Source organism: Anthonomus grandis, chromosome 13 (genome assembly GCF_022605725.1).
Source record: "Anthonomus grandis grandis chromosome 13, icAntGran1.3, whole genome shotgun sequence".
Classification (NCBI taxonomy): Eukaryota; Metazoa; Arthropoda; class Insecta; order Coleoptera; family Curculionidae; genus Anthonomus; species Anthonomus grandis.
This window is the reverse complement of record NC_065558.1, coordinates 16,817,653-16,954,774: the sequence shown is the minus strand read 5'-3', so window position 1 is coordinate 16,954,774 and position 137,122 is coordinate 16,817,653. Positions and strand designations below refer to the sequence as shown.

At 33.8% G+C, this 137,122-nt stretch overlaps 6 protein-coding genes and 1 long non-coding RNA gene across 11 annotated transcripts; 5 read left to right on the top strand and 2 right to left on the bottom strand.

The window, feature by feature from the left end:
- Positions 1–6,050: 6,050 nt before the first annotated feature.
- LOC126743809 (alpha-1,2-mannosyltransferase ALG9) lies at positions 6,051–15,634 on the top strand. Its single transcript, XM_050451033.1, has 6 exons — positions 6,051–6,407; positions 6,463–6,632; positions 9,741–9,933; positions 9,993–10,470; positions 10,522–10,852; positions 14,872–15,634. The coding sequence occupies exons 1-6, from the start codon at positions 6,301–6,303 to the stop codon at positions 15,408–15,410; spliced, it is 1,818 nt and encodes a 605-aa protein (XP_050306990.1). The 5' UTR covers positions 6,051–6,300; the 3' UTR covers positions 15,411–15,634.
- Positions 15,635–22,269: 6,635 nt separating this feature from the next.
- On the top strand, positions 22,270–28,972 carry LOC126743517 (uncharacterized). The gene is made up of 2 exons (XM_050450650.1): positions 22,270–28,219; positions 28,395–28,972. The coding sequence occupies exons 1-2, from the start codon at positions 23,078–23,080 to the stop codon at positions 28,425–28,427; spliced, it is 5,175 nt and encodes a 1,724-aa protein (XP_050306607.1). The 5' UTR covers positions 22,270–23,077; the 3' UTR covers positions 28,428–28,972.
- A 1,067-nt stretch (positions 28,973–30,039) lies between these two features.
- On the bottom strand, positions 30,040–63,357 carry LOC126743518 (dynamin-1-like protein). Of its 3 annotated transcripts, none has more exons than XM_050450651.1 (11): positions 63,019–63,357; positions 62,671–62,815; positions 58,282–58,490; positions 57,660–58,118; positions 57,334–57,608; positions 57,136–57,277; positions 51,457–51,765; positions 43,329–43,442; positions 42,846–43,095; positions 30,353–30,564; positions 30,040–30,302 (listed from the first exon to the last, which is right to left on the bottom strand). In XM_050450651.1, exons 1-11 carry the CDS (start codon positions 63,118–63,120, stop codon positions 30,246–30,248), a joined length of 2,274 nt encoding a protein of 757 aa, XP_050306608.1. In that variant the 5' UTR covers positions 63,121–63,357; the 3' UTR covers positions 30,040–30,245. The 3 variants fall into 3 exon arrangements, with proteins under 3 accessions (XP_050306608.1, XP_050306609.1, XP_050306610.1); XM_050450652.1 differs by lacking the exon at positions 43,329–43,442 and adding an exon at positions 43,159–43,218 and having other exon boundaries at positions 63,019–63,356; XM_050450653.1 differs by lacking the exon at positions 43,329–43,442 and having other exon boundaries at positions 63,019–63,356.
- A 3,421-nt stretch (positions 63,358–66,778) lies between these two features.
- LOC126743618 (RNA-binding protein 39) lies at positions 66,779–90,863 on the top strand. 3 transcript variants are annotated; one of them, XM_050450804.1, is made up of 8 exons: positions 66,779–66,928; positions 67,038–67,095; positions 75,545–75,600; positions 75,663–75,941; positions 80,575–80,956; positions 87,624–87,890; positions 87,990–88,342; positions 90,432–90,863. In XM_050450804.1, exons 2-8 carry the CDS (start codon positions 67,042–67,044, stop codon positions 90,715–90,717), a joined length of 1,677 nt encoding a protein of 558 aa, XP_050306761.1. In that variant the 5' UTR covers positions 66,779–66,928; positions 67,038–67,041; the 3' UTR covers positions 90,718–90,863. The 3 variants fall into 3 exon arrangements, with proteins under 3 accessions (XP_050306761.1, XP_050306759.1, XP_050306760.1); XM_050450802.1 differs by having other exon boundaries at positions 75,660–75,941; XM_050450803.1 differs by having other exon boundaries at positions 66,880–66,963; positions 75,660–75,941.
- LOC126743619 (uncharacterized) lies at positions 67,653–74,980 on the top strand. Its single transcript, XR_007662932.1, has 2 exons — positions 67,653–74,585; positions 74,816–74,980. It is a non-coding gene; the product is annotated as an uncharacterized LOC126743619 (long non-coding RNA).
- A 5,366-nt stretch (positions 90,864–96,229) lies between the features above and the next one.
- On the top strand, positions 96,230–97,409 carry LOC126743758 (probable RNA-binding protein 18). The gene is made up of 3 exons (XM_050450977.1): positions 96,230–96,413; positions 96,502–96,712; positions 96,784–97,409. Exons 1-3 carry the CDS (start codon positions 96,331–96,333, stop codon positions 97,072–97,074), a joined length of 585 nt encoding a protein of 194 aa, XP_050306934.1. The 5' UTR covers positions 96,230–96,330; the 3' UTR covers positions 97,075–97,409.
- Positions 97,410–101,994: 4,585 nt separating this feature from the next.
- LOC126743854 (uncharacterized) lies at positions 101,995–130,534 on the bottom strand. Its single transcript, XM_050451086.1, has 7 exons — positions 130,136–130,534; positions 129,575–130,076; positions 123,422–123,671; positions 118,375–119,550; positions 116,044–117,228; positions 112,726–112,863; positions 101,995–102,467 (listed from the first exon to the last, which is right to left on the bottom strand). Exons 1-7 carry the CDS (start codon positions 130,309–130,311, stop codon positions 102,307–102,309), a joined length of 3,588 nt encoding a protein of 1,195 aa, XP_050307043.1. The 5' UTR covers positions 130,312–130,534; the 3' UTR covers positions 101,995–102,306.
- Between the last annotated feature and the right edge of the window lie 6,588 nt (positions 130,535–137,122).

The window sequence follows — 137,122 nt, the reverse complement described above, 5'->3', positions numbered from 1 at the left end:
CCTGCGTATGCTTCCCACCTTATCAAGAAAATCTAATATTTTACATTTCTCCGCAAGAGTAACTGTGTTATGCGGTCGTTTATTTGGCGCAATTTTTTTTTTAATAACACATTGACACACGACGCACGGTAACTAAACGATAACTGACCGCCAAAGGCGCCAAACCCATTAGGTTGCTAACAATATTGGTTTTGACAAGTTTAAAAAGGAAAAATCCGTTTATAATCGATTCGTATTGAAAACATTCCTTTATCCGGACTACAGAGGTAAAATATCCCGACACCTAGGAACGCCGGATTACTGGAGTGTCCGAATCAGCGAGTGTCCGAACTAGAGAAGTTGTACTGTATAGTGTTTGCTAGACGGAAAAATGTCTAGCCACAGAAAGAGAGCTGCAGCTGCCGTTGTTGTCCTTAGTACAATTTTCCAAAAACAACGAAAAAAGACTAGGAAAAGAATTTGGGTGAAAGAATGGATAGCAAGAAGGCCTACTCTTGGCGCTTATGCGATGTTGTTAGACGAGTTAAGAAGTGAACACCCAAACAAATTTTAAAATTTCGTGCGTATGTCAGAAACCGATTTTAACTTTTTACTCATTTCATTGCTGACAAAATATCAAAATTGGATACAAAGATGCGTGAATCGATCAAACCAAGAGAACGGTTAGCGCTAACGTTGAGGTTTTTGGCCACAGGTAAGTTTTAAAAAGTTTCAAATACAAATAACTAAAAAAAATTATTTTTTTATACAAAACCAGAACAAAACTTAAACATTTTTTGATTTCAGGTGATTCATACCATTCCCTTATGTATCTGTTTCGTATCCCTGTATGTACGATCTCAGCGATAATTCCGGAATGCTGTCAAGCTCTGAACGAGGCACTAAAAAATGAATAATTTAAGGTAAAAATAATAAAACGATTTATTTTTCTTGTTTACCTAACTCTTGATACTGAACAATGGAAGATGTTTGTGAATGTGACTGAGTCAATTAGGTTAAATGTGGTGGTGATGAAACAGAATAAAAATGATCTTCAAAATTATTGGAACTGACTGATGTATGTGAGTGTGTTGAGGTAGCTGATAAACTTCTTTCATTATCGTCCATTTCGGACATAAAAGTCTAAAATAGCTTTCTGAATTATTCGTTTTAATTTCCTTTTATTCTGGTGAAATTTTAAATTTCTTATTTCAGAAGCAACGAATTTTCCAAATATATCATATTAATCGGATGGCTTATTAAGTTCGGTGATGGCTTTTTCCATAGCATCATTGTCAATAGCACTACGTTTCTTTTTTATGCATTTGTTGGTAATGGCAGTCTTGGGCGTTACCTCAGTTGCCTGACTTGACTCTTGCAAATACGTTTCAGCTGCCTTTTCTGATACATCCTACAAAATGTAACAAAAGCTCAACTTTTAGGTACCTACTACAGAAAAAGAATGGAAAGATTGCAAAACAGTTTGAAGAAAAATGGAACTTCCCTCATTGTTTGGTAGCATTAGACGGAAAGCATATTGTTATACAAGCACCTCCTGGCAGTGGAAGTTATTACTATAATTATAAAGGGACAAATAGTATTGTTCTCATGGCACTTGCCGATGCTAATTATAGAATTACATATGCCGATATCGGAGCGAATGGGAGAGTATCTGATGGAGGAGTTTTTAATAATAGCGGATTAGCAACAGCCTTGCAAGAAAATACAACAAATTTGCCTCCCCCAGAGCCATTACCTGGGCGTACAAAGCAAGTACCATATTTAGTCGTTGCCCATGATGCCTTTGCGCTTAAACCATATTTAATGAAACCATATGCATTTAGAAATCAACCTGGTATTAATCGTATTTACAATTATCGTCTCTAGAGAGCCAGACGAATCGTGGAGAATGTATTTGGCATAATAGCAACTAGATTTCGAATTTTAAGAAAACCCATTCCGCTAGCACCGGAAAAAGTAATAACAATTACAAAAACAATATGTGTCCTCCATAATTTTCTTATCACGTAACACCTCTATAAATGAATATGTGCCGACTGGTACTTTTGATGGTGACAATGATGAAATGGGAAATTGGCGCAATGAAGGACTACCTAGAGACAATATGTTACCACTTCAAAACGACAATGTTCACAATTACTCAGTAATAGCTAAAAAAATCCGTGAAGAATTTCGTGATTACTTTGTTTCGGCGGAAGGTGAAGTTTCTTGGCAATATAAACATATTTAAAATAATGGTAAAACTTCAATAAACATACATAATTTAAAACTGTAGTACTTTTTTACTTACCAATAAATTATCCTCGGTCCCTGATGTTATGTTTTGATCAAATATAAACTTAATTAAATCGAAGTATTCCCAGGAACCCTTATAGTTCTCATCAGTACCCTGACCACTTTTCCTTTTTTTTTTCAATTTGTTCCACTCCTGGTTTGCTTGAGTGCGGAGATTATGGAGTTTTCGTTGAATTTCAGCATTAGTTGTATTAAATGTTTCGGCTATAAACTTTACTGCCTACTGTTTTTTATTTCTATCTCTATATATTTTTGATTTTATTTGCCACAGCTCCGGAAACCCTTCAAAAATACTTATTAATTCGCACGTATCTTCTTTGGACCGTACACGTTTGCCTTCCATTTTGCTTTTCTTGCACTATTTAACTTGCACCCAAGTTTCAACAAAACGGAAAAGAAATTATAACTTGCTAAAGAACTGTCCTGATTTGATTAGACCTGCAATAATTTATGACGCAAGTACTTGACCGCAAGCTTTGCTACTTTCTGGGAGAGAACTCTCGGACACTGTTTACATTATGCAAATTATTTGGAAGTGCTCTCAGATATAAACGATAGTTTTACTTGCTCGTGTAAATTAGGCTTAAGAATTTTGTTAAAATTTATGAACGAATGTAATTCTCACCTAAAATGAGACAAAGTTTCAATTAACTTGGGATAGATGTATGCACTTTAAAATATTTGTTTTATTCTGATAATCCTGAATCTTATAAATCTAACTTAATCTTGAATCTTATAAATCCTAATAGCATGAAAATGATGATCTTCATTTAAATTTTTGCTTGTATTTACTTAACAAATTCAGTTAAAAACACTTATTTTCTTTCGATTTTTACTATTACGACTTTTATGCATAGTGTTTCCACATTAATAGGTACAACTATCTATAAAAATCAAAATATAGATGATTTTATGAGGGTTTGTAATTAGCAAGGCTTTATATAGTAAAAATAAACAATACGTGAATATGTGAATTGTCTCACAATAATTTGGTTTTGAGATACAGTGAACCAAATACGTTTAATTAACTTTCCGGAGCTCGCGCGCGAACTCTCACTCCGCAACTATTTTATTTTGTCATTAATTTCGACAATCGACAACCCGCAGCCCTGTAATATTAAGTATCTTTCTATCCCGTGTTCTCCTCTCTATTTGTGCGTTGGTGTGTGCGTTTATTGCCAAATTATAGCCACTGCGGACTGTGAGTCCGCGCGCGAGCGTTCAATTTAAATATTTTTATGCGTTTTTTTTTGTTAAACTTGTTGTGCAATGGTGAGTGTTAGCTTTTATTATTAAAATTTAAGATAGATTATTATTATTTGTACACTTTTATAGATGGCGTGCTCCTGGAGTCGAGAGGAGGCTCGTTTGCAAAAGCTCATGCAAGAATGTTTGGAAGATGATGAGGAGCCAAAGAGTGATTTTGAGGACCAAGAGGATGATGAGAAGAAGACAATTTAGAAAGGCAAGATTTGGATAGTGATACCGAACAAGAAACTTCGGAGACGGAAGCCACTGATGAAGTCGCTAGGGGAAATTACCCTGTGTTTATTGGCAAAAATGGAACTGAGTGGGCCAAACATATGACGAAAAGAAATGTGAAAACCAGGGCGGAGAACTTGATAAAGCATCTTCCAGGGGTAAAAAGACCTGCAAAAGACCTAAAAAGAGAAATTGACATTTGGAAGTGCTGAATTCGATACTCGAAAATACAAACAGACATATTGCCATGAGTAGAGGCAATTACCAACGTGAAAGAGATGTAAAAGACACGGACATATTAGAAATACAAGCACCGATTGAATTGCCTTATTTATCTGGGGTATTGAAATCTAATCGACTTAATATTGAGGAAATATGGACACAGAATGGTACTGGTGTCGAGCTTTTTCGACTAACGATGTCCCAATGTCGATTTCGATCTCTGCTAGATCATTTACGTTTTGATGATTTGGCAACTAGAGACGAACGAAAATAGACTGACAAGCTAGCCGCCATCCGAACAGTGTTTGATACAGTTGTTGGTAAAGTCCAGTGCAATGATATATTAGAATGGTCACCCGTCAGAACACCAGCATTTTACTTGTCAAACAATGTAAATAGAAGGTGGATGACATTGTTTGGCAGGTGGAATGCTGGTGTTTTGACGGGTGACCATTCTAATATATCGTTGCACTGGACTTTAACTTTGATTCAGCCTTTTGAATGGCTAACAATAGACGAGAAGCTAGAAGCATTTCGGGGGCGTTGCAACTTTAGGCAGTATATACCTAGCAAAGCCAATAAATATGGGCTATAAATATTTGCTATGGTAGACGCCAAGACTTTCTACACCTGCAACATGGAGGTTTACGTAGGAAAGCAGCCTGAGGGTCCATTCCAAGCGAGTAATTCTCCCACTGCAGTGGTGCAGAGATTGTGCCAATCAATAAAAGAAACCTGTCGTAATATTACAGTTGACAACTGGTTTACCAGTATGGAGCTACTCAATTTCCTTCAGTCCGATTTCAAGCTAACTTTATTAGGTACAGTTAGAAAAAACAAAAGGGAATTGCCACCTGAATTTTTGAATCCTTTGGGTCGTCCACTTTTATCGTCCATGTTCGCCTTTCGTCATAACTGTACTTTAGTATCATATACACCAAAAAAGAAAAAAAACGTGCTGCTTTTATCAAGTATGCATTTTGACGATAAAATAGATGCTTCTACTGGAAAACCAGATATGATATTGGCTACAACTCATCTAAAGGAGGTGTTGACTGTGTGGACAAGCTATGTGGGTCTTATAACTGTGCACGTAATACAAGAAGATGGCCCATGGTTGTGTTCTATTTGTTACTCAATGTATCGGGAATAAACTCTTTTGTTGTTCATTCAATGAATAATAATGAAAGTATACGACGAAGAAAGTTTTTGCGATCTTTGTCATTTCAATTAGTGGAGGGCTATATTCGCCGTCGAATGACGCAAACTATTCCTAAGGCTACGCAGTTGAGAATAAAAGAACTTTTCGCACTGGAAACACCTACACCTGAGCCCCTACCAGCAGGACAACGTGGACGTTGCTAATACTGCGATAGAAAAAAAAATAGACCTCGTTTTTTTTGTGTTGAATGCCACAAATGTGTTTGTTTAGAGCATTCACTTGTTATTTGTCATGAATGCCGCTCAGAATGAAACACATTTTTATTTTTTATTTCTAGAAAGTTTTTATGTGTTGTTAAATGTTTATTTTAATTTTTTTGTAGCAATAAGTTTTGTTAAAATGCCAAAATCAATGTATTCGATGAATAAAATCTTAAAATAAATAAATATTAACTTTTATTGCCCATAATTTTTAGAAATATGCACATTTGAAGGCTGCGGACTCTGAGTCCGCATGCGAGCGTCCTTTCCAAAATACTTAGCGCGAGCTCCGGAAGGTATTAACCTTCCGGTATCGTATCACCCTCATTAGAGAGTGATACGATTATCGACGTATTAAATAAGGAGAAAGCTACATCGCCTGTTGCGCATCGCCTATTGCAGACGTTATAACCAAGAGTGTCGTTTACAAATCGCCAAAAACTAGGGAATCTCCTATACTCACGTCAGCGTCGTCAACTTCATTACCGTTATTTAATATATTTTTTGTTGGCAACACTGAAAATGTTCAGAGTGACCAACATCAAAAGGACACAACCACTATAAAAATGGCGGCCACCATGCACTATGCAGTGGTCATTTTTGGGTATCGTGACCATATGCATTAGCAGTCCAGGTATATTTATTAAGATCGTGATTACACCCTTCTCAACGCCCTCCCGAATCTTCTTCTATTGGGAACGCTGATCAGGCATTTGACGTTTCTATGTTATTCTCAGCTGATTTTGATTATTGTTGACAGCACCAAAATAAATGCCAACCGGTCGATAAATGATAACTATAATAATATTTGATAAGAAGATATTAAAACTAAATTTATGATCGCTTGATAATGACTCAAGGCACTTCCTAACAAACAATATGGTCAAAAGCCAGCCTTCATTTAGATTGCGGCAAAATGCTTCGCAAAACTTACCGCGCAGTTCTAAGAAAGACATTCCCAAAAAGACTGTAAGAAATGTGACTGTGTAAGTACTTTAAATATTATTATATATAATTAATTAACTGGGTCATTTATTGCAGTAAACCAGAGAAAAAAACCACAACCGAATTTGTAGTTAATAACTTGACATTCCCTAGCGGAGACACTGCTTTTAAAGCTTTATTGTCTGCTCGGTTTTGTGCGGCTATTTGGTCTCATATCAGCGATTGTGATGAGACTTTTAATTATTGGGAACCTACACACTATATAGGTAACATATTTAGTACACATCTTATACATTTTATTCATGTACAGTTAGGAAAGGTGAAACTAAGACACCTGAACAAAAATATTTTTTCATATCATACCTAGGGATTTGAAACGCATGCAGAAGCAATATTTTAATATCATTTATGGCATCTTCCAACTTGTTGAAACATTAGATTAATTCAGTCTTATCAAGTTTTTCAGTTTTCTTGTGATATCTTGAGTCGAATAACCAAAGCTGAAAGAAAACTTTATACAGCATCTTTAATGCAAAAAAAACTGCCAGATTGCAAAAATTGTTAATTAGGTCTTTACTATGTTTAAAGTTGTATGGATTATATTAAAAATGAATACAATATTAAGTAAAAAAAGAATAAGTAGTTTAATAGGATCAATGAATGCTGCATTCTGTGTAAAGTTAAACAAGACTATTTCCATACTCGGTCATGAAAATAATTAAAAAATACTCTATAAAATTGTCATGCTTGAAGGGTTATTAGAATTCTAAAATAAAACCTGGAATTTTTAAAAATTTAACACAAAATTTTGTTAGTCATTTAAAGACTCAATACTATTTGAATTTAACCGATCCCAAACTCTTGCAATCTACTTTATAACTGCCTCAAAGTCATGGCACTTCTCCACTAAATCTGAGAATTAATATTTTTGAAAATCAACGAAGTCATTTAAAAGTTCCAAATAAGAAAATATAAAATTACCACCAAACAACATACATTATGCTTAAGGAAAAGGGTCAAATCATTTAAATTTTGTCTCAGGAAACGGCAGTTTACCTACAAAATATTAGATTTAGTTTTAAACATATATTTGCCGCACAAAGCATAAAAGTGGCTAACTGGCATTTAAGTTAAATCTGAGAAAATTGAGTTTTACTATTTCATTTTGTATTGATTCTCTCATGCATAGTAAACTTTGCATTGATATTAATAAACAATACCCGTTTTTGTAATATGAAAAGAATAATCGCATGTAGAATTCCATAACAAATCCATTGACATAATAAACTGAAATTTGACAAAAATGTCAGTTAAAAACTTTTATGCTTTGGATGGCACATATTGTCGCCTTGCACGCATAGGGGTGTATCTGAAATATTTGTATTTTACAGGAAAAGCATTTTAAGATGTTGGCTCAAGAGAAACTCTTGCTGTGAGAAAACGGTTTGGAATTTGCGGCTTAAATTTTGTGCTCATGTGGGCATCTATGATTAGAACAATTTGCTATTATGAAATTTTAGATAAGTGTTCCAGAAACAAAACAAAAAATTTCCAAAAATCAAAAAAAGATTGAGATATGCCTTTTTGTGTGCTATAATCGAATTGTTTTAAAAAAGTTACGCCCTTTGCAAAATAACAACATGCTAATCAAACTTTTATTCGAAAAATTAAACATTTATTAAGTTTCAAATTAACCTATAGTACTTCAAAGAAATGAAAAGTGGAAATCCTGGCCTGGCCTTAAAAAAAATTCTTATCGCAAAAAAATAAACGTAGGTTCCTTAACGCCCTTAACACTATAAAAACTCTAACAAAAAAACTAAACTGTTTATAACATAAAACGATAAAAATAGGGATTTATTCATGTGGAAGAGATCTGTAAAATGATACATGCTCCTGAGATCGAATTACAGGAGTTTCTCCACTGCACAAAGAAATTAGGTCCTGATATTTTAGACATGTTATCTTTGGTCGTTCATTGTTAAGTTCTCCAAGGGAAAAATGATCTACGTTTGTTCTCTTCAATGTGAGGCTTCTATAATGTTCATCACAGTGAGACACTTTAAAAAAAATATTATCTGGACTTTCCCTTTCAACTTTAATTTCAAAGATTTCTGTCCAGTTGATTTGGTTTCTGTCATCATCTTGGCGTATGCTTAAAACTCTTAAATCTTTCGACAAGCCTTACCCAAAAATCTATGAAATCGGAATAATTCATTGGAATTACATTATAGGGATTTTTAGCCCTAGCTAGTTTAAAAATCGGAATCAACTGAGATGGAACAAATATGTTTCCTGAACGCGAAATGGCAGTACTTATGGCACTATGGACTGAGTCCCCTTCACTTTGACCATGAAAGGGCTCAAAAAATCGAAGACGAATTTGCCTAATGTTCTTGCTGCTTCTTACAAAATATAGTAGCGACTATGGAATTTTTATTTTGGCCGCTACAGCCATCGGCAAATAAATCTGCAGATTTAACCTCTTTTTCATCGTAATGCATCAAAAATTTGTAGATACATGTTGATATTTCCGATGAGCCTCTTTTGCTGTCAATTTCACTCCATGTACCTATAGCAAAAACATTCCTTAGATGCCAAATTGTATAATTTAAAGTTGTAAGCTGCTAGACGTCTCTTATAAAACACGGCACTTTCGTTTGTTTTTGGCAAATAAATGACTTGTTGTAAATCAAACACTGCACTTAAAAAGGAATTATCATCAATAGATTTATCTTTACTTTCTTGTTTTATTTTTCTAATTTTTTTTTTGTTCTTAATGTGTAATTGATATCTTTCTTCTAGTTTCATTTTCTCAGAAGCATTTCCTTCACGATATGTAGTACATAGACTACACAAGTCTTTTTTTGGCCGATGGATTGAGAGATTCATCTCTTTAAATATACGACGATATGTGTCAATACTACCTTCTTCTTCTTTGTTGCATGTTTCTAGATACATTTTGTGCAAACAAAAAGGCGTATCTAAGATACGCCTTTTTGTCTGCTGTTTTAAAATGACTTGATGAGATACGCCTAAACAGTTTGCGTGCATAACCCAGGCAATAAATTATATTGAGTTACGCCCTTTTGAGAGCAGCTAGAAAACACCAAATTTGTCAACCTCCGGGCGAAATCCAAAAAAAAATTAAATTATGAGTTACGCCCCTTTGTATGCAAGGCGACGATATGAAAGAAAGAAAATGTGTTATATTACGTCAAATAATAGACGCAAGACAAAATCTTGTGTATAACCATTTTTTTTATTACCATTAAGGTTAAAAAGTTAAATTACTTTTTTTGAAATTATTACTTATTATACCAACACTTATATGTATATGAGTCTTACTTTTACTGACTCTAAATCTGTTTTAGTATTCACCAAAGGCCTTCAAACATGGGAATACAGTCCACAATATGCCTTAAGATCCTATTTGTACTTAATGATTCATGCAATTCCTGCATGGATTTACCATAAACTATTACAGCCAAATCCACTTTTGATGTTCTATTTTTCCAGATGCCTCTTGGGCATGATTTGTGCCTTTGCTGAAGTATTTTTCTACAAGTAAGTACTTATAATATTTTAAATCAAGTAGCCTTATCAATAAAATTAATTAATTTTAGAGCAGTATGTAAAGAGTTTGGGGTGCACATAGGCAGAATTTGTCTTGCCTTCCAATTATTCTCCCCTGGTATGTTTATAGCCAGCACTGCCTATTTACCCTCCAGTTTTGCCATGTACAACTTTACTGCTGCCTGTGCTGCTTGGTGGCAACAAAAATATGCTTTGGCGATATTTTTTACTGCTCTAGGCTCACTTCTAGGATGGCCATTTGCTGCTTTACTAGGGGTGCCAATAGCCTATGACATCTTAATACAAAGAAAAATGTATACATTCTTTTTAACCTGGTGTGGTATATCAGCCATAGTGGTTTTGGGGCCTATGATACTAGCAGATTCACTTATTTATGGTAGACTTGTCATAGCACCATTAAACATTGTTAAATATAATGTTCTGGGAGGTGCTGGACCTGAACTTTATGGCACTGAACCATTTTCATTTTATTTGATAAATGGTTTAGTAAATTTCAATATTGTTTGGGTAAGTAGCTTTATCAAACTAATTTTTTTAGGTTAATGTATTACTTTATAGATTCTGGCCTTGCTGAGCCCTTTAGCAATAATCTTAAACTACCTTTTTGTGCCATCAAAAAGTAAAAGCACCTTATATCTGCCTCATTGGTTATCCCTGAGCCCCATGTTTCTTTGGTTAGCAGTCTTCATGTTCCAAAAGCACAAAGAGGAAAGATTTTTGTTTCCTATTTATCCAATGATTTGCTTGGCAGCAGCCATTACTTTGGATGTCTGTCAAAAATTAATATTTCGCATTTGGAGTCTTGTGAAGAAAATGCCTCAGGGAACCCACTATTTGGACAAAACTACTGTTGTTATGATGATGGTTGTCACTATATTTTCTGTATTAGGTAAGTTTTTCGTTAAATTTTTGACAGATTAGTGAGTAAGCAAGAGAAATTTTGATTTTCAAATTTTATTTGGCTTGCATATTTTTTGTTCTAATTAAAATATGTATCGTTACTTATTATCGTATGAAATCGTATCGTTACTGGTGTAAAACTTTAAGCAAACTTTAAAATGGCTCATTTTATAATTTTAGAAGTTTTAGGCCGGTCGTCCTTTGGATGCGTTTTCGTCAGAAATCGGAGGAATAATTTCCTCAGATTTCATATATGTGGTATCGTCCACTAGACAAGTTTTCGCATTGTACGAAGGCAGTCGTATGTAGTGATTTATAAAATAAGCATACTATAATAATTATTAATATGGATCATTTTCTTTTGGAAAATAGTTATCTTGTTAGACGGCGATTAAAATTAAAAAGAAAAAAGTGTTGGGTTTTTGACATATTAGCAAAACGAAAGAATTCGGAGAATTTCATCATTTATATGATGATTTGAAGGACGAGAAAAGGTTTTTTGATTACTGTCGCATAAATCAGGATACATTTAACTATATCTTAATCCCGGAATTTTGTCGAATTTCCGTGAGACCATTTTACCAGAAGAACGATTGAGTGTGACTCCAAGGTAAGTTATAAATACAGTAGTTGCAAGATTTTCAATTTCATTATTTAAAAATACAAAAAAAAGAAATACAATGTTTTATGCGCTGAAGTGAGAAATATAGTTCTGAATGGACAACGGCAGTTGATAGGAAACATCTTCTCTTCTTTCACTTAAATATTGTGAGACCCCAAAAGATTCTATATTTTTGTAGTTCTATATTTTTAAGATGAAGAATGATGTAGTGTTGATATTAAGTCATTACAATAGAATTACGCTCTGGAGGAATCGGTGTCCATGTAAGGCATTGGAGAAGGCAACAGTGTTGATGTAATTGTTTCATTGATAGATATTTATTAGATTCTTGTAGATAATTGTTGTTCTTCAAGAAATACTTGCTGCAAATTACTTCTCACCAACATTTGTCGATTTTGACGTACAGCCTTTAAAAAGGGCAGGGGACTCAGTAGGAATTGGCGTTCACTGCCACTGTCTTCTCTATTTTTATGTTGCGTCAATATTTCCAATTTGGCTCTTTCTATTTCGAGGAACTTATCGTCCATTGAATTTGTCTCGGAATTCTTAGCGTATTTTAGACGATTGTTTATCTTTTTCTTACTTTGCAAAGTTATACTACAAGGTGTACTGAATGTACTTCTAACCTTATTACCAGATGTGGATGGCTGGTGTATATCTATATGTACAATTTGGTGTGATGACTTCTGAATTGTTGAGTGAGTGTATGCATTGTCGGCAGCTTCCAATGTCGATTCTGTCTCGGAATCAGAGTTTTTATTGTTTCCCTTTTGCGGAGTTATATTTCCATGCAGTTTACGTCGTTCAACAGTTTTAGATAAAAACAACAGTATTTTATAATATCGCCATTTGGAGGTAACTACCGATTTCTGTTTTTTCGACTTGTGGAATTTCTTTCAGAATGTGTCTCACAGCGCCCTCCAATTATTTTTTACTTCATCAACTGAAACAAAAAAAAACGTTACAATTAATCACTTTTTTTTTAAATGTATTTGGCAACGTGCTCCTCGTTCAAGGCGTTAGGGTATTTGTTTCGAATATCAGACGGGTAGAATTGTTTATGAAACGTATGATGCTATTTGGGACAAGTTGGGTACTGTAGATATGCCATTTCCGAAAAATGAAGACATGGAGTCTATATCTAAAGAATTTTGGAGTAAGTGGAAATTTCCAAACTGTGTTGGATGCATAAATGGGATACACATACGCATACAAAATCTAAAGCACTCCAGAAGCATGTATCGGAACTACAAACAATAATCTCAATTGTTTTACAAGCTGTTGCTGGACCAAACTACAAATTTGTAGCAATTGATGTGGGGTAAAGAAAATGACGGTGGTAATTTTTTGGATTAAAAAAATTAAAATCTTTGCCAAAAGCTTGAAAACGCAGGATTAGGTGTTACAAGACATTGTTTACTGCCGGGAACAAATATTAAAGTACCTCATGTTCTTTTGGGAGATGAAGCTTATCCACTCAAAACTAATTTAATGAAACCTTTTCCAGTATCAAAATTAGGACCTTCAGAATGAGCGTTTGTCTCGAGCAAGACAAGTTGTTGAATGTGCATTCGGAAATATGAGTAGCAAATGGAGACTATTACAAAAATCAGTAAATCAGTTGAAGTAAATCCCGAATCTGCCGATAAACTTATTAAATGCATATGCCTGTTGCATAACATTATAATTGATAGAGAAGGAGAGCAGCAAGTAGGATGTACATTCGAGCAAATCCCTGATCAAACACATTCAAGAACGGGAAGATTTGGAACCTTGGGTGAAAACAGAGGCACTAGTTCAGCTTATGATATCAGAGATAAATTTAAAACTTATTTTTCATCTCAAGAATTGTATAAGCATAATTTAAGATCAATAAAATATTCAGATACATTTCGGATTTCACTTTATATATGATATTATGATTTAATATTATAATTTCACTTTTTATATGCCTTTGCTACATTATAAACAACAAAGACAAATATTTTGCTTGTTTGCAAATATATCATACCTGAGACTCAAATTTCATTTAACTTACCCTTAGTATACATTTCAACTGCCACTTCTTGCCACAATTTTCTTTGTATGTCTCTATCTGTATTAATTCATCAACTGCGATCCCATTTGTTTCGGATAGATCGCACATCGCAGGTTTTCATACGAAGCAGTTCGGACGCAGTGTACGAGCTTAGATAGGTTTCAATGAAACGGGATGATTCGCACTTCTTCGTCCGATTTCTGACGAAGGCAATTCGGACGAAAACGCATCCAAAGGACGACCAGCCTTAGTGTGACTGATGATTATTTTTATTTTACAAAACGGATTCAACTGAGAAACGCGTCTAATTTGAGGAATGCAATTTTTTTATTGTTCATAAAAAAAATTAAAAAGAACTGAAGAACGGGTGGAAGAGTGTAGTTCCGAAATAAGTATATTTGGTCATAGGTCTAAAAACTAGTCATTATTTAAGAATAGATGATACCACTTTTAGGCATTTGTTAAGTATGAAAAACAAGAAACAATAATAAGAGAATCAATCCATACAGAAGCGCTTAGTGCTACTCTTAGATTTTTGTCACATAAAAATAATAATTTTTCTATTACCTTTACCTATGTCGGCTCGTACATATATATCCTCGGTTGGAGCATTATTTATTTAATGCTTCAATTAGTTTTACTTCATATATATACAGAGTGTTTTCAAAGTTAAGTCATGTATTTTAAGTGCTTGTCGGACTCGTCAAAAGGAGTGGATATACCAAAAATCACGTATATAACAGTTGCATAATAAAAGAGATAGTAAAACATAAACAATTTTTAAAAATAAGCGCAGTAATAAACAAATTTATTGATATTCTTGGTGAATGTCGCGTAAATTTTTACCGTTTTTTGTTTACTGACCTCACATATGTTATGTAAATTTAGTTATTAGACTTCGTGACACAAGGTATTTAAAAGAACAACGAGGAGCGTACGCTGAAAGAGCAGCTTAACCTAAAATATTACAAATTGAGGAAGACATTTTAGAAATAGATGGGAATAGAAGAAAAAGGTTTTTTATTGAATATACAAATATAGGTGTTCCATTTAATAAATACAAACTTTGTATTCTTATTAACTTTGCGATACCCCTGTATTATATTTTAGAACATTTCCTGGCGATGTAGGGTAAACTACAATTTTTATTATTTAAAGTTTTTTCTCACCTCGTATAATAACCGAGCTAGGCTCTGTCTAAATTATTGGTCAAAAACAAGTTATTAGATGTATGGCGGGAGTATCCCCTAAAACTTTCTGTAGATCGCTTTTTAATCACTTTGAGACTTTAACTAAGAAAATGAATTCAATTAAGAATTAAGATTCTACATATTTTTTTTTTATTTAGGTATATCCAGAATAGTGGGCCTATATAAATACTATCATGCCCCAATGGACCTAATGATGGAATTAAATCGTTACCCGGCCGATTTAAAAGTGCCAGAAAACACCGAAATAAACGTGTGTTTCGCAAAAGATTGGCACAGATTTCCCGGTTCTTTTTTTCTGCCAAACACCAACTGGGACGTCCGGTTTATCAAGTCAGAATTTGACGGTATGCTGCCCGCACCCTATTCCGACCATTTAAACGCTACTAAAATCATTCATCCTTATTTTAACGATGAAAACAAGGAAGATTTAAGTTTGTACTTTGATATTAGCAAGTGTCACTTTTTATTGGATCTAGATTTGGATAAAGAAACGGCTTTGGAGCCAATTTATGCAAAACGTACTGACGATTGGAAGGTGATTAGTAGTTATAAATTTCTTAATGCTGAAAAGTCAAATAGACTGGCCAGGGCTTTTTACGTACCTTTTGTAAGCGAGAGGTTCGTCAGTTTCGGGAATTTTTCCTTATTAAGATCGCTGAAGCATAAGATTATTTAAGGATTTATTGCTTGAACTGACACATTCTCAGGAATATTTTGTATGTAATCGATGTACATAATATTAGTAAGTAATTTTGGGTCTAAGCTTAAAAATAGTAAAGTAAGAAATAATTTTACAAGCATTTTTGTGTGAATTGGGATACCTGTACGTGTGTGTAATTTTTTTGTTTTCTATTGTTGTAAAGTTGTTTTATTTTATGAATATAATTGTTTTCATATCAATGTGTATATATTATTTACATTTTTATTGAGCTGCTTATAAGATTTTTGGTTATGAAAAAAATTTCAATAGAAAAAGAAAAAAATACAAGAGGCATGAAATTAAGACTGCATTATTGCTTACCTATTTATTCCTGAAGAAATAAAAAGCTTAAACTGACGCTGAATCCTATAGTGAAAACAGAAGAATAATTTAAAATCGCACTTTCGAGTTATTCAGAAAGATTTTTGTTTTCTTAAAAGGGATAACTTACATATTATTGCAATACGCAATTTTTACCTTAAATTGAAAATAACGTAGTTATGAACAGTTTTCAGTGATCAAGTCGGCTTTGAAATATAAAAGAAGAGTATTGGAATTTAGGATGTTTTTATTACACCAGTAATAGTGTAACTTTGTAAAATAATATCGATAGTATTTTGAACCATTTAAAAAACATTTAAAGTACGAACTGTGCGGGGCCAAAATCTACGCACCTCTTCCCAATTTCATAATTTAAATAAATAAATGGCATCATTATTACATGCACATATTTTCAAATATTTTAAAATTAATATTTCATCGAATAAATTGTCTTTGAATCATCAAATTAATGAGTCTGAACTGATTACTGATCGTGAATTTAATTCTTCTTTTTTATAGACATGTCCACGAAGGATGAATCTCATTCATGTTCATATTCTACTAGTAAGATTGAAATTAGCTCCTCGAAAAGCTTAAGTATCTTTATTCTTAATATACAATCCCTAAGAAACAAGATGGATGAGCTTCATCTTTTGCTGGACACATGTTATTTTCCTGATATTGTGCTTCTGACTGAGCACGGGTTGAGGCCTAGTGAATGTTTTTTAATATCTGATTATGTTCCTATATTAAATTTTTGTCGTCAACAATCTATACATGGAGGAACCATGATCTTGGCTAGGCAAACAATTAAAACGATTTTTTGTAATACTGATAAGTATGATAATCTTCTGTTAGAGAATGTTTTTAAATTCTTTCTTTCTTTTTGTAAGCGTTTTAATTTATATATTCTTTGTGTTTATAGGCCACCTACAGGAGATATTGCTATGTTTCTGGACAAACTTGATTCTCTTTTATCCCAGTTGTCACTACACTCTAAGGTTATGTTGGCTGGTGACTTTAATATCAACTACACTGAGGAAACCTTGCCACGTACTTCTCTTTTAAGTATTTTAAATTCTTACGACTTGAAAATGCACGTTCTTTTTCCCACACGAATAACTTCTTCATCTGCAACTACAATTGACTATTTCTGTACAAATTTTGATGACGTTTTATGCACAGTACTCCCATCTGGTATTTCCGACCACGAAGCTATTCTTGCTAAAATGCCATATAATACTGTATTATCTTCATCTCATTATATGGGAAGAATTTTCAGCAGGAGAAATTTCAATGCTTTTTTTGCTGCTACAGCTTCGGTAAATTGGAATGCGCTTGAAACGGCTTCTGACCCACTTACTTTATTTTTTCAAGTTCTGTGTGATAAGATCAATCAGTGCTTTCCTAAAATGAGGCTTAAAACTAAGAAACGAAAACCATGGGTTACAAGAGGCCTTAGAATTTCAGCTAAAAATCTCCGTTTTTTGACTAAATTGTGCAAATATACCACAAATCAAAATACCCTTGTATATCATCAGAAATACCGTAGTCTGTACAGAAAGACAATTAAAGCAGCAAAATCTAATTATTATAGGGATCGCTTAAATATATCATCAAATAGGCAAAGATAGTGTTGGTCGATTATTAATGATTTTAGTCATTGCCATAGAAAAGTATCTGAACCGGAGTTAAGACCTGACATTTTAAACGACTATTATTGTGATATACCTAATATCTTGCTCACGGGCATTCGTAGTAACATTGATATCTTACACTATCTTCAACAAGTGTCGGTTGAGCATTCATTTTTCTTTCATCCTGTCGATCTTACCAAAGTAAAAAATGAAATCAAACGCCTAAAAAACCATAAATCATCTGGAGCTGATGGGACATCTTCGAGGTTGTTACTCTTTTTGCCTGATTCAGCCTTAAATGCTTTAGTTTCTGCCATAAACAATTCTTTACATATTGGCATTTTTCCTTCATGTTTAAAAGTGGCAGTGGTTATCCCTCTTCATAAGGGTGGAGATTTTGATCAGCCTTGTAATTTCCGTCCCATTTCTATTTTGTCTACCCTCTCTAAGATAGTTGAAAAACTTGCAAAAAGCATTTTGTCCTTTTTACATCATAATGGCATTTTGTCTGCAAATCAGTTTGGATTTCAAGCCGGTAAAGGGACTCATGATGCTGTTTTTAGCTTTTTGGAGAGCGTCTATGTATCCTTGAATTCTGGATCATGGAATACTGTTATCTAAGCTCGATAAATATGGTTTTAGGGGCGTAGCGTTGCGATGGCTTGAGTCCTATCTATCAAATCGTACTCAGAAGGTTACAGTGTCTGGGCGTTTGTCTGCTTCTAGATCCCTAAAATGCGGCGTTCCCCAGGGTTCAGTGTTGGGACCACTGTTATTTTTACTGTATGTGGATGACATGAGTTCATTGAAACTGCAGGGCAAGGTGGTTCAGTTTGCTGATGATACCACCATACTATAAAATTCTGCCAAAAATTCTGATTATATTAAGACTTGTATCCTTGAAGACCTTCAGATTTTATCAGGGTGGTGTGCTTCCAACAGGCTCGTGTTTAATGTAAGAATGAGTCTATTATGGGGTTGAGAAAGTGGGAATGAGAAGTCTATTATGGGGTTTAAGTGCGATGTTCAGGGCCTGATTTTGACGAAAATTCCCTCTTGCAGAATAAAGAGTGCTGCAAGTTCCTAGGAATTACCATTGATCGCCTTCGGTTTGAAGATCATATTTTACATTTAGCTGGGAAATTATCTTCTGGATGTTTTGCAGTAAGAATGGCAAAACAAGAGCTGGGAGGGGTGGTTGCACGTTCACATGATATTCGTGTATGGCTTCTGTAATGGTAGCGCATTACGTGCTGTTGATGAATACCGACGTGGTTTTCCAAATCGAAGAAATCCTAATCGAAAAGTTTTTCAGACAGTTTTTGCAAATGCTCAGAAAACAGGAATGTTTCTAAGCGTAAGAAGTAATTCTGAACGAGAGGCGGACTAAATGTAGAAAATGAAGAAAATGTTCTGGATATTTATTTATTTATTTATTTATTCATGCCAAAAAGTATAAAGCCTTTCCACAAGTCAGTCAAAAATATAACTCCAAATAAAAGTATTAAACTGTAAAATTCGTTTTACCTAAGAACAAAAATAAAACACATATAAGCCTAAAAAGTAATGCTTAAAAACACTTAACACTAAAAGTCAAGAGACCCAGCCTATGCAATAGCACTGAAATTTGAGCTCAGGAATTCCTCAAATGAATAAAAAGCATTGGTGACTAAAAAATGTTTTACCTTTGTCTTATAAGCATTAAGAGGCAAATCCTTAACGGAGACCGGCAGGACATTAAAGAACTTAATTCCATAATAAGACACGCCATTACGGGTACGCTCGAGTCTCCTAAATGGTGCCACCAAGGAGCCGCTATTTCTGGTGTCATGACTGTGAGTGCTAGCATGAGTCGCAAACCTGGGTAGGTTTTCCCTAATGAATACAAGGCACAGAAGTATGAAGGCGCTTGGCAAGGTGAGAACTCTCAGAAGCCTGAAGTGGACCCTACAACAATCCCTGTATCCAATCTGCGCAATCACTCGCAGACATCGACGTTGCAATGCAAAAATCCTGGGCATATGCGCTGAATGACCCCACTTTAGTAAGTTATACGTCATTAGAGAGTGAAAATATCCAAAGTAAGCTGTCCTGAGAGTACGTGCGGAGACAGACCCAGACAAATTGCGAATCAGGAAAGTACACCCTGATAATGTGGTTGACAATTCATCTATGTGACCTTGCCACGTCAAACCACTATCCAATCTAACACCCAGAAAATCCACAGACACACCTAAAGATTGTTGCTGGGAATCAACGTCCCGAAGGGAAAAAATTATATTTTGAGTTTTGGACTCATTTAAGCACAATCTATTGGAAACGGCCCAGTCTCTAAACTGAGAACAAGATGCTCGAGCCTTAAGCGAAATGTTTGCGCAACTCCTATTAGTACACAGGGATGTAGTATCATCAGCATACAAATAGAAAGTGCAATCAGGGTGACAAGTTGGTAGGTCATTAACAAATATAAGAAACAGGATAGGCCCGAGAACGGATCCCTGAGGCACTCCATGCTCAATCGACAAACTCTGAGACCTACATCTCCCAAAACAAACAAACTGACTTCGGTCACTCAAGTAGGACTGTAGCAGTGACAGACTTCTCGAACAAAATTTGTAGTGGTTGAGCTTTTGAAGAAGAATATTATGCTCCACACAATCAAAAGCCCTAGATAAATCGTAAAATGAGGCTTGGGAGTACAGAGCACTTTCAAATCCGTCAAGCACCACGTCACACAGGTTCTGGACCGCACCAGTGGTGGAGTGTTTCTTTCTAAACCCATGTTGGTTCACACAAAATAAAGAGTTTTGTTCAAAATACTCCTCTATTTGAGTCTTGAGTAAAGACTCAAAAATCTTTTCAATGATAGGCACCAGAGAAATGGGACGGTAGTTTTCAACATCCACTTTTGAACCCTTTTTGTGAAAAGGAATGACCTTAGCAATTTTAAGACAGGATGGAAGTGTGCCCTCAAAGATAGCCAGGTTGATTAGTTTGGTCAGGGGAACAATAATTAAATTCTTAATAGTCTTTATGAGTCTGATATTCAAATCATATGGATCATTGCTTGCACTATTCTTCATGCCATCAATCACCTGACGGACCTGGATGAAAGTAACTTTGGCAAAGGAAAAGCCGGGTCCGCAAGGGCCAGTCAAATAAGCTAAAGGATTTTTGGGAGGCAGAGGAAGAGTCTCTTTTAGTTTGGCAGGAACATTCACGAAAGATTCATTAAAATGGCTGGCATTAATATCACTCAGCTCCGATTCCTTTACGCTAGGGTTCAGAGCTGTAATTACCCTCCACATTGCCCGGACAGGGTTACTTGACTGGCTAATGAAGTTGTCATTGACCTTTCTCCTCCTTGTCTGAATTTCAAGCCGGTATTTGATACGGTAGGTGCGGATAGTATCGCTTGATATCAAACTGGGGTATTGTTGACTAGCCCGTCTTAAGAAACAGAGCCGTTCTCTCATCTCCCTGAGAGACTCATCAAACCACTTAGAAGCAGCTGAGCGCCTGGCGGTATTCGCTGATTTTGACTTCAGTGGAAAACACATTAAATAAGCCTCGCTCAGAGATTTAACAAAAGAATTAAAAGAGATATCAACATCACTAGTATTGCCAATGAAGTCCCAATCAAAGTTCTCCACCGCATTATAAAAATTTAACAACCTCCAATCTGTCATAGGGCGGTAACATATACGAACAGCGTCACCTCGAACGGGGATGCTCTGTTTAAATTGAAACACAATTCCCAAGTGATCAGACAATGATGGATCACAAATATTAGCATTACAATTGGAACTGGAGACAGTTGTAAAAATATTATCCAGACAATTCGAACCCCTCGTAGCATCTCTAGCAACTGGATAAAGCCCAAAGCAAGAAAACAAATCAACAACCCTCCTCGACTGTGTCTGGTTTAGAATAAACTTAACATTAAAGTCACCAGTAATGACATATTTTTTGTTAATTGTTAAGCTAGCAAGAAAGCCCTCCAGACAACTGAGAAAGTTGTCGAGATTGCCCAGTGGAGATCTATAGATAGTAAATATGAGAAACTCACCATGTTGGATCCCCGCAATCTCAAAATCCACCTCACATGCTACTCCTTGGGGCAGAATACTGACAGACTCACAATTTAATCCATCACGCACATATATGCATACCCCGCCATGATTTCTGTTTATCCTACAAAATTTGGAAACAAGATTAAATCCGTGTATATGGGTTACACCAATTTCCGCCTCAGACAGCCAGTGCTCATTGAAACAAAGGATATTAATATTGAGGTTCGATTCGAGGTATGCCTCAAGCTCTGGGACTTTAGAACGTAGAGATTGAATATTAAGATGAAGTATAACATTAACATTAAAATTATAAAGTTCACTAGCATGCATTACTTTCTTTTGTTGTAATGTTGGCGCTTTCGGTTTAAAAACTTCCTAACAGCACCCGAGGGCCAGACTTTGCCCTCCAGAACATCCGTCATATTAAGAGAGGAAACTCCAATTTTAAAAGATTTAATATGGTCCTGGGAAGTGGCCAGATCTTCACATACACAGCCTTTAAACCCATGAGAGTCCAGATGAGCCAAGACATCTGTTTGGAATTGGCAAATTTAAAGGGTATTTGAATGCACCGCCAATTTTGTTAGAAGTATTGATTATTTTAATTGACCAATAACAATCCATATCCGCGTGCATGCGTCAATGATGGCTTGGACAGGTGCACGCTTCCTCCCGCGAGAGACGGGCTTTTTGATCGGTACCATCGTACGATACGCATCGAAACATAGAATAGCGTGTGTGTTGAGAAAACTGGCCGGCCAACCATCTAATCTACAGTTCTACATATACCAATTCATCGAGTGTCAGGTAAGTCGTTATTGACGCCGTAAATTTGTAATTGTTTTCTTTTTCTTATTTTCTTTTGCGTGTGAAGTTCACGCTGGTCCTTCAATACCTATTATTTGTCCTTTCCAAAAGGAGCCCCCCAAACATTTGATCCTTGCGAGCCCAATAAATCGAATCGTCCTTAAAATTTACAGTCTATTTAACTATCCAAAAGTGTTTAATCGCAACCTTGGTTTGAAGTCCATAGCAAGACGCAGATATTTCTGTTAAAAAAAAAAAAAAAACATTGTTTACCATTTTTTATAACAACGCTTGACCAAGTAGCATTCCTATGACACTGGTGTCGATTTCCATTTGTCCGAGTAATGTGCGGTTGCAATAACCGATAACCGGTCAGTTTTTTAACCCATTGTTGTGACAGGTGACAAGACATAACGTCAATGTTTTGTTATTGTTTACCTAACCCAATTTTTGATTGTTACCTTTGTGATTTTGCCCAATAGAAATTTGAACTTTAACTCTTTGATTGATAAAAGTTCATTTTTACCGACCAATATACCCTTTTGTGATTCAACGTTATTCCGGCGTTGTTTATACCAGTGATTTATCCACAAATCTTCCGATTTGTTTGGATACCCCATTCCATTAACGTTTATTGTGGAACGTTAAATTATTAGTGCTTCATTCCTTTGTGATATTCGACGTTATTCCGGCGTTGTCTATACCAGTGTTATATACACAAACCTAACGATTTGTCTGGATACCAATTTCCATTAATTCCATATTGTGGAGTTTTATTTAGTATTTACCATTCTTAGTTACCATTATGTCTACAAATCAGCCAGTAGCAGCTAAATTAATAAAGAAGCGTCAGTCCTATATTAAACGATTAGAAGCCATATATAATTTGGCTGTTGAGTGTCAAAACCATCCTTCCAAGTTGAATTTACTGAGAGCCCGCGCTGAGGATTTCCCTAGTATTTGTTCTTCTTTTGAGACTTTGCATTTAGACATTTTAGCTTGCTCTGATGATGACAAACAGGATGAGCAACATTCTCTTGGAAATACCTTTGATGAAATGAAATATGTTGTTCATTCCTTGCTTCGAGAGTTACTCCCTCCAGTAGATGTTGTACCAAAAAGTGGCTGCAAAAGCAACAACCACTCCTTTAGTGAATTGCCAAGTGATGATCATGATCATGATCTTGACCTACCTAGAATTAAAGTCCCTGTCTTTTCTGGGAACAGAAGAGACTGGCCTGCCTTTTATGATCTATTTCGAACCCTTGTCCATGAGAAAAGATCCCTTTCTGATATACAAAGATTCCAACATCTCCAAATGGCTGTTCAAGGCGAAGCAGCTGAGCTTATTAGAAACATTGCCTTAACTGAAGCTAATTATCCTGTGGCTTTTAATGCTTTAATTGAGCGTTTTGAGAATAAGAGAGCCCTAGCAACTGACTATTGGCTAGCTATATATAATGCACCTCCAGCCAAAACTCACTCTGCCGGTGATCTGAGAAGACTTATCACTACCTTTTCCCAAAATATGGAGGCTTTAAATTCCTTGCAAGGAATTGATTTGTGGGATTTTACCAAATTAAATTTGCTATTGCAAAAAATTGACCCTTCCTTAAAAACCCGATTTGAAATTGAATGCAGTGATAAACCCATTCCCAGATATGGAGATTTGACTAGATTTTTAAACAAAACATGTAAAGCCTTGGAAAATAGTGTCCTTCTTAATGAGCCCAAAGTAGTATCTCAATCCAATTCGAAACAAAAGGAATCTTATGACCCTAATAGATCTAAAAGAGTGGTTCCAGCCAAAGCTTATATGACCAATACCGAGCAGAAATGTTTGTTCTGCAACCTGAGTTCACACCCCCTTGTAAAGTGTACCAAGTTTATTGAAGCAGAGGTTTCAGCAAGATATTCCTTTGTTAAACAGCAGCATATGTGTTTCAATTGTTTCTCCAGGACTCATAGTGTTCCTAGATGTCTTGGAACCAAGGTTTGTAAAATTTGTTCCAAGAAACACCATACTTTGCTGCACTTCCAACCTATCAATGATGTTCCCAATGTTAGTGAAGTCAAGGAACCCCCTACTGTTAATGCCACTTCTGTAGTGCCTTGCTTGACAAGTGTGCTTTCCCATGAAGAACCTACTTTGTTTGCTACAGCTGAAATATCAGTGTACAATATTTCTCAAGATTTGTTTCCTTGTCGTGCTATGCTTGACTGTGCTAGTGTGGCTAATTTTGTGACCTTATCTTGTGTACAGCAACTTGCTCTACCCATTACACCTAGCCAAATTCCTATTCAAGGCATAAACAATATGTCTACAGCTTCGTCATTAGGTACAGTTAAGCTAAAGGTTTTGTCCACAACTGGCCCATGTTTGGAATTTGAAGCAATTGTTGTGCATTCCATTTGTGAAAATACCCCAACCTTTCCAATTAATCCCTCCAAGTGGAAACATTTGAGAGGTCTTGAATTAGCCGACAAGAATTTTGCTGTACCCCATGGTATAGATTTGCTCCTAGGTGTTCCTTTGTTTTCTGAGATTATTCTCCCAGGTTTTAGGAAAAGTATCAATGGTAGTCCATGTGCTATTAAAACCATATTTGGATGGATTTTAATAGGTGGCAATAATACTCCCACTAATGAATTTGTGTCATTGTGTACCTATGTGCCAAGTACCATCCCAGTTGAAAGTCCTCTTGATATCAATTTGCATAAATTTTGGGAGCTTGAGGATGTTCCAGATAAGGTTCTCTTGAGTCCTGAGGAACAGAAATGTGAAGATTTCTTTGTTTCCACTTGTTCTCAAAAACCTGATGGACGCTATGTAGTGCGTCTTCCCTTTAAGCAACCAGACATTGACTTGGGTGATACCAAACATCAAGCCTTGAGACGTTTCAATTTGTTGGAGAACAGATTGATTAGAAATCCAAGTCTTCGAAGCTTGTATAACGATTTTATGCAAGATTATTTGGATCAAAACCACATGATACCCTGTACTTCCGCTGACAATCTTTCATATTATTTTCCTCACCATTGTGTTGTCAAAGATGACAGTGGAACTACTAAAATTAGAGTTGTATTTGACGGATCCTCAAAAGGCTCTAATAACCTTAGCTTAAATGATGTTTTATTGCCAGGTCCAAAACTCCAAAACGATATTGTTACCATTTTGTTAACCTTTAGATTTTTCCCCATTGTGTTTAGCACCGATATTCGCCAAATGTATAGAATGATCGGCATCCATGAACAAGATTTAAAATACCAAAAGATTTTATGGAGGTTTGATCCTTCAAACCCTATTCAAGAATATACCTTGTGTACTGTCACTTATGGTCTAAATTGTAGTCCATATTTGGCAATCCGAACCTTACACCAATTAGCCAAGGATTATGGAAAAGAATTCCCCCTTGCTCGTGACATTCTTTTAAAGTCAACTTACGTGGATGATATAATTGGTCTTGGTCATTCAGTTAAAGGAATCTTAGAACTTCAGAAGCAATTAACAGATTTACTCTTTTGCGGTGGGTTTGAGCTTCGAAAGTGGACCTCTAATTGTAAGGAGTTGTTATCCCTAGTGCCTGAATCACATCAACACAATATCTCCTTTAATGACAATGCCAATTGTACCTTAAAAATTCTGGGGTTACAGTGGAACCCAGTGTTAGATGTATTTTCCTATTCAGTAAAACCAATCGCGCGTGAGTGCACCAAAAGAGTTATCTTGTCCGAAATAGCCAAGATTTATGATCCATTAGGGTTTGTAGCTCCAGTTGTATTAGTTGCCAAGTGCCTTATTCAGCGTCTTTGGATTCAAGGCGTTGGATGGGATGAAGTTCCTACTTCAGATGTCGTTAGCCAATGGCAAGTGTATGTCTCCCAACTTCCTTTATTATCCTCATTTGCGATTCCACGTCACGTAACTATTTCTGATGCTGTTTGCACTGAATTACATGGTTATTGTGATGCATCTTTGTTAGCCTATGGTGGTGTCTTATACATGAGACAAATTGATTCTGAAGGTAACGTACATGTAAATTTACTATGCGCAAAAAGTAAGGTGTGTCCTTTAAAGGTTCTATCCGTTCCCCGATTGGAGACATGTGCAGCCTTGCTTCTTTCCAATTTGATGCATTTTGTGATTACCAATTCTCCCATTAAATTTGACAGAATCTATGCTTGGTCTGACTCCAGTGTAGCCTTGTATTGGATTAAAAGTCATCCTTCCCGGCTTAAGACTTTTGTAGCCAATCGTGTTCAGCAGATCCAAGATAGAATTCCTCCCAATAGGTGGTTTCACATCAGTGGTGTAGGAAACCCTGCTGATTGCCTTTCTCGTAGTTTGTTGCCCAAGCAATTGCTTGACCATCCGTTATGGTTCAATGGCCCCCCATGGTTAAAGTTGTCTCACGAACTCTGGCCAACCCCTTTAGAGTTCGATCCAACGGATAATCCGATTGCGCTTCAAGAAGAACGCAAAGTTACTTGTAATTTAACCATACCAGAAAATTCATGTGTTGTAATTAGGCTGCTTGAGCGGTTTTCTTCCTTAAAAACTGTTCAACACATCGTAGCATATTGTATACGGTTCCGGGATAAAGGTCTAAAGAAAAGATCACTTCCCTTATCCCAAGGTTTAAGTGCTGATGAGATATATCAAGCTACTTGTATCATTGTTAAATCTGTCCAAGACAAAGTCTTTGTTGAGGAAATTAAATGCCTAAAAACCAATTTAGCTACCCCTAAACCCTTTAGAAAACTTGCCCCGTTTTTGGACTCCCATGGAGTCGTCAGGGTGGGCGGACGTCTGCGCCATTCTGATTTACCATTTGATGCCAAGCATCCTATGCTTCTTCCCAGAGATCATCGATTGACCTCGTTAATTATTGAAATGTTTCATAAAGATCATGGCCATCCTGGTCCCCGTCTTTTACAATATCTTTTAAGACAGCAATTTTGGATCTTATCTATTGGTAGAGCCGTAAATTCTGTCCTATCCCAATGTTTTAGATGTCATAGAGTGAAACCAATTCCGTTTTCCCCCTTCATGAGTGATATACCCAAAGTTCGTATTTCCCAAGTTAAACCATTTTCACAGTGTGGAGTGGATTATATGGGCCCCATACCACTTACCATGTCTAGGCGTAGAGGTGTTCAAAGCCAAAAGGGCTATATATGTCTGTTTGTGTGCATGGTTACCAAAGCCCTACACCTTGAAGTAGCGTCCGATTTGTCCTCTGAATGCTTTTTAGCGGCATTTAGACGCTTTGTTTCACGTCGTGGCAGATGCTCTGATATGTACAGTGACCAAGGCACCAATTTTGTAGGTGCTTCCCGAATGCTTTTGTCCTATCTGCAGGGTTCGGCAGAAACGTTGCATATTCAATGGCACTTTAATCCGCCTTCCGCACCACACTTCGGAGGCCTGTGGGAGGCAGGTGTTAAATCGGTTAAAGCGCATCTTGCGAGAGTGATAGGTCAACAAGTATTATCCTTTGAGGAAATGTCCACTGTTTTGGCGCAATGTGAAGCCATTTTGAATTCCAGACCACTCTGTGAGATGAGTTCCAACCCCAATGATTTAGAGTGTCTGACTCCTGGTCATTTCCTGACCATGGAAGCTCTTACCGCTCCTCCTGATGAGGCACTAATCGATATCCCTTTTCATCGACTGAAACGTTGGCAATTGATTCAGCAATTGCACCAAAGCTTCTGGAAACGTTGGTCTTTGGAATACCTAAATCGATTGCAACAACGCAATAAATGGACTCTCCCTGACCGTTGTCCAAAAGTTGGCTCTCTTGTCGTAATCAAAGACAATAACCAACCCCCTCTTAATTGGCTTATTGGTAGGCTGGAAAGGATTTACTCCAGTCCCGATAACGTTCCCAGAGTTGTGCAAATTCGTACAACGAAAGGACTATTGGACCGACCTCTAATAAAGGTTTGTCCTTTGCCATCTCAATAAATTTGAGACCATTCTTTATTTATTTTATTATTTTCTTTTTTTTTTTTTTTTTTCTCCTTTTTTCATTATTTTCTCGGTTGTGTGTTGTTCTACCAATGGATGAAATTATAATTTGAATTAGCTAACCATTTTTATTTTGTTGTTTATTGAGGAGTTTTGCTATGGAAATCCTTATCAGGTGTGATTACACACTTGACCTTTTAAGTTGCCTAAGAGAAAAAATTGTATTTTTTGGTGGGCGGAATGTTTGGAATTGGCAAATTTAAAGGGTATTTGAATGCACCGCCAATTTTGTTAGAAGTATTGATTATTTTAATTGACCAATAACAATCCATATCCGCGTGCATGCGTCAATGATGGCTTGGACAGGTGCACGCTTCCTCCCGCGAGAGACGGGCTTTTTGATCGGTACCATCGTACGATACGCATCGAAACATAGAATAGCGTGTGTGTTGAGAAAACTGGCCGGCCAACCATCTAATCTACAGTTCTACATATACCAATTCATCGAGTGTCAGGTAAGTCGTTATTGACGCCGTAAATTTGTAATTGTTTTCTTTTTCTTATTTTCTTTTGCGTGTGAAGTTCACGCTGGTCCTTCAATACCTATTATTTGTCCTTTCCAAAAGGAGCCCCCCAAACAACATCATTAACTGTATTGTCCTTGGATAGCCCGGAGAGGAAGATCCAGGAACGGTTGTCTGCCGTGATTACTCTTCTTACTTGGATTTGGTTTTAGGCTCGGTTTCAATGTAGGAAGCATAGCAGAGGCGACAGTCAAAGGGCAGGACATTCTTCCGAGATGTATTGGAATTGCTCCCCCCAGAAAGAATCTGAGCACTGGAATTCCTGGTGACATTTACCACGCCAGCCTTTCCCTGGTTTGGAGATGATATGGCTGAAGGAAACCCGATTGTTAGTACGAGGCGGATTACAAAAGAACTTCGATTAGCATCATATGTAGACGTTTGGAAGACACTTAGGAAAAACGGTTTTAAGCCTTTCCATATTCAACCGGTTCAACATCTTCAAGAGGGTGATTTTGGCTTAAGGGTTCAATGTTGTGAATGGATCCCAAATAGAGACCTACATAATTACATTTTATTTAGCGATGAAGCTCATTTTACCCGCAATGGAATTAATAACCGACACAATGAACATCGGTAGTCAGATGAAAATCCTCATGCCACGTTTGAACAAAACGGTCAACAATCTTACAAATAAACTTCAGAACCGATTATTTCTGAAACGGTTGAGAATCGGATTAAAACATATAAGTTAATTTATCTTATTAGACATATAGTTAATTATCTTATATATTCCCAAAATTGCCTTTTCCTCCCGAAACACCCTGTATGTACATATGTAAAACTTTATAACATAAAAAGTAGTTAATAAACCTAACAAGAAGTAAGACCAGTTGACTTGCGTAGCTGATAATCGAGATTCGATATATCAGAGAGAAGGGAACGGTGGAGTGGGTAATTACGGCAGCCAGTGTTGCTACTTTTAGCGAAAGCTGCAACGGCCACCAAACTACTGTCGCGATTCGAAAGTTGTCACGTGGTGGACTGCACTCTTAAAGGGGTATTTTTTTATTCATTTCCACTGTCGTGCTCCGTAGAATAAAAGCAGTAAGTATAATTTTTTTAAATTTCAAATGTAACCATGATTAAATGAAAATTGTGCTAGAACTAATAGTACTTCAACCAATTTCTTTAAAATAAGCACTCCCACATAACTAATAATAAAATTATCAAACCTATTCTTTATCGTCCATAAAGAAAATGCGGTAAAATTTTCGAATTCTTCATTTTCAATAATAGTACAATACTTTAAACAATATAACAAGGTCAAAAAAAACTCAACTAAAAATGCTCGCTTGTTGTAACCAGTGCTGCAAATCGCCTACTTTGTTGACTAGTCTCGCATTTTTTAAAAGTTAGTTCACAAAATTCAATTCTATTTTAAAACTTATATGCCACTAACGGTCGAGTCTTCTTCACCACATGTGGGTCTCTCGAATTTCGCTTATTATGTGGGCCGCCCTTTGTAAAGCCTGAAAATGTATTTATTTATAGTAGAAATCTCTAACAGGACAAATCATACCTTTAACATATCCCCTGCTTCTTTACGCCTCTGGGCGATATGCTCAGATTCATCTAACAGTTGATCTGCATTGTCGGCTTTATATAAACAAGTGACGAGTTCGGATTGTAAATTGTCTTTAACGAAATTTACTAGGAAATGCATTATGGCTTTCGGAACGGTGTCCTGAATCGATTTTCTCACGATGTAGAAATAGGATTTTATCAGTCGTTCTAGAAAAAATATTTTAGACTTAGTAAAACTATTTCCAATTCAATAACATTTAACAATGATAAGTAAAGTAACAGTGTTACATTCAACACATAGATTGGGTTTGAAATATTATAATAAGTATGTTGAGATTCAATAATGTCGAGTATTTTGGTAAGCAATGTTAAGTTTTTCTATAGTTAAGTATTTGAAATAGTTCAGATTTTATAGTAATTTAAAATAGTAAAGAATATCTATTTAGGCATCAATGACTAAAAAACAGTTAAAGTAAAAATATGCATAGTGGACAGACAAGTCAAAGAATAAGGAAAGAGTCAAATTTAAATAATAACAAGAAATGCTTAAGATGTACATCACAAAATAATATTAGAATTTAACATAATAAGTCTACAAGAATTACACAATTAACAGCGTTACTTGATATAAGCAGAAAATTGGTTAGTCATGGCATTATAAATACCAATGTGTACCTTGTCAGCTTAAGCTAGATGTTCGGTCTGTAGAAAAAATGTACACTCAATAAATGTTTCAAACAATTTAGTGAAGAAGCTTTTTATAAATATTTGCAAAATGTAAAAACATATCCCAAACAAACAAAATTTATTGCAAAATTAATAATCAACATAGTTCCTTTACATTAAGAAAATATAGAACAAAAATCATAGACATTCATTTAAAAACAAAACTACTAATATTTAGAATTCCTAGTAAAGGAAAATAACCTAAAAGAGAAATCGGTCAAGGTACATAGAAATGCACCTTGGATGCAAATTGTCCTTTTCGAAAGAAAATAGAGGTGCACAATTAACTATGCTTAAATAGAGGTGGAAAAAGCAAAACAGTCTGGACTTCATGAAAATGGTCGCAATTATTAAAGCGGCTAACACAAAGCAACGTGAAAAAAAGAGTTTTGTTTAAATATGTATAATATCTAAATTATGTTAAAAATGGGGTTTAAAAAACGAATTAAAATTTGTTTAATTTATAGTTCTAGTTTATCTTTCCTCTAAATTTTTTCCATTTTTAAAGCGCTAGTAACATTCGTAAATTTTCTAGTATCATATGTTTGTTGATCTAGTCTTATAAATATTTCAATTATCGTCACTTAGACAAGTTATCTTACTCAAATAATTAATTAATGATTAGAGTTGATAATTAATTATAACATTAGTTATTGACAGTGATAATTGTTTATCTAATAATTTTTTAAACTATCCTGCATCAAAAACTTTCCATATGTCTTACCTAAAATGCATAATATATTGTCTAAAATATAAATATAAGATTAATAACGTTTTCGATAATTATTTATATTTATATGATTGACAAATAATGTGCCTAATGGTGAGGTTTTCTTGAGTTTTTTAAGAACAGTTTTCACATACATATTAATGAGATAACATACATATTTTATTAGACTATTATATGTATAAGTTATTTGTTGAGAATATATATAGGTTTTAAAATATTAATTTTAAAGCAGCATTTTGGGTTCTTGTTATAGGTGCATCGTACATGCATGTCGTACTTGCAGAGGTTTCTGCAAGTACGACAGTATTCTATAGAAATTTAAAAAAAATTATTTGGTTGCATTTCAAAGAGATTTAGAAATTATCACATGAAATATGGGGTAATGCACTCAATCGTTTTCGCTGTACACGTTTGCCGAAACATGGACTACTATTATAAACAGCTCCAGAATACAATTACTTCTGCTTCAGCATTACGAGCTGAAAAGAAAGGATAAGTCTAAATACTAGGCTTGAAAATTGTAATTCGAAAGAGAAGTGGGTGGAATTAAAAAGGCTTGGTATTTTAAATAAAAAAATGAACACAATACCAGATCAACTAAGAAATCTTAATGATATTAACACACACTTTGTCAATGCGACTAGTTCTAATATATCTCCAAAACTTCAACTTTTAGAATTTTATAGAAGAAATAGAAAAGTAAATAAAGAATTTCACAAAAGGAATCTACTATTGTGGTTCCTCTTCCTAAAGTAAGCCATCCTGAGAGCTTCAGTCAACTAAGATCTATCTCTATTTTACCATCCATGTCTAAAATTCTGGAAAAAGTTATAGCTTCACAAATTTCAACTTTCGTATGGTCCAATAAACTTTTACCAGAAAAGCAATCAGGATTTCGCCGTGGTCACAGTTGCACAACAGCACATGCGGATGTTACGGATGCACTCAACGGAACACAAAACGAGGGCAAAGCGAGCATATTGGTGCTGTTAGATTATTCACGTGCATTTGATCTACTAAACTATGATATCACTTCATTTATTAATTTTCTTTTTGATGTATTTAAATCTCAAGGATGTAATCTTATATCTTGTGAATATTATTTAAATAGGCCAAGGTGCACCTATGCAATAATGTTTAGTCAAAGCATAGTGAGTGCTGCTATTGTGATATGCGTTTTGTTTCAATTAAATTTATGTTTTGAGAATGTATGGTTGATAGTTTGCATTAAATATTTGTTAGTTTTAGTGTCATGGCGAAGGGGGTGGGTGGATGTGCGTGGGTCAGGATATTTTTTATGGGGTGATGGCGGTTAATACAGCAATACGAGCGGTTAATCAGCAAGATAATTTGATTAATCAAGATTATAAGAGGGTAGATATGAATTTTACTGTTGCGCATTCTAATATTCGATCGATGAATACCGGATTTGACGAATTTTCAAATTATGTGTTTGATTACGACTTTGACATTTTGGGACTGTCAGAAACGTGGTTAACTCCTGAGCATGATAGCAGTAGCTTCGAAATTCCTGGATACAAACTTATTAGGAGAGATCGAGTAGGAAGGGGTGGAGGCGTAGGGATATACATTAAAAACAAATATAAAAATGAAAATATATATTTTAATGTAATTTCAGCTGATTTTGAATATGCTAGCATTAAACTTAATATAAATAAAAGATCAATTCTGTTTACAACTGTATATCGTCCGCCTTCATCTAATGCGGATCATTTTATTGATTGGTTAGAGGAAATATGTAGCTTATCCTTGCCATTTTACGATCAGGTTATCTTTGTTGGAGATATTAACATTGACTTTTTAAAACAACATTCACCGAAAAAAAAACTTGAAAGACTCTTAGAAATTTTTAACCTAAAACAGGTTATTACAGAACCTACTCGAATAAATTTTGTTGCAAATAGTTTCAGCCTCATTGATGTTATTATAACAAACCAATCATCAATCATAAAAAAATCAGGTTCAGTAAGTATTTCGCCAGACATTTCAGACCATAATATGGTATATACTGTTTTGGATTTTGCCAAGGGACGTGATACTGTTAAATACATCCAGTATAGAAATTATAATAATATAAATCGCGATCAGTTTAACTTAGACGCAGAACAGCTACCATGGGATAATATATATTATACACAAGATATAGATAAAAAGATTGACATATTTAATAGGAATATATTATTTTTAATAAATAAACATGCTCCGCTATTATCCAAAAAGGTAAAAGAAAAACCGTTTACGCCGTGGATTACAAATAATATTAAATTTCTTATGAAAGAAAGAGATAAGGCTCATCGTAGATATTTGAAACAAAAAACTGAAGCACACCTCCAGTACTATAGGCAATTAAGGAATTTCACTAAGCATGCTGTTGCGAGGGAAAAAATCACCTATTTCAACACAATGTCACAAAAGCATGGAAGAGAATTTTGGAATGCTGCAAGAAAATTAAACCTTGGCTGTAAGAGGAATTCTGGCTTACCAGACAAGTTTTTAAATGCAACTGCTCTTAGGAACTATTTTTCAGGTTTAAATACTACAGCTGATACAACTTCAAATGAAAAAATTAATTTTTATAAAGCTAATAGGTATTTTGACACAAGGTCTTACCTAAATTTTACACAATTGGATGAGCCAACATTAATTAAAATCATTAAAACAATACACTGTAACGCAATAGGTGAAGACTCCATAGGCTTAAAAGATCTAGAAATGTGCCTACCATATCTTACAAAACCATTATTAAATATTTTAAATAGCTGCTTATTACAAAATTTTTATCCTACAATTTGGAAAAAAGCTATTTTAAAACCTCTAGCAAAGGTGGCTGATCCAAAAGGGTTTAAAGACCTCAGACCCATTAGTATACTGCCTCTGGTTTCTAAAATTTTAGAAAGGTTTGTGCACCAACAAATATGCAGCTTTATCGATTTTTGCAATATCATCCCGGACTGCCAATCGGGTTTTAGAAAGAACTTTAGCACTACCACGAGTCTAGTACACCTTCTTAATAACTGTAGGATAAATAAGGAAAAAAAAGGAAATAACATGTCTTGGATTATTGGATTTTAGTAGAGCTTTCGATACTTTAAACCACGAAATGTTATTAGCAAAGCTTTATTATTTTGGTTTTTCGAATAACGCGATTGATTTCTTTAAGTCATATCTTAATAATAGAGTGAATTGCGTAGTAATCAACAAGGCTTCTACAACTGAAAAATCAAGTTATTATCCTGTATCTACCGGTGTTCCCCAGGGTTCTATTTTGGGGCCGTTGCTTTTTTCATTGTATGTTGCAGATATGAAATCCTGCATAAAGTACTCAATGTTACAACAATATGCTGACGATTCCCAGCTGTATACTTCATTTTCACGTGAAACTCTACCCATAATAGAAGAACAATTTAATAAGGATTTAGAAAATATAGATAACTTTTCCTGCGACCATAATTTGAAATTAAATTCGTCTAAATCATGTATAATTTTTCTGGGTGGTGGAAAGAACGCCCTTAATGCAGAAACAACTTTAAATGCAAAAATTCGTAATGAGCAGCTACCAGTAGTACGAGAGGTCAAAAACTTAGGAGTATACATTGATAGCGGTATTTCATTTCAAACACATATAAAGAATAAGCTCAAAATTGCATACATGCGCTTAAGAAAACTTTACGACTTAAAAAATCATTTACCTCCTAAAACTAAATATTTTTTATGTAACACACTTGTTTTATCCTTATTTGATTATTGAGATGTGGTATATTCGGATTCATTGACTGAAGACTCCGCTTACTCAATACAAAAACTTCAGAATTGTTGTATGCGTTTTTCCTACAAAATTCCATTTAGAAGTCACATTTCTCCTTATTTAAACAATAACTTAATTCTAAATATGAAAAATCGTAGAAAATATCACATGTATTCCTTCGTGTATAAAGTTATAAAAACTAGGGAGCCATTATATTTAGCTAACAATTTTACAAATTTTCTTCATGAGCATAACACTAGATTTATAAATTTATTTAGAATACCACAACATAGAACAGCAAATTCTCAACTTTGGAATAGACTTCCGGCTAATTGCAAAAGTTTTCCGTTTACTGCATATAAAAAATATATTCATAATAAACTGCTTGATTCTCAAAAAAACAATACTTAATCTACAATAAAAATTAAAAGAGCTGAGCCGCTCGGTCTTCTATTGCTGTCTACTTATTATTGTTATAAATATTAAATAATTTACCTTTCCTGCATATCCAGAACCCCCGCCTGCTTCGCCTTACTTAAATACTTGAATATGATACTCCACACATGCATGTCTTGATTAATTAAGAAAATCTTTTTTTTTTTACTTTTTACTTTTAAGGTTTTTGAAGAGCTATGCCACACAGGTTCTATCTTATGATGAACCTGTGTAAACGGTTCTCTATAATCGAGGCATGGTCCTATTTATCATGTATTTGGTAGGTTGTACAACATATGTATATTATTATGCTACAATATTGTATATGATTATTTATTTACCTTCATGATAAATAAATTTGTTTTGAATTTGAATTTGAATATTCTGTTAGTCATTTTATCCTATTATGGTTTTGGGGTTAACACCCAGGCTTTAATTAAGTCATTTTTTTAAGTGATAGGACACAAAAAGTCACACTAGATGATAAATTCTCAAATTTTCTGTCTATTTTTGCTGGCGTTCCTCTTGAGTCCTCTTTTTACGATCTACACGGCTAATTTTTATATATCTTTTAAGTTCTGTAAATACCATATGTACGCTGATGACACGCAAGTATCATATTCATTTAGGCCGGAGGATGTTGCAGAGACAAATATTAGGCGTAATTTAGATATTCAAACTCTATACGCAGTATCTGAGGATCACTTACTAAAATTAAATCCCTTAAAGTCAGTGGCCTTACTTTTCTGCAGCGAAAAACTTCGATAAACCATTTTTAATGAATTCAGTCTTACCATTGGGCAGTGTAATATCTTTTTCAAAAACTCTTCAAAGAACTTAGGGTTAAAAATTGATAATAAACTTCAATTTGATGAGCATATTACATCCTGTATTAAAATGACTTACTCAGCCCTAAAACCCCTTTTTCCCCACCGACATTTTTTAGAAAGGAAAACAAAGGTTGAATTGTGTGATGCACTAGTGTTACCACATTTCAACTTTGCTGATAGCGTTTATGGAGCATACTTAAATACAACCAGAGATGAAAAGAGTGCTTAAAAATACTAAATTCTTGAATAAAATTTATATGTGGAATTAGACGATGGCAGCGTGTTTCACATAAGCTCAGGTATCCTAATCGATAACCCCTTTAGAAAGACCCGAGCGCTCACAATAATCTTGGCGTAACGTCATCATAAGTAGGCCTAATAAATTGGATCACATAGTAGCCGACCGACGCGTGACAGTCGGCTACAGTTTGTTTATCTTCCCGCTTTTACTGCCGGTTCCGTTCGTTTTTTTATTTTTACACATTAAAATCTATCATAAACTAATCTGAATATGCTGTATAAGTGTTGTGCACATGGATGTAGAGGTAATTACTCTGAAAACGGGCCTAAAAATCATGTATTTAATTTTCCAAAAGAGAGTGATTTGCAAAACAAATGGTTACCAGCAATGCCGCGAAACGATTTAGTACCTGGTAAATACTCTAAAGTGTGTGAATTACATTTTCCTAAAGGTAATATAATTTGCCATATATTTGTAAGTACGATCGCCAAACGAGGTAAAATGATTTTAGTCAATTTAAAAAAAAAAAACCCTAATTAAAGGAAAATTCTTTTCTAACTATTTTTCCAAATTGCCCCGATTATTCTTCGAAAAATTTAGTAGTGCGGAAAAGTAAGGAAGAAAAATACAAGGAACTTGACGAGTTACATCTTTTGCAAGCTTTAGAGCAAAGTAAACAAGAGTTTAATTTTCATAAAGAGGAGACATATTTCCACAATTTTGAAGGGTTTTAAAAGTTTTAATATTTTAACATTATTTAAATTAGAAATTATTCCTGGTCCTGTAATAACTTGCGCAATTGTTATTTATAATGATTTGAAATTAGAGACGTATTTATATGACCAGTCTATTTCTGTTTCGATATCAAATTTAAAGACGCTATTTAAAACTAGTAGTTTGTAAAAGTTAGGAAATATGGTAGATACAATTGATAATAAGATGATGTCAACACCCTTAAGTTTTAACACTGAACCTTTAAGTTACCTACCAACTACGCACAACTTAAAATTTGTTTCATAACAGCTAACTTTATTATGTTTAACAAAGGAGAGGTATAGATATTCACCCAGCACCATTATCTTACGTTCAATTTTATTTACTATCCTTGGCCCCATTGTTATAAATATTTGCCTAACCATGCCCCTCTTATACTGCCTCATCCCAAAACAGTAAAAAACATTTGCAATACATTTTTATCAGATCCTCACAATATCGATTAAATACTATACTATATAATTTAGTACCTAACATATAAAGACAAAAAAGTTATATTTCTTTTTGATGATATTCATATTGACCTCTGTTCGGATTATAAAGGAGGCAATACTATAGGAACTGCAGTAAATAACAATACTATTGCATCCTCTGCAGTGACATTTATGCTAACTAGCCCATGTTCAAGTTTCATAGAAGGTATTCATATATGTCCTGTGTCCAGAAAAAATTCGGAAATGTTATATCAGTTTATTAAAACAATAATAGAAAATTTAGAGGAAATTGGTTACCTAGTATTTTGTAAAGTTAGTCATAATAATGCAGTAAATAGTAAGGCAATGAGTAATATTTCACCCTTTAATAAACTCAGCATGGTTTACCTACATCCAGCAAGAACCCTATTTTATCTTTTTGATACAGTTCATTTATTGAAATGTATTTTTAATTTTTTGAGATTTTGAGACAGGTCAAGAAAAATGTGCTGCTTTTTCCATCATGAAAAGACTGCATGAATTGGAACAAGACAAATTATTAAAACATGACTATTCACTTAGCTTAAAAGCTTTATATCCATCATCTATAGAAGGACAAAATATTAAATTAGCACTTCAAATTTTTAATCCTTTTGTAATCGAGGCTCTGAAGAGCTTTGTTAGTAATATGTCTTTTTCACAAGATACAACAGATTTTATTGGCATTATATGGACATGGTGGAAAATTGTAAATGTAATAACTCCCCTTAAGGGAAAACATTTACTTCATAAGTACCAAGAACCTTTCACCAAAATAATCATGTTCTGTTCACGTCCTGGCAGCCCTGTTTAAACCAGAAACCCTTAAACATCATTCAGAAAATTCACATACTATGATCGTTTTACGTTAAAACTTCTAATGATTTATATACACTGCTATATAACATAGCCTACACCCTCAATAAATTCTAAATTAATGAATTTAATTTATCAGTTGGTAGTATTAAAAATAGGATCAGGGAGCAACTTCTTCGGCAACTTTAGTTATCAATAATAGTTATTTTTAAGTTATTAATAATAATAGTAAAATGTCTTTATTCAACAAATGTTACAATAATGCCTATTTGCTTACAAAGGCGAAGATTAGCGACTATTCATCTATTGAGTCTGTAGCCGGAAAAAGAATGTTAAGAATGCAATAGTTGAGTTCAACCGAGTTGCCAATTTGAGCTATATTATGCATACTTTTTACCTTATTCTATTTCAATAATCTTAGAAGAAGAATAGGACTGACAACAGTGCTTTTTTTTAACGTTTAACAATAAATTTTTACGAGTATATCGCGAGAGTCGCAACATTTTCAATAGGTTATAAGGAAAAAAAAAGACCCACTGGGAATTACCCATAAATTATGATATATGTATATGCAGGTATTATATTAGTTTAATTATCAATTTATTAGTATATTATAATAGTTGTATTGTCAAGGAAAGGGAAATTTAGTACTTATATATTTATAAAATAATTAATAATTTAGGACCTGCATCTACCGTTTATCCTATTTGTATCCTTTTTATATCTTTCGAGTTGTCTTTTTATTATTTACCTGTTATATCTTAAAGGGCTAATTTGATAACAGTAGTTAAACCAAACATGTTTTAATCTAATTAATTATGATATATATTCATATTGGTAAATGATTTGGGGACAGGGTTATTAATCGCTTTTTTTTATTAAACCCTGCAAATGTACTTTTACCTACATAGGTACACACCTACTGTTTTAGAATCGCCCATCTTTTTCTAAAAGTGTGCAAGTGTTTAAATTTTCATTTATTGATAATCTTGTGAATCTTTATATTAGTTTTTGTGTGGAATCAAGGTTTCTTAACCAGTAATATGGAACATTTAAAAAAATAAGTTTTGAAAGGTCAGACTCGTGAGATTATTGCAAATGTACTAAGAATTGGTGATGAGGAAAGTGCCAATAATGCTTTTAAGCTACCCTTAAAAATAAAACAGAATAAGCAGCTATGTATTGTGGAGTAGGGCGATCTACTATAATTACAATTAGAAAAGAAGATCAACATCGACGTGAGTTTGACCCTACAGAGCCTTTATCGACTCCAGGAAAAACACATAAGAGATTATCAGTACTGGAAAAAAATGATGATGCTGATTTTGGCGTAATAAGAAGAATTATTGAGAAATTTTATACAGATTATAAAGTAATACCACCTTTAGGAAAGATGCTGGCGAAAATTAAGGAGAAAATTGAGTTTCCATATGAAAAAGACTCACTGCGAAGATTATTAAAAAGTAATGGATTTTATTGGAGAAGATGTCAAAACCGGCGCAAAATTTTAATGGATTATTCGGAATGGCAGAAAACATTATTTCGAGTGGTCGCTACATTGTACTACATGCCGAAAACTCAGTTATAATAGAGAATAATGATAATGTTATGTTTATTAGTATAAATTTAAGTAAGATAAAAGAAATATTATATTAATTAAGTAGAAAGTAAAAAGAAAAATATCCCATATTTTTTTAATTAATAGTGTGCGCCACTTAAAATGCCTCAAGACCAAGTTCGAAATGTGTTTTTACAGTATTTATGGCCTTCTTTCCCCTTTCGTCACGGTTACAGTTACCGCAGATGAATAGTACAAGCTACTCTTAAACTCTTTACCTTAATTTAAAAAACTAAAATAAATTAATTAATTAAATAAATAATAATTGCAACTATACTTATACATTATAGTTCACTACAAGTACAGCAACCAACTTCCATACTAGCAGTCCCACAATAAACAAGATCCTCATCCCATTGATTCATCCAAAAATAAGTTTCTAAAATTTCTTTTAAATGTGTACAATCTAATGACAGCTTAGGATTTTGACTATTATAAAAAAGAACAATATTGTACGTAAAAGAACGGATAAACAGAGCAGTTGAATGGTGTGGCATAGTGAGGGTATTATGTCTAATATTTCGACCATGTACTCGATTTCTAGGTAAAAGTTTTTCATACAGATATTTGGGGCTTCGAGTATTATATAAACGGTATAGAAATAGATAATAAAAACTTAAATAAATACAATATTTTGAGCCATTTTAAATTATAAATGCCTTGAGAGACATAATCAAACCTTCTTAAATTAAAAATAAATGGGTAACAGATGTTTTGAACACGTTGTAAACGGTACTGTGCCTGTTGATCTAAACAGGGAAAATAAACTATCAAACAATATTGGATAAAACAAAAGCTTCAGTAAGTTTTTTCCTAGTCTTATAATTTAAAATTAATTTGTTGCCATGAAGCATACGCATTCTCAAATAACACCTTTTTAGCAGAATACTGATATGTCAATCCAAGAACCTTCATATTATCAGAAAAAGGAATTGATATGTTATTCAGTTGAATTTTAATGGATGAAACAATATTTTTACAAGCATTTTTATTAGAAAATAGTATCATTTTAGTTCTGGCGCGATTAATGATTAAGTTATCCTCCTTTGAGTAGACTGAAATTAAATTAAGTTCAGCATTTAAATGATATTCAACTAAATTATCGTTGATATCGAAGTAGTGAAGAACCTGCGTATCGTCGGCATACTGGTGAATTTATGATAAATTTAAAGCCTCTGGTAGGTCTGACGTGTAAACAAGAAATAACAGAGGTCCAAGGATAAAGCCTTGAGGTACCCCTGATACTATGTTTTGACTCAGAACAGTTGGCATGTATGCATCCTCTTTGTGTACGATTCCCCAGATATGTTTTAAAAAAAGATAAAACTATATCGTTGCACCCATTATACTTCAGTTTGGCAATAAGTAAGTCATGGTATATTACATCAAAAGCCCTTAAGTAATCAAGAGACACCATAATAACAGAAAGTTAATTGTCAAGCGCTTGAATTATATTATCAGTAATATTCAAGACTGCACTAGTTGTGCTATGTCCAGTCCTAAATCCCATCTGCTGAGGAGGAAGTATATTGTTGGATGTCAGGTAAGTAGGAAACTATATAGACCACTCTTTCCAGGACTTTAGAAATTACACTCAATAAACTGACTGGACGTATGTAAATCTTGTGGACCCTTAGGATTGGAAACTTTAGGAATAGGAATGATAGTCAACTCCCTCCATGCTTTAGGGAAATAACCCGTTAACAAACAACTATTTCTTATATTAGTAATAGGGTTAATGATATTAGACTTATGATAATAAACACATCTTTACCATTGAAAGAGTAATATTGTCCGGTCCTGTAGCATTAGATTTAATGGCGTTAATTATATTTTTCACTGAATATTGATCAACAAGGGAAAAGTCAAAACTAATATTACTAAACTTATTATGCAAATAAAAATTTCTTTTCTCAAAGCAATTATTTGGCTTATTAAATACACTAACGAAGAAATCATTAATTACATTTGGGTCAATTAAATTGGATGGAAGTTCAGAATCACCTCCAGACGATCTAATATTAAGGTATCTTAAACCACGCCAAAGCAATATTACCAGACTTATCACTTTGAAGCTATATGAAACTAAATATATCTTACCAATAATTTCACAGTCATGCTCTTCATTAGCACTCAAATTCCTATAGGAACGTCCATCTAACGGTACCTGCGGCAACAAATTTACCGGCTTATCCGGACTTAAAACCGATTTTAAATCGTGCTCGGGACCATCGAACATTTTATTAGCGTGGTTCAGGTCATTTTCTTTCACGCCGTTTTGGGTCGCCGTCAAATTTGAAACCCAGGAGGTCGCATCATCGTTTAATTGAGGGTTACTGTTAGACCTGACCTGCAATGAATATCAAATATGTACATTATATTTGATTTAAGATGAAACATTAATCGGTTATACCTCGTCTTTTTTGACTTGCATGCTTGAAAACAAAGATCTACTACGGCTACCAGGCTTTATCTACAACGGTTAGTGAAAACAGTAGAGAAAATAACACCCCAAGCCATGTGACTTATGAATGGTTTTGGTTAGTTATACTGAAGAAAAAATCATCAAACATTCAATGGTACCTGAACGGCATTCATGAAGTCACCATAGCTAGAGATAGGCAAGATGCTAAATAAGTAGTTAAAGAAATCGGAAGGGTCTTGGGTTGTAGAGACACGGCGAGATGGAGAGCGAATCTACGTAAGAAAATTTATAATTTTTATTGGAGACTTGATTGAATAATGATAAAGGTATTGTTCTAAATTTGTAAAAGCCATATTTCCTATGATCTTTTAATTTTAGCGACCTAATATGCTTTCTGATTAAAAGGAATTGTTGGAGCGGAGTTAAAATAAAACAAAAGCCATTAAGCTCATGTGTAGCCGTTTTGACTTTTACAAATTCATCTTCAGGCTATTACAATGGGAAATATAAATACGAAATTTATATTTGCCATCTGTTTTCTGTCATGTTTTCATTAATAAGACTACATTAGTAAGCACTTTCTTGGCATACCCTTGACAAGGATCACAAATCTCAGATTCCTATTAAGGTTGAAGAATAAAGAAGTGTTGTATTAAAAAATTTAGTTATTTTTAAGATTCTTTTCTCTATTATTTCCAATTTTAGAAGCTTCGTTTTAGTACAACCAGCCCAACCAATACCATAATTAATTATTGATTCTACAGATCCACAATAAATAGTTTTTAGTTGTGGCAGTAAGTCTCTGTACTAGATAGTCGATGTGCCTATCCCACTTTAGGTGACAATCTAAATTAATTCCTTGATATTTAAAAGCAGATATACTTTCACTTATGTTGTTAAAATGGATGTCAATGAGCTTTTAGTCCGGTAGGTGTAAATTATATGATGAGAATAGCATGTATTTTTTTTTATCGTAATTGACTGTAAGTAAATTCATGTCAAGATGTCGATTCATCGTAATTACTGTGTCATCTGCAAATGCCACAATTGAACCTTCACATGGCATTTTAAGCAGATCGTTTATGTATATAGCGAATAAAATTGGCACGAAAACTGTGCCCTGGGGTATCCCACAATAAATTTCCAGTTCTGCACTTAAGGAAACATTTATTTTAATTTCCTGTTTTCTTTCTGCTAAGTAGTTTTTCATAAGGTTATACAGATATAATCATTCAAACCTCGCCTATAGGAAATAGTCTATGAGCGTAAGCGAGAGGGGACATATGGAGTCCGCATAAGACAGACAGAGGGCACTATTGTGCCCTCTGCGTTTCCAAATTAATACGTTTGACAACACTGATATTTCTGCCGCACGGCTCTCCGCTCGTTCATCGAAAAACGAGACAACTCTTATTCCCACCACACTGCACCGCCAATATGAGATTGCATTTTAAACGTTTCACGTTATTTTTATTCCTAGCTTCCTGCTTAATCAGCAAAGATTAAATTTAAAAGCGCTCGCTATTTTCTTGTTAAAATGTGTTCTCTTGAGGAAAAAAAGCAAATTATTAAGTGGTATTATGCCGGCAGTTCTGTCGATGAAATATCAGGCAGAATTGCATTCACGTTTGAGAATCGGCCCATTCCCGTACGCAGCACAATTTTTGAAATTATCCATAGGTTTGAGACCTTTGGGTGCTTGCAAAATTGCAGGAAATGATACGCAAATGAGCAACAACCTGTTGTTAGACCGCTAGGCGAAGAAAGGGAGCTTTGAGAGGTTAATGTTGCTGTTGCTGAAATGAACTTTCCTTGCAATAGTACAACCATTGCCAAAGAAACGGGGATTGAGCCTTTAAAAGTTAAAAGAATTTTAAAAAGAAATAAGTACAAGTGCTACAAGTTGCAAAAAACCCAAGAAATTTTCCCACAGGACCATGAGAGGCGGATGAAATTTTGCCGTGAAGTATTGGAAAGGGCAAATCGGGACGAAATGTTTATTAGCAACATTTTGTTTATAGATGAGTCCTCTTTCTCTATTTGTGGTAAACATAATCGGTCCATTACAGTGGGTTATTCGAGGGAAAATAAGCACATAAGCATACCAACACGTACACAATACCCTCAAAAAGTTAATGTATGGGCTGGCATTTTAGGTGATTCAATTATAGGCCCTTTTTTTATCGATGGAAACCTCAATGCCAACACATACCTTAATCTTTTGAGGGATGAAGTTCTTCCTGCTATTCGAGGGCTCAATATCAATTTAGAACAAGTTTGGTTTCAACAGGATGGTTGTCCCGCTCATAACGCATTAGTGGTACGTCAATTTCGCGAAACGTATTTCCCTGATCGAACAATCAGTGGAAACGGTACTATTAGATGGCCCGCCAGAAGCCCCGATTTTGCCCCCAATGATTTTTTTCTTTGGGGATACCTAAAAGAACAAAATCTATAGGCACGAAAATGAACGGGCTACTAATTTAGAAGAGCTCTGTGTTAAAATTAGGCAAGCATAAAATAGTATCTCCATTGAAATGTTGTCGAACTCGAGAAGGTCGTTTTATGATCGATTGACGTACTGCACTGCTAAACAGGGTGGCCTTTTTGAACCTGACATAAGATAATTTTAATTTTTATTTAATGTTATCAAATTAACTTAATTTTTTGCTTTATTTTGAATTAATTTTTTTATTTTCTGTCCAATATTTAGTTAATTTATGTTTACAACATTATTGCAGTCGGTTTTTAGTTTATTTTTTGCTGTTAGGACAGGCAGCAGCAAAGACTCAAACGAAACAATTTTTTTTTTAATTTGCCACAGAGCAGTGCATCCCCGCTTGAACGCCTTAAGAGTACTGAAAGGTTTGGGTTTCGGGTTTCGGCGGGGTCCGCTGCTTCGAGTATGTTGTCACAATGTTGCCAGACCTACCGCGATATATAATTCCTATAGGCGAAGTTAGAATGATCATATCTGTATGCGGTTCCTCGTACACCAGCATTAAAACGTTTTTGCAAGAGAAAACTATTATCAACTATGTCAAACGCTTTATCAATATCGATAAACACAGATGTAGTTTTAGACTTTTTATCGAGGTGTCGATTTGTATATTATAGTTTTGATCTGATTACCCCCATAGCGACTTCAGTGCTCAAGCCTTTCATAAATCCGAATTGTTTACTTGATAGAAGATTGTGTTTATTGAAAAAGTTTGAGATAAAAATGATTGGTCTCTAGTTTGTCATATTGCTTTTGCCACCCTTTTTAAGTATTGGTTTTACTATAGAGTTTAAATTTTGAAGGTATTTGTCCAGTTTCTAGAATTTTATTAAATATGCATACCAAACGTTCAAGAATAACAGGTGCTATAGCTTTTACTAATTCGCTATTTATATTATCCTAGCCAGGAGACTTTTATATATATATATATATATATATATATATATATATATATATGTTTTATATATATATATATATATATATATATATATATATATGTTTTATATATATATATATATATAAAACAACAGTGAAGTAATACATTTTATAGAAACGCATATATATATATATATATATATATATATATATATATATATATATATATATATGCGTTTCTATAAAATGTATTACTTCACTGTTGTTTTGTATTGTACTGGCAAAATTTTTTCCTAAGTCTGCAAAAAAGTCGCCGTTTGCTATATCAGGATCATTTTTAATATTTTTTTTTGGTGGTCAATGATTTTATACTTATTACAGAATACCTATTAACCTAATACCTATTTTCTCTATTAGTTATTTCATTTGTTACCTGCCATAAACCCTTTGAGTTATTGTTATTGTCTTAAACTTTCGCGCTATATTTTTGTTTTGGTTTTTTTATTAAAGCATTTAGTTTATGTTTATTTTTTCTTTGTTCTTAAGTAAATCTTGATATAGTATGTTGGGTCTATTAATTGACTTCATTAATCCCGGATCATCCATGTTTTTACGTTTTCAATATTTACTTTTTATAATTTCGGTGCAAGCTGTAACATTTTCGTCAATTTTCGAAATAAAGGCATCAAAATATTCTTCAATATCTTTTTTTGTATATACATCTGGCCAAGTTTATTTTAACTTTTTCAATATTTATTTTTTTGGTAGTCCGTGTTTTTTGTGCATTTTCTGTAGATGCGTGTTTGTTTTTAATACTACTTATTAAAACTATATGAGTGATCTGTTATATGTTTTAATGTACGAATGTTCATTTATATCGATATATAGTGAACAGCAAAAATATGAAACAAATTCAATAAAAAATAAATGAGGGCACGTTCGAAAAAACGCTCGCACACGTCAATTAATATTTTTGGTTGCGCATTTTTTTTAACAAAAATTTTGTATACATGCAGCTGTGGTCAATACCAACTTCTTTATTTTAAATGGAACACCCTGTATATGATTACATTTTTGGATTCTACAAAAAATTATAAACATTTTGATGTACCACATGCTAACTGTTTCTAAGATACGCAATTTTAAACATTTAAAAGCCTCTAAAACTTATTCTACTAAAAATAGAAAAAAACGAGTTTCATTTTTCTATTCTTACTTTTTAACTTCTTTTTTCTGAAAACATTAAAAATACGATAGATGTCAAAAAAAATCACTGTACCTAAAATTATAAATGAAACTCGTGTTCAAAATGCCCACCATTCATTTTTTGGCCAAATGTTAGTCTATTTAAAAACACATCCAAAACATTGCTAATTTTCATTAATTTGACTCATGATTTCATATCTAATTTAAAATTTTAGATCATCTAAATTGCGCGGTTTCTCCTTATAAACTTTTGATTTTAAATAGCTCCAAAGAAAAAAAGCCAGGGGTATGAGATCTGGGGATCTTGCAGGCCATTCCGTTGGACCCCTGCTACCGCACAATCCACTGTGCGGGAAATACCGTATTCAAATATTCGCGTACCTGACGAGCAAAATGTAGTGGGGCACCATCCTGTTTAAACCAAATAGATCTATTTGGCATATTAAGCTTGATTTGGATTTGGAAAAGAAATTGCGAGAGTTAAAATTAAGTCATTCTGAAGAAATTCTAAATATCAGTCTCCGGTAAGAATTTGATCGAAAAAAAAGGACCAATAATCTAATTATTTAAAATCCCTGCCCAAACATTTAATTTTATGCGGATGCTGTGTATGATTTTCTCTCATCCCATGCGGATTATTCGTGCTCCAATACCTAAAATTTTGCTTATTTACCGTACCATTTAAACAACGTGGCTTCATCACTAAATAGTATCTACCGATGGAACAATGGATTTAAGTTACACGAGAACTTTTAGAAGTACTAACAGTTTTTGAAATAAATAAGGAGTATGTGTGTGATAGACTCGCAATGGAAAAAGGGCAGTGTTGCGTCTACCTCCATATTATTATGTTTTTAATCCCATTAAACTTATATGGCATCCATTAAAATTGAATATTTTAATAAATAATACTTCTCCAACATTAAATGCATCTGTAGGGGAATTAATAAAAAGTGTAGAAAATAATATTACAACCAATTGAAAAAACCGTTGGAAAAACTTCACACATGTCGTAAAGAAAAAAAATACTTATGCATCTATATAAATAACAATGTTTAGCCCCTAAGATTAGACAATGATAGTGACAGTGAAACAGAAATAAATTTAGAGTAAGGTAGAATAAGTTATTAAACAGTGTTTGAATTTATAAGAAATAGTTGTATGTTGAATTCTATACAGTACATCCATAAAGTAATCAGATAAATTCAAAAAAAATGAAATGGACTGTTTCTGAAAAAAATTTTCCGAACCCGTCGATTTTAATATTGGGTTTAGGGTTTTTCTACGTGGAAATTAAATATACAGGGTAACTCAAAAAAAAGATATGACGTCATCAATATGTTCTTTAAATGGAAACCACCATTTTTTAATGCAGAATCAGAAAGAACGCATTTTTTTACCAAGGATATGGTACAAATGAATGGTGGTTACATAAGCAATTTTGAACGAAAAATGGTGATAATATGTAAAATTAAAGAAATACCTATCTAAATTAAATGTTTCGAATTGAGCACAGTTAACAATGTGAAAATAACCAAGGCAATTTAAAAATTCTTTTTGAACGTTGTCAATGACATCTGGACCAATATTTCTTATTTCCTAGCGTATTTGTTCTTTTAAACCTTATAAATCTCTTCGCTGGTCTAGTGACGTACACTTTACTTTTTAAATATCCCCATAAAAAGTAATCAAGGGGAGTTAAATTTGGCGATCTGGGTGGCCATTCAATAAACCCTCATCTATCTATCCAACGATTTGGTAAAAAATTAGTTTCATATCCGGATATAAATGTCATAGTTTGTTTAATGGGTTCTTCCAAATCCCGATACAAAGTTACCAGAGCGAGGATAAGACCATTTTGTAGAAAGTCCAAATACCTCTTACCAGTGAGTATCATCAAAAAAGTAAGGTTCTAAAACTCTTCCATTATACTGCACCACACATTGACTTTTTGAGGGTGTTGTGTATGGCATTCTGTGAACCAATGAGGGTTTTCGGTCGCTTAGTATCGACAATTCTGTCTGTTCATATGGCCGTTTGGTGTAAACGTTGCTTCGTTAGAAAATATTATCCATTTTACAAAATTATTGATATCATTACATATTTTCGGCATTTGCTCACAAAATTCATTTCGGCGATCAAAATCATCTTCCGATAGCTCTTGAAGTAAGAATATTTTATAAGGGTGACACTTTGCTTTTTTCAATACTTTATGCACAGTAGATCGCGATAAATTAACATTAGAAGCCGTGCCTGTGATTGTGGCTTTGGGATTATCTTTGACCGTTAACAGAACGTTAAGCTCATTTTCTTTAGTGATTGAACCCCGATCAGCTTTTTGAGTATCCCGAACATGACCGAATTCACAAAAATTTGCTTCAACTCTGCTTGCTTTGGCTAATAAGCGACCGATCAGGATGAATTGCATTAAATAACTGAACCACCTCCTTTTGAGTACGCGACATATCTCCGAAGTCAATCATGCACAAGATTTCAATTTTTTTATGTTCGGTTAATTTTCTCAATTTCATACAATAGCAGTAGGTAATAAAGTGTAGTTACTAATAAAACGCAGGATGACACTGCTTTCGCCTCTCAAAAAGAATAAACACCACTTGCAAATGTAAAAATACTTTCGAATAGTTGCACCAAACACATACTTTTTGACACTGACAACAGCAATTAGTTGCAAACCAAAATACCAACATTTAATTTAGATAGGTATTTCTTTAATTTTACATTTTATCATCATTTTTCATTCAAAATTGCTTATGTAACCACTATTCATTTGTACCATATCCTTTGTAAAAAAATGCGTTCTTTCTGATTCTGCATTAAAAAATGGTGGTTTCCATTTAAAAAACATATTGATGACGTCATATCTTTTATTTTGAGTGACCCTGTATACTTAATTTCCACGTAAAAAAATCCTAAACCCAATATTAAAATCGACGGGTTCAGGCTTTTTTTTCAGAAACGGTCCATTTAATTTTTATTGAATTTAGCCACTACTTTACGGATGCACTGTATATTATGCTTCTATTTTATTATTCATTTTATTTACTCTTATATACGTTTATAAGTAAATATTATTTAACTATCTCGTTTCAGTAGTTTTGCCTTACCTTGGAAAAGAAAATAATAGAAGTATTATTATTATAATAATATATAAATTTGTGTATATTTTGTACTTATTAACCTATTCTAATAAAATACTACTCTTTATTTAGTTAGTAAGTTTCATTTAGAATAATTTTCAAGCCGACCCTGTTCCCTTTATCACCTCTTAAAAACTTTGGACCTTGCACATTGGGGCTTAATGGTCTAATTGATCTATGGCAGTAGGAGTCAACAGTATACTTTGAGTGCACTATTATACTCTCTTAAAATACATATAAGTAGTAGTAAGTAGATATTTATTGTAACATTATAAAAATAGGAAAACAAAAGCCTGACTTTTGTTTTATTTTCAGCCCACTCCAAATATTTCTTCCAATTTTATTACTTTTACATGACATTCTTGAGAACATATAAAAACTGTAAAAAAATATACTATAAAATCTAATGTAACTAATGTTAATACTATAACATCTTTACTTAAGTAAATATTTTAAATTTAACAAATAATAAAAAGGAATAAACTTACATGCTTTTAGTGCTTAAAAATGCCACAAAAAAGCCATTTCATTCAGTTCAAGACTTACCAATTCATTCTGTTCGTAGACCCCAGTCACGGTATTATGATGTACATTTTGTCTGCCGTACATGCTCTTTGGTCTGTTGGGGTTCCTCTGCGGTTCCCCCGATTTAATCATAGAAGGTACAGCCGCGATATCTTTATAAAAATCCGGATGTTTTGTGTTAATGTATGCCAACTCGATGGCCACCAGGTTCTCCACCATGGTGTTGGTGGTAGGCAAGCGACGCCGTAAGACCTGGGTCACCACATCCACGATACTGTCGTACAGTTTCGGAAAACGCAGCATTTCTTGTTGCACCTCGTTGCCGCAATGCTAGAAAGAATATTTGAATTTGAAAAAAATGTATTTATGCATCGACGTTTAAGCTCGTTTCTCCTTTTAAATATTCTACCTGGCCATTTCAAATGAAGGGTACAGGCTAAAAAGGGAGAATGTCAATTTTTGCTCATTTTGAGCTGTTCAGTCCGTTCAACTTTTAACAGATAGACGTATCACTTAGTAACATTATACAGGCGGAAAAAGGGAAGAGTCGCCAGATATCGACAATTTAAATTAAGCTGTTCTGGCTCAAAATAAGGAGAGTCTGCGCGCCACATGCTAAGAAGGGGGAACGTCACAAATGCACGTTGTTCTGGAACTGTCAGAACGCTCTCTCGTAGCTGCAGTTGCTTTTATTTTCTGATTGTGTCTACCGGTTCTGGTGTTTATTTATTGTTTGTCAAACTTGTAGAAATATAATTGTTAAGTCGTGCTTTAATACTGTAGTGCTAATTACCAGCATAAAATGAACCCAAGTGTCAGTAACAGTGAAGACTTTGTTGTTATGCAAGTTTAAGGAAAAAAGAGAAAAAGTTACGGAAGACTAACAACTAATATAGTCTAATAGTTTCTAAAAAACTTAACCTACAAAGCCACGCCCTAATGCAAGACAAAAGATAATAAGTGAGTTTAATTTATTAAAATCCGTGGATAAGCAAAACATCTATTTGTGTGGACTTATTAGTGTCTGTCCTGTACAAAAGCGACGTAATGCAGAAGAGGTCGCAAGATTACATGACAGTTCATTTGCTAATCGTGTCAGAATCTCTTTATATGGTGAGATAACAGAAGTACCTGTTTGTTTTAAGGCTTTTCTTTCCTTACATAGTATAACCAAAAAAAGGCTTGAAATTCTCCAAAAATCTTTAAAAACGACTGACAGCGCCCCAATTGATAAACGAGGCAAACACTTAAATAGGCCTCTTAAGCTGAAACAGGAATCTAAAGTCTAATAGTGAATCATATCAGTTCTTTCAAAGGACGACAAAGCCATTACAGCCTAGAGGATTCTTCAAAAACCTACCTGCCCGAAGATTTAAATATCAGAAAAATGTACAGTATGTACAAAAATACCGTTAAAGATCAAAAATATCGTGTGTCATATGAAACATATAGATCTATCATCTCACAAGACTTATCATTTGGTTACCCAAGGTCGGATACTTTGAAAATCGGATACTTTGTCTGCAGTATCTGTGACAAATACTTGGCAAATATTAGGTCCCTAGAAGCCAAAATGAAGAATGTGTCAGAAAATGCCATAGAAAAAAACATCTAGATGACAAAATCACTACCATCCAACAGCAAAATCTACTTCACAGGCATAAAGCTGAAGTGTTTTATTCAAGAAAAAAGACTGCAAAATTATCCAGTTGGGCAAATGAGAACAAAGAAGCAATGCCCAGCTTTTGCTAAAAATCTGCCAGTTCCCAACATCAGCACAAATGATGTTTATTATAAGAGACAGTTATCTGTATTCTCTTTTAATATTCATGTTTTGTTGACTAGTCAAACTATTTTCTATACTTATCCTGAAACAAACGATCTAAAAGGCTCTGACGAAGTATGCTCGATGTTCCATCATTTCGTCTACAACTTTCTACCCAGTAGTGTTCGAGTCCTCGATATATTTTGCGACTCATGTAAGGGACAGAATAAGAATTACACAGTTATCCGTTACCTCCATCACTTAGCGAATGTGCGAAAAAAGTTTGATGAAAGCAAGATCAGTTTTCCCATTAGAGGACATACATTTATGGAGAACGAAACTTCCAAATGAATGGGCTGAAGTTTTCAGAGCTGCACGAGTTTCATATGGAATGGTATGTGGGAGTTTTGATTGAACCGAAGAAAAAATGTACCAATAATTTGCCAAACAATTTGTTCGAATTACCAGGCCTATTGTACAAAGATATCTCACTGTGCACATAATATTATTTTCCAATGTTAAGGATGTTTTATCTATTTGCAGGACTACTGCCTATAACACTGGCCAAGTACAATGACCTGCAGTGCTTAATAAAATTCTGTTGCAATCCAACCGCTAGAAAATATTTTTCATTAAAACATACAAGAAGTGTCAAAGACAAGGCTTCCTTTCCAAAAACTCGGGGTGTAAGAGGCGCAAAAAAAAAGTGTTTGAACTTTTTCTGTATCTTTTCTAATTAAATGAGAAATCCGAAATAACCTTTGCTGTAGAATAGCTTGTGTATAAAAAACTGATCATGCCAGAAAACTCACTTACCTTACTTACTAATTACATTCTTGTTTCTTACAATTCTGTAGTTTATTCTTTTTTGCTCTAAAACATTTTTTAAATGGAATTGCATTAATATTTTCTCAATTCCAATCCCAAATAGGCATAACAAACTACATAAATCCATCAATACATTCAATACAAAGTAATAAAGTAATAAGTTATTGGGTTTTAAAATTAAAAATGTATTTCCTCAAAATTAACGATGTTTGACATTCCACCTTTTTAGCATGTACCCTTCAAATATAAAAAAACTGAATTTATTGAAAACAGACATTCAATTTAGATTTTAAAAAAATATTTATCTAAATCAATTTGTTGAGAATTGGTTTTATATATATAGGATATTAATACAGGGTGCGGCATAACTGTCTCCCTATTTACCTTCCTTCGTAATACCGTGCGGCGAAAATCAATTGTGTTGTGGGTCAAGAACTTCAAAGAAACTGGATCTGTTATCAAAAAAGGAGGTGGACGGCCACGGACAGCTCGGACACCCGAAAACATCGAGACTGTGAGACGCTCATTTTTACGGTCACCTAGACGTTCTGCACGGAGACACGCAGCTGCCCTTCGTTTATCTGACCGCACTGTGCGAAGAATTCTTCACAAGGATCTTCGTTTTCATCCATACAAGATGGTTCTGGCACAGGAATTATCTAAACGTGATTGGAACAATCGACGTGCTGCATGTCAAATTCTGCTTCAAAATTTACCTCAGGGCGCAATTTTTTTTAGTGAAGAGGCAGATTTTTACTTGTCTGGCTGGGTAAACAAGCAAAATTTTCGGTATTGGGCCGCTGATAATCCGAGAGAGATACACGAGAAGCCGCTACATAGTGAGAAAGTGACAGTTTGGTGCGCCGTGCCTGAAATGGGGATAATCGGCCCTTACTTCTTTGAAGAAGAAAATCACGCTGTTACTGTCAATTCGGAACGCTATATAGCGATGATTCACAATTTTTTCGGCTTACATATGCTACACGGCTCACACATCTCGAGCTTCAATGCAAGTATTGAGAGAAATGTTCCCCGAACGGTTGCTCTCCCTGAGAGGCGATATTTCTTGGCCTGCACGCTCGCCCGACCTAACGCCCTGCGACTTCTTTCTGTGGGGTTACCTAAAAGCTGAAGTCTTCAAACATCGTCCAACGACTATTAGACAACTAAAGGATGTAGTCCGCCTGGAAATTTGCAGAATATCCCAAGAAATGCTTGCAAGAGTTATGCGAAACTTCAGAAGTCGCTTGCACCAGTGCTTTGATAATGGTGGACGGCACTTGCCAGATATTCTCTTCAAAACCACATAGGACAAAAATGTTTTAGTTGTGAGAGGCTTACAATTCCATTTTATGTAAATATGGCAGGAGGCAAAGAGAAATTAATTATTGCGAAACCACTTGATCCCAAGCTGTATCAAAATGTATCTATCAATGATTCGGCAGTGATGTAGAAATTAAACTTCAATATTTCTTTGACTAGAGATATTAAGTGTTCATGGCTAGTGCAGTTCGATCGCAGAATCAAGATTAAAAAGAGAAACATATTTCTATTCATAGATAATGCAGGGTCCTCACATGAAAGGGATTTAAGGTATATGAAAATTATATTTGTTCCACTTAAATAGCCAAGAAGTTATTCAAAACTTAGAACCAGCATATAATGTTTTTTCAAACGCATTGGAAGACTTTCTTAAAAATGTTGCAGATTGATGATCTTATAACTACGAGGTCTGGTTATTAAATAACGAGACTGGTTACGAAAAAGGGTTTTATTATAAAAATTATTATACGTTCGAATGCTCCCCTTCAATATACTCCCCTCCCCTCGCCACACATCTTTCCATACGTTTTTCCATTGATCGAAGCAATGCTGGAAGTCTTCTTTGGTGAGGGCCTTTAGGAGCTCTGCCGTTTTTTGCTTTACCGCTTCCATCGACTCAAATCGGGTCCCTTTCAAAGCAGATTTTGTCTTTGGAAACAAAAAATAGTCGCACCGGGCCAAATCTGGCGAATACGGCGCGTGTTCCGAGCACTGGAGTGCGCTTACCGGCCAAATACTGCTTCACAAATAGCGCGTTATGGCAGGTGCGTTGTCCTGGTGCAAAATCCACGAGTTGTTTTTCCACAACTCGGGCCGTTTCTTACGAACTCGTTCTCGCAGTGTTGCCAAAACTAACAAATAGTAAGTCTGGTTGACAGTCTGACCCTCTGGAACCCATTCAGTCATCACGATACCGTTAATGTCGAAAAAAACGATCAACATTGCCTTGAATTTCAGGGCATTTCATAGGCCTCTTGCAACAATTTATAGCACTCAGTCGGAATTTTTTTCAATTTAACGAGAAATTTAAGATTGATGCGTTGCTCTTGTTTTTCGTCACACATGGTTTTCCGCTACTGCACGAATACTATAATAGTGACGAAAACGTGTTTTGGTACGTGCATAGACAAGATATCTAGATACCCAACGCACTACGTTATTTAATACCAGACCTCGTACTACTAATTAATAAAAATGAAAACATGAGCCTGTCTTCATTGAAATCAATTCATCAACATTGAAATCCATGTACAAAAATAAAGGATGAAAATGAAGGCATTCCACAAATATAATGTAAAATTAAGTCTTATATTATTATTAGGATGCTCTAATCATCATAGGCATACTGAAGATACTTGCAAAGAAACTAAAACTTTTCGAAAACTTTCTTATTAAAAAGAAAAACAAGGCTCTTAATCAATTGATAAATACATACAGTATGTATAAATAAAAAGTACATAATCAAATTCATAATTACTTCGGGGGATGTTTTGGTCAGCTTTCCCTGTATATAGACGCCTCTCACAAAATACTAAATAATTTAAAAAAATTAATCTTTAAAATCATAAAACATGTCTATGACTTATATCAGTTCTTAAGAGTAAATAACTTTGACATGAGATTTAAATCTTTTTCAGTGGACTGACTATATTGAGAATTGATAATGGTTAATAAAACTCTTGTTTGTTAAAAGTGATATCACAGGTTCCAGAAATTGAATTATTAAATCAATAATCAATAGAAAAATTACAAAAATTATGTGTGACTCTGTAATTATCACCTACCTGTATTATCCTCTGCATTTCTTCATGAATTAACTCAACGCATCGGAGTGAAGGTTCCTCCAACCTCCTTATTTGCCTTTTCACCAACAATTCAAATGACACTTCTGGTACAAAAAGGGCCGGCCGAGGTCCGTTGGCGTTCCTTAAATATCAAAACGATCTGTCACAAACTCCTACAAAAAAATATTTGAAAGTTACCTTATGGCAGTTAAAATGTCCATTTTTGTCAATCCAGCCAGAGGATGAATAGAGTCCAATGTGCGACCAAACGTCTCATGGAAAATATAGCATATCCTTGCCCCTCCGCAGAGTTCAGTCGTTTCGATATTTCTAGCAGTGCCCTCTATCGTAGAACAATAAGCTGAAGCGAATTTTGTTATGATTTGCAGTAAAGTTTTGCTTTTGTCTGAGATATCTTCACCATAAGAACTCAGTAGGGATTGAAATTGGGACATCATTAAATTTACTCTGGTCTAAAATAAAGTTAAATATGAAAATATACAGCCTTCAAAATATTAACAAACCTTTAAATCAGGCAAACAATCCCTAATGTGATGCATTAACAATCTATTAAGAGTCTTTGCTAAGTGAGGAGTTCCATTCCTGGCAGCCAAAGTTGGATATTTAGTTTGTAAAAATGTAGCCTCATCCTTTAAAGCATCCTTTATTGATTTATTATTTAGAATATCTTGTTGAGATCGATTCACTACTCCTATAATACCCAGTTTTACTGGAATAACTCGACCACAAAGCACATCTATAGCATCGGTTCCAGCATCCATAAGATCCAATTTGGTCACAACTGCCAAAGTTCTTCTCCCATCTGGATCTACATCTTTGGCAATGGCCAAACTTTCCGATGTAGCCATATCTGTGTTTGCAGTTACCACAGCCAAAATGATAGAGTTTGGGTTAGCAATGTATTTTACTACTAGTTCTCTAATTTGTTGTTCTATATCAGGAGGTTGGTCACCAACTGGAACCTAGAGTTAGACAAGAAAATATAACTTACTGAAAAAACTATACAATCAAGTGACACTTAAAAAATTTTAAAAACTAGTTTATTTCTTGAACAAATTTTGAGTAGTTTTTAAAATTGGAGTAACTGAGGAAAAAAAGCTTTATATCTTTTCAAATTAGCAATACCTTTGTTATTCCAGGCAAATCTACCAAAGTAAGATTAACAACCTTATCAGAGTAGATTTTCAGGTTAATAGGTTCAGGGCAGATCCCCTTATTGGATCCCGCGATTCGGTCAGTTTCATCTTCGATTTCTTTCCTTATATCCTCAAAATCTCTGAAGATTTTATCTTTCTTGTGAAGAAAAACACCCCAGTCTTCAATGTCCAAGGTGCCTAAAAGAAGTTGCAACTTGATGCAGGCATTTATTAAGTTTATATCCAACCAGTCTTTCTATATATGACCTTAATCAAATTCAAAATTATGATATGCAGAACTGTAACTATCCAATTATGAACTAAAATCCTCTGGTTGACCTAATCTAAGGCTAATATTTCATATAGATGGTATCACTGATAGAAAAAGTATTGAAAATTCAAAATTATGCAGTTAAAACATATAATTAAAATTTGTTTTACACATTTCTTAAAACCAAGGTTAGAAATGGTTTAAATAAAAGACTGTAAATGTATGTTCTTAATAAATGAAGAGAATAGAGCTCAATTAAGTGGTCTGATTCTGTGGGTAACTGAATACATATCATTGGGTTAGCCAAAACACAGTAAGACATTTTCTCGAATGTTTCAAAGAAGTTAAAAAATATATATTTCTAGGAATTTAATGTAGGAACTGTTTCAAGAATCTAAAATACTTAATATCAAAAAATTATATATTAAATCTGTTATTGAACTTCAAAGTAATAAGAAAATTATACTAATACAGATACAGGAATCATTTGATTATGCGGATCACTATTCACGACTTCTTTGGTCCTTATTGTCTATATAATTTGTAAATTCATTTTTCTAAAAAAAGGTAGATTTTTCCAGTGTGCGTGGATTGAAATTCTTGGTTGAATTCTCCATAGATGAGATGCATGTTAGCATATTCACGCGCAGTATAACGATCTGGCATGGTTTCATTTACTAACTAAACAATCACATGGTTATTGATAGCCCAGAAAAAGTCAAAATCCAAATCAAGTCCAAGCCAAACTCTTGAAAAAATCCAAAAAAGCCAAAATAAATAAAACATGATATCAATATGAATACATAAAGATGTGTGGTAAACGGAGGATAACAAAGTAGTGCAGTAGTGAAGGTCTTAATTAATGACCTAAGTTACATCACTACCTGTCTATTTCTGAATGGGGAATACTCTACAGGTAGATAGGGCGGCATCCAATTTAAATAAATTATTTAAATTTACCTACTTTATGGAGAACAATAATTAATAAAAAGTGAGAAATTAAAATTAAGAAAAAGTGTACACTAATCCAATTTAAAACGTCGTATCAGGAATGGAGGCTGACAATTTGAACATTAGTTGTGACTTAACATTTATTTATTTATTTATTTTAACGTAAATTACATTTGATGAATGTTACAGTTTATATTATTAATACTAATTCTAGTTATCTTAAGCTTAACGTTAGTGGAGATGAACAGTATATGTGTCCACAGAATAGAACAATAGAATAACAAAAGAACTACATAAAACACCCATAAAGAGAAAAAAGAAACATCCAATTATTTTATTGCTTAATTGTGCAGAATAGCTTTCTTTGCTTCACACTTAAATTTATTTGGGGAAGTACAACTAAAATAATGTAACACATTACAATATTTGTTAACCTTATTTGAGATTCGGTTTACTGGACTGTAAATTTTCTGCAATATGGCACATGCAAGGGGGATCTATTACATCTTTGGTATGATGGTACATGAATTTTAAAGGTGGCTAAACACTCTGGGCTATCTATATATTTATCTAACACTTTGTATGCGAAACAAACATAATACTCCCTTCTAGCAGACAATACTTAGGTTTAGGTATGACATAGTAAGTTCACTGTTTAATATTATCCTAAACTTAGAGAGTCTATAGCTAGCATATCTTAGAAATTTATTTTGAATTGTGTCAATTCTGTCAATATGAATTTGAAAATAGGGACACCAAATAATGTTAGAAAATTCAAGTAAGGACACCAAATATGCAACTCAAGTAAAGTTTTATTTCATTTATTTAGACTATACAATTATTAACTTGCTTAGAATTGTAGCGTATAGTATAGTATTGAACCAATAATCCAGTAAGTATTTTACCATTTTGAAATCTAGATTAGATACACTAACTTTTAAAATCACTTGCCAAACAGTGAGGTAATTTTCTTTTCGAGGACAATTAGTTGAAGTTGGAAAATGATGGTCAAAGGACACAATTTTCAAGACAAGTTAAGCAAAAATCTGATAGTTTCTTAAAAATGTGAACAGTTGTGTTTGAATTTAGTTTTGTAATTTATCAAAAGGTTATTCAGAGTTACATTACAAAAAAAAATTTCAGAACTTCAAAAATGTGTAACCACAATACTAAAAAGATCAACAGGGGGGTGTCAATTTTTTTCAGTTTTGTATGAATTAATTTTGTAAGCCTATAATTTCAAAAAGTACTCAAAATGGATTTTTTTAAATATAATTTTTGAATCCCTGAGCACCTGGCCTATTGCCCATTTTCTGCTTGTTATTGATTTTCGGATTCCCCCTTGCAAAACCCATGGCAGGGTCTAAGCCTGCATTGTTTTGGCTCCTAAATACTAATTAAAGAGATTTTTTTAGTGTTTTTTATAACACACACTATGTATTTGATACCTGGGTGCTTTATATTTTAAAAGTAAAAAAATATTTGTAATTTATTGGAATCAATTAAATTATATTAAAATTGATTTAACCATCGGCAATCATTTCAAAAAATATTCACAAATAAAATAAAATCACTAAGTTCAGATAATAACATTTACAAAAGCTCAGTATTGAAAAACATGATAGAGATCTACAATAATTCCAAGTATTGCTAAAATTCAGGATAAAATGCATCCCTCTTAAGAACATGGAAGGTTGCAACAAAGCTTTTTATGAAACTTAAGTGTCTTTATAATCTGTAATTCAATCTTATAAACTTTTAACAACAATTAAAACCTATTTTACATAATTCTTTTTTAAATAGAGATAAAAGTGGTTTTTAATTTATGGAAATCTGTTACTTTTAGTGCTTCTTAAATTCTCTATTATACTATACTTGCAAATAAAAATAGGTAAATTATTACTCCAACCTCTTACTAATTGCCTTAGTAATTTTTTTTTAAACACTTTTATATTACTCAAAAATATTACATACAATTTTTTACACTAAAACTCTAAACAGTGCTTATAGTGCTGGCCTCAAGAAATAAGAATAACAATTAAAAAGAGTGTACACAAAAATCATAGTTAGGTATATACAAATAAATTGTAAGTATATTACTATAAATACATTTTATAAAAAGTAGCTACATAATTAATCCGATTAAATAGAAAAGTATTTTATTAGTTTTATTACAAAAGTTTTTAAATTTTGAATATTTCTCAAATTATTAAGTAACCTATTAAATGCTTTACATGCAGAGTAGATTCGGCTATTCAATCCAATTATTGTTCTATTATACATGACATATAAATTTAACTGACCTCTGGTATTGTGTCTATGAATGTTATTTGAGAATATAATAGTTGTATTACATTTTAATTTTTTGTTTATAATTTTATACATGAGTTTACATTTTTCAAACTCCATTAAATTATTTAATTTAAAGACTTTAAGCTATCTATAAAGCAACTCTGTATTCATAAGTATATCATACTGAAATAATATTTTAAGGACCCCATTTTGTAATGTTTAAACATTGTCAAATTTAGTCTTAGAACAGGTTCTTCATATAGGCAACAAATATCTGAGGTGGGACAAGAAAAAGGCATTATAGATATTCAGTTTTGTATTATCTGTTAAGTAGTTTCGGCTTCTATATATACAGGGTATCATTGCATTTATTTTGGATGTTATTTTGTTTGAGTTTTTTTTAACATAGAATATAAATACCTTTATATACTATGTTATATCTAATCACTTCAAAGTGCCTAGCACTTTAAATATACTTAAGGTTGGATAATATAACTAAATCATGGATGGAGATTTTTTTAAAGAAAACTGACAGGAAAGTACATATTTTAATACCAAATAATAGCCTAAAAAATGCATGCCCCAGAAGATCCAAAGGTTGGATAATAAAACACCCTAGCATGTAAAATGGATTCTTGTAATAGCTAATAAAAAAAAGAGGTGTATAAATTTTAAGGAAATCAAACTACACATAAACTCAGATAGGACCTTACATATACAAAGAAAAGCTACATAGACAGGTACTATAAGTGTATCTATAACACTCATCATTGAAAGTTATTAATAATTATTAAAAGATGTGGCAAAACAACTGAACAATGAAATTTATTCTATTCATTAGTATTCTGAATTAATAATACTTACCATCTTTGGCACTACGATGTTCTTTATCCTCTTTTGGACTATAAACCAGCTGTAAAATCAGTGGCCTTCTAGTTACAATACCTGTTCCTCTAGGCAAAAAACTTTTACCAACAAGACTTTCTATCACCGAACTCTTTCCTGAACTCTAAAATTAATTTTCAACAATTCATAGTCTATTAATTTAGAAATTTGTGTACAGCAAAGCTGTTTATATGCTTATCACAGTTTAATCTTATCTTTTACACAAGTTATATTTAAAAATACCAGCTAGGGGGGCCAAAGTCATGCATTTTCTAAAAGGGTTATGTCACTATTCTAACTGAAAAAAACTATTGAAAAAATGATTACCTGCGTTCCCAATACGATAATTTGGGGAAGATGAATGGCGTCAGATCCAACAGTATTGAAAACATCCTGCAGTTTGTTAACGACGGGAATTAGGGCTTCCATTGTTAAAAATACTAGGTATAACTGAATCCAGTCGGTTTTAATATCGATTTCTCTGGCTGATGTTTTGTTATTGAGAGTTTATTTGTTTAAGGGCATTATTTAGCAAGCACTTTGCGGTTTAAAGTGTATTTATAAGCGAAAAGACGCCTGGTTTAATAAAATTCTATGGTTTTGATTAAACTAGATTTATCAACCTCTTTTTGTTCTTGAGTGATTGATTGATGATTGATTTTTGATTTGACGCTTGACAGTGACAAGAGTGTCACTTTAAGAGTAAAGTCATATTTTAGCGAGTAAGCACCTTATACTCGGTTGCCTTACGATATCTTAAGCGTTACGTCATCATATGGTTGTCCTCGAATGACGTAATATCTAACAGCTGTCAAAGTCTAAATATTAGCGTTGATTGAATATTTATAGTATATTTTAAATATTCAATCAACGATATTAGCTATACCTTTCATCGGTATTGAATTCGTTTTGAAGACTGACCTAAGGCGGTGGTTACATTGGACGCGAATTCATACGAAATTTTATTCGTACGAAATCAATTCGTAAGAATAAGTGGTTACATTAGATGTGTTTAAAATGATTAATTCAGTGTTTTAAGTCAATTTTTACAATGGACAGAGCAAATTCTGTTGCAAATTTGTTTTACTTATATGAGACATCAACTTATTTAAAAATACTACTACTTGAAGAAAAAGAGACACGTACCTGGGTTGACGATTATTTCTTGACACGAACCCAAAATGGAGAGTTTCAAAGATCCTTTAGAGAAATTAAAGAAAACGATGAAAAGTTCATACAAGGATGTCAAAACTGTCCTTCAATATTATTTTGGAAGCTTAATTAATAATGATCTTCAAAAATATTCAAATTTTGGAGAATGTATATCACCAGAAGAAAAGCTCATTTTAACGTTAAAGTAAGTAAAATAGACCAATTAATATTATTAACCAATTAAACCAATTATTATTACCCATTATTATTTATTTTAAAGTGGTGATAACAAAGTACATTAGGTTTGTAGTGAAAAATATAATGTTTTCAATTTGGTTGGAAATTTGAAAAGTATGTAGATGTATTATTAACTTCTTGGGCAGTGGTGTGCATTGAATAGAGAGAGAGCTCTTCGTTTGCTGGTTGGGCTGGAAGTGGTTGTGCTGGAAGTAAATATTCTGAAGTGGAACTGGAATATGCAGGCGAAGGTGTTGGAATTGGTGTGAAAGACTGAGAAATGGTTGAGGTTGTAGCTTGTTGATAAGTACCTTGACGATAGATAAGTTCATGTTCTTTTGTAAATATGTCAATAAATTTTTCTCTTACATGCAACTTTTTGTGCATTGGCAAGTCTTTGAAAAATGGTACCAAACTTAAAAAAAAATGCGAATCATCATTCACGTTTTGCTGTTGCGGCCTTTGCATGCTCTCTTGAAATTGTTTTAATTTTTGTTCTTCTATTTTAAGAAAATTTTCCAATGTCTGCCCTTTTATATTGTTTTCACTAAGTTTCCTTTTTTTTGGTGGATTTTTTTCGTGAGAACCTGTATCTATTATTGCCTGTCTCTTTTTAGGGAGTGGGGTGTTTATTAACGTGTCTTCGATTTCATGATCACCTTCTTCATCGTAATTTTGCGAATCCGCATAAGACGGCGATTCAGTTTCTTTCATGTCAGTTTGACTTTGTGTATTACTGTTGGGAATATTTCCAGTGGTTTTCCGAGGCACAAATTGGTCTTTAACGAAGAACATATTATCAAAAAACTGCCACTTTGATTCTATAATTTCATCCGCCGCATCTCCACTTCGTTTTTGCTCTAATTTCGAAAGTTCCTTCCTAAATGTGTCCCTCTAGGTAGGCCTGCTAGGTAGGGTGCTGCTGTCATCATTTTGTTTGTTTGTAAATAATACCCCAGGCGCCAGTAATGTTATATATAATTAGTTCTTAAACATAAATATCAAAAAATAAAACTTATTAGCCATATTAAATTTTGTGTCATCTGTAAAAAGAAAATTTGTTGTTTGTTTTTATTTTTTCCCGCACTTATTTCAATATTTTTGACATTTGACGTTTAGAAAACAGCTCCGGACGTGGATAATTATTACTGTTCCAAATTTATGACGTATAAAGGGCTAATTGGTGAAGTCACGTATCTCAACACGGTTATAACTATAACCGCTTGGACATGTTTGGTTAATACCATTTAGGAACGGTAATTACCGATACACTGCTTGCAATCGGTTATTGCAAGCCAATCGAGTACGGCGCTTACTCACTAAAATATGGCTTAAACAGTTGCTACGTTTTTTTTTGTATTGAATTTGTTTGAAAATGGTCGATTGTAGATCCTAACGAGATCCAAATTAACCAATTTAGTTTGCCTCATTCCGAACATTTTTTAAAATGTATAAACAATTGCAATAAATACCTAGGAAAATTAATCACTGATTTTTAAATCGAAATTACACAAAATATATCATTTACCTACTTTCTTTTATTAATTAACCTGTAGTACTACTCTTACTAAACGAAAAACAAAAACCGCAGTAATTAATAATTATCGCAAATTTCTCATATCTTCGTTTCTGACATATCGAGTTTATTAGTTGCACGTTCAGTGTACTTTTCTCTTATTGAGTCCCATCTTCGTTATGGCTTGCCTTTTTGGGGTTTAAGCAACAAGGGATTGTTAAACATAATTTTTGTGATTCAAAAAAAGGCAGTTAGATACCTATGTTCCGCTGGGTTAAGAGATTCTTGTAAACCTCTCTTTGTATCTCAAAAAATTCTTTTTTCACTTTTTATCTTAGAAACAGCTACTCTTATTCATAAATGTCCTAAATCTCCCTCTAACACTGGTCATATGACTCGCCAGGTTAACGATTTTCCCTTACCAATCCCTACATCCTCCCTCACCAAGAACTCACTTATATACCTTAGCAAAAAAATTTACAACCATGTTCCTCTATGTATCAGACAAATTTTAGAAGTTAAGAAATTCAAAAAGGAATTAAAATCACTTTTATTATCCAGGGCATATTATAGCCTTGACGATTTTTTTAATGATACCTTTTGACCTGTGCTCTGACATTATTTTAGTGTTTTAGTTTGTTCCCTATTAAATATTTTAATTTACTTCCTCTAAATTCTGTTTTATTGACAGCTTTACTTATTTTTTAATCAAATTTATCAAAAATATGCTTTTTTAAATTTTTTCAATCTGTTTTGTTATAATTAATTATGTGTGTAAATTTTATGGTAAAATGTTTTAGATGTTATGCCTCGGGAGACCGCTAAAAAACGCATAAAGCGGCTTATACGGTGACGTCATGACTTAATCGCTCGATTGACATGTCTTAAAGACGCTTAAAGGCGCTTATCGCTAAAATGTGCTTTAGAGAAGCCAAATTTGACATTTGTCCTACCGAGTTCTTCTTTTTCTTCTTCGTTCTATCCACCTGGCTACCCAGATTGACAATCTGCTCCAATTTGCAGAAAAATCTTTTGTTATTATTTATTGATTTAATAATTTATTGATGTAGTATTAATGCGATGTAGTAATTGCTCTTTAATTGAGACAGGAATTCTTAGAACGTTTCTTCTATTGGCAACATTGAAATGCGCGGACATCTAGAATATTGAAAATTGACATTGCGCATGTCATGTTTCTATCTCTTTTGTTGCCGACCATATTGAATTTCGCCATTTTCCTTCCGCCTGTTTTCGCCATTGTTGTTTGTTGGTTGATGATTTTCTGAAGTTCTTGGTTGACTTAGTCCTTTTGTGCTTTATCGGTAAAATTAAGTAAGTGTGATTAAGCCCATTATATCATACCATAGGTTGGTTATGGTTTCTTCAAAATAACTCGGTTTAATCAGGTTTTATTAGCTTTAATAATTACTGATCATAACAGGAACATGGCTGACGAGCTTGACGTTGAGGCGATGCTAGAAGCCCCATTTAGGAAGTCGGTAAGTTCGATCGTTATATTACTATTAACTAAAAAGAACATGAACCAACTTTAAATGTAATTTTTTATGCGAGCAATAAATGGCTATAATATTCTTATTGTTATAGCTTGTTTATTGATCCATAATTTTATGAGCCTCTCTTCCTTTTCACTTATGTATTGGATTATTAGCATTTGTCAGCTGATTGCTTTCTTATTATACTTTAATCATCTGATAAATATCTAATATTAACAAGATGTAAAAATGAACAGGGGCATTATTTAAATATTAATTGAGTTAGGACTCTCTCAACATCACAACCTCATTTTGTATTTTAGACTTGTGAGGTATTCGTTTTAAATGGGCTATCGGCTCCCTCCCTTAAACCAGGTACAATAATTAGTTTGTAAGTTTTTTGATTATGTTTTATTTTGATTGAATTGTTACACTGTATATCCTCGCTCATGGGTACTTTCTCGTCATAGGGTAACAAGAGCGGAGAGTGGACTTCACAGTTGCATCCTTTCCTGCACAATAAACGGATGATCCCACATGGAAGAACTGATTAAAAAGTACAGTTAATTAAATAAAATGGAGTTTTTGTTTAATTTTTACTTTTATCATTGGGAGAGACATAAGATAACTCTTTGCATTTATGTCTTCAAATAGAGTGAAATTGGGACATACCATGCATGATGGGTTATTCTGATTTTATATTATCATATGGTTCATATATTACAGATAATTGAGTTTAAAATATTTAACAATAAGTTCTTTATGTAAATCCTAATAATCTTTTATTTAGCTTGCAGTAAACTTTTTGTTCCCATTCTAAAATATATTAAAAAACCTATAAAGGGGGAGAGAAAACTTTATTTATTCTCTATATTAAGTATGGATTAAATATAAAACCTTTAAAATTGATTAACACCTTAAATCTGCACTCAAAATCAAACTTTCAAATACAATAATAATTAAAAGTTTAGCTACCACCATTGACTTTTACCCCTCTTTAAATTTCTGTAGTACTTAAAATCATACTTAGAGAAAAAAATGTATTAAAATATTGAGAATAAATATTTATCCTAAAAAAGTAATATTTTATTAGTTTTGATCATTATGCCATAATTCTTGACCATTTAAATGTTAGTTTTAACTGGAAAATCTATCTACATAATAATAGAGGATAGCAATGCATTTTAGTGATTTAAAAAAAACCCTATATTAAAAAAACTGATCCCATATCTGGAAGTGACATTTTTCAAAAATCTTTATAAGGCTATAAGCAAAATTGGTACTCAAGAACTAACTTTATAATACATTATAGGAGATAAATTTATTAGAGGTGAATTAAAAGTAAGAAAATATAATATTTTACTTCTCAGATTAAAATAAAAATATTTTAAAATGTTACAATACTCAGCTATAGAAAAATAGCCAAACTGTGATTCTCAGCCACCTGGCTGGAAATTAAAATGAGATAATATTGTAAATGAATTCAGATACATTTACAATATGATCTCATTCAGATACATTTGTTGTGATTTTTTAAAATCATTTTGTAAAGTAGCATTTTTCGATTAGGCTATATTATACAGGAGTAAAACAAACTGTTGTTTTTTCTCATAATTTCAAAAGACCCTGTAGGAAAATTAAGGTGGATAATTCTGTTTACATACTGTTCCTTGTATTCTTTGATGTATTCTAATTATTTTGATTTTTGATTCATTCCATTATCTCATTTCTGCTGCGAGGTGCAAATTGTTTATTAAAATGCTGATTTGAAGCGTATTTTTATTAAGAGAAACCAACACTAGGTATATCATAAAGTTAAGTAAAAAAAAACAATTTTAATAGCGTCTATTTCCTCTTCTCGCAGCAATAACAGCTTGCAGTCTTCGCGGCATCGAATGAATAAGGTTCCTTATTCTTTCTTGAGGAATAGCTTCATATTCTTCGATCAGCGCTAGTCGTAAGTCTTGCAAGGTTTGTGGTTGTACAGGACGACGACGAACGGCCGTTTTAAGTTGATCCCAAAGATGTTCTATTGGGTTGAGATCCGGGCTACATGCGGGCCATTCCAATCTTGGGAGTCCAACTTCATCCAGATATTCGCTCACTACATGTGCAACGTGAGGTCTAGCATTATCATGCATTAATGTAAATTGGTTCCCAATGAATGGAGCAAATGGGACAACATACCAAGGATTTCCTCAATGTAATGGTGGGCGGTTAGAGCTCCATTTTCAATAAATACAAGATTGGTGCGTGCTTTGGTAGAAATACCCGCCCAAATCATGACTGAACCGCCACGATATGAGATTTGTTCTGAAATGGTGCAGTCACCACAAAGATATGCTCTTTCATTTCTACATCTGTATACCCGCTCACGACCATCCGGCGTCCTTAAACAAACCCTGGATTCATCTGTGAATAGTACGTTTGCCCACTGTTCTAGAGTCCACTCAAAATGCGATCTTGCAAACCTCAGTCGATGTTGTCGATGCCGAGGAAGTAATTGTGGACATCTTGCTGGCCTTCTACGTATCGTTCTTTCACTTACATTTACTCCATGAAGTAATCGCAAGTCAGTTTTTAGACACACAGCAGTAGATCTTCGATCTCTTAAAGAACTAATGGTGACAAAGTGATCATCAGCTGCAGTGGTCATTCTTCTTCTGCCAGAGCCTTGTCGTCTAGTAAAAATTCCCGTCTATAAATACCTATTCCAGGCATCTCGAACTGTAGACCGCGGAAATCTCAGAGTACGGGCGACATAACTTTTGCTACGGCCATCCCTCTATTAACGCAACAATTCTACTCACGTCTGCTGGAGTTAATACCATATTGACACACAACAAATTATAATAGTGACACTGTCAAACTTTATGTCACATTAATTGCGTCCTTAGCCAACGTCGATCATTTTTAACCGAAAACTTGACATTCATTATCTAAAAATAAGCTTCAAATCAGCGTTTTAATAAAAAATTTGCACCTCGCAGCAGAAATGAGATAATGGAATGAATCAAAAATCGAAATGTTTAGAATACATCAAAGATTACAAGGAACAGTATGTAAACAGAATTATCCACCTTAATTTTCCTACAGGGTCTTTTGAAATTATGAGAAAAACCAACAGTTTGTTTTACTCCTGTATAATATAGCCTAATCGAAAAATGCTACTTTACAAAATGATTTAAAAAAATCATAACAAATGTATCTAAAAACTGATGGCAAAATAGTGAGAATCTGATTAAAAATAAAAAATTTATAAAACATCACACTTGGCCAATATTTCAGGGTGGCGGAATTTTGTGCCGGCGAGTATATTACAAATACTCCAAAAAATCTTGCATTTATTTTACAAAAAAGGGCACAGTTGATCATGAAATTAAAGAAAGCCAGTCAATTAGTCTTCCACTTAACCCTAAAAGTATTCCAATACTCTTGAGCTTTTCACGGCTTTGGATGAAAAATGGAAAGAAATTGATATATCATGTTTGTTGATACATATCAACAAACTATTAGAGAAGATGCCAGGCCGTTATTAAAAATAACGGTTATGCGACAAAGTATTAAGTCTGTTATTTTACAAAAACATTTTTTTGCAGAATTTCAGCTAATTTCTTAAGTTTTTTACATTTGTCTAAATATTTTTGTCCCTTAACATTTAATAAATTTTTTTGTAGTGCTTGATGTATATGAGTAATTTGTATTTTATAACAGTTAGGTACTGAGGAATTATTATTTTATATTTGGGTTTAAATAAAGGTATATTGGGTGAAGCATTGTGTTATAATTCTTTGGATATTCTTTATCTATATACTTTTGTCCATTACTGTAATCTTTTGTAAATCTCAAAAAATATCAGGTAGGTGTCGAAAGGTTATTCATCTTAAAAAGCTGTTGAATGAATATTTTTAATTCCTGTATATTAATGAGGCCACATAATTTGATAATATTTTATAGAAATAGCTAACCTTTGAAAGACATCCAGTATATACCTAAGTCTGTTAACAAAACTCACAATTTAATAGCAAAATCATATTTTGTGATATCAATTGTATGCAAATAAATCTATTCTATGTGTCATTTGAAAAATAATTCAATTCAGCAATATATTTATTTATATTTATCATTCTGGAATTTTATGGGTGCTGCTATAACTTTTTTACATTGTTTTACTTAATCACCCAAGAAGATCTAAATATAATGGAGAAAAGTTGGCCTTATAACACATTATAAAGGTTTGTAAGTGATACCAGTTTAGTGATGAATAGTTTATTATAAAAAATAGGGCAGTTTTATGTATTTTTAAGGAATAATCACAGTTCAGAATTTTTTTGTTTTCAAAATACAGTAGGCTCGCGTTAATGTGAACTCAAAAATTTCGACTTAGTTTGCATTACTAAAATGTTCACATTATGGAGATTATATTAAAAATAGCTAAAATTAAAATAAAATGGAACTACATTGTACTTTATTTATGTTTGTATTTATTTATAAATTTATTTATTACAGTTTTAAGCATTATACAAAAGTTTTATTTAAAAAAAGATGTAATTTTTGTTTGCACTTTTTTTTGTGACAGGTTTAAGGCTACAGCCTTTTCTTCTAAACCTTTTAGTGTAATATGTCCTTTATGTCGACATAGTTTTGACTGGCCCATTGTGTGACAATTTTCAAGGCTGCAAGAGCCTCCAAATGCGTAACTTTTTTTTCTTTAAAATTTAATATCTGGCAGGCACTATCTTCTATATCATTGCTATCGAGATTTTCCTCCACTGCGTCTGTATTTCATTCCTCAATGTCTTTGGGATTATAATCAATCTAAAAACAATCATATCTCAATGAAATTCTAAAACTATTACAGACTTTCTTCTTTTAATTTCCAAAAATCGAAAATTAAAAGGAGTAACTAGCACTAAATAATACCTGTTTAATTGTTTGAAGCAATGTAATGGTTTCATTAACTGCAGCTGCTCTAACATCATTTTCCCACATCTCTTTTAGTCGAGCTAAAGGTAGGTCATCCCCCTCCAAATTTTTTCCCAAAATATTATTCCAACATTTTAAAATTAGTGAAGGCTCTATTTTTTGCCAGGCCATATGCAATTGCATAATAGCATCTCTTAAAGTTATAACTTTTAGGGCATCAGCTACTCCTTGACCCTTTGATACAATTGAACTTAGTAGACATTTTCTACAAAATAGTTTGGTTATTCGCAAAACATTTTGGTCTAATGGTTGAATTAATGGTGTAACATTTGGGGGCATGTAGACAACAAAAATGTGTCCATCAGAAGTTTTTAATTCTTCTGCCGGTGGATGCGGAGGGGCATTGTCTAACAGGAGAACAGCTTTTAAAGGAAGGTTTTTGCTTTGTAAAAATGATTTAACCTAAAAACCCAATTTAGTCTTAAAAAAATTAAAAAGCAAACAAAACTTTCACTTACCAACCAATTTTTAAAAATTTCCTGCGTCATCCAGGCATTTTTAGTGCTTTTATAGATGACTCGATTATCAAATCCTTTAAAACATCTGGGTGATTTTGCTTTTCCTAGTACTAAAGGCGTTAGTTTGTGTGATACTGTAGCATTTGTGCACCCCAAAAGAGTTATTCTTTGTTTAGCTATTTTTAGACCAGGCGCCCTTTTTTCAAAAATTGCAACATAGGTTTTATCTGGCAATAACTTCCAATATAAACCCGTCTCATCTGCATTATAAATTTGATCTTCACTAAGATTAGGCTGCTTCATCTTTTTTCTTAAGCCTTGAGGCTGCGAGGACAACTTTTCACCTGCAATTTTAAGCAGCCTTATACCATATCGCCATTTAAATTTTTGAAGCCATCCATCGCTTGCATTAAATTTATCGTTGAGTTTTAATTTTCTATGTAAATCTAGAGCCTTTTCTTTAAGCATATCACCCGTAACTGGCAAATTTCGTTCACGCTGTTTGGTATTTATACAGCAAAGTTTCCATCTTGGGGTTTTCTGCACTTTTTAAAGTGCATTTTTTTATTTTATTAGGTCTTAAACTCTCTCCAACAATTTTTAGAATTTTTTCTTTATTTTTAATTGCACAAATAGTTGATTTTGCTATTTGATATATCTTTGTTAGTGCAGTAACACTCATACCATTTTTGTGCTCTTCAAACAACGTTTAAAATGCATAAACCCAATATCCACTAACAAGCCTAGACAAGTCTACACAGGATTACTAAAGATTTCTTAAAATTCACATTATCGAAATATGGGTTTGTTCACACTATAGAATTAACATAGAAAAATATTGGTGTTCACATTAATGAGTTGTTCATAAAATCGTAAGTTCACGTTACCGCGAGTATACTGTACATTGAAAATGTCAAAATTGCCAAAAATTTATTTAATATTTTAAAAACCATTAACTTAAATGGATTCAACGAAAACTTTTGTTCAAAATACCATTTTTGGAAACTAAAGATGGTCTTCATTTGGCCTTTTTCATTTTAAAATGTTTTATGTGCTGCTATTCTCATCAGAAATTTCTCAGTAAAAACTTGGATTTTTTTCACAAAGATAAGGTATACTAATTTTCATAAGTATATGGAGATAATACATGAGCAAACTAGTAACTTATTGAGTTTAGGCATTACATATTTATTTGGTAGTTATTTTCAGTACAACTTTATTTTAGCTTTTGTTTAAATGTTATATTAATTAATTGTTTAATGGATATATCATGGAATTAAACATGTTGAGAGTTGACTGCTAAATTGTGCTTATTTCCTAAATTAAATATATACCTGGTGTACATCATCAACATTTTCTTAAAAGATTCAATTGTTGTATTAACCATTTTTTAAAACCTATATTGCAGTGAAAAAATACTATACTTTTGCAGTATGAAGGGTATGTTTATACTGTAAACATTTGAAAATATCCTTTTTTTAAGTTGCACATTACTTCAAAAACGCATTTGAAAAAGTCATTATTGATATTTCCAAAACTAAAAATATCATGGTAAAGCAATGTGAGAATTATAAAATTTTTCTGTATATTATTTTTTACAGAAAATGGTTTTCATCAAAGTAAATAGGTTTGTGGCAACTCTATAACTCCACCATAAAACCTGTTTTCTCTATTTTAACTTGACTCTTTCCATAATCGAGTTAGCAATAGTAATATGAAATAAATTGCAGGTAATTGATGTGTTAAATAGGAAAAAGTTTTTTTACCATCTGTTGTTAAAGTTATAAAATAATACAAAACAGCGTTTTTACCTGACCAGGTAAATACTTAACTTTTTCTCATTTATCCCATATAAGGTTTATTCCATGGTTACTTTGTTAGAGATGTAAATCATCTTATTCTGTGCATGCTGTAAAAACCAACAATAAAATTTTCTTAACTGTCATACTTATTTCTCTCCTGTTGATAAAATTGTGTTTTTTTGGGGTTTGGCATTTTTTCTTTTTCAGGTATACAGAGAGCTTTAAATTTCATCTATATGGTGCTTTAAAGGTAAAAATATAGCTTCCTATTTGTGGATTTAAGATTCCTCCTTGTTAAAATATAATGAGCTTTTCTACCCCCCAAAATGCTGTAGGACAATATTGAACTAAAATAGTATACAATTAGTATTTGTTAACTGGCATTTTTTGCCAAACCCTAAAACAACTTGAACCCAATCTGTTCCTAAAAAAAAATTGGTGTTTTGAGCGACAGTCCTCTTACCCGGTCTATTTTTTCAGAATTATTGTGATCGGGATGCTTGAAGTTTTGCGACAACGTACTATATGTGTAGTTTGAACTCACTTGGACGGTAAGTCTAGTTACGGCTAGACGGCCCTCAACAACCAGGATCTCTAGGAGATGCACATATAAATTTTTTTATCATGAATAAATAGACTTTTTTACTTATTTGTATCATTCAGCCATATATCCATATAAAATTAACAAACTACAAGGGAATGGGAATTAATGGAGCGGTTTGTGGAGGCTAAAACTTAGAAATTTGGGTTTGAATTTACCAGTACCACTGGTTTCAGTTTTTAAAAAGGTTAGAATTTAATTTTAAATCTATGAGTATAGAATAATACGGAGTAGTTGCTGTATACAATGCTCTGCGCGAAATCTACACTACTCTTTTTTTTTTTGGTGTAATTAAGTGACATTTTTTAAAAAGAATTTATAAAATGACAAAATCTTAATATAAATTTCCTTGGAAATAGAACTTTTTTATTATGGTCAGAAGGGTCTATTTCCACTGATTGCATTTGGCCCAATAAACTACATAACTTTACCAAAGAACCTATTGTCACTTCCTTGTAGTTTGTTTTTCAATTCATTTACTCATCTAAAAAAAGTTTATTTATATAGGTTAATTTTTCAAACTTTCTAATCCCTTGAGCAGAATTATCAGAATTTTATTAATGCCTTTTGTTTTTTTTTCTTCTGCGTGGTCTTCTTGCTGTTCATAGGATGATGCAGTCAATGGCAAAACCAAAGAAAACGGCGACGTGTCCAAATCCTCCGAGTAAGTTTACGAATTTAATCCAAAATTATTTTTAATTAAAACAACTTTTTGATTTACAGTAGAAGATCCCGTAGGTCTCGTAGCAGAAGCCGTAGCAGAGTAAAGAAAAGCCGAAGCCGTTCCAGGGACCGTAGGAAGGGCCGCGATGAGAAGAAACGGAGCAGAAGCAAGGATCGTAGACGATCCTCAAGAGATCGTCGTCGGTCTCGATCTAGAGACAAGAGATCCAGATCGAGGGATAGGAAATCTAGTAAATCCAGAGATCGAAGGTCCAGATCTAGAGACCGTAGACGACCGGTAAGGTCTAAGAGCAGGAGCCGATCCAGGGATAGGAGAGATAGGTAAAAATATATAGCTTTATTATGTTACACCCAGATTTGTTACTTTTCAAATTGGTTTTATAAAAATAGACATTTTCAGCGCATTAAAGCATAAAATTATAAGTTTTGTAGATTTTGAACAGATCTGGAAAAAAAATTAATTGTTGCTTTTCCAATTTTGTTACAGCGGCGATATCATGTGAATTATTATCATATTATGTTTTCCTTGAGTAATTATAGCCGCATAAACTAGTTAATTTAAAAGAAAACTGGTACTTATCAAGATCTGTCATTGCTACAAAAAACTAAATTCCAAGAAATAGTCCAGTTTTTCTCAAAGAGACCGGCTTACATTTAGTAATGAAACAACCACTAAGTCACTTTCTGTGACTTAGAGTTTGTTTCATTACTATTTAAAAAATTAAAGGTAAATTAACGAATTAATTACAGAACCTGCACTTACTTACCTGTATCTTATTAGTGATAGGCAATTTTACCATAATATAAAAACATTACATTTTTTTTAATTCAAAATTCATTAGTATGTCAAGTTGGACTAGACATTATTTAACATTGTTTTGTAAATATGTATAAATATGACCAAGTTAACAGAAATCTGCAAATTCCTCTTTATTCTCTAATAATATCGCAGATAATAATTTATGGGTACTTTCAAATATTTTGAAGCATTTTTCCCGTTCGTTAGGTGTGAATGAAAACAATCGAAAATAGTCAACTAATTTATTTACACTACGAAAATACGACTACTACAGATATTTATTTTTACTGTATTTATTTACAACTCTTTAAATCTCGCGCCAATAATCCGAATTTCACTGAACTAACAACGATGCGGCTCTTTATATACTCGGCAGAACGCTGTTCCGGAAGATTCTAACTAACCTTCGAGATGTCTTGCGGTGCGTGTCATTCCGGAATGACGAAGAATCAGCTGGTTTCTCGGTGTTCACAATATTAATATTGTTCCTACCTGTATACAGAATGTCAATTTGAAAGCTGCCCACTCTTAATATCTTTCTTGCAGTTAGAATGGGAATTTAGTAGAACATTGTTTTAAATGGTGTTCAATTCTATTTTCAGTGCTATCCTACTTTGTTGCTTTTTGACTAGAGGTTTTCAAATAATCGCGTTTTAAAAAATTGCAGAAACAATTAAACTTGCCTGCATTAAGATTTTTTTTCAGGATAGTGTTTTTAAAAAAACTATTGCATTGATTTCCCTTGTAGTATAAATCATTAGAATTGTTAAATCGTTGAATAACAGGAAGATCTAGTTTAAAGAATTGATTTTTTTATTTATTGATTATTTTAATTCGACAAAAATATTTTTTTATTTGCGAAAGATAAATCTCTACAATAAAACACATCGGATCTACTTACGCACTATCTTATAAGTTGCTGAAAATGTTGTCCATTTTTATATAAATAACATTAAAAGTCTGTTTTTGAATTCCTCCCTAAAATTTCGGAAATCTTCACTGGGAATTGACTGGCATTCTGCTGCAATTTGTCTTTTAAGATCTGCAGGTTGTGTTTTATAAATAATGGATTTAAGATGTTCCCAAAGAAAGAAGTTAAGAGTGTTAAATCCGCTGATCTTGAAGACAATTCAATTGGTCCCTCTCTGCCAATCCATTTATCCGGGAATCTCTCGTTCAACCACCGTCGGACAGGAAGAAAATTATGAAGTGGTGCACCCTTCTGCTAGAATGTTAACAAATCCTAACTGAATTACCTTCTGGTAATAAGATAGTGTATAATATTGTCTTTAATCATATTAGGGTCCGGATCACCTCTTAAGTTTCCTTCAATAAATTAAGGACCAGTGACGTCATTTCCAAAAATATCAGCTCAAACATGGACTTTCTGGGGATATTGTGTATGTCCTTCTCGAAAAATATGCGGGTTTTCGTCACTCCAATATCGACAATTTGGATTGTTAACATTTCGATTTAGAAAAAATAAACATACATTTATCGTTGAAGCAGATATTCGGCAGAATATTAGAGATGGCGTTGTCTTGACGACTCATGAATTCACAAAATTCTATTCTTTATTCTTGAAGTATCGGCATTTTCTATGGATGGAGTTTATATATTTTCAGTGCTTTTCTTACTGTCTGTTATAATATTCCTATTTGTTCTGCTACTATCCTCAAGGATAGTAGCTGTCAATAAATATTATCCTTATAAAGTACAACTGATACCGAAATTGTTAGAAGACGATTTTGACCGCCGAGTGCAGTTTGAGAGCATATTGTTGAGACCAACAATGACAATGGCAATTTTATTCGAAATATAATTTTTTCTGATGAGGCCAACTTTAATGTTTAAAGTCGTTTTTCTCGGAAACCGTTAATTCTACAATGATGCAACAAGAGCACCTCTAGAAAAAAGATATTTTGATGCTCTTTACTAATTTGACATCCAAATTTATAAAAAGATTAAAACAAAAAAGTTCCAAGCCATTTTCCTAAAGTGAAAGATAGCTTAAGCCTTTTGTCATTAACGACTAGCGTCAAATTAATAGGGTGGATACAAAGAAACACTAGTAACATGCATGCAAAATTTGGCGAAAATCGGCACACTAGAAAAAAGTTAGAGTTATTAAAAAAAAATATATTTTTTTTTCATAACTTTTTTTCGAAAAAATTGTATAGAAGTTTGTTGCATTAATTTTTCATGTAGAATCGCCAACCGAAATCCTGACGCGTAATTTCCGGAAACCCTGTATTGTCTTAACACTTTTACAGTACCTGCAATTCTTTATAATGCATAATATATTTTGTCTTCTTCTTTGGTGGTTGATTGGAAAGTGTTTGTTCCACTGGATTCTGACGATGACCCTGCCGTTGATCCTTTACTAGTATTTTCGGACATTCCGTCTGAGTTGCGAAGGCCAATTAATATTTTAGTAATAATGGCAGTTTCAAGATTGAGAACCGGGATATTACTCCAATTCTGGCACCGGAAAAAAGCGATTCAAGGTGCTGGGGAAGGTGATGTAAGTAAAACTGGTGCCGTACGAAAAATGTTAGTTACCCCGCTACAATAGACATTCTACGGGAACAGATGTGAGCCGCTATAACTGAGGAACCGTTTATAGGCCAAAAAAGTTTTTATATGAATTTTTTGAGACGAATAACTTTTTCATTGACACATGCAACAAAAAAAAATTCTAGTCCAAAAAGCAAAAAAAAAACACTTTTGGGATCTTTGACGCCATCTACCTTTTGTACTTTTCATCGCAGCAAGTCGACTCAATGAGAAAGGTTGTAGAAAACGATGTCCCCAACAATTTTTGGCCTTACAAATTTTTTCAAAAACCTACCATTCTCGAGATAAATGAAATCCAAAATTATTTTTAATTTTCTCAGCAGGCCGGTCCGATTCGATCCCACATTTTTCAAGTTGCTATTATTTCTTGATTGCTAGTCTAAAGATCTGCAAAAAAATTTTACAGGGTATTTTTTTGTTAAAACAGCCTTGTTTTTGCGAGGTTGACTGTACTTTTACAAATTGAAAGAAGTCGTCCATATTCTCAAAGAGACCCTGATATAAATAAATCAAAGGAGAACAACACAAAGTCTCGGTCTCAAAAAAAATCTTTAATTTGTTAGAGGGGTCACACGTGTTTCGCTCCTAAGAGCGTCATCAGACCTAAAAAATGATGTAAACAAAACCAAATAAAATTACAAAAAGACCTTAAAGTAAAACAAAAAAGTATACCTCAAGAAGGTTAAAAACACGTCCGACTGGGTCAAATATACACACACACTGAACGGTAAAATATAAGTTTAAAAAACTGACGTCACAAATATATAAAAAACAATAACATAGAACTGGAATACAAGAAAATAATAAAAAGTAAAAAGGAACTATAGAGATTTGAACCTACAACCTTGCAGCAAGACTGTTACCGTTTGCTGCGTTGGCCGCTAGGCCACACCGTTCATGCGATATGTAATCTCTAGATTCTCTAGAAGATCCAGCTTTTTGCCCTTCTGGCAGTCATGATCCACTGCCACATTATTGAGGTAGGAAAAATTATGACCTGTTGACAATAAATGATTGGCAAACGCTGACTTGAGATCAAAGAAGAGTCCAGTTTTAACTTGCGTTAACGACGTGTTCAATTTTGAGCCGGGACTCATTTTTAATAACATCTTGTAGTCCCCTCCTTTCTTTTCAAGCTATCGCATGAACGGTGTGGCCTAGCGGTCAACGCAGCAAACGGTAACAGTCTTGCTGCAAGGTTGCAGGTTCAAATCTCGATAGTTCCTTTTTACTTTTTATTATTTTTTTGTATTCAAGTTCTATGTTATTGTTTTTTATATATTTGTGACGTCAGTTTTTTAAACTTATATTTTACCGTACAGTGGGTGTGTATATTTGACCCAGTCGGGCGTGTTTTTAACCGTCTTGAGGTATACTTTTTTGTTTTACTTTAAGGTCTTTTTGTAATTTTATTTGGTTTTGTTTACATTATTTTCTAGGTCTGATGACGCTCTTAGGAGCGAAACACGTGTCACCACTCAACAAATTAAAGAATTTTTTTGAGACCGAGACTTTTTAGCGTTTTTCTCCTTTGATTTATGTACTATTACTACAATTCCTAAAACTTCCCCATTCCAGATTCAGACGGAGAAGTCGCGAGCCAAGAAGAACCCGAAGCAGAGACCGTAAAAGTCGTAGCAGGAGTCGCAAACGAAGCCGCAGCCGTAAAAGATCCCCGTCGCCACCCGCCGCAGCAGTGCGTCCGCCGTTCAGAAAAGCCACCAGATCGCCTTTGGGCCTAAGAAGCTCGTCGCCATTGGAAGAGTTAAGTTCGGAAGAACGCGATGCCCGGACGGTATTTTGTATGCAATTGTCGCAACGGATACGCGCCCGAGATCTGGAAGAATTCTTTAGTTCGGTGGGGAAGGTGCGAGATGTCAGGATGATTGTGTGCAATAAGACCAGGAGGTTCAAGGGAATTGCTTATATTGAGTTTAAAGATCCAGAAAGTGTTGCCTTGGTAAGTGAATGTTTCTGATTTAGTCATTGCATCACAGTACATTCAAAATTAAATAACAACATTTAATTGACTAGTAAATCTAGCTTTATTTATTAGGGAAAAAATGTTTTTTTCTGTTATCCATAACAGGTTAGCTTATTAGGTTTAGGTTATTAAGTTAATCTTTCTGTATAGAACCACAATAATACCTAAATTATTCTGTAAAGTTAATTACGAAATTATGGTCTTTTTTGTACTTTTTTGCGTGTCATAAAAGGAAATCTTCACCTTTCTAATATTTATTTATTTATAATAATGACAGAAATATTGCCTTCTTACAACATTGAAAGGCTAGAATTAGCATTGCCGTGGAACTATGGGCAGTTTGTTTGCTTGCAACATCTCTGATGCAATGATGTTAAATGCTTATGTAGAAATGACAAAAAAACACTTTATAATATCATAAAAATTTGTCACTTATTTTGATAGGCGCAAAACAATACTATTCTAATAATAAAATATGAAGCATTTTTTTTCATAAAATATGATAAGATACTCTATAAAGAAGTAAAAATTTAAAGTTAAATAAATGTAGATCACACATTAGAGAAAAAGGCAACAACATCGCAACGCCACTCGATTGCATTGTTGATTCTACCGACACAAGTAATCTTTACCAGTGACGTCGTCAAAAAATATTTACATGTTAAATATTTATTATTAATAGATTATGCTTTAAATTATTTATTTATTTATTTATTTATTTCAATATACGACAGAGCCAGTTTACAAAACAAAATAGATAATACAAAATACTAGACAATATAGCAATATAAATACAATACTAAAATTACAAAAAAAATATATATATACCAAGATAAAACCTCTGAAAAAACAGTCATCAACAAGGCTAAAAACTTAGCACTATCCAAGGAACATAGGTTAAAGTGTAAGATTATTTATTTTTGATTTGAATGACCGTAAGCCGCCGGAAAATGGATCCAAACTATTTTCATTAAAGAAACGCAAATTCCTAGTCAGTGGAGAAAAAAACCCATAGTTGGCCGAATGAAAGGGTAAACGAAACATAGAAGAGTTGATCCTTCTTTGACAGGTGTTAAAAGGAATTGCTTCCAAGATGGTAGGACAATGATATAAACCATTTAAGATCTTATAAAACGTTAAAGCATCAGAATAATGCCGTCTGACTTCAAGATTAGGGATATTAAATTGGACACTGATAGCATTATAGTCGATGTAATAATTACGAAAAATATTAACTTCAGCTCTATAAGCAAGGGATCTTAAGAATCTTCTTTGTACAGCCTCAAGGTGTTCAATATGAGAATCATAATAAGGGGACCAAATTACAGACGCATACTCAAGCAAGGAACGTACCAAAGAGTAATAAAGTAATTTGAAACAATAAGGTGAAAGATGTACACTATTTCTAGTGATAAAACCAAGACTACGCATACTCCTGTTAATAATATCCAAAATGTGCGGCAAAAAAGTTAGCTTGGTATCAAAAAGAACACCTAAATCTTTAACTGTATCAACTGACTTCAGTTCGTTATTGTTGATTGTGTATTAATAATTAATAAATTATAAACAATATTATCAGTTATGAACTGTTTATGCGTTGTTTCAACGTACCTCATTAGAGTAAAGGTACTTATCTAATAAAAAGAATTTTTATGGAAATTAAATATTTTATAATTATTATAGATTTCTTAATAAGTTTTTATTATTCTACGTTTATGACGACGGTTGTCCCTTGATCATGTTATGATAATATTGGTATTTACTTGTGAAAAGATCGGCTTTTCCCTTTTTTCCCATGGTACGGCACAAGTTTTTACTATCCTAACAGTTTACAAAAACACTGCAATTACTACCTTTTTCAACCAAAAACTAAAGAAAAAACACAGAACTTCATAAATGCCGAATGTAAACACAAAATCGGTTGTGAAGATGACATTCGCAAGATGACATCAGCTTTTGCCTGCGGTGTCGCGATTTCAAATTTTTCAGAAGCGGTTTTAGAAATAAGAATGTTAATTTTTTTTCTTTGAAGATGTTATTTTTGCGTTTAAAATAACATATTATATCTATTTCTAATTTTTATTTTAAATCCAAAATCTAACATCGATAAGTTCAATTAACATTATTATATGTATTGATATATACAGTATTGGCCATAATAGCTGAAACTTTTGAAAATTTATTATATTTTGTGTGCCTTTTAATTAGCATTTTATTTTCTTTTATAAAGTTGTTGTACAAGAAAACCTAGTGTTAATTAATTTAAATGTTGACATAAATTCAGCACCAGTAGCAGTTCGGAATAAAAATTTAAAAAAAGCTGGACAAAATACTTGGAACTAAATGATTTTTATTCAAAAACGACATAAAACATAACTTATTGAAACCATAATATTATAATTAATATTTGGTATGGTAACCCTTAGCATTAATTACTGCCTGCATTCTTCTGGGCATTGATTCAATCAAATTTTCAATTATTTATCTGTCAATGTGAGTCCAGGCTTCAACAAGCTTATGAAATAGTTCATCAGCATTTTTGACTGTTCCAGATGCCCGAATTTTGCGATCCAGATGTTTCCATAAATTTTCAATCGGGTTTAAGTCTGGACTCTGGGCCGGCCACTTTAAAACTGTGATCTTTTCTTGGTCCAACCATTCTTTTACCAATTTTGACGAATGTTTTGGATCGTTATCATGCTGGAATACAAAATTTACTGGCATAGACTCAAATGTGTAAGGCTCCATTATATTTCGCAAAATATCCCGATACATAAATCGATCCATTTTCCCCACAATTTTATGTATTGGCCCAGTACCTTACCAAGCAAAGCATCCCCATACTATCAAATTATCACCTCCATGTTTAACCGTAGGTCGGATAAACTTTTTCTTGAGTCTTTCACCTTTTGGTCGTCTTACATGAAGTATTCCATCACTGGAAAAAAAATTGAACTTAGATTCGTCACTGAATAGCACTTTTTTTCAATCTTGTACAGTCCAGTTAAGATGATCCATTGCAAATTGTAGGCGTAACTTGACATTTTTCTTCCGCAGCAATGGTTTTTTAGCAGGTCTGTAGCTGTTAAGTCCACCAGAACACAATCGCCTTCTTACCGTTCTTGCAGAGATATTGGAAGGCTCACCTTCATTTAATTTTTGTAAAATTTTGAAGAATGACAAAAATGGGTCATTCTGGGAAATATTTAAAATTCGCCTATCTACACGGGCAGTCGTGGCTTTAGGTCTTCCAGTGCTTTTACCTGGTACCACATTTCCAAATATACGATATTTCTTAATTATCCGTGACACGGGTGTTTTTAGGAACGTTTAGTCTCTGAGCAATATTACGCTGCCTAACACCCTGATTGTAAAAATCTAAAATTCTTTGGCGAATGTCGCTGGAATAGGCCTTGCCTTTTCCCATGGTAACACAAAATAAAATAAATAAAAAGAACCCACTTGCACACTGGTGTGTCAAAGACTGCCTGTAAAATACATCTTTTATAAAAAGGTCCAAGCATTTTGTCCAGTACAAAAATTTAAAGTATTTCTTATTGTCTGAAACAAGATAAGGTTGAAATTCTGGTATGCTTTTTTGTTTACTTATAAATATGTTTATTGATTGGATGTACAAAAATAAAATATAAATTTAAAACATTGGAAAAATTTTAAATTTTTAAAAGTTCCAACTTTTATGGGCAATACTGTAGCTGAAAATTTCCTCTTTTGAAAATGCATGTAAACTTTACAACAAAGAATCAATGAATATATTTGTAAACAAAACATCCCCCGTGCCCCTGTGCACATGTTGAACTCAAACAAAGTTGTTGTTTACTAATTTTAGCCTTTCAGTGTTCTAAGATTGCCTTGTAACTATTTAATATATATACATACAGGGTGTCATTGAAATGTTGTAAAAAATTTCGAGAGGTGATAGTACTCCTAAAAATAGTAAATGCAGTTTCTATAAGTATAGGGCCAAAATGCATATTAATGGAGTGCACTGAAACGGTGAACTTAAAAAATGATTTTTTTTTAATTCTTGGCTTAAAAAACGAGATAAAATTTCGTACTCCATAAATTTATTATCATTTGACTCTAAATCAAATGATGATATTGAAAATTTATTTGGAAAGTCAGAAAGGGCAGTTTTTGATAGGGCAGGGAGGTTGTTTCGTGAATAACTTTTTGACTTTATTTTTTTCGCAATGTGGGTTCATTTTTTGACAACTACATACTTTTTGCTACAAAAAAGGTACTCTTGTTGCACAACGCCCAAAGCGATGGTTTTCGAGAAAATTTAAGGTAAAGGTTTTTCTGGCATAAATATTATTAACAAAAGTAATGACTTATTCAATTCATAATAGTCACATTTTGGGAATTACAGTGACTGATATCAAAGGCATCAGTATCAATCCAGAATTCTTAGCTGCACACTAATTTGTCGTACGCACGTTATAACAAAAGCCTAGTTATAACATATACTGCCGGTAAACGCCGTAATAAAATCATTATTACTTCGTTAATAATGTTGACTAAAATTATCCGTCATTTCAGGGATTACCGTCGATGATTTAGGTCTGTAGTTTAACCGTCTGAATGAAAGTACGGTGTGACACTATCCTAAACACTTTTTATAATAAAACATTTCACCATATAAAGCAACAAAACACAACTTATATTAAAATTTTATTTAAAAGTATCGTTTTGAACGATTTGATGGTATATTGTTTTATTTGTTCATATACTATAAAATCTAAAAGTTTAAAGTTAGAGATAATTCTCTGGTACTTTCTCATTTTAATTTTTTTAAAGCTATCCACAGACAGTAAATTTTTTATTGAAACATTTTTAAAAGGTGGAGTAGCCGGTTAGGGACACTCAATTGAACCCCCAGAGTTAAATATTGTCCAACTTTATAACGTTTATTTTTAATCTTTTTTTACGGTAAAATAAGGATACATGTCACTAGATATTCAATTGAAAAAAACATATATTTCTGTACTCAAACAAAAAATACATAGGGCATACAAAAAATATAAAACAGTTTCAAGTGAAAGTCATTTGTATCTATTTTCAGCGGTTTGAATTTTATAGCATCTAATAAGAAAATTGAACTTTCAAGATTCAACATTCAATGGTCGAGAACTAATAATTCAAGACTATTGTCAGTAATCGATATACCGGGTGGTGCGTCGCCGAACGGAACATAGGAAACCCATGTAATTTTTAAGGGGGTCAATTATTGGCATCCCTGTACATTTTATAGAAAAAATGTAAGATAACTTTTTGAAGAGACCAATCTGGCAAACCCTTGTGCAAAGTTTCAAAAAATGTTATTAAGCGAATCTTGAATTATTCAATTAAATGTAATTGCAAAATTAGCAAATTTTCGGTTCAGGTAAAACCAAATGGGCTACTGGTGCCAAATGAATATTGTCACTGACTGTGAGGAAAAGTGTCAATAAATCAGTGACAGTCGATATTTGAAAACAAGTATGAATTATTCAGTCGACGAAAAAATAGCCATAATTAAGTGTCATAAGTGGCATTATGCGGTAAACGGTCTTACTTTGAATGTATGGTTGTGAGATTGATAAAACGAAAAAAAAAACATTTCTTGTATTCGGCTGTACGTCAGATTTGACAAAGCCTTATAAGAAATTGTTTGCTGGTATCTGGTGTCTGGTTTTACCTGAACCGAAAATTTGGTAATTTTGCAATTACATTTAATTGAATTTTAATTTTTTGAAATTTTATTAAAATTTTTTGAAACTTTGCACGAAGGTTTGCCAGATTGGTCTCTTCAAAAAGTTATCTTACATTTTTTCTGTAAAATGTACAGGGCAACGAATAATTGACCCCCTTAAAATTTACATGGGATTTTCTATGTTCCGCTCGGCGACGCACCACCCGGTATTTAGAGGCACGCCCATACAACTAACCTACTAATAGTTTTTACAATCCTGCAATATGTGTTGCCCAATTTATCCTCAGCCTGTAATAAATGACTGAACATGTTCATCATTTAATAGAATTCGTTTATGTTGCTGCAAGAGACCTTGATATAATTTAAAAAGCAAAACAGAAACGAAACACAGAGTCTTGGTTTCAAAACCTTTATATAATGAATTAATCATCAGACTTAAATAAATTTTATTAGTTTATATATAATATTTCCCTCTTTTCTTTAATCCTGTAGCAGAATTTCATTAATTTTAATTACCAAATGTTTAAATACAAAACAGGTCTTGCTGCATTATCTAACTTGCATTCCCTGCCTTTTTACAGTTACATTTGGCCAAACAGTCTCGGTAGTTCATGGAATGATATGTCATTGATGATGATGTTATGAACAAATAAATTATAATATGTTATAATTTTAGTCAAACAAGGTAATAATAGTTCTGTTACGGCATTTGCCGACAGTGCGTGTAATGCTAGGATTTTTAGGTAGCGACGTGTTACGCCGATTCTTTTGATCTACAGGGTTTTATTTAGTTTTAAGAAAAAAATATTTTTTTTTTGACTTTACTTTTTTTCTACCATTTAAAAAAGTCAATAAATAAACTTTAAAATGTACTAAATGCTCTGTAATAATTGATCATTTCTAATATTCAACTTAATCTTTTTCTTATAGGCTTTAGGATTGTCTGGTCAAAAATTGATGGGTGTTCCGATAATAGTCCAACACACCCAAGCCGAGAAAAACAGAATGGGCAACGCCATGCCCAATTTGATGCCGAAAGGCATGACCGGACCGATGCGTCTGTACGTGGGATCACTACACTTTAATATCACAGAAGAAATGTTAAGGGGCATATTTGAACCGTTTGGAAAAATCGAAAACATTCAGTTAATAATGGATCCCGAAACTAACCGGTCTAAAGGATACGGATTCATTACAGTAAGTAACTTTTGTCTTTAGAATCTTTCTTTGCTATCCTATTTCCCGATACATTTTTCTTTGTAGTAGTTGCATTTATTTAATAATAAACCTTTGTAGTACCTCAACTGCGACGACGCGAAAAAGGCCCTGGAACAACTAAACGGATTCGAACTAGCAGGCAGACCGATGAAAGTAGGAAACGTGACGGAAAGGATCGACCTGCAAACGTCGGGTCCATCGATTTTGGACTCGGACGAGTTGGACCGTTCCGGTATCGATTTGGGGGCCACTGGAAGACTTCAGCTCATGTTTAAACTGGCAGAGACCGCGGGTATGCAGGTACCTGCCGCGGCAGCTAATGCGCTCAGCATGGCCACCGGACAACCCGTGGTACCTCAAGTGCAGACTAGTACCGCACCGCCTATCGCCACTCAATGTTTTATGTTGAGTAATATGTTTGATCCAATCTCGTAAGTTGATCTTTTAATAATAGGATAACTTTAAAAGCCTGACTCTCTCGAAAAAAATAGGTTAGGCTAAGAATTTGCATATTGTTATAAAATTAACAAAAAAAAAACAACCCTAAACAGTTAGTTAGGATAGTATAGATAAAAATGATTAAACAAATTCAATTAAAACTCTGGTATTGTTTTCTTCTTTTATTTTTTGGACACATCGATTAGTATTGTCATTTGCGCGTTTTTTGAAATAAAGCATTTCTATGTAGGTTGCCTCCGGTAGAAACTATTGCGTCAATATTCAATTTTTTTAAAATAGAATATCCTGCACATTTTGACGTTTTACAATTTTATGATATATTCTATATATTCAAACAGTTTCCAATTTTACTACTTGATAACTGTTTATCATGCATTTGGGAATATAATTGTCATAATAGTTGTTATTTCACGCATCATTTTTAAATAAAATGCATTTATCTGAGAAAGAACGAATTGAAATACTCATTAAACCGGGTGCGTAGATAACAGGAGGTCTATAATCTATTTAATGCAGCTCATGCTGATCGTTCTGCAATTACTTCACCGTTAGCGAAATTGAATCAAAATTAAGGGAACGGCCATGTAAGAAATTTATCTAAAGGAAAACCTCCAAAATTTTAAATTTGTAAATCCGAAAAATGGCACATCGTTATGAAAACAATGAACTTGTGGATATGTTGCTTATTTATGGAGAGTGTCTTCAAAGTGCTGCTGCTGCTTTGGTATTATACGCAGACCGCTTTTCTTTGCGGAATCATCCTACACCCAGAAGTTTCATAATCTTATTCAACGGGCTAGGGATACTGGCGGTTTACGGGAACATCGTGGAGGGCATGCAGTAAGAGGAAGGAGACCTGAAAATGTTCATAGGAAAGACCACATTTTAAATCTCATCGAAGAAGATCCAACAACAAGTACTCGAGTTGTTGCAGAGCAGGTCGGATTAAGTCAAACAAAAGTATGGACAACATTGCGCGAGAATCAATATAATCCCTTTCACGTTCAACGTGTCCAAGCGCTACTGCCTGAAGACTTCCCCCGCAGAGTTCAGTTTTGTGAATGGTTCCTACAACAACATGAAAATGATCAACATTTTTCGAACTAAATTTTAGCCATGGACGAGGCAACATTCACCCGAAACGGAATTAACAATTTTCGAAATACGCATGTTTGGTCTGTTGATAATCCCCATGCAATTCGCAGAACCAATTTTCAACACCGCTTTTCTGCTAATGTGTGGGCAGGAATTGTGAATGGGATACTTGTTGGACTATTTATCTTACCAGACTGTTTGACGGGCGATGTTTATTTGGACTTTTTGCAAAATAGCCTGTTCTGTTAGAAGACGTACCACTGAATATCAGGCAAGCTATGTGGCTCCTGCAGGATGGAGCACCTGCCCATTTTAGACGAGAAGTGAGCGAATTTTTGGATATAAGTTACCCAAATCGGTGGATTGGCCGAAATAGACCACTTGTATGGCCACCAAGGTCGCCAGACCTAAATCCATGTGATTTTTTTTTGTGGGGGGTATATGAAAAGTTTAGTTTTTAAGACGCCTATCGACACACAAGAAGAACTAATAGCACGTATTGAGCAGGCTGCGGCAACAGTTAGACAAAAACCGATTTCTCTATTGCGTGCCGTTACGGAACAGTGGTTACGTCGAGCAAATCGTTGTGTTGAAGTTAATGGTGACAAGTTTGAACAACTTATTTAAATTAGAGAGGACCGTATTGGACTCATTTTATAACATTTTGGCAATGCAATTTTTTTATTTCTCGGTTTTTTGAATAAAGTTATTTGAAAAAAATGTTTATTTTACCGAGTTCTATACACAGTTAAAAAAAAGTATTAACTTAAAAATCACCCTGTATAGAGTAAAAATAGGTTTAGATAACGAACATCAATACTTCAATAAGTATGGATTCAATATCGATATCGATGTTTTTAGGTCGAAGTATCGGTGTGTCATTGCCATCCCCATCATTTTAAAAATTATTATTATTATTGTGATATAATGTTAACTTTTTGTGCTCACAATTATGTTTTTTTTTAGGGAGAATAACCCAACCTGGGACATAGAAATCCGAGACGATGTAATTGAAGAATGTAATAAACACGGAGGCGTATTGCACGTTTACGTGGACAAAGGATCGCAAGGCAATGTGTACGTAAAATGCCCCTCGATCGCAACAGCGGTGGCGTCCGTAAATTCATTGCACGGTCGATGGTTCGCCGGAAGAGTTATCACGGCCGCCTACGTTCCATTGTTAAATTACCATTCATTGTTTCCTGATGCTATGACCACTACGCAATTATTACTGCCCAGCAGCAGAAAGTGATCGTGATAAGAGTATAATGATTTTTTTTAAGGTTTTGTAGATATTTTTGTATTAAGAGTTTCGGATTAACTATTAGGATAGTTACTTAATTTTTTAATTGCACCGTGTACATTGCTAATGAATAAAATTATATGGTAAGTTTAGTAGTCCATGAGTTTAATTTCAATTGGTGTCTTATAATAATATTTATTCGAAACTGCACAAAACTTTTTCCTAATTTTAGCATTTTAAAAATTAATTTTTCGCAAAGACGAAATTCACTTCATGCAAAAATATGCATACGGTGTTCTTCCATTTAACTTTTGGATTGCTAGCAACAAAAGCAACCAATAAATCTTAACAATTTAGTGAAATATAAATAAAATACGAACATATGTAATGAAATATAAAATAAGACATTTATAAAATAAAAAAGGAAATAAAATTATAGCATTAAATAAGGGTACTATAAAGATGCAAAGATGCAAGTACGTCTGCAAACTCTTGGCAAAATAGTAACACTGTAAAGTTAACGCCGCAGTGTCTTCAAAGTGCTGCTGCTGCTTTGGTATTATACGCAGACCGCTTTCCTTTTATGAACAAGCACACGAAACAACTAAACATTTACAAAACCATGCTCCACAACTAAATCATCCACTAACAGTCGATCATAAGCTCTTCAAAGGGAAGGGACAAAGATCTAAGGAAAGGCGTTATAGACTTTGATTTTATACGTAAAGAATCTTTCATACATTGCCGATCCATGTACAGGCGGAGTCAAAGTACCCTTAAAATGTATATTTACGTTATGAACATCTTTTCGAAACTAAATTTTCTGATAAAGATAAATGGAAAGATGATTCTTTATTATTTTATGATATAAACAGGCACAATGTAATTTTTTTCGCCTGACCATATTTAGCCAGTTGAGAATTTTAAGGTTATTACGGCGTCTGAGTCTAAAAATAAAACTTAACAACAGTTTTGTATCTTTTTAACTCTCTGTGCTTTAGAAGATATAGGTATATGTTGTACGCAATTGGCGAAAATGGTCACTGCCCGAAATTTATACCCACAACGCGATGTGGATTTTACGAATTATCCACATTGCGTTACGGATATATTTTATATACCCAAAACGCGTGTGTAAATTTCAAAAACGCGACGCGAAATTACGATTATCATCGAAGACACGTATATATAATAAATACCGACAACCCGAAAATTCATAACCTTACTTATTTTTATCGGCAGCAGTTGTTTATTTGTTTGTCCTTTGTCAAAGTTTTAAGTAAAAATTCGATAAAAATGAATGAATCAATCTTAAAAAAGAATTGGCTTAAATAAACTTTATATAGAATCAAACATTAGGTCTACACTCCTCTTAGAAAGTGATTATAAAAACATTATTAGTGAAGTTAAAGAAGCACATGAATTACACATATTGGGCAAACCACTTTCATCAAAACTTTATCGAAGGTTGAATCGATATGAATTGCTAAGTATTGAAGAGGAGGAAAAGTTGATAGCCAGAAGAAACGAGGAACTTCACTAACGAAGAAGATATTAAACTTTATGTTCATCGGGAACAATTATTCGATATTGTGCATGCAGTCCAGATTAATACAGGATATAAAAGAGAAAAAGGTAGGTTAATTTTTTTAATATTTAACACCATTAACATTTAAAAGAGTTTATTACAAGCTTTTATTTAACTCACCGTGTTAATGTGTTTATCTGTGTGTGTCAGGGTATGGGTCAAATCTTGTAAGCTGAATTAAAACCGCGTCCTCTTATCACAAGGAATTACATTATTCTTTTGGTGAAAATATTTTTAATTTTTAGGAATGGAGCATGAATTAACAAAAAAATACACAAACATCACTCGAAACATTATAAACTTGTTTCTTAGTAAATGTAAGTCATGTCAGTTGAAGAAAAAGATTCCAAAGAAGGGTTTAGTTGTAAAACCTATTATTTCCAAATACATGGACTGTAGATATCAGGTAGTTTCAATTCACTTTAATATTCATTAAAAACCAATACCTAATTGTAATTATGATATTGTAAGTTGACCTGATCGATATGCAAACAGCGCCAGATGGCCCATATAATTTAATTCTTAACTATCAAGATCATTTGACAAAATAATTTGTCAAATGATCTTTGTGTTTGTTTTGAGACCACTGAAGACCAAAACCGCACACGAAGTAGCTGAATACTTGGTTGATATTTTCTGTCTTGTGGGTTCACCATATATTTTGCAGTGGTAACGACCGTGAGTTTGTCAACTCGGTGATCACAAAACTTACCACTCTCTGGCCTGGTCTTAAAATAGTTCTTGGCCGACCAAGACACTCACAGAGCCAAGGCTCGGTAGAGAGAGCCTAATCAAGATGTTCGCGATATGCTGATTACTTGGGTAAACGATAATAACACAAAATGGTCAGAAGAGTTGAAATTCATACAGTCACAGAAAAACCGATCGTTTCATAGAGGAATTGGCAGAAGTTCTTATGAGGCTATGTTTGGCAGTAGACAGGTTAATGGTTTAGGAGATGCCGACCTTCCGCGAAACGTTATTAATAAATTGCAAAGTGAAGAAGACTTAGAAGAATTAATAAATAGTATGGAAAACGAACAATGACAATAATAATTTAACAAATAGAGAAAATGTCGAAAATTAAAATAACAACGCCGACCAGAAAAATCAAGACAATAATGAAAATGAACCTAATAAAATGATGGACAACAACAATGGCAATAATGATGTATATAGTATGGCAGAAGACGAAGTTGAAAATAGCTTTAATTATCAGATAACACAAAGGGGTAAAAGAATTTTGAATCAAAGAGAGGAATCACATAAAATGATGAAAATGCAAGCAAGGAAAATGCTGTGTGAGTCAAATAAAAGACATGCTGCTTTAGAAATTGGTACAAATGTTTTGATCCGAGCACCAGATATTAACAGAGGCCGACTAACTCCAAGAAATGTGTTAGCCATTGTTTCTGAAATTAATAATGATGGCTTGTATAAACTGAGTACAGAGAATGGGCCGCTGGACAGATTATTTTCAAGAAATGAACTTCTTCAAGCAGACTCGCAGTTCATGTCGCAATCAAATATCAAGAAAATACCCTTGCGAACTGCAGCAAATATGTCATCTAAAGGTTCCGGTCAAGGTTTTCTCAAATGCAATTGTAAAAGATTTTGTGGTGATAATAAATGTTCCTGCAAACAACGAGACAAAAAGTGTAACTCAAAATGTCATGGATTACTATATAACATGCAAGAATAAATAATAAAGATTAGTTTTATAAAAAATGTGTATTTCATGAATACATCTTAAAAACGTGCCAGTATTTTTATTTTACATATTTTTTGATTGATTTTTCATCTTATGGGTATTCTTTATTACCCATAACACGAAAACTGTCGCGTGTCTTCGATGAAAATCGTGATTTCGCGTCGTGGATTTTTAAAATTTACACAACGAGTTTTGGGTATATAAAATATATCCGTAACGCGTTGTGGAAAATTCGTAAAATCCACATCGTCTTGTGGGTATAAATTTCGGGCAGTGACCGTTTTCGCCAATTGCCTACAACATATACATCAGAATAATTAAACAATTTTAAAACGAGTTCTTAAAATGTTTTTATTATTGCACAATAACTTTATACCTTTCTTATTGACACTGAAATTTGCATTTTGCAAATCTCGGTTGGTAGGCAACTAGCAAACCTAAATTTTTACCTTATCAAATTCAAGCTTTGTTCCATTCGTACTAAGGTTCAAGTCTTGCAGAAGATTGACTAGAATGCCTATTCATGTTAGTCATAATAGGGAGGTCTGATCTTATACCTTGCCACATTTCAACCTCGAAAAAAAAACTTATTAAATATAAGAATTTGGTAGGAATTTTCAGTGGTATGCCCAATGGTCTTCGGCCCGATGAACTGACTATCTATCTGGTCACGGTAATATCGCCTTTCCTCGATCTTAAATGCTAGTTCTTACTTTATCTCTAAATGTCTTCTAGCAATTCTTAAGGTTTTTATATGTTCTTTGTCTTATTTGAATTAGCTTGAGTTTCGATGCCATGGTTTAGCACCAATCTAGCACAAGCTTTATTTATCCGAACGTTGCTATCAATATGAATGTGTTTACAGATGAAACCCCTTAAACCACCCGTTTTTATTGCAGCTATATTGACTTGGGGTTTGATGTCGTTTATCGGATTGTTAAAGATGATGTATCCGGTCCTAGAGAACATAAGCTTTTTACTTGTTCGACTGGCTCCTTGCCTATTATAATTGTTGAGACGGTCATAGACTTTGTTTTCTCAGCTGATATTGAAAATATAGCAATTTTTCCAAAAATGACACTTACGTGTTTGATGATAAAAAATTGTTGCATTATCTGCATAGCTTATGCGTGTTATTCATTCTGTACCCCTTGTTCATAGTTGTTTATGTATAATTCCGACTCTTACAAAATAACATCGCCACAGTTTTTCTTGCGTTAAGTCGAAGGCAGTGTATCCTAGAAAATTGGTCTATTATATCAAGTTCCTAATTAAAGACTTCGCTTATATTGTTACTGCTCGTGGTGGCAAAAAAGACAAATCTAGCTGGATATCATCTGCATAGATTTTGAACTTTAAATAGATTAATCAGCTTAATGAGGCACACTCTGAAAATGTTTCTGGATTCGAATTTACAGGAGGAAAATATATAGTGATGTGTTTCATAGACTACGAAAAAGCACTTGCTACTTGCACTAAACTCAAATGTTGAGGTGACTTGACATAGATCAAAAAGTCATATGCTGAAAACTTGTATTCAAAACTTGTACTAGAACGAATCACATGCAGTTAGATTTAATAATTATCGAAGTTACAAAGGCACAGAGAATTATTAGAGGTGTAAGACAGGGATGTGTCCGCTCCCCCCTTCTGTTTAACATTCACTTTGAAAACATATTTCAAGTAGGTCTCAAAGGACAACAATTAGAATCCAAAGTAAATGGCACATCGATCAACAGTATACGGTATGTAGCAGATGACACAGTCCCGATAAGAGACGAGAAGAATGACCTCCAAAGCCTTTTGGACATAGTTGGAATGCACGGCCGACTGACCGAGACAGACATAAAATCATAAGTAAAATTATAGACAGCAAGAAACACCAACGAGGAAATTTTGAGGATCATAGGAACGCGAATTGCTGGGCACGATAAAATGCAGGAAAACAGCGTACCTGGGACATGTCTTATGGAACGAAAAGTACCATTTGCTCTAACATAGAAGGAAAAATAGAGGAAAGAAGGGATAAAAGCAGAAAGAAGATGTCGTGGGTCTGAAATATCAAACATTGGATAGGAATAGGAACCACAGGAAAATTAATTCACACCACCAGAGATAGAAAATTTTGACCAGGAGTGATCGTAACCATTCGTGAATGGCAGAAGAAGAAGAAGAAGAAGAATACATTGACAGTAAGAGGACATCTGTCAATGGATTCTGACATTTCGAATTTGACAATGTCAACCTCCACTCGGAGAAACAACCATAAACGGAAAAACTCAAAATGGAATTTATTTTAAAATGATATGAAAATAACTCTAAAATGGAGTGTGCTCAGGATAACGAGGTACCCCTGGACGAGCGAAAATTATGGATCGGCAACCTGGATAGTCGCGTTACCGAGTAAGTTGTATAACAATTTATAGAAGTACACAGATCTTTCTACATAACAAAAACCAATCTACCTAATGCATTTTTTCTCTTTTTATTGGTACCAACTTTTAAAACTGCTCCAAATCCATGGTACAATTGAGAAGTTTGACATCATCTTCCACCGGACTGGACCTTTGGCAGGTCAACCCAGAGGCTATGCCTTTGTCACCTTCCAAAAGAAAGAGCAGGCTAGTGCTGCCAAATCTGCCCTGAATGGAAAATTGCTGGGTCAGAAAAATGTTAGAGTTACATGGGCAAATAGTCAAGAAATGGTTTGTTAACCTCCACACATAACTACGTTACACAGACACATATTATCATACCTAATATTGAACTTTCGTAGGATCCAGAATCTCAAGTAACAAAACCGAAACCGGACCTCAAAATACCTGCGTTAGCATTATCCAAAGACAAAATAAAAACAGACAGGAACAGTCAAATTCAAGCAATTGAAGCAAAATTGAAGTTGATGGAGCGTAAAGAGGATGAGCTAAAAATTAATGACTCACTTGCCACCAAACCTCCAGTGATTCAACAGTTCCAGTTCAATAAAGACAAACAATGTGTGCCATCTGTAAAGCCTCGTATATTTGATAGGCATAAACATAAGAAGCCTTATTATAGAAGAAAATAGTATTATTTTGTATTGATTTTAAGTATTTATTTTTGTGTCTTCATTTGTATATTAAGATGTCCGTAGAGATTATTTTAAAAATTCTGGAGATGAATTTTGTGGTACATTTTCTTAATTTCTACATTTGGAAAATACTATTTGGAATGCCTCATATATCATAGTTCATTGTTTTGTCCATATTGTTGAATATAATATATTTATTGAGGTAAATGTAGCATTTTTCTCAGATTTCTTTTGAAGGTATTGCAACATTTATTTATATTAATCTTTTTCAAAGTGACTTCCAATAAAACTATAAAATAGAAAAATATTTAAATACTTTTGAGAGAAAGAGGTGTTTTCTAAGAATAAATATCAAATTAACAAGAAGTTTATATTTGTGAGAAGAAATAATTTAAAAATGTAGCCAATAAAAAGTTATAGATCTTTCATCTATTGTAAGTTTTGATTCTAGTGAATAAATGATTCTACTTTGTAAATACATATTTTTATGTCTGTCCTGAATTCCAAAATAAAGTGTTTAGTATAGCAAAGAATATGCCTTTAACAAAAGGTTCTAGCAAAGTGCAGGTAATTGTGCTAAGTAAAATCCTAGTCTTTTTAAATATACAGTGTGTCCAAGATAAGGATGTCTAGCATGGGGATCTTGGAAAATAAAAGAGATACGAAGATGGTTGAATTGAATTGTCGAAACAGTCAAGTGGGCTGCCAACGCAGTTGTGCATATAGGTCTCCTGATGGACCCGTCATGCCCCACCGGAGGTTACCAGAGCCCAACGGCCTTAGAAAAACCGATAAGGCTCTCTGGTCTGAAGGACTTAAAGTCGCTCGGTACACTGAAAGTGTTACTGAAGTATTTGAACCTGGCGCGCGTGAGTGCTGGGCACTCCCCGACTACATCATCATCCTTCTCACAGCACCATCGGCATTCCGGATTGTCCGCAATACCGATAGTATGGATAGATGGCTTCTTACCAGTGACCGGTTAAAAGACCTGTCACTAGCCGAATTTCGCGTCTTTTTAGGCGTAGTAGATTTTTGGTAAGACAGGCAGAGGGCCCACCTATGTTCGCTTTGGCCTGTCTCATACCAGGGGACTCAGTCCATCTTCGGTGGGTCCACTTGTCCAGCAGACCCTTCATTGACGCGACCGCAACGCATTTGGCGATACCAACTATGAGTTCCGGCCCCATCGGCACATTCGCGGATCCCAGTCTGGCAAGAGAGTTTCCTCATTACCTGCGTGGCCAGGTATCCAGACGAGCTGGACCCTGCAGCCAACCTGCACCAGTTTTTTCAGGACTTTTATGCACTCTAGTCCGCAGCTTAGGATTTTCTGTCCGCATTTTAATACAGCGAATACTTCGGCCTGGAAGACAGTGGCGTGCCCCCCCCAGCGAGTATGCCCTACTGGTATGTGGGATCCCACTACAAAGCCCTGATCCAGCTCTGTTATTCATTATGGAGCCATCTGTGTACCAGATGGTCCCCCTATTTAGCAATGCAGGTCTGTTGAAATGCTGCCACTCCTCTCTGCCTGCAATGTGCGTCACGAATCCCTCGCAGTCCACAGTCACTGGAGCCATGCAGTCACTGCCCATCAGAAGGAAAGGACATTCCTGTATGGCCCCTGACCAAATTTTTGCGTGACCGGTCTCGCCAGCACGTAGTTCGCCGAGAACGTATAGCCTGTACGCAGTCCTCATTGCCTCGAATTGCACAACGAGGTCCAGAGGCGGAAGGCTCCGCAGAGTCTCGAGCGCTCTAGTTGGCGCCGTCCGCATGGAACCCGTTATGCTGAAACATGCAAGACGTTGGACTCTGTCCAGTTGAGCACGAATTTTCGCTTTCTCCGTACATGGCCACCAAACGATAGCCCCGCATATGAGAAGAGGTCTCACAATGCGCGAGTAGATCCAGTGGAGACAGACCCCAGGTATTGCCGAAAGTCCGCCTGCAGGCCCATAGCGCGCAGGTGGCCTTCTTCATTCTGGTATCTGCATGATCGTGCCAGGAGAGCTTGGGATCTAACTTGAATCCCAGAAATCGAACTGTCCTGAAGTAATGCAGCTGCACGCCACCTAGAGATATAACAGGGGGCGTGCCAAGGAGCTCTGCTTTTTTGGGGTTAATCCTGAGACCCCCCGAGAGGCACCATATGTCCACCATACGCAGGGCTCACATCATAGGGCCCCGCATTGAGACGGCGTCTTTCCCTGGGCAAAGGATTACCAGATCATCAGCGTAGGCCTGTGTGTATAGGCCAGCATTGTTTAAAAGATATCAGGCTGTCGACCACAAGGTGAGAAAAAACCCTAAAATCTCTGCTAAAAATTTAGGCTTGATTATTGACAGTAAAATAAGGTATAAAGAGCATGTAACGTCTAAACTTAGAATCAGTTATGTAGCATAAAGACTGTTATATCCACATAGGAACTATCTAAATCAAGATACAAAAAAAAATATGGGAAAGTTTAGTGCTTTCACCTATAAATTTCTGTGATAATATCTATGCATTCTGTTTGGACTTTTTTTCAAAGAATTCAAAAGTTACAGAATTCATGTTTGCGACTTATATTTGGAATACGGCGTAGAGAACGAATTTCCCATAAGCTAAAAGAAGTGACTTAATATGCAGAACAGAAGAATTATACACTCATTATGTTTTTTTTTAAACTTTTAAAATACATAACTCCACCCTACTTGGCCAATAAAATTGTTTATAGAACACAATGTTAATATACGTAGAAAACATATTTTAAATTCCCTTTCATACTAAAGAAATATTCAAAAGATCCTTTTCATATAATGTATCGAAATATATTAATAAATATCAAATTTTGGATTTCTCTGTTCAACCGAAAGTATTTAAGACAGGAATTGGAGACTTACTATTTCGTAGTCAGTGATGTTGATAGACACTTACTGCGTCCAAATTTGCATATATTCCATTAAGTTATCTGTAATTACTTATGTTAATTCCGATATTACTTCCTTATTCCCCTCCCCCCTTACACTTAATGCTTAAATTTTTTATCATTTTATCCTAATTAGTTAGAGTAAATTGAGTACTACAGGTAGTCTGTTACTGTTAGCTACTTAATTTTTATATTTTTATTTTTCGTGCGTAAGTTTGTAAAACCCCACCTGAGAGTATTGAGAATTAAAAAAATAGAATATTTCAAGAATGCAGAGAAATTAGCGGGCAGACCCTTGCCAATGTTCGTAAGGAGTTTGAAAATAGGCTTTTTTATTGTCGTGCTAATAACGGCGCGCATTTTGAACATTTAATAAAATAAATTTGTTAAACTAATTAAATTTATTTTTCTACCCTACCGATTTACACTTTAATTGCTTCTTGGTCAATCAATTTTATTTTTTTTTACAACCATTGATAGCATAATGAATGCCCTTCAAAATAATGTATCACACCATGGGTTAGCCATTTGACATACCAAAGTTTGGCGTAAATAAAATATTATTTCTAGACATTTTCGCTAACTATTTGCTTACACATTTACCGATTTCATTTTTTTTGGTACCGTTGAATAGAGAATTTTACGCTCCTTACTGTGATGTATGACACGATGGGGGTTCCCATTTGACATATTAAAGTGAGGTTAGCTGGAGGTGAGGAGGTGATTGACAGAACTTCAGTAAATGCATAATTAAACGTCCCCCTGTATATCTAATTTGACGTGTTTTTTTTTTTTCAAGAAAGTTTTTGAGGGTGGATCGTTTTGAAATGAAAGCACTGTATATTTCGTACTATAATAATAGCAATATTTTTTGTATTGTTAATATAGTTTAGACTTCAACAGCTGTTTTGTGACATAGAGGAAGCTGATAATCCGGGCTTTTATCCTGCCTTACGGATTTTTTTAATACTTAAAACAATTATATCAATGTAAACGTTTTTTCTGATGGGTTAATAAACGATATATTATTATTTTTTTTATAAAGAATAGATGTGCGAAATATATAGTATTCTGGAACACTTGAAATGTAGCAAAGAATATTCTTAGATTAGATTTTTGTTTATTACATTTTTTGTGTACAGGGTGTCCCGAATTCGGGGGTTACCATTGAAATCTCGGAAACCGTAAGATATACAGGGTCGGTTATATGGAGGCAAAGTTGCGCAATTTGGAGCTGAATAAAATGACGTTTAAAAATTTTTAAAATTCCGGAGTTATCCGAAATTTGTCAAAATCATTTTTACCTTCTACCGACTTTATTGAAAGAGATATCGGAAAACTAAAAACAGTTTTTCATTGCCACTTTTTATGTTCTACAACATGACGCAACAAAAAATTTAACCGACGTTTCGTTTTTTTTCCAACATCATCAACTTTATTTTTTCTTCTAGACACTATATTGGATTTTCTCATTTTTAAAAAGTATTTTTAATTGCCTTTAAACGTTTTAGTACTTCCCATAAGAACTCCATGAGTGCAAGAGAGAAAGATATATCAATGGGATGTCCAAATAAATTGATTTTATATAAACTGAAGCTATAAAATAATCTGTGTTTGATCAATCAATCAATTCGGTTTTTTTTGGATATCTCCGGAAGTATCCGGAATTTTACAATTTTTCAAACGTCCTTTTCAAGCTCCAAATTGCGCAACTTTGCCTCCATTTAACCGACCCTGTAACTCTTACGGTTTCCGAGATTCCAATGGTCACCCTCGAATTTGGGACACCCTGTACGTGTGCGAAAGAAAACTGAAAAATCACGAGGAATACTACTGAATCGAATTGTATAGAATTTTGGATGCCAAAATGTCCACAAATAAATTAACGCGATTTATTGGATGTGCAGCAAAAGGTTAACTGCATAAACTACAGTGCCAAGGCGAATACTTTACGCACGGTACTAAAGATTACGTTCCTAAATTAAATAAAAGAAACACCACATTAATAGTTACACTTTTGATCTTATTAAAATATGCATTTATAACAAAAAGAGGCGATTGGATACAAAGTAAACACATTTTAACAGTTTCAATCTTCCCACACTATTATGGCGTCAGTAAGCATGACCCTTAAAAAATATGTATTTTTTTAATACATATTATTCTTATCACAAGCGCTTAAAACACCAAATTCAATATATACAATTTAAAAAAATCATGCTTACATCGCATAATTGATCACTTAACAATTCACCATTTAATTGACAAACCAAATTTTCAACAATTATACAATAGACGTCAACAACGTATTCATTCAGGTTCTTCTCTTCGCCCGTTGGGCTCGCCTTCCCGACGGCGCCGATCCAGCGCCAATATTGAAAGTGGGGGTGCCGACGGCCCCGAATGTCGGTTGGGGAGCGGCAGCCCCGAAACTCGGGTTCGGGGTTCCGAAAGAGGGGGCATTTGTTGATCCACCTAAAAATAAGTTTTTATTGGAAGTAAAGTGAATGGTTAATGAGGAAGATACTTTCTAAAAAGGAAGTATTTTCTCCACAAAATAAAATGTCAATCTTGTTTTAAGAGTGTTGCATTTCGATGAGGTAACTCATGAACATCGGACTCGACACTTAGTTTTGCTGATTAAAAACAATAAAAAAATATTGATATCTATAGACACCACTATGTCCGTGTCGACGGAATCCCTAAAAAAATACTATACTAAGTTCTGCGGTGGAACATACATGTCCAGAACATGGCTGCGAGGCTAACATCTGCTTTATATGCTCTAAGTTCCTTATCGAGCTGTGCTTCCAAGCTCACTGTAAGAACAGCATACCTTGAACTTTTTCATTAATTCAAATCAAAATCAAACAAAATATGAATATAATTTGTACAAAACTTCAATTGAAAAAAAATTAGCTGCTGATCCAAGCGCATTTTGGGCTTTCTTTAAATCTAAAGCTAGGAGTGCAGGTATACCAGTGGCCATGACCTTAAATAATGTCAATTTCAATAAACCCCCTTGATATTGCGAATGCTTTTGCCCGATATTTTGAATCTGTGTATAGCACAGCTGGCTGTTCCGATCATCACATAAATAATAAAGAATGGAGCACTTTTGTTTTCAAAAAAATTTATGAGAGTGATGTAATAAATGCTATTAAGAAACTTAAACCTAAAAAATCTACCGGCCCAAATGAAATTCCTTCTTATATCTATAAAGGTTGTGCTGAGCTTTTAACAAAACCCCTAGTGTATCTTTTCAACATGTCAATTGAACAGAAATCCTTTCCAGATATTTTAAAGTTATCAATGATCTCACCAATTTATAAAAAAGGCAAGAAAAATGATATATCAAATTATAGGCCTATTCATGTCTTAAATTGTTTATCTAAAATTTTTGAAAATATTCTCTATGATAATTTATATGAACATGTTAAACATAAAATTAACAAGTGTCAGCATGGTTTTGTTAATGATAAATCCACAGTGACAAATATGTGTATCCTCTCAGAACAAATCTCTAAGGCAATTGAGTCTAAGGAGCAGTTAGATGTGCTATACACCGATTGTAAGAAGGCGTTTGACAAGGTAGATCACTGTGTGCTTTTAAATAAATTGGTTGGCTTTGGTTTTTCTAAAAAAGCTTGTAATTTCATGAAATCTTATTTATCTGGGAGAAATAACGTGGTTAAGATTGGTAATTATACCTCAATAACCTCAGGTGTTCCCCAGGGTAGCAAGCTTGGTCCCTTGCTGTTTGTTCTTTTTATTAATGACCTGCCTGATTGTGTTTCCTCATCTGTAAGCCTGATGTATGCTGATAATTTTAAACTATTTAAAACTATTGCTGTCAAGGAAGATGCTGTAAAATTAAAAAATGACCTATGTTCTGTGGTTGATTGGTTCAAGATTAATAAGATGTCCCTTAATGTTCAAAAATGTGCTGTGGTCACTTTCACTCGTAAAGTTAACTATTTTCTTGAAGACTACTATATTGATAATACCAAATTTCCTAGAAAAAACTTTATTAGAGATTTGGGAGTAACTTTTCAGACCAATATGAAATTTAATTGTCACTATAGTGAAATAGTTAATAAGGCTTACCGTTCTTTGGGTTTTGTAACAAGAAACAGTAAAAATTTTAAAGTTAGCACTATCATTAGACTTTATAATGCCCTTGTTAGGCCAAATATGGAGTATGCCTTTACTATCTGGTCACCTGAAGCATCATCACATTCAGACATGATTGAGAAGGTACAGAAAAGATTTCTGTATGTCAGAAACAACAAAGAATACCCATATATGGTGTCATACAGGGCAATGTTAAAAACCATTGACTTCCAGATGCTCTGTACCAGAGGGCAGAATCGGGCAGTCATTTTTATATATTTCATTGTAAATAATGTTAAATACTTGAGCTGTGATCTAATTGAATACATTTCTTTTAAGATACCAAAGACTAGATTAAGAATAACTAATAAAGAGCTTTTTTATATAAATAATTTTAATACTACATCTCCAATCAATAATATGTTAAGGATTTGTAACAATGTCTTAAATGGCTTTGAAGATATATTTAATATCAGGGTTAAGGACATTAGGAGGTTGCTTGAGCATCGGGACATAGTTTAGGACTCATGTTTTACTTTTTTCTTCTTATCTTTTTTTTTCTCTTAGGTTTAGTGTTATTGTTGTGAAATTATTTTAATATGTTTTTTGTTTGTTTTTTTTTTCCTGTTATAGGCTTTACATGTAATTACTATTACCCGATTTATAGTGTTTGTAAAGTTTTTTGAATAAATAAAAATAATTAATTAGTATAATAAGTATTCTATGTTGTCTTATGCCATATTATCCTAGAGACATGCACCCCAAGCAATTCGAATATTTAAAATACAGAGAAAAGCTATCAGGGTCTTGACAGGTCTAAACTATAGAGACTGTTGTAGGGAAGCTTTCAGAACTCTTGATATGCTAACTATCGCTTCTCTCTATATACTTGAAAACTTACTATTTGTCTATAAAAATAGAAGGGGTTATGCGACTCATGCAGAGGTTCTTGATTATAAAACCAGGTCCAAACATAAATTGGTTCCCACTTACTAACGTTTGGTGAGGTGTCAAAGTGGTCCAGAATATAATATAAGTTTTTCAATAGAATACCTTTAGAGATGCAGGAACTGCATTATTTTGAGTTTAAAAATAAAATTAAAGAAGTTCTAGTACAGGAATCCTTTTATTCATTTGAAGAATTGTGACTAGTGTAAGTACTACTTTGTGCATTTACATTAATAAAGAATTTGAATTTGAAAAAACTCCAGGTGAGTATTGTACATGTGAAAATAATTTTAAAAACTCATATGTTCTTAAATTTTCTTTTTTTAAATTATGCATTTTCGCGTGGTCTCCCCTTTTATGTCCCTTATATCCTAATTTCCTATTTGCAAATATAAGGGTGTAATAAATACTTACTCGTATAAAGAAAAAAAGGTATTTGTACGGAAAATTTGGGCAAGGGTGTGCAAATGGCATAGTTAAACATTCTTTTTTTAGACCTACCCTTGCACTATTTTGTATATAAAAATAATTGAATTTTTCTTTGAAAACATTCTCCAATAAAATTAAGTTGTAAAGTTTTTTAGGGGCACTGTTAATCCTTCAAACCGCTCCTAAAGACACTGCTTTTTTTCGCAAAAAGTCGTACTCTATCCTGAATATCATCGCCTTTGCAAAAATCAACGAAAATGGAACATGTATGCTTAAATATACATTTACCTAATTAATATCCACCTATACAGGATGTCCCAAAAATCACCGATAAGAAAAGTGCTCGGGGATTAAAAAAAAATATTTAAAAAAATCTATCTTGAGTACTTTTAAAATTATAGGCATTCATAGAAAACCGAAAAAAATTGACACCCCTGTCACCGTTGATCTTTTTAGTACTATGGTTACAAATTTTTGATTTTCTGAACATTTTTTTTAATGTAGCCCTGAATAACCCTTCGATAATTTATAAAACTAAACAGACATGTTCACATTTTTAAGAAATTATCAGATTTTTGCGTCTTTTGACCATCTTGTGTCTTTTGACCATCATTTCCCAACCTTAACTAACTGTCCAGGAAAAGAAAATTAATTCACTGTTTAGCAAGTGATTTCAAAAGTTGGCGTATCTAATCTAGATTTCAAAATGGTAAGATACTTGCTAGATTATTGGTTCAATAGGGGTGTATTTTTTTTTAGTGCATAGTCAAATGTACGTCGCTATTCTGAGCTAAGCTAAGCTGCCGTTTTCGGCAGACACACTTTTTGTGAAGGTAAATTTTGGTAATCTTTACTTTTTAATTCTATTTAAAATCGGAATAGTATTTTTTGTTGCTGGATTTAAAAAATTTACTTTTGAATTAGTGCTGGTGTTATGGCATGCAAAATGTCATTCTCCAGACAGTTGGAACTTTCCTTTTCATCGCAATACCTCAATGCAATTTTTTCTTAATGCCCTGCTAAACTGAATGGGAGTGGGGTTTCTGGCATTTCTACAGGCATTCTTAATTTGTCCAAAATAATTTTCGAGGCTATATGAGAGATTTAGGTTTCTTGTTAATAAGAACGTATAACCCTCTTTTCAGTACTTCCCATAATTTTAAAATTTACGTTTGGGTCACATCCTTTCCTATTTCTTTATTTTTTGTGTCATATATTCTTCTTACAACTTTTAAAGTAAAAAAGACTATTCATTTTATCTAAAAACGCTACTTGTTTTTCAGTTCACAAAAATGCTGTACGATTTCAAAGTGCTCGAGTTTAAAATATAAAATAATATATAAATGGCATTGATAAAGTTCACTGTTGTCTTGGCGTCAACTGTTATTTTTTCAAACTCAATATACGTACGCATAGCACCCGACATAGAATTACTAAATAATTGGGAAGCAAATTTAACTTTTGCAATTTTTTTTTAATCATTCGAATTTAACCCTTTAAGTCATGGTGTACACTACAGTGTACGCCTACTTTCATAAGACTTAATCCGTGTAGCTGGTTTCGAATAGGTGATGGTAACGTTGTACACGAAAGTGTTGTAGTGTCACTTTAATTCTATTCTCATTAGACACGTGCTTCTTTAATGTTTACAAAGTTTTTTACGCTATTTTTTTTACAAAAAGGCGTTAGATATTTTTATTATAATAATTATTAGATTAGGTTAGCACAAAATAATAGTATTTTGCAAAAAGATTATTAGATAAGTAGATATGATGAATTAAAATTATGTACATTATAGGGTACGTCATGACTGACAGATATTGGACTAAACCATTAGGGGACAACGAGTTGTTTGAACTCATCAATTGGGATGATTCCCAGTTAGAGGAATTGGGGTTAGAGGATGACGACGGTTGGGAAGAAATAGATAATGTATCCTCAAGAGGTATAATAACATAAAAAAGTTTTATTTTTCGAGTTATTGCAAACAAATGCTTGTATTTTAGATGAACTTTTTGAGAGTCCTACTAGCCCTTGTCTCAATGACTTGGAAGATTCTTCATTCAATGAAGCCATCCCAGACCCGAGTGTAAGCTCCGAAAAATCTGAAGTTGCTTCTTGCCAGACAGCCTCTGAATATGCCAAGCAGTATTTTGATTCACAAAATCTTATACAAAAAAAAGATATAAGGTGGATAAAAGGAATGTACGAAATGTCACCTTCAATTCACTTTTTTCAACCCTCTCAATCCAAGGTAAGAAATTTGCCATCACCTTTGGATTTTTTTTCCAAATATTTTACTGACAAATTGCTAGAGTCCTGTATGGAGAAAACAAATTTTTACGCAGTACAAAAGGCTGTAGCTAACTTTCCAGCCACAACCGTTCCTGAGCTGAAGACATTTTTTGGAATCTTGCTTATTATGGGAAAGTTAAGTTATCCAAGAGTGCGCATGTACTGGGAGCCAAAATTTTCTATATCTCTAATATCTGAAAATATGTCTGTGAATCGATTTTTTAAGATAAGAAATAAGATGCATTTTACTACAGAGGAAGACAAAAATTCCGCAGATCGTCTATGGAAAATACGACCTTTATATAACTCCATAAAAAAAAGGTTCAACTTGTTGGATCCCGAAGAAGTATACAGTGTGATGAACAAATGGTTCCATTCAAAGGCTCCCTAAATATAAAACAATATATTAAAAATAAGCCAACAAAGTGGGGCATAAAGTTGTTTTTATTATGTGGAGAGTCTGGAACAATTTATGATTTTGTCATTTATCAGGGTGCCGCTACAGAATTAAAAACAGAATACCAATTATTTGGCCAAGGACCTGCTGTTGTTATGCAATTACAATCTAAAGAAAGGAGCAAGAAGCAAGAAGGATGCCATTACAATCTAAACTTTTTTTTGACAACTACTTCAGCTCGTATTGGTTTTTTGAGTGGCTATTTAAAAAGCAAATTTATGCAGCCGGGACGATTCGAAAAGATCGATTTTCCAAGCCACCATTACCACGGATCGCCAGGAAAATAAGAAAAATTAGACAGAGGATTCATGGAAAGTCTCATGTGTCAAAATTCCGGTGTTATCTTGACCAAATGGGTCGACAGTAGTGTGGTTACTCTTGGTTCCAATTTTGTTGGAGTTTCTCCACATGACATGTGTCAAAGATGGGACAAGAAAAACAAAAAATATATAGAAGTTCGAAGATCAAAAGTAGTGTCACTTTACAATAATGGAATGGGAGGTGTAGATAAGTACGATTTTCTGATCTCCCTTTATAGGTCCTTTATTAGATCAAGAAAATGGACGGTTCAACTTATTTCACATGCCTTAGATATGGCTGTTGTAAATTCATAATTAGAGTACAAGAAAAATGCTGAAAAGCTTGGTGTACCTAAAAAAAATGTTATTGATCTAATTCATTTTCGTCAAGATTTGGCTGAATCTCTTATATTATGTGGAAAAATACCTACAAAGAAACGAGGAAGACCAACTACTTCTTCAGGTGCGGCAAGTCCTCAAAACACTCCGTTGATACCTACTCAAACCAATAAACAAATTAGACCTGTCTTAGATGTACGTTTTGATAATATCGGCCATTTTCCTATATTTTGTGACAAAATAGGGAGGTGCAAAGAAGCTCAGTGTAAGTCCCGCACATATATAAAATGTTCTAAATGTAATATATCTCTTTGCGTTAGTAGAGAAAAAAACTGTTTTCACGGTTTTCATACTAAATAAGCTGATATAAAGTAAGTTATAGAGTATTTTTTATATACACTTTGTCAGTGCTTGGTCATGGTGTTGACTGTAGTGTACATCTCTGACCTTGACTATCCAAGGTCATAGAAACCTGCAAATAGTTTAGAATTTTTTAAATATTACCAACAGTTAAAAAAACCACAAAAAAAAATGTTTCACAAAGCGTTCATAATTCGTGACTGAAAGGGTTTAATGATCCATCAGTTATGTTTAGTGGTAACCAAAATTGTTTTGCCTTATCTAGGTTATACATTGTTTCAATGTAACATTTTTGAGTACTTTTGTGGAATTTCGAGAGTGAATGAACTTGTTGAAATATAATTTGCTTTAGGTATCGATTGTTTGGTCCGATTTATTGTTCTGACATGTGTTAGTGACACGGTTATTTTCGAGTCTGCACGATTAGAGTAATTCTCTCATTTAACTGCTTGACGTCCATCTTCTCTAGAGCTTCTTCTCGAGGTAAAAAATTATTTAGAAAAAGAGAAGCATCCAAGTAATATTAAGACAACCAAGCAAAAAATTAACTGAGTTCCTTATTTGTCACAAATCTGTATTTGTTAAAAAGCTTTTTTCTTTCTAACTTAATATTAAAAAGAAATGGTGCTCGAACTATTCTGTGATCGCTTCCGGTGTGGACTCTATTCAAAACTGAAACATCCTTACTGTGTTTCTGATTTTTAGAAAGTATATAGTCGATTTCGTTTTTTGTTGAGTTGTCTGTGCTTTTCCAAGCCCATTTTCATTAAAGTGGTTTCCTGAAGAATGTGTTTAAACAGTAGAGATTTTCGTTGTTTAGAAGCCTGTCTCCTAGTCCATAGTGACCAATAAAGTTCCTGAGTTTTCTCCTTTCGATCTTGGCGTTAAGGTCTCTAATTATGACTATGAAGTGCGCTTTTTCCTGTTGCTTGGCAATGTCTATGTCTTCATACAGTTGTTCTACTTCTTCATATTCTGCGGTGCTATTTGTCGAATGAGAGAATTACATCATCTGTACATGCAGCGACAAAAAAGATATGTTCTAAATTAAAAAAGACAATAGACTCGGCGAATCAACAATTCAAATGATGGGACAAAGACTGGAAATGGAAAAAGGGGCGATTCGCAAAGATCTGAGAACATAGAGAACCAAAATCATTAGCCACGATAGACCGAAACAGAAATATGAGTATTTCAGTCTCAACTGTCCAATGGAAAAAGACGATTCCAAGAAACAAACACGGCGTAATTTCTTCAAGCCCTCAACAGATTACCCAAGTTATTGAGAGATTCTACTGTTAACTATACTAGTCTGTGTGATACCTAATATAGAAGCTATACATCAACATATCCTAGTTTGCAACGCATGATCAGAAGATATACCAGAAATATCCTTAGATAAAATAAAAATGGAAACGGAAAATGTTCCGGAGAAGATCGCGTCACAGTGGAAACGCCTAAACTTGCACGAAATAGACTGGTAAAAACAAATCAAATGTGGTTTAATATATGTCTACAAGACAGCAAAATACCAGACTCCTGGTGCAATACGGAAATGGCACTGTCTATTTAAAAAAAAAACACTACCAAAATCGAGAACTATCGCCCCATCATCTTGCTGTCGCGTCTTTACAAACTTTTTACCAAGGTTATCAATCGTCCCTCGAGAAAACTAGACTTTAACCAGTCAGTAGAACAGGCAGGTGTCTGAAGCAGATTTAGTACATTCGACCATTCACAGATATTATGTATCCTAATAAAAAAAACTATCGAATGCCATAACCCTTGAAATGACTTTCACAAAGCATTCGATTCAATAGAAACATGGTCATTCTTGAATGCATTGAATAACGTCAGAATAGACCAAGATATAGCACTCTTATTAAAAATATCTGTGAGAAAGCAACAATGCATGTAAAAATCGATGAAAATATCAAAACAGATTAAATTTAATTAAATCGAGGAGTGTGTCAAGGAGAAACAATATCACCGAACTTGTTTACCTTAGCGCTTCAGGATGTCTTCAAGAAATTAGAATGGCAACAGAAACGGTTTAAAATTGACGGGACGTTTCTGAGCCATCTGCGCTTGGCTGATACAACAGTTAAAGGAGACCATAGATCCAAAAATTAATACTAACAAAACGAAAGTAATGATCTCAGACGACAGATCTTAGATCGTTCTAGATAACCAGATTATTGAGAATGTCACCGAATGCGTCTACCTCGGACAGGTTGTTAAGCTGGGGAAGAAGAACCAAAAGCCTGAAATAACCAAAGGCGTGCAGCTTACTTGGGCTGCTTTCGGCAAACTGAAACAGATTCTTAGAAATCCATAAATCCAGATAAATTTAAAACAAAAAGTGCACGATATGTGCATTTTACCTGTGGCGACGTATGGTCTGGAAACAATTACACTAAACCAATACAGCGCAAGTCGGCTTAGAGTAGCTCAGAGAGCAATAGAGCAAGCAATGTTGGGAATCTCTTTAAGGGATAAAAAATCAGGAGATAAGGAGGATGGACAAAGAGAGTAATACAGTGGCGGTCTAAAGAAACAGAGGAAGATTACAGAGAAGATGGAAGAATGACATCAGGAAGATAATCGGTAGACTGGCTTAGAATTGCTCAAAACCGACACGAATGGAAAACTCACGGAGAGGCCTATGTCCAGAAGTGGATTAAAGAAGGGGGATGAAGAAGAAGAAGACGATTAAAGTAGTATAAAACGCCACACATCTATTCAAATTTAGCATATGCAAATATGGCGTTTGTTTACGGCTCTTCTATCCGGACAAAAACGTATTTATCAGAGTTTTTAATAAACTTTGCAAGACCGGAACTCTGCCCAGTACCAGTACCAATATAACATCTGAATGAGCCCCTTGACACGGTTTAGAAGTAGAAAATATTCTGAATTTAGTAGATGATGCAACGACCAGCTCAGAAGAATTGCTATTCAATTGGTCATTCAACAGAAAAGAGTAATTAACATGCTCCACGAGCATGACCTATATCCATACCACATCAGCCGTTACAACACCTACAACCGGAAGATTATGTTAGGCTTATGCAATTTTGTGGTTTGATAAATAATAATCGTCCTGTTGTATCGCGCATACTATTTACCGACGAAAATTCACACACAGGTTTTCCGTAAACGTGTGGCGAGCCGGCGAGGAATGGTCGATAGTTATTTATAATTGGCCCATGCATTTTAGAAAATCGTCTCCCAAGCGAGAACTAATTATTTTTTTCACGAAATGAGTTAAAAGCATTTTTAAAGGAAGTTCCTGTATAATAGTTACCTATGCGTCTAACTATATGAGTTATCTCCTTGCAATGCATCACTCTTAGAATCATCACTTTAATAAATGCATTTTATTTTGGGAGGAAAAGACTTCCTAAAAAATATCTTCCTTTTAAAATTAAAAATAAGTTTTTTGGTTTTAACAGTTCCCGATTTTCAATAAGCTAGTAAATAGTATTATTACCAGTAAAATTGAATGAAGGCTTAGGTGTCTCACCACTGCTTCCACCAAAGGCAAACGAGGAAGATGGAGTAGTTTGGCCAAAATTAAATCCTCCATTTGCTTGTTGGGGTTTAAATGTAGGATTACTGCTCGTTGATCCTAAAATTAAATACATAAAGTTAAAAAAAAGCTCGTTATAATCATTTTTAGCGGGTGTTCTGTGGCTCGTGGAATTTTGAATAGGGGAAGTTACTCATATATGGGGTGTTTTAAATAAGGTGCTCATCCTTAAGGTGGTGAATTCTTAATATGGACGGTTGAACCATTAAAAAATCGTCTACATTAAAACTGTTATTGATGCTTACAGGCCATGTACTAAATTTCACAAAAATATTCGAAAAAGTTTGTTTCTTTGAATTTTCCACCCTGGAGAGCAAAAGTTACAAAGTTAACAATAAAAGATAAAAATAAAAGGTTTTGCTCTAATACATATTCTTAAGGTCTACTTTTCCTTGTAAGCAAATGTTCCGCGAAAATATATTATAAGGTACGGAAATTAGCGATTTCGACAAGTTAAAACTTGCCATGCAATCAACGCGTATATTATATTCTGTTAGTGATGGGGTTAATTTCATTTGTCTCATAGATACACGTTCGCAATTCAATTTATGTAATGTAGATTGATGCAGCTCCACATCTCGAATTTAGTACAACACTTTTGTATAATCTACCAAATTTTAAAATAGAAAAATTGCAACTTGTACAAAATAGAGCTATGAGAACCATCTTAAACTGTAATGGATACACGATTTTTTTGTTTTACAGATAGAGGTTATCTGTAAAACAAAAAATTATGTTCAATGCATGTTTTATTATTTAAAATTAAAAGTAACACGTTACCAAGTATATTTGTAATAAGATTACATTTTTCAAGGATATACAGGGTGGCCAATTTATTAGGGGCCTATACCTTTTCTCAGAATCTACAGGGTATGCAAAAAAAATTCTCACAGAAGTATTTTCATTGCAAGCGAATTCTTAAATTATTTGAGTTTCATTTTAAATTTTAAATGGGACACCCCATATATTTTTAGGTTCCTTGGGAGAAATAAGTTAACTTTCATAAGAACTACCTTTCCGAATTTTGTGTAGTTTAGACAGAAATTAAGGTTTTGTATTTTTTTTTAGCAAATTTATATCCTCGGCATACAGTGTTTTGTAATGCTGGTAATTAAGACTTTTTTAATAAAATTCCTACCACGACTTAAAAAGACTACCTCCTATTGATCGATGGTGGGGTATTTTAATCTTATACAGGGTTGTTTCAGTTGTCTCAGGTAATAAGATATATTTTTAAATTTTCAATTCGCAATATTTCAGTTTTTTTAATGGAATACCCTGTATTTTATATAATATTTTTAAAAAGAAAAAAAAAACTATTCATCAATGTATATATGCCCTATACCAAAATCTAATAGTTTAGAAAATATTTAGAATTTTATTGAAGTGATATAATTTCAACTCTGTACAATAATAACGCTCTTTGAACAAATTTTGCTAATTTAGTATTCCACTGTAGTAGGCTGTGAAATAACAATAGTTAATATCCGGGCTTGTCCTATTTTTAATGGATGTTTTTTAAATGAAAACCACCATTTTTTAATGCAGAGGATATGCTACAAATGAGTAGTGGCACCTAAGCAATTTTGAACGAAAAATTATGATAAAATGTAAAATTAAAAAAATACCTATCTAAATTAAATGTTGATATTTTGGTTTTTTAGTTGTTATTGTCAGTGTCAAGAAGTAATTTTGGTGCAAGTATTTTTACATTTGCAAGTAGTGTTTATTCTTTTTGAGAGGCGAAAGCAGTGTCATCCTGCATTTTATTAGTAACTACACTTTATTACCTACTGTTATTGTATGAAATGATGTTATGAGATATGTTATGATGTTAATGAGAAAATTAACCGAACTTGAAAGATTCGAAATCTTGTGCATGAGTGGTTTCGGAGATATGTCGCGTACTCAAAAGGAGGTGGTTCAGTTATTTAATGCAACTCATCCTGATCGGTCGCTTATTAGCCAAAGCAAGCAGAGTTGAAGCAAATTTTTGTGAATTCGCTCATGTTCGGGATACTCAAAAAGCTGATCGGGGTTCAATAACTAAAGAAAATGAGCTTAACGTTCTGTTAACGGTCAAAGATAATCCCAAATCCACAATCGTAGGCACGGCTTCTAACGTTAATTTATTGCGATCTACTGTGCATAAAGTATTGAAAAAAGCAAAGTTCCACCCTTATAAAATATTCTTACTTCAAGAACTATCGGAAGATGATTTCAATCACCGAAAGAATTTTGTGAGCAAATGCAGCAATTATGTAATGATAACAATAATTTTGTAAAACGGATATTTTCTGACGAAGCAATGTTTACTCTAAACGGCCATGTAAACAGACAGAATTGTCGATACTGGGGGACCGAAAACCCTCATTGGTTCACAGAATGTCATACACAACACCCTCAAAAAGTCAATGTGTGGTGCGGTATAGTGGAAGGAAGAGTTTTAGAACCTTACTTTTTTGATGACACTCTCACTGGTGAGATGGTGAAGTGTATGTCACTAAACCAGCGAGTTTAGAAGATTTAAAAAAACAAATATGCCAGGAAATTATAAATATTACTCCAGATGTCATTGAAAACGTTAATTTTTTTTTAAATTTCGCCTTGGTTATTGTCAGGTTGTTAACGGTACTCAATTCGAACATTTAACTTAGATAGGTATTTCTTTAATTTTACATTTTATCATCATTTTTCCTTCAAAAATGCTTATGTAACCACTATTCATTTGTACCATATCCTTTGTAAAAAAATGCGTTCTATCTGATTCTGCATTAAAAAATGGTGGTTTCCATTTAAAAAACCTATTGATGACGACATATTTAATTTCCACGTAGAAAAACCCTAAACCCAATATTAAAATCGACGGGTTCGGGCATTTTTTTCAGAAACGGTCCATTTCATTTTTATTGAATTTATCCGCACTGTACAGTGAGTATTGTGCCATATAGGTAGTTTGGAAAATTTTTATTATATATATATTTTTCTCGAAAACAACTGCAGATAGGTATCTGAAGTCGTGGTGCAAAAATACTATGAATTGGATAAAGAAAACTTATAATAAGCAGGGCATTCCATTTAATAAATCAAAGTTGTCGCTACTTTATCTAAGCAAACCAAATTTCAGGAAATAAAGTATATCCCGTTTCCCATATATGTCTAGCCTTCCCTATATTCAAAAGCTCACGGGTCGTCACGACATTAAATAAATGAACTTACCAAATCCACCAGCAGCTACCGAAGTACTGCCAAATCCGGTTTGGGGAGCACTAGTTTTACCAAATGCCGAATTGCCAGATCCAAAAGACGGAGTCGTCGGCCTATTCTCGGCTCCACCAAATGAAAATGTCGATTTTTGTTGCTCGGTTTGATTAAAGCCCGATTGACCGCCAAACGTCGAACTAGAACCACCACCAAAACCACCGAAATTCCCAGAAGGCGTGCCAAAAGTGCTCGACGCCGTAGTCGTGGGAGTCCCAAACGGGTTCGGCGGCGGTTGACTGCTTGCGGCACCAAAACCAAAACTGGGAGCGGCTGTAGTTACTGCCGGGGCGCTACCAAATCCACCGAAAGTCGCCGTAGCGGTCGTCGTAGTGGTGGGGGCGGTCCTTCCAAACTGCGGCTGCGCATTGAAACCTCCGAAAGGGGTCGCTTGAGTCGTACTTCCAAACATATTCGAACTGCCAAACGCTGGCGGTGCTGATGTTGGATTACTGCCTGCACCAAAAGCTGACGCTGTTGTGGTCGCGCTTGTTCCAAAAGCACTGCCAAAACTTGGAGGGGCTGTAGTAGTCGCTGCAATCGTAGTGGGAGTAGATCCAAAGCCAAACGATGGAGCGACCGGACCAAAACTTAAGGAAGAAGTATTCGATGACGGGGCACCAGCGCCAAATATTGGTGCAGAAGTGCTTGGTGCGGCAGAACCAAACGCTGACGGAGCGGAGCTGCTTCCAAATGTTGGTACAGCGGTTGTCGCGGCTTGTCCGAAGGTTGGTGGGGCTGTAGATCCACTTCCAAACGTCATTGCAGATGTCGTTAAAGCTGTTGCTTGTCCAAATGCGGATGGTATCGAAGAACTGCTTCCAAAAGTCATTGCAGAGGCGGCTGAAGCTGTTGCGGCTTGTCCAAAAGCAGGTGGGGCTGTAGAACCACTACCAAATGTTATCGCTGATGTCGTTGAAGGGGTTTTCGTTTGCCCAAAACCAGACGGTGCTGTTGAACCAGCTCCAAACATTATTCCGGATGTTGTGGAAGCTGTTTTCGTTGGTCCAAAAGCGAGAGAAGTTGTAGAACCACTTCCGAATGTTATAGCAGATGTTGTAGATGCCGTTGTTGTTTGTCCAAATGTTGCTGGAGCTGTTGAACTCCCAAAACTTGGTATGTTTGTGATTGAGGCTGTTCCACCTAGAACAATTATGAGGCTCATAATGGATTCAAATAGTAGTATTTATTTATTGAACACGTCTCAATAGAATGAAGTTAAATTTGATTTGTCAAAATAAACTAAAAATTCATAAAAGACTTTCAAGATTATATTTCTTAGATATTATAATATTTAGTTATTAAGGGTGATAAGAAAATGAGGAGCTATTTATTAAGTAACGCTAAAGCTAATAATGATCAATTGAAGAAAAACCAGAATGCACACATCCATGATAAGATTTATTCAAAAAAATCAGCTAAAAGCAACCTAATATAAGGTCTGAACAAGATCTTACTGTATAGGTAAATTGAACATATCCGCATCATTGCACTAACTGAAACTTTGATTTACCCAAATGAAGCTCGATATTTTAACCTGTCAAACTATAATACTGCACATTATTATTGGACATTAGTATTGTAAAGACTCAAGATGGTCAGGTGTATATGTTACGGACAATGATGATAATCCGGTCATTAACGATATCGACCGGTTATTTTCGTATATGTCCGACTGCATCGGATACTAACGATAATGGCTGGGCAGTAACGTAATCATCCAAGTAACATGGGCAATATTGATAAAGACTGAATTAAATTATTTTTTTTCGTATTTGTCCGGGCATTATCGTTAACGCCTACAGAAGAGCGGGCCCGCGTAATGTTAGGGTAGTAGTAGTTAGGTCTTTTGAAAACGGTCTTTATAAACTGACATGAGAAATCATGCCATAAAAACACCATTTCCAGACGATATTTAAATTATGAAAGTAATATGCAAATTTAAAACAGCATATTTCTTTTTTTGATCTGATTAATAATTTGAAAAACAATATAGTTAGTCAAAACCTTACAGTAGGCCGATTTCCATGCACGCGAGTTTATTATATCTATTATAAAAATGAGGCTTCATTACCTGTAAATATTACTGTTTTAGAATTTGTTTTGAATAAATTAAATTAAAAAAAAAATTAAATTGTGTCACACACTAATCTCAGAATTCATTTTATATAACTGGTGATAGTTCATAATCATTAATATTGTTATTTTGTAAGTAATGAACTAAATAAATAATTATTATATGCCGTGCAAGCAGAAAGAAAATTTAAAACAAATATTTAATGTACATACCTCCTCCAAAAGCTGGCGGCGCTGCAGATCCGGTTCCAAAACTAGGAGCAACTGTTGTAATGGCGGTGTTGTTTCCTCCAAAGCCCAAAGAAGCCGTAGTAGTAACCGAGGGCATTCCAAAACTAGGAAACGCGGTGGAGCTCGCAGAAACTCCTAATAACGTTGTCGAACTTGACGATACTGTCAGACCAAAAGTGGGAGCAGCAGTTGTCGAGACACTCCCAAACGATGACGAGGTTGTGACTGGAGTTCCAAAGGTTTGAGCCGGTTTCGATTGAGTCTGTTCCTGTTTAGTGGTGCCGAATGTTGGAGTAGCAGATCTCGTAAAATTAAATGAAGAGGCTGACGTGGTTGCTACAGAAGTTGTCGTAGATTTTTGTTCCACGCTGGTCCCGAAACTAAACGTAGGAGCCGTTTTGGTCACGCTCTGCATATCACCAAATCCTGAACTACTCGATACAGGTGTCACTGTTGTTGTATTCGGAGTTGTTCCGAAGGACGGCGTTGTTGTGTTTAATTTTTCGACATTCGACCCAAAACTAAATCCCACAGAAGCTTTTGGAGCCTCAGTTATTTTGGGGCTGCTCCCTACAATACTAAACGAAGAAGCACTATCTTGTTTAGTGACATTATTGGCGACGAACGAACTACTCATAGGAGATTTCGCTATACTCGTATCAGAGGATGTCAGACTAGGTTTTACGCTAAAAATCTCAGTCACTTTTTTACTTGACTCAGTCAAAATAGGCGATTGTTTAACCGAATCGGATACTATAGGGGTCACAATAGACGCAGAAACTTGCGTTATCGAAGGTTGTGGACTTGGCACGTTAAAGTGTACATGTTTTTCAGTTTTATCAGTTTTGGGATCGTTCGGACTGCTCAGAATGGACTTTAGAGGTTCTTCTTCGAGTTTTTTGGCTCTGAATATTGACATATCTTTGCCGGCAAGATTTCCCAATAATGTGGCCAATCGGTTCTTTCTCATATTTTCCAATGGTGCGTCATCAAACACTTTTAAAACCACCGATTTTTCCTTGGCTTCTTTTGGAGGTTTTTCAGTTTCAACTGTTTCCTTCTCATCAGCTTTGCTGCTAGTTGTTGGTACTATAGTTTGCGTCGATGCAGTCACTGAATTAATTTGCTTCGGTTCCGAAATAGATTCTGTTGATGTACCTTAAATAAAAAAAAGATATTTTGTTTAAAACCATGTCTGATTACCAAGGATCAGAAATTTAACATTCAAGAAAAGAATACATTTTTTTTTTTAATTTATACTGCTTTAAAATCATAAATCTTATGCCTCTTGACTTAAATATTTAACAAAAAATAAAGCCTCAGATCTTACAAATCACTCTTTAGCAATTTTTTTCCTAAAACATTAATTAATCGAGAGACAGACTAAGATGCTTATCCTTAGATGATTTTAAGAAGAAAAGTTCAAATAAAGCTATGTCCTAAACTTCTTAACTTTTGAGCTACAGTGTTGAAAGTTGTCATACTTAGAACCAAATTTGGGAGACCCTGTATGATTTTTTTTAAACTATTTAATATTAAAGTAGCGCTAGACTCCTATAGTTAGAGTTCTTATACTGTAATGGTAAAATAATGTACGTATGTTTATAAAATACAGCCTCTTTTTTTCTGCATTGTGTATTGTGTAGCTTTTTATTTTTGGTGACCAGATAAATAATTTAAAAGTTTTTTCCACTTAAATACACTAGGAGTTGCGGAGAAATTTTATGGAACACAAAAACAAACATTTGAAAAATATCGCTTTAGGACGTTATATTCATATAAGTGGATGCAAAAGCGGATAAATCCACTTTTTGTCATTTTGGCGCAAACCTACAATACTATTAAAGTTCTACAATACTATAAAAATCTACTATGCATACTGTGCAATATTTAAAAAGTTTCAAACTCGGTTATATCACGCTTAAAAATGCCGTTTAAGCTCCTACTAAATTTCAAAACCAGATATATTTTAAGCTAAATGACATTCAATCAAAGGTAAATCCATTGCGTTGCAAATTCAGATATATACCAACCGTGTCGCTTCGCGTAAACGCACAAGCAAGTCAAAACAAGTTAAATCCATTTTGGCGGTTTAATACTGTTTACATTTCTTTTTTTTGCAGTCAGTTGTTCTGAAAATTTGATTGAAGTAGTACCTACGTATTTAGTGTGATTTGAAATTAGTAGTATTTAAGTGTTAATTAGTGGTTCACATATTAATTATTTTTATAAAGAAAACTCATAATGAGCGCTCCTGAGGAAAGAACACCCAGTAAAGCACGGAAAGTCTTGAGACAGCGTAAAAACTGGAAAAGACATGCTGCTACCGAAAAGAGGCATGTTTCTTTTAAATGTGATATTCGTTGCTAAGCTTACGTTTTTTGCTTCATAGATATTCAGCTACTGCTCCGCCAAGATTTCCTTTATTTTCTCACAACACACCTTCTTACAAGTGCTCCTTATTAACAAATGCTGATATTGCAACTTTCCATAAATCTTTCTTTGCTTCTCACAAAGAAACAATACAAGATTGTTTTATTATAAAGCACTGTACTATTAAGCAAGTTAAAAGACGAAGAGCTTCAAAAGATTTAAGAGCCCGAAACGCGTCTTTCCACTATTTTATACCTAAAAAAACTTTCCAAGGAATGTGTACCTGTTTGTAAAAATACCTTTTTGCGGGCCCTAAATCTAGGACATAATAGAGTTAATGTTGTATTAAGTCGATATTTTAAAACAGGACAAATGCCTTTAGAATCCCGGTGATAGAGTCAAAGACAAAAATTAAAAAAAAAAAGAAATGATCATAAACTTTATTAAGTCTTTCTCTGTTATAGAAATTCACTATTGTCGAGGCAGAAGTGAAAGGCAGTACCTGGCTAACAACTTGAGCATTAAAAAAATTTGGAATTTTTATAATTCAAGTTTTGAAGACCACCGGGTGAAAGAATCTTTTTTTAGATCCCTATTTAATACCAAATTTAATTTGGGATTTAAGGCGCCTCAAACAGACGTCTGCTCACGCTGCTGGGAGTATAAATCCAAAATTTCAAATACGAAAGACCAACATGAAAAACAGAACCTTATTGCGCAAAGTAGGCTCCATAAATTAAAATCTAAAGCATTTTTCCAATTGCTGCAAGAAGAGCGTCCAGGGTTATTAACAATGTCATACGATTGTAAAAAAAAATTTGTGCTACCTAAGATACCCGACCAACCAACAAGCCTATTATAAACGCCAATTTTGTTTATATAATTTTACTGTAGTAGTTGGCTCATCCCATTCGCAACTAACAAAACAGAATGTATTCTCTTATGCCTGGAAAGAAACTGACAAGTCGAAAGGTTCAAACGAGATCAGTTCTGCGGTCTTTGACAGACTTCAAAAACTAGACTTAACAGACATAACAGATCTGAGACTTTGTTCCGATGGATGCGGAGGACAAAATAAGAACCAAACAATGATCACCATGGTATCGGTTTGGTTTCAAGGTGCTCTAGATCACATTCAATCCGTAGAGTTAATATTCCCAGTGACGGGCCACTCATACATACCACCTGACCGGGTTTTCGCAAATATTGAGAAGAGGGTACGCAAGGAGGAGACCATTATTATTCCAGAGAAGTACCATGAAATATTTGAGGAATTTGGTACCGTGCAAATTCTGGGAACAGACTGGAAGGTTTTTGATTGGCAGGAACAAGTCAAACTTAACATAAAATCGACTTCGTCACTACATTTTAAAATAAATTCATGTAAACATATATTATTTACAAAAAACCAATCAGGAAATGTCATTGTTAAAGGAGAGCCATTTTATAGACACTCCGTTAGTAAAGCACAAGGTATATGCAAAAAAGGAAAAACACTGGTGACTGTTAATCCTTCTGAAATGAACATAGGTTGTCCAAACTTAAAGCCAGAAAAAATTAAAAATGTTGACGAACTCCTCATCGGACACTTCGGTGCAAACTGGAAGGAAGAAGCAGATATTTTAGGACTTCGGTGCTACAAAGATGTTTTGAACAGAGTTGGTAACTTAATTGCAGAACAAGAAGAAATGGTCCAAGAAGAAGAAGTCCTGTATGAGCCTCAAGAAGACGACAATAGATTTGTGTAATACATTTTGAGAAAACATTCCAACTAATATTTATATATTAGTTGGTGAAGAATTATTAGTTTTTGGTTTATTGACATTTGCTGTTATGCAAAACTGGCGGCATCAGATTCGAGCTTTAAGTCATAAATTAAGTCTAATAGACTCAAATAATAAAGCCGACAATGCTGCCGTTGTCGCTGCGTTTGGCGGGGTCCAGACACCGCCGTCGTCGTACTCAGCCATTATTTTGTGCTTAGTATGACTTTTGGATTTCGATTATTTTGTTATAGTTTTAGTCTTAATATAGCTTTTGAGCTTTACTGTGATTACATGTTAATTTAATATAATTAGCCAGTCAAGTATACCTATTGGTATTTTTATTAATTATTATACAGTCCATTCTATCGATTAATCCCCCAGCTGGAATGTTTTCTTATATATAATTTAAGTTTATCTTTGTTATTAAAAAAAAATAATAAAAATGTTTCTTAAAGAAATAATGTCTCCCATTAAACAGTACTTTTACTAAAATACAAAAACAGATAAATCCTGGCCTTCAAAGAAGTTTCAAAATCAGTTATATCCACAGCATTTTTTAAATAAGTGTTTAAAATTAAGAAAAAAATCATTCAAGCATCTAGAGGACTAATATATGTATGTAGTGAGTAGTGTGCTACTCATTGTAGTGTGTAGGTAGTTTAGAATATTTTTATTAGGTTTTGGTTTCCAAAAAGAAACATAATTTCTGGAAAAACATTCTTTACAACTTTTTCTTTTATTTCAATAAAATATAAATTAATTACTTAAAGAACCAAGAGTTCGCCTAAGACGTACATTAGCGACATCTAAGATTTAAGAAACCGTCATAGTACAATTATATTAAGTGTCAACTAAGAATGAAGCATCCAATGCTACAAACAAATACTTACTAATAGTTTTCTTTTTAAGGAACCTCACTGGCTCCGCTTGGGTAAGAAATGAAAAATCTGAAGAGGATTTCGAAGCAGTAAATTCATCATAAACGCACATTTTCTTTTGCGTTTGTTTAGGTGAAGGGGTCCCTGATGTGCTCAGTGGTGGTGATGAGTCGCTTCTCGATCTTTTGTTGGCCAAATAGGCGCAACCATTCCTTAGATCTGTCCTTACCCTCTTGCCAACTTCCTCTTCATGTTCATAACCCTAAAAATTAATAGTTGTGTATAATTTTATTTATTCAAAAATAGTATGAAATTAAATTTATTACCCGCGTTGTAAATACAAAACATGTATACACAAACCATGTTAAAGATGAAAAAAGCTATATTGTTAAAAGTGGGAATGCTATTTGTTGTTATGAAAAGGGGGGAAGGAAGGAAGAGGAAAAAGCAGGAGGCAACTTTAAAGGGAAGCTGACTAGCCCAATCAAAGTGATTACTATTCTAAGGCATTTCATGATTGGACAATATTATAAAGTTAGACAGATATTGTCACTGGCGTAGTTTAGATTTTTTGAAAATATTTGGTCAAAATCTTTGAAAATTTTAAAAATTCGCTAAAAACCGTAAACATTTCACTAAGATCATATTTTCATATTTCGATAGCCCATAGGAAGACCTAAGCCCAGTTAAAAGGTTTTACAAGTTCAACGGGATACCCTGTATAAAACCACCTATTTATTAATACTAAATATACAACATGCTAAAATAAGTTTAACTTAGCGTAAGTCACTAAGATTAAAACCCCTTGTAAGAAAAGGTTAAAATACACAGATTCACGAACTCGCACCTACCCAAAATTGAATTGCAAGAGAGGCGGCCATAGAGAGTCTGAGAGCTACAAAAAGATTGCTCAGTAAAATTACACTTCAAAGTGTTTTTGAACCAGATAAGTGTTTCTAGAGTTAAATGTTTTGGAAACACAAGGAATATTACTTAAAGACTTCCAGTTAAAAAAGTCTTAGCTGTAGAAGAACTGACAAAGCTCTACTTTGGTATTCATGAAAATAGAGTTTTCTTAAGGTGTAAATTTTCACTAGACTGATAGAGGACATAAACTTATGTTACTATTATTATTATTAATATAGTTTATATTAATAATAATAATAATAATAATAATAAGTCTTTTTATTTAAATCCAAAAAAACCATACATACATAGTTAATCGTATATAGAAAATAATGGCGAAGTCTAGCCCTAGGGCTACTCCTACTTAACCATTAAAAATAGATAGCATAGAAGAATAAAGATACAAAAAGGGGTATATTGACGGAATTAAATACTCAAGTTCCTTGCACAGGTAACGGGAAGGGGGCGTGCAGCAAACTCAGAATAAAAATACACAGATCATTGGTGCAATAAAACATGATTTTTCAACTTGAAAACTTTGATTAAACATATTTAGTTATATTTGCGCTTAAAAGAGGAAAGAACGAAATTTAAATTTGAATTTATTAATATTTAGAATTTTAAAGTGGTTAGGAATATGGTTGTAGAGTTTAATAGCATTAAATGTAAATGACGTTTTAAATAGAGCAGTTTTAAATTTGGGCATAGTAAGTGATTCATTGCTTCTTACATTTAAATGATGAACTTTGTTTTTTGGAATAAATTTACTCTTGAGTTTTTTTATAGAAGAGGTCTTAGAAGTGCATATATTAACCTACAAGAGTTTTGCATTTTCTGAATTCTTTGTTGTTCATACTACTATACAATACTACTAAATAATACTAATAATATTACTTGTTGAAATGTAGCAACATATCATATTGACTGTATTACTTTTGTTATGGTGTTAGGCTAAGATATTATTTTATATTTCAATTTCTTTGTTTTGTAATGGGGTTGATCCCGTAAATAAAGAATAAAGAATGTAACAGTCTTTGCCCATTACTTCCAAGACAAGTATTCTATTGGTCAGTAACAGAGGGTCTCAATCTGAAGAGATTAAATTTGTGTGAATCCTGTAAGGCATGCATGAACAGAATATATTTATGTATAATAAGAATAAGATGGGGTCCAGTATTAATCCTTGAGGGACACCATGCTTTACAGACTGACCATTTGAGCAAACAACCAAAAAAATTAAAATGATCAAAAAAAAAATTCCCAGTCTGATCCCCACAAATCGGCAAATAAAATTTTAAGTTAATTGCATGGTGTTAATATTAGTACTAAGACCATACAAACATATCTAAAAGAAGCAGATTGCATTGGACCACTAACTGGAAAAAAGTTCTTTTTACTAATGAAAGTAAATTTCATTTATTTGAGTCTGATGGAATATTGTGGGTACATTGCCCAGAGGCAAAAGATTTTATCCAAAGTATACAAAGCCTACAGTAAAGCATGGTGGCAGATCCTGCATGATATGGGGTTGCTTATATGGGTACAGTATAGGACCATTACATGTTATTGAGGGTATTATGAATGGATGGTCTAAAAAATGTAATGTAAAAGTAATGCCAGTAAATGTAAAATAGTTAGAGAAGACCCTAAGCATAAATCAAAGGTAATTCAAGAATATATTTTATCAGATAATAAGTAGTAATAAGATTATATAAAACTAAATTAAAAAAATCAACTGAGTCACTACAATAACATACTAAAAACAAAAAAAAAATAAAAACAGTTTTGTATGACTATATAAATCAAAATACAACCTAGTTCATTTAGAATTTAAAATTGTTCCAAAATATATTGTTCATTTCAACTTGTTTCATGCTTGGCTGAATATAAAATATGTAAATTCAACCTAACACTAATAATAGTAACATATACCTGCTTAAATAATATTACCAAATTCAGAAATATTAACTTGACTAAATACTAATTAGTTATAATTTAATGGAACTTAATGGCACACTTGATGGAATTTATGTTATCTTTAATCCATGAGTACAATTTTTTCTTTACAGCATAATAATATTTCTTATTTTTAAATTAAAATTATACCGGGAACATATTTAATAATTTGGGAGCTATATATGTTAGACATTTTTGAGTTCAAGGGGATGGGTACTATTAGATGTTGATGTGTATTTGCTTGACTATTAACATTATGACTAATCAAATTTTTAAAAAGGTTACTACAAATTGAGAATCTAAGTACATTTTTAATATAAAGTTGGGTAACAGTAAATATTCCAGATTGCTCAAATAAAAGGTTGGAGGGAAACAGTCTGGATTTAAATAAAATAACTTTTAAAATATATTCATCATAATCCATATTAAATTAAAGTTTCAAAAAATGACATAACAGAGATATGTTTATCAGATTGATTTTTTTTTTTGATGTTTTACCAGTAGAAATTAAGCAAGTACCTGTAAATGAATTTCATACAAAAGTTAAGTTCACTTTAAAAAGTAAATTTTTTAATTCATTAGATGAGTACAGTCAATATAGATTTTGATATGTTTGTAACAAGTGTATTTTATATTGTATGTATCATTTTATGATCCTAGTTCGTAAGATTATATTGCCTGACAAGTAAACAATTTCTTTTTTGTATTTTACATGAATAAATGAGTATGAGTATCAATTTGTCACACAGGTTAAGGTATACCTATCTTTACCAGTAATTTATTTTGTGGTTTTTTTCATCAAAGGTGCCACTGCCAGAGCTTTTCAGTTCAAAATAGATTATTGGTGGAGAGAACTATAATGTTGGAGGTGGCACCTGACAAGGTCTATTTTAGGCCTCACAGTTAAGTAAACTAGCCAAACTACTATTAACTCTTTTACGATGCAGTGTTAACATAAAGGCTGTCACAAATTAGAGGGTGACTCTTGAGTTCTTCAAAATGGTAAGAAAAAAAAATGTAAACTTTGGTTTGAAATAAAATTGTCTTAAGAAATTGAACAATTTCTGACTATCACCAGAAGAAAATAAAATTTTAAAAATACTATTCCTAAAATAAGGTAGAGGTCTAGTTTAGCAACTTTTTTCTGAAAATTGCAATGAAAATTATGGGCAAAGGCTTCAAATGTGTGTAATTTTACTGGAAGCAATATTCTGATGGCAGAGTAGAGAATTTTCAAATATATTTTTCCTCAAAAAAATTTATTTTGACATTTATACAGTATCGGACAAAAATTAAGCGACGCTATAATATTCCTAAACAACTTTGTGACTGTACCTCATATAATTAAGAACAATTTTGTAGTATCAGTACATACCTTTGTTAATCATATTTAAACATTCTTTGCCTCTTGTGATGAATAGCAAGAGATTAGTAAATTGTTGTATGTTTTTATGCATTTTTTCATGGACAAAAATAAAGCGACTTGATCGATATTGTTCATACCATTAGTAGATAAACATCGGTTTTGGTCGGTATCAAATCTATATTTTATTTAAAAATGCCTCGTGGTAAAAGTTTTTCTATTGATCTTAAAGAAAGAATTATTGCATCATATAAGATGAGAACACCACAATACGTAATAAACTAAGGGTTTCAATTTCTGTTGTGTCAAGCACCATTCAGAACTATCGAATTAGAGGAAAAGTAGTTTACCGAAAACAGACGGGTAGACCGAGCAAAATTTCAAAGAAACTGGATAGAAAAATTAAAAGGATCTCCCAGGCAAATCCTTTTCTGTCAGCAAAGCAAATTCTGGCTGAAGCTGGGGGCTCTAATGTTTCCTCTCGAATGATACAGCGCAGACTAGTTGAAGCAGGCTTAAAAGCATGCAAATCTGCCAAAAAACTACTTCTTAGTAAGAAGAATATTAAAGCACATCTTCTGTTTGCAGAACAACATGCTCACTGGACACCAGAACAATGAAAAAAAGTACTTTTTAGTGATGAGTCAAAGTTTATTTTGTATAAAGGTGATGGTGTTCAATATGTTCGTCATATTGCAGGTAAAAGACTTGACCCAAAGTATGTCCAAGGTACTGTAAAACATGGAGGTGGCAACATGTTAGTGTGGCTATGAAATGGGATTCTATGGCTATGAAATGGGACCAATTTACCAAATTGAGGGCATTATGGATAGGTTTAAGTATAAATATATCCTTGAAAATGTCATGCTACCTTATGCTGAATGGAATATGCCACTATATTTTGTTTTCCAACATGACAATGATCCAAAACATACAGCAAAAAGTATAAAAGAACGGCTTAATGAAAATAAAATAGCCATTCTTAAATGACCAGCCCAATCGCCCGATCTTAACCCCCTATCGAAAACCTGTGGGAAATTGTGGATAGGCAACTTAGAAGTAATACCTATAAAAACAAAGAGTACATTTTTGAAGAAATTAAAAATATATAGAAAAATATTGATCAAGATATAATTGATAATTTAATTTCTTCCATGCCTCAAAGGTGTCGCCAGGTAATCGCAAATAAAGGCTTGTGAACTAAATATTAAGGGCGCGATCTCATAATGTTTTCTTTTATTTTTATTGTAAGCATTACTTAATTTTTGTCATATAGAAATATTTAACTTTTCTTTTTATGATCTTGTTTATACAGAAGAATATTTGTTTTATTGAGTTTTAATTCTTGTTGCGTTTTTGCTTTTTTAATAAAAGAAAAAAACTGTATTGTCACTCTATTTTTGTCCGATACTGTACATTTTAATTGTATCTGGAATTATAAACCCAACTTTTCTGAAAACCTCACTTAAAATTATTGGAAATAGGGTCAACACTAGTAGTTTCAACACTAAGATGTAAGGAAATCTTCCTATATGTGATTTTATGATAAGTACATTTCAGAAATCTCAAAAATTTATTTTATGATGCTCTTATAGTTGGCTTGAATTGGGATGAATTCTGATAATTTTAGGTGCCATTTTCAGAAAAGTTGCTAAACTAGACCTTTACCTAAAATAATATCATGTTGATTGTTTAAATGGTTGACACGTTTTATTTTGCCTTATTAAACTCTAATTTTAAATTAATCCATTGTTAAACTTGACATTTATTTGATGTTTTCAACTAAAAAAAATTTAATCAACATCTTTATTTGCAGGAATTAGGATTTTCTCCAATTTCTAAATAACAGTTTTAAGCAAAATGCAAAACTCTTTAAGAACCCAATTAATTGCTACTATCCAATTTATCACAGCCTGTATAAATACAAATTAATGACATACCTCATTTGAATGGATCCTCTTTCTTGAGATTTCCTTTAAAGCATCTAAAACACTCTTAGTGCTGGTAACAGTATCATTTGGACTAAGAGGTGGTAAACTTTGTTGCCTTTCCAGCTTTTTTCTGTTTAAACCCTCTAAAACAGGGCTTCTTTGATGTGTTAAAAAATTCCTTGTATAATCTGAATTGGCTAATTTAATCTTAACCCTTTTGGGAGGCTGCTGTAAAAGGGAAGGACTTTCCTTGAATAAATGCACTATAGGAAACAGCCCTGGAGAGTTGTATTGTTCTTGGTGTGTTTGGTTTTGGGTTTGTTTCGCTTCTTCATTGTATAAAACAATCCTCCTTGCTAAACCTGAACTTTTTGTCTCCTCATACATGCTGATACTGTCCTTTGGATTCATTGGTGATAGTAACAGACCAGGGCTATGGCTTGTTTTTATTGTAACATTCTTACTGCTGGTTGTGGGGTTTGATTTAGGACTTATATCTGATAGGGAGTACCTAAAAATTAATTAAATGAACACTTTTTACACGATTATAATAAAATATTAAAAACTTACCTTTTGGGAGTTCCTTGTCTGGCAACAGGGGTTAAACGCAGTTTACCCTTTTTTGGGGTGGACTCGAGGCCTAACGGAGTCGAGGTCATCTTGGGGGCTCCGTTACATGTGGCATTCAGTCTTGGTAGGGTAGTATTGTTTAAAAACTGACAATCGGCGTTTTTTGGTTTAAACATGGTTCAGAAGAGAAAGTTTTTTAACCTCAAAGTGTTAGTAACGACTGGTCTAAACACGTACTTTACTTACTTGCTGATGAGATAATTCAACTAGAAATTTTGTTTTTCTCTTCGAGTATTTTCTTGATATGATTGGAAGTTATTAACTGTTTCTGTTTTTTTTTAAAAATCAGCAAGCAAGCACGCCATTTGAAAAATCGGTTTGACGTTTAATTGACGGCTATGACAGGTCACTTGACAGAAGCCGTTGACAGCTGGTCGCACACTGATGCCAACAGAAAATATTAAATAAATGGTTGCTACATTTCGAGACGTAGAGGGTGTTTTATTATAGGAGTTTTGGAGAAAATCGGGTAATGAAAGTAGCTAGTAGAAATCATTGGAAATAATTTTTAATTATTTCCTAACTCTGCAGCTAGATTAAATTTATCAGTAGGCCGGTGACAGTACTATTTCGAATAAAATAAGTATAATATAAAATCCAATTTATACGTGCATTATTAAAATGCAGTTTCGTGAGCGGGTTCTTAAAATTATTTATTACATTTAACTCGAATGATTATACAGTTATTTTCTCAGACGAGGCCTCCTTCACGTTAAATAGGCATAATAGCAAGCAAAAGTACAGCGGATGTTCTCATTATTGACAAGACGCACGGCGCCCTAAAAAATTCATAAGCAGCTTTGAGAGACGTGCAGTTGGCATACTCTAGGACAGTTCGATTTCTGGAAATCACATTAAATTAGAAACTCTTCTGGTACGATCATGCAGACATCCGAATTAAGAAAGCCCATCCAATTAACAAAGCACGCGCTTTGGGCCTGCAGAAGGGCTTTCGGTAGCACTTGGGGTCTGTTTCCCAAGATACTTCACTGGATCTATTCTCAAAATTCTTTTCACATACGTGAGGCTACGGTTTGGTGATCCTGTACGGAGAAAGTAAAAATTTGACTTCAACTGGATAGACTCCAATCCTTTTGCATGTCTAAGCAAAGGGTCCCAACTAAAGCGTTTGAGACTCTGAGTTGAGCCTTCCGCCCCTGGATCTAATGGTGCAATTAAGACAATAAGGACTGCGTATAGAGGCGACATGTCCTTGGTGAACTACTGGCTGGTGAGACTTTTTATGCATAAATTTGATCACAGATCATACAACACCTGAGACAGATGGTCTCTCCAGAATGAACAACCGAGCTGAATTACGGTATTGTGGTGGAGCTCCATATACCAGCTACTATCTTCCAAGCTAAAGTCTTCGATGTACTAAAATGCGGACAGAGAATTCCAAATTGCGGACACCGCAATACTGTCGTATCAATCTGCTAGGACACAGCAGAGCTATGCTATGCAGGCTATTATAGTATGCTCATAATGGAGTGAGGAACTGGTGAAGGTGAGCTACAGGTTTTAGCTTCTCTGTGCCTCGCCACTCAGTCTATGCTGGAAACGAGGAAGGTGACTCCCACACTAGACTGGAAGAAATGGCCGGTAAGCGCCGAACCGATATAATCGGTGTAGCCAATTCTTTGTGTAGCTGTTCCGTCGATGAAGAGTGTGCTAAAAAAGTGAACTGTCCAGAGATGAACGGAAGCACCTACTGCGCACAGTCATAGACAATTACTGCGCTTAAAGGGATGCGAAGTCCGGCTAGTGACAGGTCTTTCAACCGGACACTGGCATGTATGACGCCATAGGTATTGCGAACAACCCGGAATGTCGGTTGCGTTAGGAGGAGGATAAACCTATAGACCACGTTATCGGGGAGCGCCCAGCACTTACAAGCACTAGGTTCAAAACAGTTTACTCAGCGACATTAAGTCTTTCAAACCAGAGTGCCTATTTTTTTCCAATGCTACTGGCCACTGGTAACCCTCGATGGGGCACGACGGATCCACTAGGGGATCTATGTGTATAACTGCCCTTTGGCTGCTCACTTCCTCACATTACTTTAGCAAATTTATTTCCGAATCCACAAAATCGTGGCATACTTGTAACGGCAGACGGAACACGTCCTCAATTTGCAATTTCTTGATACAACTTTTGTTAACTGAATTGGGCCAAGAGAACCAATTGAGTCGCCATCCGTATAACCAGATAGTTTTATTGACATGTCGTACCAACAATTGGAAACAATCTATCGACTTCAAAAATGTCCTCACATAAACTAAAGCTAGATTGATCAAAATAGATTGTGTAAGATTTTTTATTTTATTTTTGGAATCAAGTAAAAAAATTGCTTATATACAAGCATACTAATAATTAATAAGTATACAAATACTAGGGATACGTAATATCCTATATCTAAAAGAACAACATTTAAATTTAAACTGTAAATTAAAACATATCACAATTAAAATACTCTTCATAGCTATAAAATGCATTTACAGTAAAATATTAATTTATAGTAAGAGAGTGTAATTTTAAATTGCTTTGTGTCGGTAGGTTCTTCAATACAATAAGTAGATTATTAAAAACACTAATTACTAATAATATCTAGTCCATTTCTGCGACTTTCTTAATATGAAATATTCTGTTACTATGTCATTCCAATCTGCTCTTTCCACAAATAATTCTAATACCCTTCCTTTGCAAACCAAAAAAATCTCCCTATAAGATAAGTTGTATGTTCCGATGATGACAAGCTGAGTTGTATGTATCATGGATCATAATCCCCATGCATGAGTAGGTAGCTTATAGTAATTAGTAAAATAGAACAGGCAAAAATCTGCTTTTAGAGTATCCAGAGAGACAGAGCTTGAAAGAGAATTATACATACAAATTTTACCAATTTACTGGTGACAGAATCGATATGGCCATTCCAGACTTTGGATAAACTTGAACGATAAGGAACTTGACTTGCTAGACATCATTAAAATTGAACATTTTTCGCAATTGAAAGACTTTCTGTCTTGTCTTCACGTTTAAAGTAACAAGTTTCTTAGTTTTTTATGTAAACCAAAATTTAGCCTCCAGGATCTTTTCAAAAGCCCCAAAAGATATGGTTGTATATTTCTCCAAGAGATTTGAGGCCACTGATGGTTAAATGGAATGAGACCAAAAATGCCTGTGGAAACATGTGGAATGCCAAATGGAAAATTGATTTCGCTCCGTAAACTCTTACTGTCTGTGTTTTCTCAGATAAGCTCAACAAAGACAAACTTCTTGATTAAACTGATATAAAGTTTGGAGGCTTGAGATAAGAATGGCATGAGAGACGCAGTCGAAGGCGTTACTCAAATCACAGAAAAAAGAAGCTTTATATACTTCATCCGATCAAATAAATTTGGCATATATTATACAAAGTCAACTATGGTTGTACGTGTTTCTGTTCCTCCTGAAACTAAACTGATAATCCGTAAGTCTTTTTGACAATCTATAATCTGCAAAATAGAATTAAGAATCTAGAGTTTTATCTGTAGGAGAATGCATTTTATATCATTCGTAGATTTATGGTGTATATAAAATTGAGCCGATTGACATAAAAATCTCTTCTAGGAATTACTTACAATTTGTTATTATAAAACACAATCTTTTCATACCTGAGGTAAACTGTTTAAACAAGCTCAGAAACACTATATATATATCTTTCGTAAAAATAAACACCAAGTTTCTTAACAGTATAAAGAATAAGTCGTCGCATAAGATGATTTTTGTTTCAAGTTAAAGACCACATTATACACTTAAAGGGATTTACAAAAGAGTCGATATATAGTTGCCTATTACCTAATAAATTTATTGTTTTTAGATCTTTAGATTGATTTCTTAGTGTTGGATCGATAGATTGAAAATGTTAAAAAACTAAGAAAATAGGCCGATATTTCCATGGAAACGTAACAAAGTTCAATCATGAATACGATTGTGGGGCAACTGCTTCAATTCTAATTTTCCAAAGGGATGTTTTCAACATAATTTGGAATACTATTACCGTTGATTGAAAACCTAAGTATGTTTCAATCAACGCTATGACTTTATATAAATAAATACAGGTGGTTCTCCGGAAGCTGCATCTACTCTGATTAGAGAGGACAACTTTGTATAGGAAATGTTGAAAATTTGCAAAGTTGGTGATGGGCGGAGTTTTTAGTTATACCGAAAATGCCAACTTTCGGTATAACATAAGCCAAACAGTTTTTAAGATATTAAGTATAATAAAATTACATTTTATGTAAAAACTGACTCTTGCAAGTGGTCAAACAATTTTTTTTATGACCTATACGGAGGTTTTTATTATTAAATTTGGGTTTGATTTCTCAAAGCCGAAGAGCGACTCGAGTGTGAAATAAGCACAAAAATAAATTTGCCAAATTGTTGAAAGATTTCTTAAATGAAAATTCCATATTTTCGTAATTTTATCATACTTCATTGTCTAAATTATCTCTTCGATCAATATCATCAAATACTTATTTAAATTACCACATCTACCACCTAAAAATCGTAATATAATGAATTAAAAATATATTCATAAAATAAGTTCAAAGACACATTAGCTCATTCAATGACTAATATAATATACCTACTATAATTAATTCTATTAAACTCAATCCTAAAGTATATTTAAAAGCAGAAGTTATGCGATAATTCCAACCAATCTTCTGGTTATAGAAACGAGTCGAAATCCCTATAGTAAGGCCCGTCAGTTTTTGAAAATCTTTTAATTTTTTGCGGGAATTTCGCATCTTTGATGGTGCAAACATATAGATATTCAGTAGTAACTGGAATTTTGTTCTGGAATTCCGGCTTTTATATGAATCTATCCATTCAGCATCAATTCTTTTTATCTATCATGACGAATCAAGGGGTATCTGACATGTTTTGTTGGGTAACAAAAATCCATTGCTTTATACAAGGCTTTGCAGCTTAGCGTATTTCTCTGGTATTACAGATAAGGTAGTCGCTAGGTAAGAGTATTACTAAAATATGAACAGAGAGCAGCTTTACATTTTGGTCAGTTTACTTTTAGAATTTACAAGTCGAGGTAAACTAAATATCTTTCACAATATTTCACAGCAAGACAAGATTTACATAGTCACAGCCTAAGAATCATAAGATTTCAAATTTCACTACATAGAAATGAAGGTTTTAAAAACGCATTTGCCTATTAGGGTGTATTTTTGTTAAACTCTGAAGTATAAGGTACCTGCAGGTAATACGGCCTGTCGGGTGATCAGGCCTATATTCAAAAAAACCGCTTTAAATTAATCGCAAATCGATTGCGTTGGGTCCGCGTCTCCTATTGGTCCATTTACAAACGACATTCGAACGTACTACCCACGTTCCTCGCTTTCGGGCGTCAGTAAGTTCCAACAACTTGTGTCGACGGGTCGCCGCGTGTGATATTAAAAGGATACAACGAACAAAAACGTAAGTATTTTTAGTATTTATAATTGTATTTTTAATTTATAACTGCAGATATTTTGGTTAGACTTTATATTTTGTGATTTCAATAGTTTATTAGATTAAATTTAGCCGACATAATTTAAATAAATTTACATAATATTTCGTCATGAATGGGTAATAAGGCCTATAAAAATAAGCTATAGGCCTTATTACCCTCCATGTAGGCCTTATTATCCTCATGATAAATATATATGTTAATGTTTTTATTAACATATTATTAAACTATTCTCGTTTTATTTTCAGTGATTTTTAACATCATGCCTCCTAAAAGAGCACCCTGGTGCGAGGAGGATTTAATATCAGCAGTTCGATCTGTTCAACGCGGTACTCTGAGTACATATGGGGCTGCAGCAAGGTTTAATATTCCCAGAAGAACCATTAGAAATCATGTTCAGAATGGAATCCTAATAAAAAGACTAGGTCGTAAATCTATTTTAAAAGAAGAACAAGAAGCTGATCTCGTTAAAAGAATAATAAGATTTAGTGAAATAGGTCTACCTGTGACTCCACGGATCCTTCGTCGATTGGTATTCAGATTTTGCGAAGATAATAAAATTGCTCATCAATTTAATACAACTTCAAAACTTGCTGGTAAAGACTGGCTAAAGGCTTTTATAAAGAGAAATCCTGTAATTTCTAAAAGAAAAGCACAGTTTATGAATCCAGCTAGGGCTCAAAAACTTAATAAATTTATAGTTGATGAACATTTTTCAAAAATAGGGAAAATGTATGATGATCTTGATATAATTAATCACCCTGAAAGACTATAATATGGATGAAAAAGAATGCCGCTTGACTATTCACCACCAGCCAACCGTTTTAGCTAAGAAAGGGGTAAAACGTGTTCACTTTCAATCGTCAGAACATGCAGAGAGTGTGACAATTGCAGGATGTGTCAATGCCCTTGGAATACCAATACCTCCTATGATTATTTTTAAAGGAAAGAGGCTAAAGCCAGAATTACATGATAATTTGCCACCAGGAACTCTAGTGGAAAAATCAAGTAAAGGCTACATGACTAACGAACTTTTTAAAGAATTCCTCAAGCACTTAGCCCGATACAAAAGACCAGGAAGGTGCCTCTTAGTTTTTGATGGAGCAGCTTGTCATCTTGATTCGTCAATTGTTGATGTTGGAGACTTACTTGATATAGATCTCTACTATTTGCCATCGAATACAACACATGAGCTTCAAACCCTTGACAAATCTGGATATTGTTCATTTGAGCATCATTGGGATAATGAGGTATTATTATTCTTGGATCAAAAAGCAAACAAAAAGCTGACCAAATCACGTTTTAACATCATACTTTCAAATGTTTGGTCTAAATGCATGACACATAGTAACATTATAAACGGTTTTAACTGCTACTGGTCTGTTTCCATTAAATCCCGAGGCAATTCCAGTAACAGC

What these genes read in the sequence shown, in the direction of transcription:
- LOC126743809 (XM_050451033.1), top strand. Translation starts at nt 6,301, where the DNA reads ATGGTCAAAAGCCAGCCTTCATTTAGATTGCGGCAAAATGCTTCGCAA. An exon ending in TAAATTTCAATATTGTTTGG is followed by an intron (nt 10,471 to 10,521) that starts GTAAGTAGCTTT and finishes ATTACTTTATAG; the next exon opens with ATTCTGGCCTTGCTGAGCCC. An exon ending in CACTATATTTTCTGTATTAG is followed by an intron (nt 10,853 to 14,871) that starts GTAAGTTTTTCG and finishes TTTTTTATTTAG; the next exon opens with GTATATCCAGAATAGTGGGC.
- LOC126743517 (XM_050450650.1), top strand. Translation starts at nt 23,078, where the DNA reads ATGTCTACAAATCAGCCAGTAGCAGCTAAATTAATAAAGAAGCGTCAG. An exon ending in TGGACCGACCTCTAATAAAG is followed by an intron (nt 28,220 to 28,394) that starts GTTTGTCCTTTG and finishes TTGTTTATTGAG; the next exon opens with GAGTTTTGCTATGGAAATCC.
- LOC126743518 (XM_050450651.1), bottom strand. Translation starts at nt 63,120, where the DNA reads ATGGAAGCCCTAATTCCCGTCGTTAACAAACTGCAGGATGTTTTCAAT. An exon ending in ACATCGTAGTGCCAAAGATG is followed by an intron (nt 58,491 to 62,670) that starts GTAAGTATTATT and finishes AACTTCTTTTAG; the next exon opens with GCACCTTGGACATTGAAGAC. An exon ending in TCTACGAACAGAATGAATTG is followed by an intron (nt 43,443 to 51,456) that starts GTAAGTCTTGAA and finishes TTTCTTACGTAG; the next exon opens with ATTCGCTCTCCATCTCGCCG.
- LOC126743618 (XM_050450802.1), top strand. Translation starts at nt 67,042, where the DNA reads ATGGCTGACGAGCTTGACGTTGAGGCGATGCTAGAAGCCCCATTTAGG. An exon ending in GACGTGTCCAAATCCTCCGA is followed by an intron (nt 75,601 to 75,659) that starts GTAAGTTTACGA and finishes TTTGATTTACAG; the next exon opens with TAGAAGATCCCGTAGGTCTC. An exon ending in ATCCAGAAAGTGTTGCCTTG is followed by an intron (nt 80,957 to 87,623) that starts GTAAGTGAATGT and finishes TTTTTCTTATAG; the next exon opens with GCTTTAGGATTGTCTGGTCA.
- LOC126743758 (XM_050450977.1), top strand. Translation starts at nt 96,331, where the DNA reads ATGGAGTGTGCTCAGGATAACGAGGTACCCCTGGACGAGCGAAAATTA. An exon ending in GATAGTCGCGTTACCGAGTA is followed by an intron (nt 96,414 to 96,501) that starts AGTTGTATAACA and finishes TTTTTATTGGTA; the next exon opens with CCAACTTTTAAAACTGCTCC. An exon ending in GGGCAAATAGTCAAGAAATG is followed by an intron (nt 96,713 to 96,783) that starts GTTTGTTAACCT and finishes GAACTTTCGTAG; the next exon opens with GATCCAGAATCTCAAGTAAC.
- LOC126743854 (XM_050451086.1), bottom strand. Translation starts at nt 130,311, where the DNA reads ATGTTTAAACCAAAAAACGCCGATTGTCAGTTTTTAAACAATACTACC. An exon ending in AGACAAGGAACTCCCAAAAG is followed by an intron (nt 130,077 to 130,135) that starts GTAAGTTTTTAA and finishes ATTAATTTTTAG; the next exon opens with GTACTCCCTATCAGATATAA. An exon ending in GCCGCCAGCTTTTGGAGGAG is followed by an intron (nt 117,229 to 118,374) that starts GTATGTACATTA and finishes TAATTGTTCTAG; the next exon opens with GTGGAACAGCCTCAATCACA.